The 144179-nt window shown below is 40.8% G+C and overlaps 1 pseudogene; it reads right to left on the bottom strand.

Moving 5' to 3' along the window:
• Window positions 1-39363: 39363 nt before the first annotated feature.
• LOC144255350 (synaptic vesicle glycoprotein 2B-like) lies at window positions 39364-100170 on the bottom strand (annotated as a pseudogene).
• Window positions 100171-144179: the final 44009 nt, after the last annotated feature.

Here is a 144179-nt window from a genome sequence, read left to right as displayed (position 1 = left end):
ATCGCTATACCGCCTGATTCACACTTCCTGCTTAGTATTGTTTTTGCTATTCTGGGTCTTTTATTATTCCATATGAATTTCATGATTCTTTTATCGATTTCTACAAGATATGCTTTTGGGATTTTGATTGGCATTGCATTGAACTTATATAGGACTTTTGGTAATATCGCCATTTTGATGATGTTAGTTCTGCCTATCCATGAGCAGGGTATATTTTTCCATCTTCTAAGGTCTTCTTCTATGTCTTTCTTTAGGGTTCTGTAATTTTCATTGTATAAATCTTTCACCTCTTTGTTAGGTTGATTCCCAAGTATTTTATTTTTTGGGGGGATATTGTGAATGGAGTAGTTGTCCTCATTTCCGTTTCAGAGGATTTGTCGCTGATATACAGGAATGCCTTTGATTTATGCGTATTGATCTTATATCCTGCCACTTTGCTGAATTCATTTATTAGCTCTAATAGCTTCTTTGTGGACCCTTTTGGGTCTGCTAGGTATAGAATCATATCATCTGCAAATAGTGATAATTTAAGTTCTTCTTTTCCTATTTTTATGCCTTTAATTTCTTTCATCTGCCTAATTGCTCTGGCCAGTGTTTCGAGGACTATGTTGAACAGAAGTGGTGAGAGAGGGCATCCCTGTCTTGTACCAGATCTTAGAGGGAATGCCTTCAATTTTTCTCCATTCAGAATGATGCTGGCCTGTGGCTTATCATAGATTGCTTTTACAATGTTGAGGTATGATCCAGTTATCCCTAATATTTCAGAGTTTTGAACATAAAGGGATGCTGTACTTTGTCGAAAGCTTTTTCTGCATCTATCGAGATGATCATATGGTTCTTATTTTTAAGGCTATTGATGTGGTGGATAACATTTATTGATTTCCGTATATTGAACCAACCTTGCATCCCAGGGATGAATCCTACTTGATCATGGTGTATAATTTTTTTGATATGTATTTGAATCCGATTCGCCAGAATTTTATTGAGGATTTTTGCATCAAGGTTCATTAGAGATATTGGTCTGTAGTTTTCTTTCTTTGAAGTGTCTTTGTCTGGTTTCGGAATCAGGGTGATGTTGGCCTCGTAGAACGAATTTGGAAGTTCTCCCTCTTTTTCTATTTCCTGAAATAGCTTGAAAAGTATTGGTGTTAGTTCCTCTTTAAAGGTTTTGTAAAACTCTGCTGTATACCCATCCGGTCCTGGGCTTTTCTTAGTTGGTAGTCTTTTGATGGTTTCTTCTATTTCCTCTATTGTTATTGGTCTGTTTAGGTTGTCTATATCCTCCTGGCTCAATCTGGGCAGATCATAAGACTCAAGGAATTTATCTATGCCTTCACTATCTTCTATTTTATTGGAGTATAAGGATTCAAAGTAATTTCTGATTATCTTCTGTATTTCTGAAGTGTCTGTTGTGATATTGCCTTTTTCATCCCGTATGCTAGTAATTTGGGTTCTCTCTCTTCTTCTCTTCGTTAGCATGGCTAAGGGTCTGTCAATTTTATTTATTTTTTCAAAGAACCAGCTTTTAGTTTTGTCAATTTTTTCAATTGTTTCTTTTGTTTCAATTTCATTAATTTCAGCTCTGATTTTAATTATTTCTTGCCTTCTACTTCTTTTGCTGTTGTTTTGCTCTTCTTTTTCTAGGCTTTTGAGATGAAGTATGAGATCATTTATTTGTTGGTTTTTTCTTTTTTTGAGGAATGAACTCCAAGCAATGAATTTTCCTCTTAGAACTGCTTTCAATGTGTCCCATAGATTCCGATATGTTGTGTCTGTGTTTTCATTTAACTCTAGGAAGTTTTTAATTTCCTCCTTGATGTCTTCTAAAACCCATTGATCATTCAGCAACCTATTGTTCATTCTCCAGGTGATGTTTGATTTTTCCTTTCTTCTTTTATCATTGATTTTCAGTTTCATTCCATTATGATCAGACAAGATGCATGGTATTATCTCTACCTCTTTGTATTGTCTAAGAGTTGCCCTGTGATATAGTATATGGTCTATTTTTGAGAAGGTTCCATGTGCTGCTGAGAAAAAAGTGTAGCTACTTGATGTTGGGTGGTATAGTCTATATATGTCAATTAAGTCTAGGTTGTTAATTGTGTTATTGAGTTCTATAGTTTCCTTATTTAACTTTTGTTTGGAAGATCTGTCCAGTGGTGAGAGAGGTGTGTTGAAGTCTCCCATGATTATTGTATTGTGGTCTATTAGACTCTTGAACTTGAGAAGAGTTTGCTTGATGAACACGGCTGCACCATTATTTGGGGCATATATATTTATGATTGTTATGTCTTGTTGGTGTATGGTTCCCTTGAGCAGTATGAAGTGTCCTTCTTTGTCCCTTTTGATTAGCTTTGGCTTGAAATCTATTTTATTAGATATGAGTATGGACACTCCTGCTTGTTTCCGCGGTCCATATGAGTGGTATGATTTTTCCCAACCTTTCACCTTCAGTCTATGTATATCTTTTCCTATCAAATGCGTCTCCTGTAGACAGCATATTGTTGGGTCTTGTTTTGTGATCCATTCTACTAGCCTGTGTCTCTTAATTGGTGAGTTTAAGCCATTAACATTTAGGGTTATTATTGAGATATGGTTTGTTCTTCTATCCATGTTTGTTTCTTGATGTTACTAAACCTGATTTGTTATCCTCTTTGACTACTTTCCCCCCTTTACTGTCCTACCTCCCATAGTTGGTTTTCAATGTTATTTTCCATTTCCTCTTCCTGTAATGTTTTGCCAAGGATTTTTTGAAGAGATGGTTTTCTAGCTGCGAATTCTTTTAACTTTTGTTTATCGTGGAAGGTTTTAATTTCATCTTCTAACCTGAAGCTTAATTTCGCCGGATACAAGATTCTTGGTTGGAATCCATTTTCTTTAAGCGTTTGAAATATGTTATTCCAGGATCTTCTAGCTTTTAGAGTCTGTGTTGAGAGATCAGCTGTTATTCTGATTGGTTTACCCCTAAATGTAATCTGCTTCCTTTCCCTTGTAGCTTTTAAAATTCTCTCCTTATTCTGTATGTTGGACATCTTCATTATAATGTGTCTAGGTGTGGATCTCTTATGATTTTGCACATTCGGCGTCCTGTAGGCTTCTAGGATTTGGGATTCTGTCTCATTCTTCAAGTCTGGGAAGTTTTCTCGTATTATTTCACTGAATAGATTGCTTAATCCTTTGGTTTGGAGCTCTGTGCCTTCCTGTATCCCAATGACTCTTAAGTTTGGTCTTTTGATATTATCCCATAGCTCTTGAATGTTCTGCTCATGGTTTCTTAGTAGGCTTGCTGAGCTATCTATGTTCTTTTCAAGTTGAAATACTCTGTCTTCATTGTCTGATGTTCTATCTTCTAAGTGATCCACTCTGCTGGTAGTATTCTCAATTGAGTTTTTAAGTTGGTTTATTGTTTCCTGCATTTCTAGTATTTCTATTTGTTTGTTTTTTATTACCTCTATCTCCCTGTGAAATTGATCTTTTACTTCCTGGATTTGTTTGTCAATGTGATCTTTCATTGTCTGATTTTGCTGTCTCATGTCTTCCTTGAGACTCCAGATCATCTGAAGCATGTATGTCCTGAGCTCTCTATCTGACATTCCATCTGTTGCAGCTATTACCTCTTCTAAAGTTGAGTTGACCCACATTGCCTGTGGTCCTTTCTTTCCTTGTCGTTTCATACTGCTGGCGTTTCTTTCTGCTTGGTGAAATTGTTGTGTCTTTGATATTTTCCCCCTCTATTTATTTATATTGCTCTTGTATAGTTGAAAAATCACCCTTGCAGGGCAGGTTGTGGCTGTGATCCTCCTCCAATTAGTGTGATCCGTCTACCATGCTGGCAGGCCCTAGGTCTGCTTTGCTGGTCGGTCAAAGGTCCACCTACCCAGCAGGCGCCAGGGGCACCTGTGTCACTCCATAGGTTGCTGGGCCTAACCTCCCGATGGGTTGCAGGTTGGCCTAGCTTGCAGGCACTGGGGGAGGGGCCGGTTCTGCCCCTCAGCAGGCTTTGGGCCCGCTCTGCTGGTGTTCACAGTCCCCCGCCTACCTGCAGACACTGGGGGAGGGGACGGGCCTAGCCCTCAGCCGTCCGCCGGACCTGTCCTAGTGGGTCCGGTCCGCGTTCCCCGCCGGCGCGTGTAGCTGCTGTCACTTGGCTGGTTGCTGGGCCTGACCTGCCTGCCTGTGGCTTGCAGGTTCCCCTCGCTTGCAGGCACTGGGGGAGGGGCCGGTTCCGCCCCTCAGCAGGCTTTGGGCCCGCTCTGCTGGTGTACACAGTCCCCCGCCTACCTGCAGACACTGGGGGAGGGGACGGGCCTAGCCCTCAGCCGTCCGCCGGACCTGTCCTAGTGGGTCCGGTCCGCGTTCCCCGCCGGCGCGTGTAGCTGCTGTCACTTGGCTGGTTGCTGGGCCTGACCCGCCCGCCCGTGGCTTGCAGGTTCGCCTCGCTTGCAGGCACTGGGGGAGGTTCTTTCCATCTTCTAAGGTCTTCTTTGATTTCTGCCTTTATGGTAATGTAGTTTTCATTGCATAGATCTTTCACCTCTTTCATTAAGTTGATTCCCAAGTATCTTATGTTTTTTTAGGTAATTGTGAATGGGGTAGTTTTCCTCATTTCCTTCTCAGAGGATTTGTCACTGATACAGAAATGTTTTTGATTTATGGGTGTTGATTTTATATCCTGCCACTTTGCTGAATTCATCTACTAGTTCTAGAAGTTTTCTGGTGGAGGTTTTTTTGTGGGGGGGAGGGTCTTCTAGGTGTAGAATCATATCATCAGCAAATAGAGCTAATTTAAGTTCTTCTTTGCCTATACATATCCCTTTAATTTCCTTCATCTGTCTAATTGCTCTAGCCAATGTTTCAAGAATTATGTTGAATAGAAGTGGTGAAATTTCACTCAGCAATAAAAGATATCATGGCATTTGCAGGTAAATAGATAGCCTTGGAGAAGATAATGCTAAGTGAAGTTAGCCAATCCCAAAAAAAAAAAAAAAAAAAAAAAAAAACAAATGCTGATGGTGAGCATAGCTGCCTTCCAAAAAAACAAATGCTGAATGTTTTCTCTGATATATGGAGGCTGACTCATAGTGGGATAGGGAGGGGGAGCATAGATGAATTCTAGCTAGATAGGGAAGAGGGGTGGGAGGGAAAGGAAGGAGGCAGGGAATTAGCAAGGATGGTGGAATGTGATAGACATCATTATCCAAAGTACATGTATGAATACACAAATTGGGTGTCAACATACTTTATATACAAACAGAGATATTAAAAATTGTGGTATATATGTGTAATGAGAATTGTAATGCATTCTGCTATCATTTTTAAAAATCAATTAAAAAGAGATTAATGCTTTATCAGAGGTACATATGGAAAAGATTTTCTCCCAGTCTGTAGGCTGTGTCCTCATGGTATCAATTGTTTTCTTTGCTGAGAAGAAGCTTTTTAATTTGAATCCATCCCATTTATTAATTCTTGATTTTACTTCTTGCACTTTAGGAGTCTTGTTAAGGAAGTCAGATCCTAGGCTGACATGGTGAAGATTTGAGCCTATTTTTTCTTTTATTAGACACAGGGTCTCTGTTCTAGTGCCCAAATCTTTTATCCACTTTGAGCTGATTTTTGTGCAGGGTAAGAGATAGAGGTTTGATTTCATTTTGCTACATATGGATTTCCAGTTTTGCCAGCACCATTTGTTGAACAGGCTATATTTTTTCCAGTGAATGTTTTTGGCAACTTTGTCTAGTATGCCATAACCATATTTATGTGTGTTTGTCTCTGTGTCCTCTATTCTATACTATTGGTCTACAAGTCTATGCTGTTGCCAATATCATGCCATTTTTGTTACTATAGCTCTGTAGTATAATTAAAGGTCTGGCATTGTGATGCCTCCTGCTTCACTTTTCTTGCTAAGGATTGCTTTAGCTATTCTGGGTCTCATATTTTTACAAATAAATTTTATGATTGTTTTTTCTATTTCTATGAAGAATGTCATTGGGATTTTAATAGTAATTGCATTAAATTTGTATAACACTTTTGATAGTACGGACATTTTGACATATTAATTCTGCCTATTGAGGAGTTCGGGAGATCTTTCCATCTTCTGAGGTTTTCTTCAATTTCTTTCTTTAGTGTTCTGAGGTTTTCATTGTAGAGGTCTTTTACCTCTTTTGTTAGATTGATTCCAAGTTGTTTTGTTGTTGTTGTTGTTGTTGCTGTTGTTTTGTTTTGTTTTGTTTTTGAGGCTATCATGAATGGGGCAGTTTTCCTAATTTCTTTCAGTGAATTCATCACTGATGTTTAGGAATGTGTTTGATTTATGGGTGTTGATTTTATATCCTGCTGCTTTGCTGAATTCATTTATTAGTTCTGGAAGTTTTCTGGTGGAATTTTTTGGATCTTTTAGATATAGAATCATGTCATCACCAAAGAGTGACAATTTGAGTTCTTCTTTGCCTATTTGTATCCCTTTAATTTCTTTCTTTTGTCTAATTGCTCTGGCTAGAGTTTCAAGGATGATGTTGATTATAAGTGGTGAAAGAGGACATCCTTATCTTCTTCCAGTTTTTATATGGAATGCTTTCAATTTTTCTCCATTTAGAATGATCCTAGCCTTGGGTTTAAAATGTATTGCTTTTATTATTTTTAATTTTTTATTGGTTGTTCAAAACATTACAAAGCTCTTGACATATCATATTTCATATATTAGATTCAAGTGGGTTATGAACTCCCATTTGATCATGTCAATATATGCTGAAAAAGCATTTGACAAAATACAGTACACTTTTATGTTCAAAACACTAGAAAAACTAGCAATAGTAGGAACATATGTCAACATTATAAAAGCAATACATGTTAGTAGAGGATAGGAAAGGTAACATGTATTGCTTTTATAATGTTGACATATGTTCCTACTATTGCTAGTTTTTCTAGTGTTTTGAGCATAAAAGTGTACTGTATTTTGTCAAATGCTTTTTCAGCATATATTGACATTATCATGATTCTTATTTTTAAGACTATTAATATGATGAATTACATTTATTGATTTCTGTATGTTGAACCAACCCTGCATCCCTGGGATGAACCCCACTTGATCGTGGTGCACTATATTTTTAATATGTTTTTTTATGTGATTTGCCAGAATTTTATTGAGAATTTTTGCATCTATGTTCATCAGGGATATTGGTCTGAAGTTTTCTTTCCTTGATGTGTCTTTGTCTTGTTTTGGTTCAGGGTGATATTAGCCTCATAGAATAAGTTTGAAAGGGTTTCCCCCTTTTCTATTTCATGGAATACTTTGAGAGTATTGGTGTTAATTATTCTTTGAAAGTCTTGTAAAATTCAGCTGAGAATTCACCTGGTCCTGGGCTTTTCTTGGTTGGTAGGCTTTTGATGTGTTTCTATTTCATTACTTGAAATTTATCTGTTTAAATCATGTATAACCTCCTCGTTCCATTTGGGTAGATCATATATCTCTAGAAATTTCTTGATATCTTCAATATTTCCTATTTTGTTGGAGCATAAATTTTCAAAATAGTTTCTAATCATCTTCTGTATTTCAGATGTGTCTGTTGTGATATTTCTTTCTTCCTCTTGTATTTTAGTAATTTGAGTTTTCTCTCTTTTTCTCTTCATTAGCATAGCCAGGGGTTTATCTATTTTATTTATTTTTTTAGAGAACCAATTTTTTGTTTTGTCAATTTTTTCAATTGCTTCTTTTGTTTTGATTTCATTGACTTCAGCTCTGATTTTAATTATTTCCTGTCTTCTGCCTTTGGTGTTCATTTTTTCTTCTTTTTCTAGGGCTTTGAGATAAAGTTTTAGGTGATTTATTTGTTGAATTTTTATTTTTTTAATGAATGCCCACAATGCAATAAACTTTCCTCTTAGCACTGCCTTCATATTGTCCCAGAGATTTTGATATGTTTTATCAGTGTTCTCATTTACCTCTAAGAATTTTTTATTTCATCCTCAACTTCTTTTACTATCCATTCATCATTCAATAGTGTATAATTTAGTCTCCATTTGTTTCAGTAGCTTGTATTTTTTATTTTATCATCAATTTCTAATTTCATTGCATTGTGGTCTAATAGAATGCAGGGTATTATCTCTGGGTTTTTTGTTGTTGTTTTGTTTTGTTTTTGTTTTTTGTATTTACTAAGAGTTGCTTTGTGGCATAAATTATTGTCTATTTTAGATAAGGAGCCATGTGCTGCTGAGAAGAAAGTATATTTTTTCATTTATGGATGAAATATTCTACATATGTCTGTTAAGTCTAAATTATTGATTGTATTATTTAGTTCTATAGTTTTCTTATTTAGTTTTTGTTTGGAAGATCCATCCAGTAGTGAGAGCGGTGTGTTAAATTCACCCAGTATAATTGTATTGTGATCTATTTGACCTTGAAATTGTGAAGGGTTTGTTTAATGTACATTGTTGCTCCATTGTTTGGGGCATAAATATTTATAATTGATATGTCCTGCTTATATATACTACCCATAAGAAGTATTAAATGTCCTTCTTTGTCTCTTCTGATTAACTTTGGTTTGAAGTCTACTTTATCTGAAATGAGAATAGAAACCTCTGTTTGTTTATGCAACCCATATGAGCAATAAGTTTTTTCCTATCCTTTCACCTTCAGACTGTGGATGTCTTTGCCCATGAGGTGAGTCTCTTGAAGACGTAGACTGTTGGGTCTTGCTTTTTAATCCAATCTACTAGTCAATGTCTTCTGATTGATGAGTTTAGGCCATTCACATTCAAGGTTATTATTGAAATATGATTTATATTCCCTGTCATTTTGATTTATTTCTGGTTTTTGATTTGTCTTAGTTTCTCATTTGGTTAAATGTTCCTTTAGGGTAGATCCTCCCTTGGCTAGTTTTCAGGTCCCCCCCCACCACTTCATCCTCATGGAATATTTTGTTTAGAATGCTCTGTAGCTTAGATTTTCTAGTTATGAAATCTTTTAATTTTTGTTTATCATGGAAGGTTTTAATTTCATCTTCAAATCTGAAACTTAATTTTGCTGGATATAAAATTCTTGGTTGGCATCTGTTTTCTTTCAGAGCTTGAAATATATTATTCCAGGACCTCCTAGCTTTGAGGGTCTGGGATGAGATATCAGTTGAGTTCCAAATAGATTTCCCCTATATGTAATTTGATTTTTTTTTCTCTCACAGCCTTTAAGATTCTCTCTTTATTCTGTGTGTTAGTCATTCTCATTATAATGTGTCTTGGTGTGGGTCTGCTGTAATTTTGTATATTTGGGGTCCTGTAAGCCTCTCATATTTGATCTTTCATTCTATTCTTTAGGTTTGGAGATTTTCTGCTATTATATCATTGAAAAGATTGTGCATTTCTTTGATTTTTATCTCTGCTCCATCTATTCCAATAATTCTTAAATTCGGTCTTTTCATGTTATCACATAATTCTTGGAAGTTCTGTTCTTTGTTTCTTACTATCTTCTCGGCATGGTCAACTCTGCTTTCAAGATTATATATTTTGTCTTCATTGTTTGAAGTTCCATCTTCCAAGTGACCTAGTCTGTTGGTGATGCTTTCTATTAAATTTCTAATTTGTTTTACTGATTCCTTCATTTTGAGGATTTCTGCTTGCTTTTTGTTTTCTGTTTTTGTTTTTGTTTTCACAATCTCTATCTCTTTATTGAAGTGGTTTTTCACTCCTGTATGTTTTCTTTGATTTAACTCTTTATATTATCCTTTACTTCACATAGCAATTTAACTTTGTACAACTTGAATTCCTTCTTGGACATTTCTTCTGCTATGTTATCAGTGGCTTCTGTTTTTGAAGCATCTTGATTTGTTTAGGGCACTTTATACCCTTGTTTTTTCATGTTGTTATTCTGTTTTCCCATGTAGAACTATGGATCTAAGGCAACATAAATTCTACCTATAGTGTCCCTGCAGGCTTCCAGTGCTTCGCCTTTACTGATGAGACCAATATCAACAGCACCAGTGTACACAATATATAGCCCTAAACCTAATAGCTTCCACTAAAGCATCTACTGCTTTCTCGTATTAAACCAAAATGATGAGTTCAATAACTATAGTACAAACAGAAAATTTGTTAAAACGCTTTACAATTTCAAATGGTGGATGAGAGAACAGAGGCAGTGTAATATGCGATATTTGCAAAGAAGAAAAAGAGAAGCTAGAAGTAAAAATTCACAGGAAGAGTGGAAGAGGAACCAACAGAGATTGGCTGTTGGTTGGAGAAAAATTGGAGAGAAAATAGTTAAATGAGAGGAAGAATATAAACAAAGAGAAAAAATTTTAGAGACATAAGAATACCACAAAAATGCAAAACACCATTCATATATCATTTTTCTCCACACACTGATGCATAAAAAACATCCTGTTCCAAATATGAGATTAGCAAATCAAAAAATAAAATAAATGTGCTGGAAAGTCGAACTGTCTCTGTCAGTGTTCAACAGTTTCTCAGTCCTGTCTCTGATGTCTCTTGGGATCACCAAACCCAGATCAGTCCTCACAAACCCAGTCTCTATCCCACTGATCTGGGCTTCAGATACCTCAGGCTCGGCCACGCTGCAGTCTCAAGATCTCAATGCTGCTCCTATTGCAGAGAGACCACCAGGGATACACTCATGCAAAGGAGCAACCCCAAGATGCAGCAGCAAGACAAGGGCCACCAGCACTCTCAGCAGGAAGACCCCAGGCTCCTCCAAACCCATAGGCACCTCCACACCGGACTTTTAGGACCCCACTGGAGTCCCTGGACAGAGGCTCTTGTGGTGGTAAACCTGCTGGCACCCAGTCCCCAAGTCCAGGCTGGTGTCCCAAAATGAGTGCAGCCACGTGCAACCAAACCTGGAGTATCCCCTGAAGCAGTCCTCTAGGCCGTGGTAGCAGTGGTAGTAGCAGTAGTTTTTGGCAGAAGGCAGCAGGCAGCAGGTCAGCAGCAGTGTTGGCTTCAGTTGCATCCAGGGCAGCAGTGTCTTCTGTGGCATCAGCACCCAGAAAGAAGACCTCCAGGTGACCTCAGGCTGGCAGCAGCAGAATCAGAGGCAGCAGCAATGGTAGTAATGGTGCATGCATCAGTTGATTGACAGGGGATTTCAGGTTTAGCAGCAGAGACCATGGAGGTAACCTTGGAAGTAGTGTCCGAGGTAACCGAGGCAACTGAAACCAGGTCCAGAGAAGAGACTCCAGGTCAGGCAGCAGCATTTGTGGCAGCAGCATCTACCTGAATATTTTTCCTTTATCCTTTTTAAAATATTTCCTAATATTTCTACTATGAACAAAAGTGTTATTTATAACCTGGGAAGAATATATTCTGCTTATTAAAGAAGGAAAGAAAGCAGACTTACAAAGACAATTTTCCCTGAAAGTAGTATTTCTTTTTCCTTTTATAACTTTATGTTCTGCTAAAAGTTGACTAGAAATATACCAGCTATGGTCATTTAATCGCATACCAAATGGAAATGTAAGGTAGAGTATAACACCTGAAAAAAAACTAGCAATGTCATATTATAGTTTTCTGTAAGTCATCCTGATGCTTTAAAATTTGTTTTCATAATTCCCAGTTTAGAAAAAAGCTAGCAAACAACAAAAATGCAATGACTTTGGAGAAGACACCATGACCCACAGAAAAGATGGGAAAAGTTGCTTATCATTTAACAGTCCCCATTTAGAAGCAATTAAGCATCTGGCCTTGTACTTTCATTTGGTGATGTCAAATACCAGAGGGGAAATTACATGTGAAATAGACAACAGCCTCAGCCTGATTTTGTGCAGGCATTTCAAGGGAGCCACTCCATGAGATGTTTATCCTTAGAGAAGTCCAATATTCAGGAACTTGCTTGAGTACCTGTGACTTTCTGCAAGTTGCATAGGCCTCCCTGGACCTCAGTGTCCTCATCTGTAAAATGAGAGTTTGGAAGAAATAACCTCTAAGTATCCTCCTAGCATTAAAATTCTACACCTGAAGCCTATTCTAATATACAGCTCTTACAATAAAATCAATGAATAAAAACATAGCGTTGAATATTCTATAAAATTAATATCCTATAACATCTTAAAATCTATTTTAAAATTTTTTCAATCGGCATGCATTTTATACTCAGCAAGTTCTTTTGTAAATAGGAATAAAAATGTCATTATACCTATTATGGAAATGAGCAAACAAATGAAGTAGATATTGAAATGAAGCAATAAAAAGTGCCAAATTTCAATTTATTCTGGAAAGATAGGGTCTGGCATTATGTAGCTGTGTTCTTGAGCATTTGGGTTCTCAAAGTCTTGTTTTTGTTTTTCCCCATCTGCAAAATGAGGTGGCTAAACCAGATGAGATGGTATCTATAATTTCTGTCTTAATCATTAGCCTGGCATCATGATGACCAAAAAATACCTGACAAGAACAAGTGAAAAGACGGAAAGTTCATTTTAGCTCATCGTTTCAGAGATTCAGTCCACAATTACTCAAATCCATGTCTCTGGGCCAGAGGTGAGGCAGAATATCATGGCAGAAGGGCATGGTGGGGGAAAGCAGCTTGGGACATGGTAAATAGGAAGCAGAGACAGTGCTCTGCTCACCAGGGACAATCATAAACCCCAAAGGCCCCCATCCAGTGACCTACCTCCACCAGCTACAACCTACCTGCCTACGGTCACCACCCAGTTAATCTATTTGTGGATTAATGCACTAATTAGGTTACACCTCTCATAATTTAATCAGTTTTCCTCTAAGCCTTCTTGCATTCTTTCACACATGAGCTTTTGTAGGATACCTCATATCTAAACCATGACAATTCTCTTATGTGGCCACAAAAAAAAAAAAGGTGCTTGGACCTAAGACAAGTTCTCCTAATTATGAAAATGGCCTTCTCCCAATTGATGGTCACCTCATGCACCTCAGCCTTCAGTGCATGTGAAAATGATCTAGAAGTCTCTTATTTGGACATTCCTCCCCAATCAACATAGTGCACGCTCTTCTGAATTGAATCTGTGGAGATCCATGTTTTAATTCCAACTCATGGTCTCTAGACCTTGGTTTCTTAATCCTTAAAACGTTGTGTGGACTGCAGAAGGTCTTGCAGCACTGCAGACACACCTTCCCTGTTTCATAAGGCAACACAACCAGGAGAGTGGTTTTCTTGGAGATGATACATCAGCTCAGCACCAATTTCCAGAGCGTGTCCCACATTTATAATAACTGGATGTCACCCTTCCACAAGACATCCCAGAGGATGATGCCGATGCTGCTGGACCAGGGACCATAGTCTGGGATGTCTACCCTTCTGAAAGGCATACTATTACAAGGTCAGGCTGACTTAATAGTTGGCAAGTTTTTCTAACAGACTTTAATCTAGATTTTTTTCATAATGCACCCTTGCTGTTATTGCCTTCTCATATAATGCTGAAGAAATTCGCCTTCTTCCACATGACTGCCTTCAAACATTTAAAGATAAATTTCTTGCCCACCACACCTCTTTATAGTCACATCTAGCCAGCTACTGTAAAAAGTTATTTGATAAATTTTTAACTATTTTCTCTGCTATTGTGGAAAAATAGTGATTGACCATGTTAATTATAGCAATTTTGTTTTAAAAAAATAAAATAAGCATGAGGTAATGAGACTGGTTCATGTGGTTCTTAAAGCTCTCCAAATTCTAATACGTATTACAAAGCAGTCCTTATATGACATTCTGCACTGCATTATTATGATCTATTAATCTGAATGTATCTCTTCTCCCCTGTTTGATTATATGAGTTAGAATCTGAGCTCCACCACTAATTATCTCTTGACCTTGGGCAAATTTTCAGACTCATTTTTCTCATTTGGTGGCTTTGAGGACTAAAATGAATACACCACCCACACACACACATCATAGAAGAGTGCCATCATATACAGTAAGCCCTCTATATGTGTTTGCTATTGTTGTACACTGCTTAGGGAAAAGGACAATGTAAATTGATAGTTTTTCAGTGAGTACCTGTCTGATAAAGAAATTGATTTCTCTAAGTAACTAATCCAATTAATAATAGAGGCTAATAGCTCATAGACTAAAAGTCTACAACAACTCACTTCTTAGGAAAATGAATTGACTTAATTCAGCAGAACTAATGAATTCAGTATTTGCTTAGGGAATGCCTCTTAAATATATTGACAAGCTTCTTGTTTCCATGCCTATGTTTCATCTTCTGAAGAGCCCAGCATTCTGAGACTTACCAGCCATGTCTGACTACTTGGTCTGACCTGATAGCATGTGAGCCCTGTGACTTGGGTCCCTGTCCCAAGATAGGCCAATCACAGTGCTGCCGTGGGATTCTTGGAGCCAGGACCAAGTAAGAAAGCCACTACTTGAGGGTTTACTGTAGGATGGGGAGCACAGACTGTATTTATAATCGTGTCTTCTGCAACATAGACTTAAAATAGAGGGAATCTTTATATATAAAAAAGAGAGAAAGTCATTCGAATGTAAAGAGAATTGGAGATAAAAGAAAAACAAAGTCAATTCTGAGAGCAACCAAATTTCTGATCCCAGGTGTCCTGAGACCTGGTCATATTTGTATCCATGGCTTCTATGAGAACATGCAGTTTTCTTAAAATAAGTTTCCCTTTTGTTTAATTTAGCTAGTGTTAGTTTCTTCCACTTGCACCTAATTTCTCCCAAATGATACATTTTTTGCAAGGCAGCTGAGGTCGTCGTTCATTTAGGTATAATCGTAATGATATCCAGAACTCTACTGTGCTGAGATTTTAAAATGACAAGTAACAAAATACATACATGTATAATATTCATCTCAGATATAATAACCAAGATTGTTCATTTTCCAAAGAAAAAAACACTTCCAGAAAATACAGAAGATCAAAGTCTGAATCTAATCCAGTGCCCACTACAGCAGGAAGAGGAATTAATAAAAGAGACTGTTTTAACCCAGGCAGAACCAGGCTCATTCACCCCTTCAGCTCTGAGGTTCTGGTTTTAGCATTAGGAGAAAGGATCTCATCCTTCAATGAATTCTGTAAATTCAAGGCCAGTCCCATCACACTAAAGCAGATAGACTGTAATAAACAACCTTAATCTAAAAGGGAGAGAGATACAGCTTCTTTGGAGGTGTTCTTGAGATGTCATAAGCCATATTCCCACTTTCTCAACAATGCAATCAGAAGACAAATCTGCAGGAACCTACAGAGAGGGATGAGGAAGCTCTGGGGGCCCAGCTTGGAGTTGCTCCAAGAGTGGCAGTATGTCATCCCTCAAAGTGCCCAACGTTGCACTGTTTTCTTCTTTGTCTAGAACAGTGTTAGATACTGCCTGCAGACACTTCCTAGAACTGGCAAACCATAGTCTGGTTTAATGGTTTACCCCCTTATCTCCAAAGAAAATTTACCAAAAATAATCAGGAAGGTTGGCCACACAGGTCATGGTTATAATTAATGTCATGGCTGGCAAAGATCTGGCTTTGGACTCCAATTTCTAAAGGAAAATTAGGGCAGCTCATCTGTTCCATCTCCTGATGTATCTGTTCCATCTCCCTGTCCCAACCCGTTGAAGATCTGAGCCTTAAGCCACAGTGCAAAGGGTAACTTTCAAGGAAATGCGAAGTAGAAAGCTTTGGCCTCTAAGTCAAGATCTTGTCAATCTCACAGCCTGCAAATGACTATTTTGCAATATTAGCCTTTCAGCTTCCATTATGATAAACATCCCTTGCTCATTTATTCCCTCTTTTTGGATCACTGCCTTCACAAGTTTCACTTTAATTGATTTCTTTTAATTGCCCTCTGTAGTGTGTGAAAGTGTAAACTTTCCCAGAGAGAGAGAGAGAGAGAGAGAGAGAGAGAGAGAGAGAGGTGGTCTGTGTGAAGCAAACATCAGAATAGAGATAGAGAGAGGGAGAGGAGGTGTTTGCAGTGGGAACTCTCCTTAACGTAGTGACCTCCCACACCAAAGATATATTTGCTTATCTCAATCAGAAAAAAAATTCACCACGAGACCCTCTTTATATTCCTGTTGAAGAAAGTAATGTAAGAAGTGGTTTTCAAACTAAATGCATGTGAATGGGTGGGTATAGTCATGTTTTCTCTTCACTCATCCTATGATAGTCTTCTTATTTAACTGATGAATCTTTCAGGGAAGAGGCTGTGAAAAGAGTTTATGAATGTTTCAGTATTATCACTATAATTCCAACCTAGCATTCTTAAGTCTCTAGATCCTAAAATTAAGGCTGAAGCCCAGCTCTATCGAATACCATTTATATGATCATGAACAAGTCTCTGAATCTCTTTAGCTCTACTCTCCTCACTTAAAAAAAAAAAGACAAGAGAGAATTTATTCACACCTAAAAGACCACCTCTGTGTTCATTTGATATTGCAATGAGCAATTATAACTCAACATGATGGTTGTAATAAATGAGTTTGAATAAAATTCTGTGGCCTGTGAAGAAGGAGCAAAGGATTCTGTCAGGAGGAGTTGAGCTGGGCTGCTCAGGGAAGACAAATTGGAACTTGGAAGGCCCATTAAGTCAACCATGTAAAGGGACCAGCGTGAGAAAGGGCAGCAAACTGCCAAAGCCAAGTGAATTTGGAGAAGGAGACCTAGGAGGTGGGAAGAACCCCGGGAGCAGACACTGGAGGGCTCAGGTTACGCACATTTGGAATCAAGTAAGAAATTGCATGGGGAAGCATTTTCTAAACTGCAACATGAATGTGAATGTCAGCCATTAACTATGACTTCTTTTCTTCCCGAATCTCCATAAGTGCTGCTGAGAATGCCACGTTCCCCCATCACATTTTCACAAAGTTGTGCTCTGAAGCCTTCAGATCTGAACTCGAACCTGGACTCCATGTTCTCACCTTATGACCCATCATCACAGCACCTTGATTTCGCCATCCCAAAGCTGGGAGTAGTCATACCTACTCTGCAAAATCCTTATGAAAATTAGAGATAATTTATACAGAATGCCAGCATGTCCAGGTGGTCAATAAATTGTAGCTATTAATACATTTTTATTAGATATAATGCATCTGAAGTGCCAAGATCAATGTCTGGCATAGAGGAGATGTAATAAATTCTGTCACTTACTTTGGAGATGACAAGGGCAGTTTCTTGCTTAGCATTATTTGAGAAGGGTTCAGAATTCTATCTCCTCCAGCAATAATCCCCATCTGAAATCCCCACTCTCATTTGGTGAGTTATAGGAAAGCTCCTAAAGTAAGTTTTTAGGCAAAATACTTCTATGATCCAAATATGTTTCAGAAACACACACACACACACACACACACACACACACACACGCACGCATGCATATACAAACAGCACCTGCTATGAAGCATTTTCCAAACATATTTAACCATAGAACACTTTTTTTCTGCAGACCCAATCTCAGTTGGGAGAAGGCAGAATAGGGCTTTATCTGCAAAAAGCCTCTGTTACCACTTAGACATCTTGTCCAAGAGGAGATAACAATAGTGGTAGAGATAAAAATATCTACAATTCAATGTCATCTGTATATGAGAATCTCACTTAATTTATGTTCATTAAGGTCTTAAGATAATGAGAGCCACTCTTATATAGTGCTGCGTACGTTGCCCTGGGAGCTATTCCAAGAGCTTTACATAATCCCTCAATTCTTAAGAGAATCCTCTGAGGTAGGTGCCTTTATTATCACCATATCAAAGGTGAAAGACTTGAACACAGAGAGCGGTAAGTGATCTTCCAAAGGTGACAACAATCCAAGCAGCTAAACCTGTGGAGCCCAGGCAGTGTGCTTCCAGAGTCCTGAGCAGGCACACAGCGTTTGTCCAGCCCTCAGGGATCCTCCCTGGGCATCAGAGTGAATCCATATGGAAAGACAAAAGAGAGACATGTCACAGAGAAATAGGAAGATGCTCACAAAAACAATTGGATGAATACTGATCATCCTCTGAGACTCTTCCAAACAAACTCCTAGGCAAACCTAAGACAGGATATAACTATTTCTGGATAGTTGGTTATTATGTGGTAGAGAGTTAAGGGCCCACAGTGGACCAGTCTCATCCACAGAGGGCCCTGGGCAAGTAACAAAGGAAGATTTATTAGGTAGCCCCCCAAAAAGAATTTCCTTTCCCTGCCTGAACTCAACTCCTAGTTTGAGATGGATCATCTTGAAACTATTCTAGCTATAAAACCATCGTAGCTATGAAACCATTATAGCGATGAAACCAGTCTCAGCAGATAGTCTCTTACAAGATGGGCCCCAAACCTTCCCTAAATTAAGAACTAAACTTTCCCAGGTAGCAGGGTTCACCTGCTGCTCATTGTCCTTGTTTAAGCACTTGGTTAAGCCAATTTTAGTCCCACTTTGCTTAATATTTTTATATTTAGCAAATGAGTTTATATGGCTCCTTCACCAGATTTACAAAGCCGCAGATTCAGTTCTCTGTGTGGCTAAAATATTTTAGACCACAAAGTCAGGTCGGTGGGGTTGGAGCCTGGTGGAGTGTGTTATTGATGCTGACAGCACCTACAGATGCCTTTGTTTTTCCTCCCACGGGCAGCAGTTACACCAATCTAACAAAGAGGACTTTATTACTTTTCCAGCAAGCTCGCTTGTCTTCTCAGAGAAGAAAGGATTTATAGGCGCTTGAGAGCCCCCATGCCCTAAGATCCTCCCTACCATTGCTCAGCAGGTGTCAGCGCTCTGAAACCAAAAGGACATCCATCAGCTCAGGTAACAGACGCTCAGCCTGGAGGCCTCCACACCTCCCCCTGAAATTATAAAACCTCATTATGACCCATCCAGATGACAAATTATTACATAAATACAAGAAGGAATTAATGAAAAACAAAACAACGTGAACATAGAAGACAATGTTCTGGTGTAAGAAAATGTAAGATAGCAAAATTCAGAACGGCCCTACACTTCCAATACAACTCTGCAAAAGCATTTGTGCAAGTGAAACCATATAGGCAGCATAATAGGAACATGACAAGCATCATCGGGGGAAAATCCATTATATGCTAGCATGTTAGGTAAAGATTTTTTTAAATTATTTTATGGGTTTTTTAAAATTTATTAATTTCACAACATTGTCTAAAATTTTGAACATCACTCACACTATCCATGATAGCTTTTGTAAAGGAGGGAAGTTAACTGCCAATGAGAACTTACGAGATGTTGAGGGATGTGCATGTTGAGGGATCACAATTAATCCCCACAACAAAATTACACATGGTAGACGCCATTGCCTCCTTATTTCAGGTAACACAAAGCAACTTGCTAGAAGTTAACTGCAATAGACCAAGTTGTATTTCCACATCTTCATCACCAATGAGAGGACGCCAACCTTTGACTTGTAAATTGGCAGTGCCCCTTAGATCCTGGTTTTAGAGAGGTGACTTGTTTTGGCTGTTGGGTTGTTAGCAGCTCAGAATGTGCTTTTGCAGTAGGACTTGCTTTCTTGTCTCTTTGCCATCACAAGTCTACTACTTCTCTGGTCCCAAAAGGACATATGAAACAGAACCACCTTAACTGAGTCAGGTCTAGATCTGTCTACACACCCAACCCTCAGTCTTTCTGTCCCACAAACACATGTGCTAAACTAATCCTTACTGTGTTTGGAGAGAGGCTCAGTTTTAATTTTTTTAAATCTTTTTTTTAAAGAGAGAGAGAGAAAGAGAGAGAGAGAGAGAGAATTTTTTTAATATTTATTTTTCAGTTTTTTGATGCACACAACATCTTTGTTTGTATGTGGTGCTGAGGATCGAACCCAGGCCGCACACAAGCCAGGCAAGCGCGCTACCGCTTGAGCCACATCCCCAGCCCTCAGTTTTAATTTTTAATGGACACCTGTAATTGTTTATATATGGCATACAGTGTAATATTTCAATACATGTATCCATTGCATAATTGAAATCATGCTAATTAGTATATCTATCACCTAAAACATTTAGCACGTCCTCGTGGTAAGGATATTCAAAATCCACCCTTCTAGCTATTTTGAAGCACACAGTGAATAGTTGTTGACAATTGTTGATCTTCTGTGTAATACTAGAACTTGTTATCCTGTGCCATATTACCACAGAGTCTGAAACTTTTTCAAATTCACACTTGATATATGGGAAATTATGCTGAACTAAATAGGATATTGAACAAGTTAACTTTTTATTATCCTTTCTCTTTTCCCACTTATAATCTCCCATGCCTAAATATCCAAATTAGGCTGGTCCATATGCTTCAAATGACAATAAATTTATTAAGCCTATTCCAATATGATTTTGCCTGGGACTTTGGAAGTTGGATTCAGTGTGGTCAAGAAAAAATTTTACAAAGTAATGTTCACTATCAGATAAACAGAATCATAGCTGTTACAGATCTTATCAGGGAGGTAGTAAATAGAAAAAAAAATTGCTAATAAATTGTTGTACATCCAAATAATGGAATATTATCCCTCTATTTTATACATAAAAACCTAAATATGTCTATTTGCTTATTTTTGCATAATCATAAAGCAAAGCACAGAAGAATATACACTACACTGTTTGGCTAATTAGCTCGGGGAGGGAGCACAGCTGTCCAGTGTGGAGAGCCAGCTTAACCTGCCCACAGCCATGTTGGGCCGTAACTACCATGATTGCCCCAAATAAGTCTGGTCTGTTTCCTCCACATAGTCTCTCAACACACTGTGAATAAACAGAGCCAATAGAGTGATATGTGAAGCTTTTCAACTGTACCCTGGTGCCATTGGTGCCAGGAATATGGCTGGCATCCTTAATATTACCTTCAGATAAATTGGGTACATTCTAGCTGAGAAGATCACTTCTGTCCTGACCACTCTATAAGCCCTCCACTCTGGCCCAAATCATGAAGATCTGCTGGTTTTGCTGCCACCCTTGACTATCGTTCTGTCAATAAGTCCCCAACAAATTGCACTCTGCACAATCCTGAATCTGTCTCTTTCTTTGGTCTCAAGATATCTTGCAGACAATTCTCAGACACTGGAACTGGCTTTTTCTGGAACATGGGTGAAAGGTTATCAGCATTTACTTTATACACCTTCAGATTGTTTCACTTGTTTCAAAATCCTATATCATTTTTCAGCCATTATTTTCATGAATACTTTTTTCTACTCCTTTCTTTTCCTTCTTCTCCTCCCCTCCCACTTCTCCCCTAACTCCTCCTTTTTCTTCTGATACCGCTATGTTAATATTCTTGATGGTTTCTCATATTTTTTCTGGGATTATGTTCATTTTTTTATCCTTTTTTTCTCTCTACTGTTCATCTTACATAAGCTCTATTCACCTATCCTCATTTTTGCTAATTCTTCTTTTTTCTGCCATTTCAAATTGAGCCCCTCTGGTAAAAATTTCACTTCACAGGGGCTGGGGATGTGGCTCAAGCGGGAGCACGCTGGCCTGGCATGCGTGCGGCCCGGGTTCGATCCTCAGCACCACATACCAACAAAGATGTTGTGTCCGCCGAGAACTAAAAAATAAATATTAAAACTCTCTCTCTCTCCCTCTCTCTCTCTCTTTGAAAACAAAATTAAAAATAAAATCTTGACTTTAAAAAAAAAAGTTCACTTCAGTTATGCACTTTTCAACCCCAGAATTTCCAGTTGAATCTGTATTCCAATTTCTATTTCTTTATCAATACCTTCTATTTGATGCACATTGTCCTCTTGCCTTCTTTTATTTTTTTAATCATGGTTTCCTTTAATTCTATGGATAATCTCTGCATTCCCAGTTACTTTGGGGGCTTAGGCAGGAGGACTCTTTAGATCCAGGGGTTTGGATCCAGCCTGAACAACATAGCGAGATCCTGTCTTAAAAAAAAAAAAAAAAAAAAAAAAAAAAAAAAAAAAAGGTCCTTTGGCTACAATGTCTATTTCAAAGTCTTTGCTGTTAAATGTGACATCTGCTCATTCTCATAAGCAGTTTTTATTGCCTTCTGTTTTATTCCAGTGTATGGGTCATACTTTGCTGTTTCTCCACGTACCTCTCGTTGGAACCAGGACATTTTAGAACCATGGTCAAGGATGGCAGCAAAACTGTAGCAGCTCTGGGTACTGATATCCCCCTCCATGGCATGTTTTCAGCATCTGCTTGTCCATTGTTTTGTGGCCAACTGGATTTTACTGAATCTATCCCTCCTCTCCCTACCTCCCAAGCCAGTTTTAAGCCTCTGATGTTGGTCCTCTGGGAGGTGCAGTTTTGGGTATGTCCACCGGTCACCCTAGGATGACAGGAGTTCTCTTTCTTTCCCTGCCGTCTCCCAGCTGTTCAGCTCTACTAGTTGCTTGCTGATTGTTCTATTATCTTCAACAATTCCCCAAAGCATATATTGCTTTATAACTAATCCAATCCAACTGTGATTCCTTGGGGGGGGGAAACAATTGCTGAGGTTCATGTTAGAGATCATTCTGACCCCAGAGGGCTCAGAATATCTGTTACTCATTCCCCAGTTCTCTTCTGCAAACTAGCTGCTCAACAGGGTAGGCTATATCATCATGAGATTTAGGAATCAATTTCCTTTCACCACAACCTCCACTATACTTGAGAGGATCCATAAGTTTGAACTTCACATTCCTTTGCAAATGAAGTCAGTTGCTTTGGAGAGAGATTAGGAATTGTCTATTTTAAGGAAGGCCTGTTGCTCTCCCAGGCAAAATCTCCAGGACACAGCTCTGGAGCATGAGTTGAGGGCATGACAAGCATCTCTGCTCTAGAAACAGAGTGCTTGATGAAGCAGGGGGAAGTAGACTGAGGTCACAAGGAGCCACCACCTCACAAGCTGGGGCAAGAGTGATTATGAGCCCAGCATGCTCCACCTGCCCTGTCCCACAGTGCAGACTGAGCAGAAGGGTTGTCTGGGACCCTAACAGGCAGATAGGGACAATATAAGGAAAGTCCTGACTGGGAGCTTGATAGTACACAAGAAAACTTGTGCCCAACCTGGATAAAGGGGGAAGTGATCATTATGGAGCACAGTGGATTCTTGGGGCAGTGAAAATACTCTGTGTGGTATTATAATGGCAGGTATACAGATTATGTAGTTGTCAAATCCATAGAATGTGCAATATCCAGAACAAACCTTAAGACAAATTATGGTCTTTGGGTGATAATAATGTATCAGTGTAGGTTCATTGATGTGCCACTCTGGTAGGGGAGGTTGATAACAGAGGAAGCTGTTGCCCCCATATATGGGGGCAAGGTGCATAGGGAAAAATCTCTACACCTTACACTCAATTTTGCTCTGACTCTAAAGTTGTCCTAAAAGAAAATAAATCTTAAAAAAAGAAAAAAGAGTGTCTTCCTAATAGCTCAGGAGAGATGCCTCAATGTATATGAGCTGAAATATAAATGCAAGTTAAAATCCCATTGAAATATCATAACATCCCTATTAAAGTAGTGAACATATGAAAGAGAAGCAAGACCAGGTGTTGGAAAGGATGTGGAGCAACTAGAATTGCTGGTGAGAGCATCAACTGATACAACCACTTTGGAAGAGTGTTTGGCAATATCTGTTAAACCTGAAGGCATGCTAATTCTAAAACCCAGCAATTCCTCTCTTTGATATGTACCCCAGGGAAATGCCTATGCTTATTCACCAGAAGACCTGTACCAGAATGTTCATAGTGCACCACTTGCAAAAGTTAGAAATGAGCCAAAACCCACTGCTCCCCAGGAAGCAGCACTAGAGTACAGGCCATTTATTAAGAGAGCCCTCAAGGACTGTACCAATAGGGGAGGAGGGAAGAAGGATTGGACAGAGAGAAGTCTGCAGTGCAGTTCACACAAGAGTTCAGTCAACCCTACAAGGAGCCCTGAGACTAGGATAGCTCTTCAGAGTGGTCTCAAGTTGGGGCAAGGGAACCGGGTCTTCATGTTTCCATATATCACTAGCTCTAGATATGGTCTGCCCAGCACAGGTGTGCAACCCTGGACAAGCCAGCTCTCTTTGGCCAAAAGAGCAGGGGAATTTGTCCTTCAGTCCTGAATTAGGATGCTAGGTAGAGCAAACAGTAGCATGGATAAATAAAGTGAAGTATGTTCACCTAATAAACAAATCAAGGTAAACTCCGACAAGTTAATCCAGTATAATAATGAGAATAAGCAAACAATAGCCATACATACTGATAAGGATGTGAAGCCAGACCCAAAGGGAGAACATATGGTAGGCTTCCATATGTATAAAGCTCAAAAAATAGAGCAAGTCTGTGAAGAGCAGAGTGCCTACTCTGGAAGGGGTTGGAAGTGGGAGGGACCCCAAGGAGAAGTGCTAATATCCCATTTTGATCTGAGCTCTGGGGATCCCAGGGTGACCCCTTATGGAAAGTCTTTGAGCTTCATGCATGTAATTCTACACTCTTCTGCATATATTTATACTTCAATTAAAAGTTTTTAAAAATGGAAGAAGGGGGTTTGGTTGAGGGGGGAAAGATGGAGCAATCGAGAAAGAGGGAAAGGCAGTGAATTCACCAAAAGCCCTATAACATGTACATGAGAAATTGTTTGGATTTTGTAGCCTGAAGGAAAGAAAAAAATTCATTTGCTTCCTTTCTCTCCTCCATTAGATATCTCAGGGCTAAGTCTGTGCTGAAGGAGAAAGGAAAGTGTAAAAGAACCAGAGTGGCCATGGGGACCCTTCATCCTCATCTTCCTTCCTCTGTTCTCTGTCTGCAAAGCTTTGGGGAGCTTGAGGGCCCTGAGACCTGGGAGAGAGATGACAGGTGCAGGTCTCAGAAGGAAGAAGGATGAGAATCTCCCCACGGCCCCACGCATCCAACCCAGTTCATCAGGTAGCTCCCATTAGAGGGAGGTTTTGTTTATGTGGCACAGAGACCCCAACAATGCCAGCTCAATCAAATGTCATCCTGTAGAGCCAGGGGGGCCCAGTTTTCATTAGAACTGTTTCATTAAGTTGTGGCTCCTTTAATCTAGTTTTACTAAACATAACTCTGCTTTGTTGGACCAAAAAAAAATGCATCTGGAGTACAAAATCTTAAAAGAGAATGTGCCCAGATGGTAGAGGTATTTAAGGAAATCAGTTTTCCAATTTGGGAATGTGTAACCCCCTCTGATTTCATTTGCATGATTTTCCAACCCCCCCACCCCTATTTTAGCCTTACACACTGTTCAAGTAACTGGGGAGTTGTGTAGCGTAGTCATGGTAACCCCAAAGCCTCACTATGCTACACACACACACACACACACACACACACACACACACATTCACTCACAACTCAAACTGTAATCATCATTTCTATCCTGAAAATAAGCTTAAAATAACAAATACAAAAGTTGTATGAACCTCCACATGTTGTGTTTTTGTCACTGTGTCTAATTACTATTCACACCAAAGGTAAAAAACACAAATGGGATTTGATGGCAGATTGCTTGTGGTTGAGGACTTCCTTCTTAATAGAGAGTGGGGAATTCGTGTGTTTCCCTGTGCTAAAGGGAAAGCAGAAACTGAAGGTGTTTTAAAAGAGGTGCTCCTTCCTGACTGTTTTCACTTTCTTTGCAGTAATAATGATTCTTGGCTAATAATGTTGGTTCTTAAGGCAGGTAATTAGTGCTTCCAACACAGTAATTGAATTTCCTGAAAGCAAAGACCTGCATTCTACAATCCTGGTCCCTTTTATTTGACCAAAAACTGAACCTCAAAGACAGGAGGTAAGAATTCCCTTGTGTGTGCCATGTTCAGTCACACCTGGGTTGAGGTGGCCAGTTCCCAAGAGACCGGTTTCAGGGGAACATTAGCACACAGCTCCACATTCAGGGACAGCAGACCAAGTCAGTGGGCAGATCTACAAACCTTGTCTTAATGCTCTCGAAGCAGGAAATCTTTGGTGTGCAGGAGTGTGAGGGACTTTAAATCTCAAAGCCTGCATTTTATATCAAGTGACCTCTGAGAGCACAGAACTCCTCAAAAAGGAGTGTCCTTCATGAGGGAGATTCCTGCCCTGAGCATTTACCACCCTCCAAAGCAAAGCAAAAGATGGGGAACACATGGTGCCCAGCCGCTTGTGCTATTTGCTCACCGTGTGCTCCCTACAGTGATGCGGTGAGTTTGAGATGCCCTCCAGGGAGGCAAGTCCCACCTCTCTTCAGTTTTAGTCTATTGTTTTTCTAGTCTGCCTTACTCAGAGTAAAGATCAAGATGAAAATTTATGTTAGTATGATTTCTTAGGGAGGGTGATTCTAGGAACCAGAAATATAGAGGACATGGAGACTAGGAAGAAAAACCAGCTCCAGAATGCACATGCATTACCAACCGGCCCTCACTCTGGGGTCACTGCCCTGCATAGAATCGCCTGAGAAGTCATGAAGTGTGCTCTGAAACACCTGCCCAGGTAAGAAAGAAGAAGGTGTGTATCCATGGGCTCTTGTCTTCCGTTGGTCTGGGTTTTACACTCCCATCCATTTCACATGTTTGAGGGCTGAGCAATCCTCTGGGTGTACCGTGCTGTGGTTCACCAACACCCAAGGCAGGAAGCAAGGGGTCCACGCTGAAGGAGCTTGTCAAAGCCTGTGTGAATTGGTTGCCACAGCAGCAGCCACTGAAATGCAGGTGGACTTGAAATACAAGCAGAGTTGAGGTGATACCTAGGAGGCATCCACTACACCCAAAGAACAGTAGCTATGCATCGGGACCCCATGTGGGTAGACACTGTCCTGGAATCCTTGGTCATTTCTTACATAGGGAGTAGTAAGGATCTGACTGTCCAGTTCTGACCAGCAATGCAATTTCCCATTTCCTTCTGCAGAATCTTCTCCAACCACTGCTCTGTGCATGTGTGTTAGTCAGCTTTTTGTCGCTGTAACCAAAATACCTGGCAAGAACAACTTAGAAGAGGAAACATTTATTTTGGACTCAGGATTTCAAAAATCTCAATCCATGGTTGGCTGACTCTATTGCTCTGGGCCTGAGGTGAGATGGGACAGAGTGGCAGAAGAGTGTGGAACTTGAAAGCTGCTCAGCTCATGGCAGCCATAAAGCAGCAAGAGCAAGGATCCAGGGACAAGATATAGCCCCCAAAGACTCACCCCCCAGTGACCCACTTCCTCCAGTCATGCCCCACCTACCTATAGTTCCCACCCAGTAGTCCATTCAAATGATTAATCCATCAAGTGGATTAATCCACTGATGAGGTTACAGATCTCATCATCTGATATTTTCCTAAAAGCCCCACCTATGAACCAAACCGTGAGCTTTGTGGGAGTGGATAATTCCAAATCCAAACTATAACCGTTTGATTTACTTCCATCTGAAACTCTGCCTCCTCAGACATTCTGTCTCCCTCTGACCTACTGTAATGCGTGGTGCTGCCCCAAGTTCCTCTGAAGGAATCAGAATCACCAAACAGTCCCCTACACCTAGAATGTCTCAGGGTGACCTCTTTCTTGCCTTTGCAGGCACCACGCGCCATCCCCTCCTGGTGTAGCCTTGTTGGAAGTTCTGACTCTTTCACCTTCTGCCTTCTTCTGTCTTTGCCACTTAAGTCGGTCTCCCTCTCCACCTCCCCCCTCTCTTTTCTTCTCTTATCATCTTTCCTTTAGGCTTCACTTCCCTGAGGGAAATCCTATATGCAGTGTAAATTAGATTTGAGAATTTGATGCAGATGTATTATTGATTTTTTAAGCAAGATTATATAAATTGCCGACCATCTATGATTCTTGCTCGCTGAAATTCTTGTAAGAAAATTATGAAATTGAAGTTCTTTAATATAAGGCAACCTGAAGTAAATACATAATGACCAAACCATGGAGGCGAGAGTCTAAACAATTCTCTTCATGTGTCGGATGTAACATTCAGATTCAATGAAACCTTGACTTCGAGATGGTGGGTACTATCTAATCTCTGCTCAACTTCACTCAGGCTCCCTACATCTCTTTTCCATGCAAGAAACTCCAGTTTCCTTCAATCACTCTTTACGTGCTTTAGGCCTATGACTGTTTCTTGTGCATTTCTGGGTCTCCTATAAACCGGGCCACATTTACAGTCATCGCTGTGTTTCTTAGGGGATTATTCAGGATAAAAATATCCTAAGTGAAAAATGAATTTAATAAGCCTAACCTCCTGAACATCATGGCTGACCAGGAGCTGCGGCTTGCTGCCAACGCCCAGCATCACAAGAGAGTGATCATACCACTTATCCGCCTGGGAAAAGATCAGAATTCAAACTTCAAAGTAGGGTTACTTGTGAACAGGTGTTGCTTTGGCACCATCATAAAGTCCAAAAATTGTAAGTTAGACCATCATAAGTTGAACTATTGTAAATCAAACCATCGTAAGTTGGGAAGCAACTGTATAGAATTTCTGATCCCATTCAGAGTTTTGTGGGTTATTTCTGGAAGTCTACAAGGGATGCCACATGTTTACATATAAATGCTTTCCCCCATAGTCTTCTGCCTCTTTGAACCCCACATCAATATCAGTGCCCCCCAGACACACACAGCTGTGGGAAGTGGCCTTTCTCCACTCTCACTGTGGTCAAGACCACTGCCTCACCGTCCTCAGCCTGCCTGTGGCTGCCTCTCACACAGTGGCCCAGCAACTGATTGATCTCTGCCATGAATCTGTCTTTCCCACCCTTCTTTCTCCAGATACTGGGCGCTTATTTGATCTGTTTTTCACCCGCCAGAAAAGAATTCTACAAGAATGCTCTCCAGAAGGTCCATTTCAGAGAACACACTAAGACTCACCCAGATAATTTACAGTTCCCTCTCCCATGTGTCTTTTCTGAGCTCCTTTCACTGCATGCTCATCTTTAGCTATGGAACATTCTGGAAATGGCATGGCTTCTTCTGACCAGACTTAACATATCCTGACTCTTCCACTCTTCCACTACACTGTCTAGTGTCCTTTTCACTTGTTTGACTCTAGGGAGAATAAAACATGAAGTGCCTTCTCTCTTCACAGACTCAAAGCACAACAAAGAGGAAGAGGCAACTAATATTTATGACCATCAGATGGAAAAAGAGTCTCAGACGGGTCCCTCACTTGCCAGGATTTGAACCTTGGACTTTCTGACATTCTAACTACAAATCAATTCCAATATCTCTCTCTCTCTCTCTCTCTCTCTCTCTCTCTCTCTCTCTCTCTCTCTCTCTCTCTCTCTCTCTCTCCAGGCTATTTCCTGTTCTTTCTGATTGCCTTCTTTCAGTCTTCACTGATTAGCTAAATGCAGTTTTTCATCACTACCTCGTTGGTATCTCAGCCAAGATCTTAATACAAAACTAAACTCCATTTTCTCTGAGGATGTTTAGACCTAAGCCCACATTTCTCTGCACGCTACACTTAAAGATCACCTATTACTCCCTCTGCAAAAGCTACTCATGGGCAATAAGCAAATTATATCCTGCCAAGCGTCTCACAATGAAATACAGCTAATATTGCATGCAATCTCCTTCTTGTATCCTACCAAGACTCACACAGGAAATTCTGTTTCTGCATTTTGCTTCATTTGCATTCCCAAGTGGATATTGTTCTCACTGTAGATGGTCAAACCCTGGAGGGACTCTGCAGCTACTTTGTCTGCCTTTTTCTTTCCTAAAGATGAGGAAATGGAAATTAAGCAACCAACCCAAGATCCCAAAGCCTTCCTTTACATCACACAAGTTAGGGGTACAGCCAAGCAGCAGAAGGCTCCAAAAGTAAGCTGGGTACACAATTGCCTTTGCATGAATCAGGTGTGTTGAAAAGATCCGCTTGAGTGAGCTCAGCTCTTCAGTGGCTGCTGGTGTTTAATATAGTTAATGCCAGGAGCCTCTTCCCACATGCAGAAGAGGTATTTGAGCAGATGCCTTATGAATACACAAACCACCTCCATGTCCACATCCTTGATTACACTACATTGTCCTCACATACTCCCAGGCACATCCAGAGGTAGTTGGAAATTAATCAGCAACATTAGCCCTAACCCAGGTGAAGGAATGGTGAAGGATTGGTTAAATAAACCTGGGTTAAAAGAAAGATGGTTCTGGATATTTTCATACAGTTATGTCTAATAAATGATTGCTGAATCTACAGTCTCCCCACCATCACCCAAAGTCAAAAGGATGGTCTCGATTTCAGACCTGAGCCTATTATGTACCTAAAGGAAACACCAGGTCCTCCATCAAATGTCTTCTGGAACCACTTTCACATTTGAATACATCCTAAAGAGCAGAGGGGGAAATCCTAGGCGTATTAGAAAAGCTGAACCCTTCCACTGAGCAGAGACTGAGAGACTGGGCCAACCAACCTCAGAGCAGGCACCCGTTTTGCATTCTCAAGGTATCTACTGCCCTCTAGTGTTAGTACAGGAACAAAGCAATAAGCATGCTTTACAATCTAAATCCAGCTTCACAGTTTTTTCTCAGCAGCTGTGGTAGTACTAGAGGAGGAAACTGCCCTGGGGTTGACTCCAGGCTCCCAAGTTGCCCGTTCAGCTAATGCACACTGAAACAGCCATATTTGTTAAAATACTGAAAGGCTTCCTAGCCAGTTAGCAAAGGATACCACCCTCAGCCCCCTGAGGACTAACACCAACTCCTCAGAACAAGGCCCTCCTCTGAGCCACCCCAAACCTCTCCACCATTCACTAAAGTTTTAAAGCTCAGCAAAACAGGAGATTTGAGATCCTTGCCCAAAGCTACAGCTGCAATGTGTTAGCTAAGACTTTGAAGCAATCCAGTTGAATCCGTCATTTCGAAAATTGATGTTTTTATTTTTCTTCTGCATTCACCCAGTGTGCTCATTCACCTGCCCCCCTCCTCATTTACTGATGCCTAGGTGCCAAGCACTGTGTTAGTCACAATGCCTAGGAAAATGCATAGGACTGTCACATCAGCTCACAATCTTGTAGAGTACTCTACACTACAGATGGCATCTGATACTGGCCTGGAGGCACAGAAGCATCTGCAGCTAATGACCAACCTATGCTCAGGCTTCTCTGGGATAAGGTCAGTGGGGTTTTATTACCCTACTCTACGCCTGGTGATGAGCATAATGGTCTCACCTCTCTTAACAGCTATTTGTTCTTTGGTTAGTTACTTTATCTATGTTTCAGTTTCTCCATTTCTAAAGAGAGGAAAATAGCACTTACATCATTGTTTATATTAAGAACTAAAGGCGATAGGCTTTAAACGTCTTCATCATAGTCCTTGTTATGTATGATAAGTGAGTTTTCAGTAAGTGTTTGATAATCTGTGGATCACAATTACTCAAGATGAAAAATGTATTTGTCCATTACCAAATCAAATATGTCTACTACTTTATCATAGCAAAGAACAAAAAAGTGTAGATCATAGGAACATTTCTACTTTCCAGAGACAATCAAAGGGAGAGGGAATCCAGAGCATTAAAAAACATGATGAGAAATCAAGCATGCTTCTGGTTGCACCTACAGCATCCGCTTCAGAATTCCCTAGCTGCATTCACAGCATGTGGCATATTTATAGAGCAATGTGAAGAGCTCTAGATGAACTTATGGTAAAAACTGTCCAGTTAGCTGTCACATCATTGTGAACTGGTTAATGGGTCCCTTTGCCCGTCACTTGCAGACTTCATCATGACCCATAGCATGAGGCTCTGTGTCCCCCTCCTGGCCATGGAAATCACAGGTCTGATAAGTAAGCATGACACAGACTAAAGTAAAACTGACAGTTTTAATCATGTCAACCTGAAGGTGCTTTACAGGAAGATGGCAGACTTCCAAAGAAACTTCTCTGTCCTCAGCTGGCTGTGAGTCAGCACCTCTCAATGACAGCAAGTGTGTCACATGCCTTCTGTACCTACAAATTATTCTCTTCCGGCTTCACAGGTCCATATACCTCCAGATACCTGGACACCCGTAGAGACTTGTAGACACCAGGCACCACTGTTGCCTTAGTTCAAAGGCAATATCCACAGGAGTAAATTTCTGTAGTGGACACTGGTACTTAACAGCTTACCAAGGTAATGAAAGGTAATGACAGGCTGGAGGTAATGTCCCACCTACTTGAAGGAGGAAGAAGATGGTTGCTTTTGTAGCAGTTGCTAAACAGATGATTCAAAACCACTGGCCAGACACTCAGGGATACCCAAGAATAGTCACTGCTATGGTTTGGATAGGGTTTTTCCCTGCCAAGTCACTATGTGACTTCTCTCACATGTGCTTCCACCCTATGTTCCTATCCGCCATGTTGTGGTACAATCAAGGGTCCCTCACTAGATACCTATACCATGCTGTTTGAACTTTTCAGCCACTGAACCCTCTTTTGTTTATATATTACCTGATATTAGGCAATCTGTTATAGCAATGTAAAACAGACTTAGACAGTCACCCATATCTGGGCATTTTTTTTTCTCTTCCCAAAATGGCACATCTCTAGGACCACCTCCTACCACAAAGAATGAAACCTGTTAATCTTCCAAATTTGCTTATGAGAGCCCAAAGATTAATTTGAACTTTCCAAGTTTAGGCTATTACTTTGAAATAGAAAAGAGGGAAAAAAAGATTCGCAAACAGGAATTACTGTGGATAGACTTTTTAAAAACTATATAAACTTAAAAAAAAACCTTCTAATACCTCAATCTGTTTTATTTATGTTACCCATCACATCATGAACAGAGAAATAAGAATAGAAGATATGGTTGCTCTCTTCATCTGATAGGGCCAGGGCCTTCAGGATTCAGATGGACCAAAAAGGTGGAACACAATCTCATGCAAAATAATAACCTCACATACCTTCATTCCTGAAGGCTGAAATGCATGTATTGGCCATTTTGATATTTTACTCCTTTGAAATATAGCAAAATTGACAATTTGCATTGAACTGCTCAGTAAATATTTTGAACTTATTTAAGATATCTTTTACATCTTAGGTAAAAATAGTCCAAACTGGCTTATATGTTAAAAATAATAATGATTTGAGAGACCCACAGAGAGAGAATAAGTTATGCCTTTATTTCTATTTTTTATGTCATAAATACCTTCATATACTTCCATAGAATGTAATTTTAAAATGTGCTTCCTTTCAAAATCATTTATTAAGCTTACCGGATGAGCATCTATATATTCAGGGCTACCTCTAAAATGACTCTCTTTTCTAGCTTATTTATCACAGCTTAGGAATGTGCTATCAAAATTTTTGCACATTTTGAACTCATAATAAGGTTGCTATTTCCACTGTAAATTATGTAAACACAGGTTTCTGAAAAGTATCCTTCTTAAAACCATTAGTACCTGTGCTACTGGTAAATGTAATCACAAAATACATTTAAAGAAGTATACTTTTATCACTTTGGGTATTTGGAGGGGTCTATAGAATTGTTTTGGTAATTCTTGGGGGGAAATTCTTCAATAGATAGTCATAACTGGTTCATCAAGTGCTTACTGGCTCTACTAGCTGTTTTTCTCCATATTTTTAAGCAATTCCTTTGTGATATAGTCGAAAATCTAATTTTCCTGGAAATTGATTTTATTTATTTATTAATTGAAAAGTCAAAATTGCATATACTTGTGGTACACAACATGATGTTTTGGTGTACAGTAATTCACTTCATAAAAAATGGGCCACATGTAACATGGTGGCTCCAATATAATTATATCACCCTAGCCATTTTAGCTTGTATAAATATACCCCATGATGTCTGCACAACCATGAAACTGCCTAACTACACCTCTCTCAGAATGTGCCTCCGTCCTGAAGCTGCACGTGACTGTAGGTATACACTGTGGAGTGGCTAAGTCAAGCCACTTAACATCCACAATACCTCACTACCTTTTTTCTTCTGTGGTGAGATGGGAAGATCTTTCTATAGCCTCTTTTTGTTGTTGTTCAGACTCTACTGAAATCATCACTAATGCCGATTTGGAGAAAGGTGAATTACTGAGGCTCTATTTTATTTGTAAGAGGTGAAGCTCAGGGTCCTCAATGGCTCGCTCTCCTGAGTGACAGTAACTGTGATTTAATAAAACTCCCTACCAGTGATTATCAAATGAGGCAACCTTTAGCAGAGGGCAGCTCTGAAAACCCATCTTTATGGTCTCTGAAATTTTAATATATTTTAAGCCTGTAGGATGAAAGGCAAATGGACAACTAACTAAATGTGTGTTTCAAGGTGACATGACAGTGAGTCCTTGTTCTCCACTTAGGAACTGAACCTTCCAGAAGGTGTGGGAAGGACCTGCTAAACAAATCCCCCACCCAACCTCTAAATAGTGCCGGCTCCTAACAACTTTCATTTTTCCACTGTGGCTAGCTCTAGTCTGGTTCATTTCATCTTCAATGCTTTGGGAATCTTGTGCTGCCACCAAAAGTCATGCACATGAATTCTCCGCCACGCCTCTGCAAATTAAACAAAATGGGCTTTCAGTATGCCTCAAATGCCAAGGCTCTAGGTGATTGATTTCTCAACGGCTCTTAGGGCTGTGACTAAACATGACAGAGAGAGCCACAGTAGCACAATGTTTTGGACAGGGGGAAATCCACTTAGGTTTCTAGCACGGTGCAGGCCCTACGGAAGCCATTCTGTAAATCTGTGTAGAACAAGGTACACGTGGAAGAATTTGTCCCACTCTGCCTTTCTCTAAAGGAGAATGCTATTCAAGAAACACTTCCAAGCAAGGGTCAGGCTCACCCCTAGCCATGCCTCAGTCGCCCTGTGCTTCCTCAGATAGGGGAAAAACTATTAGGATCAAAGAGTCCCATTATAAGGCCCAGTGAATTACAACATGCCACAAGCATATTTATCTACAAAAATCTATAAACATAGTGGCCACAAATATATTTGTCTCTGAAACTCACTACGAGGTAGATATAGCCAAAACAGAGATCTCTGCACCCAGGTGGAAGGGCTCACACCCTCTGCTTAGTCTAGCAATAATTAGAGCCCTTCAGGCAGACATGGGCCCATAAGGACAAGGCCTGAGAGAAACCAAGTAGTCTCTAGGGAAGGAAATATTGTCCCTGACACTTCCAGTGTATGTGCTCATGTCCTGCCACTAGCTGATAGTCTTCAAACTCTCATAAGATGGTTATCGTTTTTCACAGGCTGCTAGTTTTTGTGAGTTTCTGGTTGGGCTGACATTAAGTTATCAAGACAATGAAACTTAACCAACAAATCGGTATCACCTCTTGGCAGGTTGTCAGCGCTACTCAAGATGTGGATGTAAGCTGAACTCGTCCATGCCACCCGGGAGATGGTTAAAAATTCAAATTCTCAGACCCCACCCCAGATTTACTGAATCAGTGTCTCTGGTTTGAAACCCTGCCAGGTGATTCTGATGTATGCAATATTTCAGCATTTGTTCATCCATCCTTTCTCTTTTATAGTACCAAGATCCTCAATTCAGAGATGTGTTATCCACGTTCCCAGTAAGTACCACATTTCCTTGCCTTCTCTTCAACAAAGGGAGGTCAAGGATATGCATGTGGAGAGCAGTTTTCATACAGACTGGCTCAGCTGAGGGGTGTCGCCCCTTGGTTCCTTGCCCTGCCTTCTGCTTCCTGCTTGAATTGTGGGTGTGAAGACTGTTACTTCAACAGCCGTCCCAGCCCATGAGGCTGCCTCAATGAAAGATCAAAAAGTCTGAAGGTAAAATGAGTGTATTCCCAACGATAAGCTCACAGGGCAACCATAACAGCCTTTTTTCCAAGTTCCCTTCACATGAGAGAAACAAACTAACTTATTATAAATTTACTATAAATTAGCTTATTGGGGTTTTCAGTTAATTAATTAATTTTGAGTTAATTCTTACAAATCCCAACTATTACATCAGTCTTATCTCAGTACAAATCCTGTCTAGAAAAACCAGATGTGCAGGTAGAAACGCCTTCCCAGGGCTACTGGAAGACTCACCTCCAATGTCCTGCATGCATACCTGGCCTCTCTTCTTTCTTCCCTGACAAATTTTCTGCAAAATCCATTCCATAAAAACTGATTAAATCAATAGGAAATGAACAAATGCACTATTTCCCTTACCTTCCCTTATCAAGATAAGAAACTGGCACATTCCTTCAGGAAAAGTGCCTGGAGAGGAACCAGATTCAGAAGCCCACAGCTGTCTGGCAGGGCAGTAGGAATCCCCTTGCAACCAAGAGGTGCATCCTGCCAGCTATAAGGTCCCTGCACTTTGTGTTAAGACATATTTAATACCCATCGTGCCTGCTCACTGTAAGTAGAATAAATCAGAGGGCAGGAATTGTGACCAGCGTTTTTACCCTAACCTCAGGCCATAGCAAGAGATGGGCACAGGAGTATTTGCAGAGAGAGTGAATGAGTGAGTGAAAGAAGGAAGGAATGGCTAAGAAGATGGATAAATACTAACCTTTTCATGTTTACACTGATCCTTCACATCTTCTACCTTAAACAGCCCAGTGGATAGTCAACAATGGTCTCAGGTAAGTGTTGGTCACATGGTCTCACTATCAAAACACTGTGGGAGGCTCTATAGTGAGACATCGGTGACTGGGGGGATTAGTTCAGAAACTAAGCAAGCAGCAGCATAGGACCTTGTAGCCCACTACTAGCCCACATCACATGTGGCCACAGTGTCTCCATTTCACCTCTCAAGTACCCTGTGCACAAATAAGAAAATGATTCAGCTAATTTAGGAGTACAGAAAATACCTTAGTGCCTGGAAACAATCTCTAACCCCAGTTCTTAAAGATTTTATTAGTTATTTTTATTATTTTTTTTTCATGAAGTAACATATACCAGGGAACTCTGGGAGTGGAGTTATTTATTACATGACCTCAAGGTAAGACGCTACAAACTTCACATATAGGCACACCTCTTTCACTAATTATGTTTAATAAAACAAAAGATCAAAAATCAACATCAGGAGATGTCACAATACAGTTGAGACTGCTGAAAGAAACTACTCCCAAACTGGGCATCATTAAATGCATCACGAACCATGAAGGGATTTGCTCAATGAAAGAACACATCGTCCCTCTGCCCCTCCGTGGATGCCGTCAGGAGTTTCTCAGGGTAAAACACAAAATGAAAAAGAAATGGCTGGTCAGGAAAGCTGTGCATTATCCCCCAAGGTCCTGCCACGGAGACTATTTTTAAAGACACATTAATCTCAGCAGTACTGCCAGCTTGTGAGAAGTGGCCAGGTCCCAGTGCCAGGCAAACTCTCCAGGGGGAAAGCCTTCACCAATGCCCACATGATGGATGGAATGGGAGTCGCACTTGGTTGGTTAGGTAGTTGGTTTAAGGAGCCATCAAGATAATTCTGAAGTTGAGTCCAGGAAACCAACTGGAGTTAACCCATGAATTATTGCAGCCACCCTGCACTCAAAAGTTAATCATAATTTAAATTTACAAGAGCCATCTTAACTAGAAAAGCAAGCTCTGTCTTGTACATTTCTTAAGTGGTTGCTGCTCATTCAATTGTACTATCCATTGAAGAACAATGTTACAAGGGATGTGGTAATCCTGGATCTATGCAATTCTCTTTTATGATGCTAGCCACTGTATTTCATATCACAAGAATACGGAAAGTATATTACAGCTATATTACATAGAGTCTGTCATTATCGACTTAGCATTACGTTAGTTAACTCCTATAAAACACTGAGAGAAATGTTAATACATGATGGTATATTTACATATATATATGTACAGTTGGGGGGTTTGGGATGTCAAATCAGACTTGGTCTTCCTTACCCCGACACACACACACAAAGGTGGAATAAATAAAGAGGTGGGGATACGAGAAGCAGAGTAAACATTTTAACCATTAAAACTGATCTCAAATTGAAGGTGGAAAGGTGTCATAAAATTTACTCCTTCCCCTTGTTGACCTGTTAATGGAGAGAATTTCAGAAATATGACCTGAAGCTAGGGCAGGATGTAAGCATTTTTGGAAGAAACATTCAACACCATTATCATTCTGTATTAATTTTTGGAGCTTTCTGATAGGCAAAGTGAAGCCCTTTGCAGCAAATCAGAGAACTAGTTCTTGCAGATTGCCACTCACCCAGCCTGGGCACATTCACCTTCAGTGGTAGGAACTCCCTATGGGGCTCACTGCCGCTTTTGCTGCTAGGCAATTCTGACTATTAAAACAAAATTATTCCTTTTTCTTGGAGGCAGGTCTTCAGTCTATTGCTGACCTTTGCCAGACAGGTTGGTCCTCCTCACCTCACCCACTCTCTTCTTATGTCCCAAACTGGAATTTCGTCTTAGAGCACTGAAGGAAAATACATGGGACTCTACTGTATTCCCTGACTGCCAGGCTAGTGGCCTGTGTTTCAAAAGCCTCAAACCAGAACATGTAGTATGTCTCATGGGACCTGATCACTGTAACAAATATGGATCCTGTTTTACTGCTAAGCAAACAGAAAGAATTCACACTTGGGAGAACTGTGGCTATGTTTCCTTATCCCTGAACTCCCCATGTTATTTGATTCTTGCCTATAAAGGAAGTGCCAGAGGCCAAGGAAAACATCTTATGTTGTTTCTGGTTGAAAAGCCAAGTCAAAGACCAGTACTGAAGATGGTAAGCTTCAGCTTCACAGGTCTTCTGTGTAGAAGAGAAATGTAACCTCTCTACCCACAGGAAAAAAAGTGCCTGGACTAAATGAAACCGCACTTAATTTCCTAAGTGCATCCTCTGAACAGCAGGTTAAATGGCTATAAGAAATTGTGCTTGCATTTTATTTCATTGCACCCAATTTCCTGGGACCTCAAACACCAAGTTCTCCCAAAATATGGCTAAAATGCTGGCAATGTTTGCAAATAAACCCAAAGACAGTTATATACAAACTTAGTTTACAGAATACTCATCCTGTTAAGTTTCTTCAAATAGCAAAACAGCAATAAATGTCATTCTTAAATGTATCACCTAGTCATCATGGAAAGCTGAGGACGCTTAGCAAAGTCGATCTCTATAGATAGTGCTTAAATATTTGGTTTTGTATATCAGAGTATCTTCAATGCTATTGTGCCAATTTTCAAATGGAAAATATGTTCGGTGATACCTTTGAATGTAAAAATATGTGATCTCCCTAACTTCTAGGCAAGTTAATTCATTAGGTCATTGATCTCCTGGAAGCTTTATGTTTCTCAACCTCAAATTCATTTTGAAATGCAAATAAGTTCTTGCACCTCACTTAGGGAAATGCAGTCTTTGCTTAGGTATGTACTCACTGAAGGGTCCTCCCTCTACCTTGGGCTGGGGAAAACTGAGGCCAAGTACACAGCTCTGGGATCCTAAGAGTGGCTCAGAGCACCCCAAATCAGTCACCTGAGTAACAAACATATTGACAACTGAAGTGGGTCCTAAACTAGGGATCTCAAAATCAACTTCTCCTGCGCTATCCAAGGTGTCCTGTGGACAATGACAGGTAGGAGATGTGGCTGCATTTTAGTGTCCTGGACAAGATTCTTTTGATCTTTCCTTTTCCCATAGGTTGTTCACATCAGGACCTGTTCTCGAGTCTCTGGCAGTCGAAGGGCAATCAGGCCACCCCCAACCAGAGAAGCAGCAGCCAGAAGGATTGGGACCACTTTGGTTATCCCAACAAAAGAAGCAAAGATGGTGTTTCCCAGGATGGCGCCAAATCTGCATAATCCATTGAGGATGCCAAAGGCTGTTGCCCTGCAAAAGAAAAGGAAAGGAAAGAATTCTGAAATTCTGCACCTTTTTAGATAAATGAGACAGGGTTCTTTTTCTTGAGTGGGGGAGTGGAGGGGGCAGTTTTTTCCTAAATATAAAATTAGCACATTCTCATTTAATCAAATTTGGAAATACAGAATATAAAGATATTTAAGGCAATCACAATGATTAATGTTTTGAATTATTGCCTTCAAGTTTTTTTCCTTCTCTTTTCAAATATATCTGTTCTTAAAATACTTACAGTTAGTACTTGCTTGTTGCAAAAATAATAAAGACATATGCAAAACAGAAAGTGTAATGTTCCCCCTAAGTAACACCTCCTTGTGGCAGACTGCTAGTTGTCCCTCCATATAGTTCTTCAAATGTAAGACTACATTTCCCAGAATCCCTTGGTGCTGACTGTAGTCATGTGACTTAGTTCTAGCCAATGGGTTGTAAATACAAATGGTACCTACTAAGACACTTCCTTAAGAAAGCTCGTGATCAGGCTTTCTGCTTTCTTCTTTGTCTTGTTTCCTTCTATCCTACTTCCTAAAACATAGATGGTCTCATCATAGACCACAATTAAGTCTAGACAAGGAAGAACAACATAGAAAGAGCCTAAACTGCCTGCTGTAGTTTTCTACAAAAGAAAAAAATGAAATGCCTACCTCATTGGAAAGCCATGAAGTTTTGGAGTTTATCACCTAATCCTAGTTACTGTCCCTCAATCACACTTCCAAATGATAACTATGATTCACCATTTATCCTGCCATGACCTCATCTATAAACAGACACAATGTTCCCAACACCATTGCTCCCCAACTGAAGTAAAATATTTTTATACCAGAATTTAAGAATGTGGTTATATTTTTGTACTCACAATTCCTTTTTATATTTGTCTATAATTGAAAAACTCTTTACCTTTATAATCACTAGCACCTAATCCCAGTATTTTTGTTTTCAGCATTTTCCTGTATATTTATTTTCACATGTGCTTTTCTAAATAAAATTCAGAATATTTTTTTCAAGATCCCAGAGGAAATAAATCTCATTGAATTCTGAAATACTCTCATAAGTTAGAGAAAAACTAAATAAAATTTGACATTTTCATGAGATTAAATCTTCTTATACATAATGAGTTATATCTTGACATTTATTTAAGTCTCCTTTTACCTCTTTGTAAGTTTTACGGTTATTATAGTTTTATTCCTATGAGTGTTTCAAATTGATTTCTAGGTGTTTTATTACAAATGGACTTCAATTCCTTTTTATTTATTTATTTATTTTATTTATTTATTTATTTATTTATTTGGTACTGGGGATTATAAACCCCAGTACTTTAACCACTGAGTTATATCCCCAGCCCTTATTTATTTATTTATTGAGATGGTCTCACTAAGTTGCTGAGGTTCTTACTGGCCTTGAACTTGCCACCCTCCTGCCTTAGTCTCCCAACTTGCTGAGATTACAGGTGAGCCACCACACTCAGCTTCAGTTACATTTTTAACTTGTTTTGATACATTTTAAAACCTGTAAGCCATTAAAGTAGTTTTATTGCTGACCACCAGACCAGTATTACTTTCTTGTTTCTAGTTGTTTCTCTTCAGTCTCCTAGAAATAAAATTACATCCCATTCAAATAACGATCAATTTTTTTCTTCTTCTTCTTCTTTTTTGGAGGGGGGGACTTAGTGTAGCTACCCAAATCCCATCTTCTCTGTCACTAATTTGGGGAATATTATTAAGGTTTTTTTGTTTTGTTTGTTTGGTTGGTTGGTTTTGTTTTTAGAAATCCATTTACCCACCTTCCACACTCCTTCACATTCTTTTTTATCCACAGGGCCACTTATCTTCACCTTAAAATTCACAATTCCCCCTCCACGTGGAGAAACAACTACCAAGTAATGGCCTTGACCCTGTGCCTTTAAACTAGGCCTTTTCCCATGTGGCTTGTACAAAATAAAAGTAAACCCTGGGCTTCTCTGACATATTCTCTGCAAATGCCCTGGAACTTCATCCTTCATCCCCACCTTTATTTCACTCCCCAGCCCCACGCCCACCCTTGGTTTTCTAGTTCACCTTTTCCCTTTATCTCCTGTGGGCAGGCTTGTTCTCACCTCCCTTGAGGATTGCATGACACAGGTTTTGCTAATTGTTCAATATTAATCCTCTGCCTAGATGTAGCTAGATCTTGTCTTTTACCTTTTGACCACCCACCCCATCCTATGGAGCCACAGACTGCCCACTTCAGGGCCTTGCCAACCCCTATGCAGAGAAACTCAATAACCTAGAATATATTTGGTGCATGGAGCACAAGAAAGACCAAGATGGCCAGGCACTTTGCAAGATTTAGTGGGCAGGTGAACTTCTAGCTAAAGAAGTCCAACAAGTCCAAAGGAAATCCCAGGAAGGACTGACCTCTGGTTGGTGGGATACAGCTCCACTGTAATCACATCCAGAGCATTCCAGGCCGCAATGCTGGTCCCGCAGAACAGGCATTGCCAGCCAATCATTGCAGACTCACTATTGCCAAAAAACAGGAAGAAGCAGCAGACTGCTGAGATTAGCATGGAGCCACCTGAGGAGAGAGGTCAAGAGCAGAAAGAAACATGAAACTTCATGGCTCAAACAAGACTGTCACCCACAGGTTCTGTCCTGTCTCCCATTTCACACCTAATGGGACAAGTTACCTGAAGTATGAGGTCCATCCTCCACATGGAGAGAATATAGCCTGAATCCCCCTCCATGGTACCCTAGCCATGGGATCAGAGGCTTCTGCATGGGTCACCAGAGTTTACCTCCAGGAAAGATTTTGAAATTGCCACTCTATGGTACTGTTCAGTCCAAAAGAGTTGGGGGTGGTGGAGATGGAGGTATTTGTTGAGAATATACTAAGTGCCAGACACTGTTCAAGGTGCTCGAGAGACACAAAGATCAGTTTAAAAAAAGGAAAAAAAAAAAAAAGCTCCATTCTGAATTTGCAATCAATATGTCAAACAGACACCTGCCCAGGTTCTCACAGCTCTATTTACAATAGAAAAGATACAGAATCCATCTAAATACCCAGCAACAGATGAGTGGATAATACATATACATAATGCATATGCATCATGGAGTATCATTCAGCCCTTTAAAGGAGAGGAAAACCCTGTCATTTACAGCAATACAGATGGAACTGGAGGCCATTATGTTGAGTGAAATAACACAGGAAGACAAATACCACAGGATCTCACTCACATGTGGAACCTAAAAAAGTGGAACTCAGAAAGTAGCATAGTGGTTACCAAGTGCTGGGGAGTGAGGATGTATCAGGAAGATGCTGGTCAAAGGATACGAATTCAGTTAGAAGAATAAACTTCAGAGATGTATTGTACAGTACAGTGATGATATTGATGCTAACATATCATGTTCCTCAGAATCACTGAAAATAAATTTCAAATGTTTCTCCACAAAAAAATAATAAGTATGGGTGGTGAGGAGGTCAACGCACTTGACTTAAGCATGCCACATTGTGTATGTATAGCAGAGAATCACTTTGTAGCCCATAGAGATATACAATTTAAATGTGTCAATTAAAATCATTTTAATTTTTTTAATTTAAAAAAATGTTTTTTAAATAAATTAAAATTTAAAATAAACTTCAGCAAAAAAAAAAAAAAAAAAGATTCTCATGCATCTTACATTCCTGTGGGAACGGGCTACCAAAAGGGAACCTCAGGAAAGGCTGACCTGCTTTCTTCTCCCTCCCATCTCCTCTCCACCCCAAGATCCCTCCGCTTTCTCTGTTCCAGAGTGACTGATGGACATCATTGTCACCTGGGAGGAGAGACAGGTTGGAGCATTGTTCCTCAACTCCATTCTGTTTTAGAAACCCCCCACTTTTGTTGTTTTGGTTTGTTTGGTTGGTTGGTTGGTTGGTTGGTGGTCAGTGGCCTCACCTCTCAGGACCACAGCTCCTGCCAGGTGGCTCTTCCTCCAGGGTTCCAGCCCCCTAGGTTCTATGAGGGTGATTTCTCCCCTTCTCCCTGCTGCCACCGGGTTGCCTACCTGCCTCATTTGTTCTGAAAACCCCGTCCACATTTCTCAAGCCACCCATCAATACAGTCTCTTCCTTGAAACCAGTGGGGATGGATCTCTTCAGCCAGGACTCGAGCTGATGGAGCTAATGATGAGAGATCTCCTCAAAAGAAGACCGGGCCAGATTCGGTGGGTCCACCCTGGGAGCTCGGGAAGCCCAGGTGGGGGCAGGGCGAGGCAGGACAGGTTGCAGCCCAGGAGCAGAGCTGGAGAGGAGGCAGGAAGGCAGATCCCAGACAGCCAGCGGGAAAGCAGGCTTCATTTCCCAGCAGCCATCGGGCTGAAGAGAAAGACAGGCTTTGGCTGCCAAGAACCCAGAGGCCTGGCCCCAGACCCAGGGCTGCAAGGCTAGTACCAGGGCTTGCTGATGAGCTGGGAGATGCTAACTGTCCGCCTGGATGCTGCAGACCCTGGGAAGGTAGGGCTGAAAGTAGGTGTCCGCGGTCTCTTTCCCAATTGCTAGGAGAGAACTAGAAGGGGAAGAGACGGGCACCCACGGACCACAAGTGCCATGAGAACCGTGCCCTCTACCCACAGCAGCCCTCAAAGAAACCATGTTAGTTGTTCCTGCTGTAGGTCCCTATAGCCCACGGTCCTCCCACTTTCTAATTTATTCCCCTGTATTTAAGAGGTTTGAGATCCAATTCTTGCTTCACCGTTTCGAAACCTGTGTGACCCTGAATGAGTCACTTAACCTCTCTGTGCTGTCTCATTTCCCCATCTGTAAAATGTACATTAAAGTAGTGCCTGCCTCCAAGGGTTATGACAAGGGCTTGATGTGTTAATAATGATAAAATACTTGGAACACAGCCTGACCTATAACAAGCGTTTCATAGTGTTAGTTAAATGAAATTTCTAGCTTATGTCTGTCTCTCCCAATCTATCATTTGCTCTTTAAGCACGGAGATATTGACTCTCTCAATTACCACTCCAGTCTCATTGCTTCCCACACAGCCTGGCAGAGAATAAGTACCGCATAAATAAATGTTTATTGAATGAATGAGTGGGCAACAGCCTCATTAGGAAAACTTCTCTCCTCTGCTGTTCACAAGAAGCAACTTCCAACCTGCCAAGAGCCCTGGAGAGTCAGCAGGACAGAGCTGCTCTGCGTATTCTATGGGGGGCTTGGTCTGAGGGGCATGGGAAATGCTGTTTCAGAGCAGCTCACCATGTCCCATCGTGACACTGTGGAATGGATATTTACTGAGCACCCAGAATTCACTGCGCACTGACCCATGGGAGTCCGGCTTCTCCCTAAAGACTCAGGGTACAGAGACCTCTAGAGGAGGCACTGCCCGAGCTCCAAATGAGCTTGCAATCCAGCTCAGAAACAAAATTCTCATAGGAGTCGAATATGGAGGAATTCTAAATGGTAGTTCTAGATCTCTAACTTGGGAGCCCAAGTGTGACCTGGGATGATCAGAAGGGGCTTCGATGGCATGGAGAAGGTATCGGCTGTCCTGCTGCCCAGCCTGTCCCCTGAGCCCAGCCTTCCTCCTGCATCCATGGAGAGCAGGACCCACCCTGCAGTCCCTGCCTTCCCCAGACCTTCCCCAGCTACTTCAAGACCTGGCCAACAGGGTCAGACTCTGGACTCAAGTCCAGCCATCAAGTGGCAGAAGTGTCACCTGCCTGCTCTCATGATCTCATTGGAGCAAATAGAGAGATGATTTTGGCAATTATGAAAATGAAGCTCGGGATGGTAAAAGAATGTCTCCGGACTCATAAAGCTAATTTTGAAAGAGATAGCCACCAGGCGCTGACACGATGCCACCCTGTGGTACCCTCTGCTGAGAGCGAGGTGCCTCTGGAGAATGCAGGAAAGGGGCCTCCCTCATGGACACGTGACTAAGTGTCAACGCGCGGCAGGTGCTTGCCAGGCATGGGGGTTTCAGAAATGAGGAAGTCCCTGTCCCTTCCCTCAGGGGTATCAGAACTGACCAGGGCACAGCCTGTAGCAGGGTCAGCTCAGGGTCCCACATCTGTGAGACGACTCTGCAGCCTGCCCATAAGACTAAAAGCTTGAAGTCACAGGCACTTCTTAGGCTCACCATTGGGAATATTCATGCTGCTATTTGTCATAATAATATTCCACATGAGTCTAACACCAGGAAAAGATTTCTTCTCATGAACACCTGACAAGTTTTCTCCGATATAATGACTAGGTGATTTATTTTGTTTCCCTTTGAGTTTTGGTACTAGGAATCTAGGTATTAATTTTCCTGACCAACTGTATCCCGAGGGCAGATCCTTAATGGCATTTTTATTAATGGGTCTCCTGCCTCCCCAGCCCTGGGATGTAAGATGTATTCTAATGTACATTTTCCGCGGTCCTCGATGTGTACTTTGTGTTTCTGGCTCACCATGCATGCCATTATATTGCTGTAACACACAGCTGCAAATCCTGGTGGAACTGAGGGGTGTGTGTAGATAGCTACCATTTGTGGGAGCCTCCCATGTGTGCCAAACGTAGCACATGCTTGGGATATGTTATGTTCAACCCTCATCATCCCAACAGCTATCTACAGGTACCTCATCTTATAAATAAGAAACTGAAACCCAGAGAAGTAAAAGACTGTTCTCACATCTAACAATCATGGGGTGCTCAGATTTCAACATGAGTCTATCTAACGCCAAAGCCCCATCATTATAGTTAAACAACAAGAGTAATCTGATTTATGTTAAATCATCAAACTATCATTTAAGAGCATTTTGCATGTTTGTTTAAAATCCCTTTATGACACAGGAAGGGCAGATATATTTCATATTCATATTGAATGCTAATAGAATGAGTGAGGGCCACAGAATCTCTCAGCCTGAAAATGAAAGGGAGTCCTTCTCCTGTGCTAGAGCTCTCAGACTCCCTCCCCAGGCCCCTGGGCTTCTGCAGATGCACCTCCTAGGTTCAACTGCACCAGATTCAGTCTTACCTGCTTGGTTTCCTGTGCAAGCTTTCTTTAATTTAAAGAAATACCCCATGGCCCTAGGGTGCTTGAAAGCCACTGACTGGCCCAGCCCAGCGGAGTCCAGATGGGACACCCTAACAACTCACCGATCATCTTGAGCCTTCCAATTCTATCCATGAGCAGGGCAGAAATGATGTTCCCAGGCAAGACAGAGAGGCTGCCAAGGAAGCTGACGAGGTAAATCAGGAAGTCGTTGTCTTCTTCGAAGTCCATGTGGCAGCCCTCCTTCTGCTCCAGGAAGGTGGAGTTGATAAACTGGCAGTTGATGAACTTATGCTTGTAGAGGTCTGGAAAGAGAGAGAAACCTTTGGCTCATGAGAGTGTAGAGGAGCTGGAGAGAGGGGAAGAGAGGCAGAGAGGAAGCTCTGCCCCTTCCGTGAGCAGGCTGTGACCTCAGAGTCAAGGTGATGTGTACCAGGTGTGGATGAAGAGAGGCTTTACACTGAATTGACTTTCAGAAATTCAATGACCTGTTCTAATCACCACGAGGAGAAAGAAAACCAACGTTAATGGGAGGAACATTTTAAAATGCATCATCTCCCCAGCTGGATAACAGTCCAGTTTATACCAACTGGGTGACTCTGAGGGTCACAGAGGCTGGCCCATTCCTCTGAGGCTACCCAACTTAGGCAAGCAGAACACAAGAGAGTTGGGTCCATATGGAACCATCCACTCCAGAGCTCCTGCTATAGTCTGTGCAGAGACTTCATGTTCTTCAAAATAAAAACCGTTTCCTTTGGAAACAATTCACATATCTTCTGACACCTTCAAAGACAAGCTGTCCTAACAGAAAGAGGGTTAGATCGGCTCCCTGGACACCTGGATTTAAGGAGCCAGCCCTGCCACTAAACCCCTGCAACCTCCCTAAAACTGTACCTATAAAATTGGATTATCTCCAGTGCTTCTCCCAGCTCTGACATTTTCTGGCTACAAGTGTTTGCAAGAACCCCTGCATTAAGAGTATTTGAATGAAAAAGCATCATTAAAACATGAAAGAATAAAAGGACATGCACAGTTTAATGATAAATAGTAAATTTCTGAAACTCATTGTTTTAAGTTCAGACTAACAGGAAATTCAGAAAGTAAGTCTCATAAGAATATTAAGAAACTGAGGGATATTGGGAGACCAGATATTGAATAGTTTGAGACTGGTATCACGGAGGGGAAAGATGTTCTTATATAAACTACACTTTGATGCTGGTGCTGGGGAGAAGGCATCCATCTGGACAAGATGCAAGTAGTTTAGTGGAAAGATCACAGACTTTAGGGCCAAATAATTGAAGAATGGATCCAAAATCCCCCATCTAACTGTGGCCTTGAGCAAGTTGCTGAAGTCCGAGTTTCCCTAACTATAAAGTGGGGATAGCAATAGTATATTTCTCAACTGAGATAAAGTAAGTAAGGTCTCTGGTAACACACAGTTAGTTTCCTTATGTTCCAACTCTATTCGATATTTTATAAATCTCTAACAAGAATGATGAGGAGTAGTGGATGAGTGGAATTTCATGATTTTTTTAAATCATGGAAACTTAAAATGGTATGCTCCTAAAACAGTATTAGCATTTGTTTTACGCACAAAATTTGAACAAAGGCAATTTTCTCTTTTCATTTTTTAATCATGGCAAAGTCTTTAAGAATGTATTCTGTGCAAAAAATGCAGTCCCCTGGAGTGCTGGTTTTTATTGGTGTCACACTTTGTTCCTACCAAAGGGCCTTAGCGTGTACCATGAGCCTCATCAAGATGTGAACACTTGGCCAGAACTTTGGTTTCTAATTTTTTGTGTGATAAAAACAGACATAGATAAACTAAATGTTTGGTGAAGGCTGTGTGCCTAATTTGTGCCGTTCCTCGGGCTAGAGCCCATCTCTCCTCCCTAAGGCTTGGCACTAATATCTACAAACACTTCCCTCCTCCTAAAGCTTACAACTGAGCGTGCTGGTTCTTAGCCTACACTGATCCACCCCTGCTGCCTTCCTCCCACTCCACCCACCTTCTCACCTGTGTTATAAAAGACGGTTGATTCAATGGTGCAGTTTTTGAAATAGGTGTCAGTAGATGTAACATCTTCAAAATAACATTCATCAAAGAATGTGTCCTCGAAGAGTACGTGCTTAAAGTACATCTTTGTGAACCTGTGGAAGAGATGTTAGCCTCTGAGTGATTCATCCAGGAAAAGAAAAGAGACTTGAGACCAAAATGGAAAACACAGAAAGACAAAATAAGAACTGCATGACAAAAGGTGCTGGAACACTACTTTCAACCCAGATTGTTTCTGCATTTCTTAGCTGTTCAGTTAATTAGTGAGGAAGGCCTTCAGAACTACAGAAGTCAGGGTCCAGTCCAGGTCTGTATGGGGTACACAAATTGGGTATTCCCAAATGAGAGTCCATGGACCTTCTCCCATCAGAATAACAGAGTGTGAAACAGTGTCAATGAAAATATGGGTAACGGTTCACTTTCTCCAAGGCTTTAAAAACATGCAGATCCCTTGGCTGGTCCTATAAGGTCTGGAAGTAATACAATGGTGAAGGCCTGATAATCTTTATTTTTAAAATTGCCCTAACAAAGATGTAAGGAAATAGGCATTTTCATTTACCCTGGTGGTAGAATTTAATCAAGGCAGCCTCTTTGGGAAGCAATTTTGCAAAATTTAAAATTCACATTCCCTTTCACCTAGGAATACCATCTCTAGGAATTTGTCTTACATATATTTATTCATACAGTTGAAGAGACACATTCACTGGTCTTCATTGTGACATTGGTAATATTAGTAATGGATTATCGCACACATACAAACAAACATACATACTAGATAGAGGATAGACAAACACCATATAATGGAATACCATGTATGATATAGCCAATGAGGCTGATCTACATGTGTTAATACAGAATAATCTTAAAGATACATTGCTAAGTGAAAAACATCAAGATGCAATATAAAGTTCACAGAAGGTGACCATTCATTTAAGAAAAAAGATGGTCTGTGTGGTTCCAATATACACTCTCCAAATATAGGTAGGGAGTTACACAGGAAACAAGTGCTGGGATCTGAGGCGATGCCAAGGGGATAGAAATGAGATAAACTTCACTTTTACTTTACATCATATTACTTTCTCACTTTAAAAAACTCAGCTAATAAGGGGGTAAGTCACCAAGATGATCATGAGGTCCAGCCACCTTTGGGATCCACTTGCATTATTCCAATTTCTGCATTATCTTACAAAGAACAATATCACATTTAAGAATCTACCTCACATTCATTGACACCTTCTGTTGCTTGGTCAAATTTTGCAGGCTGCAAGCTTTGCTTTTAGCTATACCTCCATTTGTGAGTGATCACAATCTGTTCATTCATTCATTGTCTAGTCACTCATTTATATTTCCCATCTTCAGCAAAAACCTGCTGAGCATGGGACTGGGAGCTTTTAATATAGAGTGGAAGCCACTGTCCCTGCCCTTTGGTATAATTGGTGAAAAGAACAGGCATCAGACAACAAGGATACAGTGGGAATCACAGGGACAGAGCGGGCAGAGAGACCTGAGGGTCACTGTTCTTCAGGCTCCAAGATAATTCACTCCCAAACACATATGAAGGCCAGTATCTATCTTGTCACATAGTGTTCTACTCAGAGGTCTAACCTAGAGTCACCTAAAATTAGCTTCTGCAAAATGGCCTCCCACACAATAAGAAGAGCAAGTACTTGTCAAAGGGAGATGCCCAGACCCTCACATCAGAATGAAGAAGAAGGTTATTATTAAAGATATGGCTTCCTAGGTTCCAACCTGACCTTGTAAATGATAATGATCATCGGAGGCAACAGACCATTATAGTGATTACACAAAGATTTGAAAATCATTGGTCTAGAAAACCAAATTATTTTGAATATTTTTTCCTTTAGGCCAAATTTGCTACAGGGTTTGAAAAACAGGGGCTTCCAAACATTGTCATGTATGCTTTCATTTCCATAAGAAAAACCAATTGGTAAGCCTTTTATTTCAGGAAGATGCCTGTGACTTCAAATTTGCATGGCATATATATTTACTCAGGACAGCTATTCCTGGAGACTGTCTCTGGCCTTTGCCTTTCTTAATATATCCTAACGTTCAATATAATAGTAGGCTGGCGATGCGGCCTTCAGTGATAATTTAATAGTCTTCCAAGGGTGGGTGAGAAAGCAGAGCCATAAATCATAAATGAGTCTGACGCAGGCAGATCTTAAAATGTATCTCCAAGTGGGTTATTAAAAGCCGAAAGGATGAAAGAGATGAACGGAGAAAGGGCCAGCACATGCTTTATGAGTCTTTATATGAATCATCTCTCCTGATATCTTACGTAGTGAACTGGCCCAAGATGCTTAATTCAGGAAAGTTCAGAAGCTGAAGGAAAAATTAGCCAAAGGATAAGTATCTTGTGGGACTTTTCTTTTAAGGACTCAGAGTCATTGAGGGTCCAGGGCCTACGACAGAATGAGGATTACAAGAACTTAATTCAGTTACCCGCATTGGAGGTCCAATGCTTAGTCCAACAAAGGATCTGAATTTGGCCAAAGTCCCAATTATCTAGTCACTATATTTCAGGTTTGATGGTGTCACTCTCCAGAAACTCAGTCTAATTTAAGAGACGATGAAAAAAACCTAACAATGAAAAAGGTAGTGTGATAAATGTCAAGTTAGAAGTATGCAATCTCATCACCTCAAAGGGGGCACTTGTGATCCAGTGGGGTAAGGCATAAGGCAACTTGCCTGAAGGACAAGAAAAATTCTAGAAACAAAGACAAGGAAGGTGATGATTCTAGGCAGAGAGAACAGCAGGTACAGAAGTAGAGGCAGGTTATATAAACCCATTAATGGTTTAAATCTTTCATATCCTCTCCCCAAAAGTTCAAAAGTTCCTGTGTTCGGCAATGTTCTGGATCATGAGAGTTGGAACCTCATCAGTGAATTAATCCATTTGATGTTGTAATAATTGGAATGAGCTACTGGGTGTTAACCATGGCCAGATGGCACATGGCTATAGAGAGCAGGTCACTAGCGGCATGATCTTGGACTATATCTGTCCCTGGCTTCTTGCTCTCTCTCACTCTTTCTGTTTCCCAGCTGCTCTGAGCTGATAGCTTTCCTCCACCACACCCTTCCTCCATGACGTTCTGCCTCACCTCAGCCCCAGACAAATGAACGCATCTGACCATGGACTGAGACCCCATGAGCCTTACAAAATAAACATTTCCTCCTCTAAGTTGTTCTTTTTGGGTATTTGTATCACAGCTATGAAAAGCTGACTAACACAGTGCCCTTGAGTTGGCTTCTTTTTTAAGTAGAGAATTCACTTTCACATACATTACATCAATTTTCAGGGAGAAAATAACGAATGTGTTTCCTGGAAGTCCACATCCATTCATATTCTACCACAATAAGCCCTGCAGGCACAGTGAAATGAAACAGAGTCCTTCAGGAAAGAGGTAGAGGCCCAGTCTCTCGCTTGTTAACTCCTAAAGCAAAACAAAAGGATCATTCACTTCAGAAAATACATGCTTGAATCGAATTTCCTTAGAGATCGGAGGAAGCAATCTTGCCTGATACTTTGTATAACTGGTTGTATTCCACACACATTAGGCATCAGGCATTTTCCCCAGGTCTAGTAACATTCTCCAAAAACTCAAGAGACCAACTTTTAGTTCTTGACCACTAAGAGATCTTGGGCAAGTCAGCTCTCCTCCCTAGGACTTCGCTTAAGAATCCATAAAACAGGGGCATGGAGATGGCTTTTTCCAGCTTTATTTTCTAATTCTCTAAATAAGGAGCACCCTAACTTCCTCAGGAACCCTGGGGAAGAAGCAAATGAATGGACTTAGGAGATGGCTGTCTTTCCCAATACTGAAATATTATTTCATGGAAACCCAGAAAATGTCTATGATAAGAAATCCTAGTGACAGTGCCCATCAAATACTCTCTTTAAGGAGATACATTCTTGTGTTTTGATGGATCTACCAGTGAATCCTACTTCCTCTCTCTTTCTCTTACACATAAGGCTATTAAGTACAGAAATCATGATACCTCGTGCTTTCTCTTTACAAAGATCTTAACACATTTACTGCTTTTGAAAATAATGACCAAAGCAGAATTTCAAGAACAGAACACAATGCAAAAAGGAAAACAATGAGATAAAAACAATGACTAAAATAGTAGAATAAATTCTCATATATAGTTATATACATCCTAAGTCAAACACTAACTATTGCCAAATTCTGGAAACAATTCCAAATCCCTTCAGCTGATGAATGGAAAAATCAACATTCAGGGGTACATACGTATCATGAAATACTGCTCCACAATAAAAACAAATAAACCGCTAGTCATGCAGCAACATGGGTAAACTCCAAATGTGTTATGCAAAGTAAAAGAAGCAAGTTCCAAAGGCTTCATAGGGTATGACTACATTTCTATGGCATACAGAAGGTCACTGGCTGCCAAGGGTTGGGGGTTAAAGAAGAAACAAGTACAAAATGGAACAAGAAAATCTGAGGAGTAATGGCCTTATTCTGTACATTGCTTGTGGTGGTGGTTACACAACCATATGCATTTGTCAAAACTCATAGAACTGTACAAAAAAGTAGGAATTTAATTGTCTGTAAATTAAATCTCAATTAAAAAAAAAACTCCCAACAAATTTCAGGTAATCATAACAAAATCCAAACCATGTTCACCTACCAACTAGATCTCAACATCCCCCACACACTGCAAAAGCCTAGCAGAGGAGGAGGGGCACTCCCTTCTTCATCTTGATTGTCTGGTACATGCTCTCTGCATGCAACCAAAAATTATAAACACATAAAGCAGCAAGAATAAAACAGCATGATGGCAAGGCACAGTCATTGAAAAAAATAAGCCACATGACACAAATACTTGAACTATCAGGCAGGGAATTTAATATAATTATTACTGATATCGTTAATTCTTAAAGGAAAAGATAAATAACATGCATGATTGTTGGGGATTTACAACAGAGTCATGCAAATTCTAAGAAGAGATAAAATTAAAATGCTGGAAAAATTTTAAATGCAATAACTGAGACTAAGAATGCATTTGATGAACTCATCAGTAGATTCATCATAATTAAGAAAGGAATTACTGAAATTTTAATCCCAGAAAAATTACAAAAACTGAAACACAAAGAGGAAAAATAAAGGCAGAACAGAGGAGAGCATCTAAGAGCTATGGGAAAATATCAAACAGACCAGCATAGGTGCATTTGAAATTCAAGAGAGAAAAGAGGGAATTTGGCAGAAGAAATATTTGAATAGACCACTGCAAAGAGTTTTCCTAAAGTAATGAAACAAGGCCAACAGTAAGTCAAGAGAAAACCTCAAGCAGAGTAAATACCAGAAGAAGAAGGAAGAAGAGAAAGGGAAGGATCAAGCCTGCGAGGTGCAAACAACTAAATATCAAACATAAAAGGGGAATCTTGAAAGGGGCAAGAGAAAAAAATCAAAGATAAGAATATAGTAAACTGGGCCCAGTGATGCACACCTATAATCCCGGCTACTTAGGATACTGAGGCAAGAACATGGCAAATCCAAGGTCAGCTTCAGTAACTTAGTGAGACTCTATCTCAAAATAAAATTTACCAAGAGAGAAAGAGAGAGGGGCAGGGGGAGGAAGGGAGAAGGAAGGGAGGGAGGGAAGGAAGAGAAAGAGAGAGAGCATGAGCAAACACACTGGGGTTATGGCTCAGCTGTAGAGTGCTTGCCTCACATGTATGAGGTCCTGGGTTCAATCCCCAGCAGCACAAAAAAAAAAAAAAAAAAAAAAAAAAAAAAAAAAAAAAAAAAAAAAAAGAAGAAGAAGAACTTATCAGACTTCTTGTGAGAATATCCAAAATATCCTTCTACTCAGTAATTCCACTTCTAAGTATATAGACTAGAAAACATCTTTCATAAGAACACTTTTTGCAGTACATTTGTATAGAAAAAAAAGTTGTCAGTTATTTCAATGTCCCTCAAAAGAACAGACAAATTCACTATGGAATATGCATGTAATGCAATTAAAATTTAATGAAATGAGTTATGCAATTATGCTAACAGAGAAACTTCGAAACCCTGATTTTATGCAAAAAACAAGTTGAAGAATTTATATAATAGTAATATAGGAATGTGTAATCTAATAGTATAGTGTTTATCTAAAATTTGAAAAATATGAAAGGCTACAGGACAACTTTCACAATCATATAAACATTTGAGAAAAGTACAAAAGCATGCATGAATGTAAAGCACCAATTCATGACAACAGTGACCAGACAGGGAGAGGAATAGTATCGAGGGTGTTCACACAGCGGGCTGGGAATGTTGCTCAGAAGTAGAACACGTGCCTTGAATGTGGAAGCCCTGGGTCCCATCCCCAGCACCAAGAGCAAACAAAAAAAGAAAGGAAGGAAGGAAGAAATGAAAATTCACACAGTGAGTTTAATCTATTTTAAAATCTGAAGTAAACGTATCATAGATTTTATAAAGCTAAGGTGCTCTGAATAGAGTTGTTTGTATCATTCTCTAGTCTTTGCAAATTTGAAATATTTCACAATAAAAAAAAAGAGAAGGCATCAAACAATAGTTATTTGCAGATGGTGGGATTATATAACAATAATGAGGAAAACTGTTAGAATGAATAAAAGCTCTGATACAAAATAAACATCTAAAAATCAATAGAATTAAATAAACTAATAAGAATAAATAAATAACAATTTAAAATCTGTTATTATTGGCAATAACATATGCAAATGGTTGATGGGGGAGAGCCATGCCATTTTCAATGACCAAAATATAAAATATCTAGGAAGACTCCCAACAAGAACATGTAGGAACTTTATTAAGCTACAAATTTTACTGAGAAATTGTACTAACTCTGAAATACGATGGACATTCCATACCAGTATTAGCCCTTCCCATGTGGAATCCAAAGCTGAGACAGTTCTGAGCTTTCCCAAGATGGCTCACCTAGTTGCTGACCAGTCAAGGAGGAACTCAGCTCTGGCTGCTTTCTCAGACCTAGAAGTCAGCAGGTGTGTTTGCTCATTTCCCACCAGCAGCATTTTCAAAGACTTTTTACTAAAATTTGGTGATTTTAGTAGTTGAAAAAAAATCTTATTTATGCCCTACTGAAAAGAGACTATCAGTGCGGCGAACATTTCCGTGTGAAGTGTGACATGACCTCCTCTTTTCTTCTTGTGCATGGCTTGCCTTCTCTCTCTCCTCTCCCTACTTCATTTTAGAGCTAAATCTTATAAACGTCCCTTTCATTCTGAGCTCCTCACCTTCGATGCTTCATGGGTAGATCATCAATGTAGAGGGTTGGACATTCCCATTTAAGACTCCAATCCTGAACCTGAAGAACTCAAAGCAAGTTCCCTTGCAGCTCTGAGGAGACCTGGGATCAGGACCCTACTTCCTGGATCATGACCTATTGCTGAGGAATGCCCTTCCCCCATCCCCACCCTGACTGAAGTCAGCCCTGTCAATCAGAGGTCCCCTCCAGGGAGGAGAGGGCAAGTGAGTCCATTAATTAGTTAACGTGTATTCTGAAATGAAAACTGATCCTGTCTTCAATGGATAATAAGGGAAACCTGACATTTTGTCTCAGGGTTTGAAACATGAACTTATTCTTTTGTCTTTCTTGCACTTTTCAAAACGTCACAAATTCTGAAGCCAAGGCTGTGTGGAATTCAGAGCCACCTGGTCCTGTAAGATGCACCTGGAGGCAGCAGACAATGCTTTGGGAACAGACTGAAACTAGTCTGCATTTTTTGTTTCTTTGGGGGTTCAAAGAGATTGGTCTTGCAGCAGGAAAACTTTTAGGTTTCAAAAGGATGAAGTTTGAAGCCTGTGTATACAGAAATCATTTTCTCCCAAGTTTAATAGTAAATAAATAAATAAGTTATTTTTATCTAAATTTTAAAGCAGCAAAGTGTGGATACTGTTGAACATGGAATACTGGCACACAGGGGAGAAATGCCCCCCAATCAAGCTGAAGAACAGATTCATGCCTAATTCCTCAAGTTTGGGGTTTTCAAAGGAAAGGTGTTATCCACGTTATAACCAGCAGATGGCAACATAACTCAAGAAAAGAGGCCGACTTCTTAAAATCAGATACAGAAGTTGTAGTTAGTTCTCGCATTTTTTGAAGGAATCTATATACACATTTGAAATAGAAATGTGGAAGAACACCTGTGTTTACAGAAAGAGTGTTCATGAGTACTCTCAAACAATCCTTGACATGCCTACTCATTCCCTGACCCTTGGCAAGAACTCTGTGGTCCCCAGGGGTCCTGGAGCCTTGAGGGGAAACCAAGACTCTCATTAGCCCTTCTTTCTCACTCCCACCCAGCAGTCCGCTGAAAGTTTGGAGAAACTGATGAAAATTAAAAAGAGAGAGTGGGTTAAAATTCCTCACTTTCTACATAGCTAAGTCTTTCAACTCTATTATAAATTACAAGGATTCTGGCTTTTCAATTAAATTTTTAATGAAGAAAACATCATGCCAATCAGGGCCTCTGTGGAAATGAAGAGTCTCCCAAAGGGAATGATATTTATAGTGGACAGTATTCACATGAGATCTGGAATCCTTGGAGGGGAGACAGACATTTCTATTTATATTAGCTATGTGACCTTGAGCAAGTTACTCAACCTCACTCAGTTTCTGTTTCCCACCTGAAAAATAGCTCAGTTCTGAACTCAGAGTTTTTGTGAGAATTAAATGAGATAATTTGCATAAGGCATTTAAAGCAGGAACTGGCACGTACAGTACAAGTACTCAATATCATTGGCTTCCACAGTTATTACTATCAGCATTATTGCAGCTCCTATCATTGTCACTTGTATCACAGTAGGGTGTGATTGAACATGGAACTTCACAAATGAGACTCCTTTAGTGAGTTCAAATCTGCAGGAGTGGTGTCATATCATGGGTGACAGCTAATCATCCATGGTGTCCCTTAGTTTTCAACATTTCCAAAGTGTTCTCAGAAAGCAGGGGTGACATTTCTTCCTTGGTATGCCAACATCAGGTGCCCTGGCTCTTATTCAAAATCTCGGAGGTGAAACATCTTGGGGGAACAGCTTCAAACATCATCCGTGTCGGAGCTGCTGTCCCTGGAGCAGATTAAGGTCACTCTGAGCAAGCAGTCTATGCGTGTGTGGCTACCTGGGCATGTGGGTGTGTGGAGCTCCAGCATTTTTTTAAAAACCACCTGAAAATCTGAACCCCATGTCCAATGATACTCCTTCCTACTGCTTCCTAAAGCAAATGCAAAATGTGTTTCTTTGAATAAGAGAAGGAGGAAGAAACAAGAAACATATAGAGACATACATACAATACCATACCCAAAGGTCACATATTTGTGGAAGTCATATTCCCCCTTTGGCTTCCCACTTTCTTATCCCAAGTAACAGCGACCTTTTTGCTAAGGTCATTAAGAGCAATGGGGGACTAGACTCCAGCAGGGATCTGCCAGACCTCCCCCACCACAGGGTCCTTTCCCACAGTCACCACAGGCAGGGACTTTACCAGGATGCCAGACACAGCTGAGAGCAGGTAGGGGGAGGTCTAATATTTGGGGCTGTTAATTGTGTGTGGTGATGGTAAAGAAGGAGCAGTTTATGTCCTTGACACTGAACCATCTGGGCCATGATATTTCTGATGCCACCGCAAAGCACGTAGCACTCAAACACTGATCATTCACAACCCGGGAGCTTGCTAAATATAATTTGAGAAGGGAAACAGCAGCAGGTCCATACTCAGCTTAGAGAAGAGTGTGATGTGGGATAAACTTTCCTAATGTCCTGCCCTGACCCATCATGAGATTTTCAGAGAGTAGCCTCAAAGAGGCTAATACTACACCGATATGTTTTCTCCTGAAGAACACCACCTCTGGTTGACAACAGAACATACTGAACACCCTATGAGGTTACCTTAAGTGAAAGAATTTTAAAAAGTCGTGTCATAACAGGTCCAGCATGGGGAAGCTCCAGTTCTCAGTAAAGATGGCCAGATTGACTGTCCTCAGCCCAGTGCCTCATCCTCAGATGAATTAGCCATGGCCAAGAGACAGGAGTGACAGAGGTCAGCCCAATATGACTCAAGCCACCAGGATTACTGTGTCTCTAGCAGCCACAAGAAGTGTGATGATGGTCGCATCCTCAGAGCTCATTCCCTGCTATACTGAACTCTTATCTTCCCAATGGCTCTTTCCCAATGACATCCCAGGGGACACTGTCACCCTGACCCGAGGAAAGCCCATCGTCCCACACTTACTTATCATTCACAAGTTTCCCGTACTGGTGGATCTGATTTTCCATCGTGAAGTTGATTGTGGCACCATACACGTGCTCACCGAAGAATACCTTCATTTTAGACTTGTATTCTTCATCTTGAAAATACCGGATCATATCAGGAAACCAGACTGTCAGGCCATAGTAACTGTAACGAGGAAGATGGACAGTCTGAGCAGCAGTGTGATTGAATTCCTCAAAATCAGAGTCTGCATTCCTCACTAGAGGGAGATCAGACTCCTTTCAGACATAGGAATTTGGTTCACGAATAGAAAAATCTAATGATATGCCTCATCATAAGGAAAACTTAGGACCATCTCCACAAATTTGGATTTGATTTTAAAAAATCAGTCTTGATTTTAGAAACACCAAGAGAGTAGGGTTTGGTGGACATTTCCTTAATACACAGGAATAAAAATCACATTTCAGTTCAAACAGCAGAATCTTAGTGAATCATGAAACACTAAAGACATTGCCAGTAACATCAGGAACAGGACAAAACATCACCATCACTTACTTAACAGTACACTGCAGGTCTTCACCAATTCAGATGAGGGAAAAAACTTAGGAATGTCACAAATTGCAAAGCAAGAGGTAAAACTATCTCTACAGGCAGATGATATGATTTTTATGCCTGGAAAACTCAAAATAACCAACTCAAAAAAATGAGCATTAAACATATGAAAAAAAGATGCTCAACTCTATAGATAGAAAGAAAAATACAAATTAAAATCACACTGTTAGTTCTCATCTACCAGACTGTCAAAACCCCAAAGTTTGCTAAATCACTCTGTAGGTTAACAGGTGCTGTCATAACTGCTGAGGAAAAAGACAAAATTGAACAATGCCTTGTGGAGGAGGACTTGTCAATGCCTAAAAATATGACAGATGAACTGGACCCTTTGACCCTTTAGCTCCACTTGCAGGAATCCATTCCACTGATAAACCAGTCCCCACAAAAAGTATCTTACAAACACGGTTCCTCATTTTGACGTTGTTTACACAACAAAAATCTAAAACTGTCCCACCAGTCCTACAATGAGGACCCGGTTGAATGAATTGTGATAATTTACAGTGGGGGGCTAGGCAGAGGAACTATGTGATATAAAGAAGAATGAAGAAAACCTTAATTTACTGGCATGGAGAGATTTCCAGAATACATCACTGAGTGTAAAAAGCAAATGCAAAATGTGTTTCTTTGAATAAGAGAAGGAAGAAGAAACAAGAAATATATATGCATGTACATGTATATATATATATATATGTACATACATATCGTGTGCGTATACACACATATACAATTATTTGTTTACATTTGCAAAAAGAATCACTGGGATAATAAATAGAAAAATGGAAGGTGATTACATACTGGAGGCAGAAGGGAATGGGTGGAGGGAGAGGGAACGGATTCAAGATTCCTGTGTTGTTTCAACATTTGAATGCATTACCTATTCAATGAAATTAAATTAAACATAAATAAATATGAATAAAACATATTTTTAACACCATCAGTGAATTAATCCTTTGACTCCTAGTTGGGATTGAACAATTTGAGGGGTGCTAGTTCAGGCTTCTTCTATACCTTTAGCTGTTTGTTTGCGTCTCAAAGGTCAGGTCTCCACACACAGGTGCTGGAGGACATTAAGTCTCCCCATGTTGTTCCCACAATCAGAGGTCCTGAGAGCCCCTTTGCTTTCCTGGGGTGAGGGAGTATTTGGGGATACAGGTGGTGGTGAACAAAGCAATTTCCCAGGTGGAAGTTTAAAATATTGTTAATATTTCCAAGTTGATAATAGCAATTTATTGAGTACTTATTAAGTGCCAGAAACTATTGCAAGTACTTGATACATACAGTAAAATGTTCCCACAGTGCCCCCATGTGGGTCCCAAAACACGCATAAAGAGTAAAGTCATGTAAGCTGGAGGCCACTGGAGTGACTTGGTGTAAGCCTGCAACTTCTCAGAGGAGTCAGCTAAGCACCCCTTTGCTGCAGGGCAGTGTTGCATGGGTCCCCTGTTCAATCTTTCCTATATTCTCAGCAACATATATTTGTCTTCTCCACACTTGTTCCCTGCTACCTCTCTGTGAACAGAAACTTTTTTCAATTCAGGTGTCAACTCTTAGGAAAGGATGGAGCTTGTAGGTAAATCCTGATTTGCTCAAAACATTGGGAAATTCCATCCCCTTCATCATGATGAGTTTAGCCTGTAAGCCACCTCTGCCTACTCTAACAGGAGGGAAAATTGACTGGGAACCTTCAGAGAAAAGTTCCCTGACATTAAAAAAGGAAGTTCTGTAATGAGCAATTAGCTAACAATTAGCAATCAGTTAACAATATCATATTGTTTATTTGAAATCTGCTAAAAGGAGAGATCATAAGTGTTCTCAACACACACACATAGACGTTAGCTATATGATGGGCACACTCATTAGCTTGATTGAGGCCACTAATTTACAATGTGTGTGTTTATGAAAACATTAATTTGTACACCTTAAATAGATACAATAATTATGCATCAATTATACCTCAGTATGGATGGGAGAGGGAGTCAGGACATTTTCCCCCTATCAACAGAATGCCTCCACCAGCATCCTGCAGTCACCATGAGAGCCGGCCTGAAGCTGAAACCCCTCCTGCAGTCCACTTCTCCCAGAATTCTTGCTGGGACTAAATATTTCCTCTAACAGAAGCCACTAGCATATGCTGCCTGTGCCCTGCAGCCAAAAGCATCCGCTCTGATACAAACTCTCCAAGTTAGAACCCGTTATCCTCCATGTGCAAAGGAAGCAACTGAGGAACAGGGGAATGGAGGAGCTCACGTAAGACAGAACTTACCTCAAAGCCATGGTAAACCAGACCACGGCCAAAATCAGCATGTTCATTCTGTAAGGTCCCATCACACAGTACAGAGCGTTATCCCAGACCTAAACCCATACCAGAGAAGGACGGTTAAAGGAAGAAACTTGGGAAAGCCCACGTACCAGATTTTCTAATAAATGGCCTGATCAATGACCTAGAACCCCAAGTAGAGAATGAGCAATCCATTATCCCCCAGAGGCAGTAGATCTGTTCACATGCCAAGGAGGGCTTCCCGTCGCTCTTCTCCTGGGAACACATGCATGTGACAGAAAGCACACCAAATCAGGATTTCAGGGCCCTGAGCAACCCGGAGCAGTGAGTCCTCCCTGCTGCTGGCAGGGGCAATAGAACATGTGGTTAGTGACCACACAATATGAGCAACGTCCAGCCTCTACAGACTCTGGCTGGTTGGCCACCTCAGTGCTCAATAGCTGACCTGTTCCAGAGAAATGGCTTTGCCCTGTATGGAGAATCTTTCCCCTAAGTCACTAAAAACCCCAAGGAGCCATTTATTACATTCACTTCTCTATCTAGCAAGAGAAGTTTCTAGAAGAGAAGGATGCTTACTCAGGGAGGTCAAGTTCTTGCCTTGAGAAAGATGAGCAAAGGAAAAGTCTGAGGCTCAGGGAGTTTGCACCCTGAGGGCACTTGGCAAGTTAAAGGCAGTACTGGGCTGGAACCCCACATCCCCCACAAGCTGCTTCCTCTCCAGCTCCCTGTTCTGGTTGATGAAAGTGTTCAGGGTTTTTATTCTTCATTCACTAAGGTTATGGGTTCCCATGGAGCCATTCTCCCACCCAACATATGTCCCCAGTTCATACCTGCTTGAAAGTGGTACTGAATCTGACCAGCCAGCGCTGGTACCAAGTTCCTGTTGAACTTTGGATCTCAATGAATTAATCCATTTGCTTGGGAGTTTTGATGTGGGAAACCTGAAAAGCAAAGCTGGTGTAGAGAATCTCTACTTCACTTTGTCTTCAGAATTTCATTTCTAAGTCTACCTGATTAACTTGATTAAGTTATGTAGGTGAGATAAATGTCACCCTCTAATTTTGTGATTTGGGGCCAAAAGTGTGTATAATGTCTCTTAGGGAACTTTCTTGGATGAATATATCTCAGTGAAACAAAATGTTCAGAATATTTTTGCTAATTTACACCTTTAGGAGATTCGTATTAGTGGGTCCACAATATACTGGTTTCCCATTTATGTCTGCTTTACCCACAGAAAAGTTGATGCCGCATTAAAATTTACAACTCTGTCCTTAATGGACATAAACATCACAGAAATCTAGAACCCAGACAGATGAGAAGGGATGTTGCTACAACAAAAATACAACAGAGAAATCACAGCCTCCCTGCAATCCCTGAGTTTGCTGGTAAAAATCAAAGAGAGGAAGGGGATAGAGTAGTATAGCTCAGCATTCCCCTCAAGGGCCCTGGAAAGTTGGTGTGCCAAAGTCACACCCTCCTTCACCATGACAGTGATGTTCAGGCCAATCAGATGCTTACTGTTTGGTGCAGGACAGGCTGAACTAAGTTTACTGCAGGGCAGGCTGAATGAATGTTAGCTGCAGGATAACCCAGGCACTCAAACCCCCCTCTGTCTGGTCCTTTATCACCTGTTTGCCTCAAAGCTGAACACCCAACCCCAATCAAGGCTGAACACTCACCCCCACCCATCTGGTACAATGGAAAACCACATCTGACCCCTGCCCCATCTGCCTGAAGGCAAAAGAAGACACCCTTAGCAACTACTGTATGATCCAATCATTGTACACCAACAAGGCAGCTTGCAGACCCAGAGACCCCATTAGATTTGGGCTACAAAAACTCCCTTTTCCCCCTGTTCTTTCTCCCTCCTCCTCCTCCTCCTCCTCCTCCTCCTCCTCCTCCTCCTCCTCCTCCTCTTTTGCACTGCTGCAATAAAGATCTCTTAGTCACTCTGAGTGTCGTGGTCACTTTCTTTCACTTACAGCAACCACTGAAGTTATATAACTAGTCACCACTTTAAGGAGATTCCTGACCCCACACATTTTTTAGTCAAATTATCAAGGTTCATGCTTGCAGATAATCTCCCCTAATTCATAGAACAACTAGGAAAGGGTACTAAAAAAAAAAAAAAAAGTGTCCATCACGTCCCCCAATAAGCCTAAAGTACAAAAAAATGAGTCCTACGAGTGTCTCCAGCTCTTTCTTCAGCCCAAGGACTGAGAATTTGAGGACCCAATGGAAGAGAAATGGAGATGAGGTAGGAGGATGATCCGCAAGGAGAAGCCAGCGCCTGGTACAGACACTGGCTCACTACTGCTTGAGCACCCAGAGAGCTTGGCAGGGCTTCTCAAAAGCCTCACCACAGAGGGTCAGGTGCCCACTGGAGAATCTGATAAGGCACAGGCTCTCCCTGGAGTTGGCCTCCCTGAACACACTGAGCCTCCTGGATTCCTCCACCCTCCCAGGTGTGCAGCTGTTGCAAAGCCTCCTTTGCCCAGGGTCACACAGGAAGAGAGAACTGTCACAGCAGGCTACACAGAAGAACTCTCAGTGGCAGCTGGGCTTTAAGTTCAAGTTATCCAATACCCCATGGACATCATGAACCCCAGTGACTCCAAAGGAGGCCAGAGGGGAAGGTTCACACCAAATCAGCAAGCACCTTAGGAAACACTCTCAGAAGCATTAAGACTTGCACTCAAATGTAAATTTTTCTTTGCTTTGCTCCTTAGGAAACTAACACCCCATTCCCTAGGGATTTGGGAGCAGGTGTATTGACAACTTCAAGCACAATTACTCTAATTTGTGATTAATTAGAATACTCGTCTTTGATTCAGTCTAGATTAGCAGATGGAAGGGCTGGGGATGTGGCTCCGTGATATAGTGTCTGCCTGGAATGCGCGAGGCCCTGAGTTCAATTCCCAGCATCACGCAAAAACAGATTAGCAAATGGCTTGTGTTCCTTCCAGTCCTGCAGAACATGGGTCCTCAGCGGAATGCTTCAACTCCCGCCACCTTCCAAAGGTTTCTCCGGTGACAACTGCCAGGTGATTCAGAAGCATGTAAGGCTTGGGAAGGAGTTGATTAAAACCTGGGGCACGAGGTGAAAGTGAGGAGGGAGGCACCTAGCCTCAGCCCTAACTGGGATTCTGGCCAACCCTCATTTCATCTTCTTGGGCTACTGAGAGCATTGAGTCATTTATTTACTGAGGGGGGCACACAGGTACCTAACAGTTAACTCCATCAGGGAGGTTGAGTACTCACTGATTGACAACCAAGCACGGGCCAGCTCTCTGAAGTCAGCCTTCTCTCCCTTCTTTCCTTCCTTCCTTTCCCTCCCTCCCCGTGGCCTGTGCACTCATCCACTTCTCAATGGTTCACAGGATCCTAATTTACAGTGATGGAATATTGAACAACAACCTTTTTAAAGTTCCATTTTCCAATTAGTCACAAACTACTAAAAGCAGGGATCTCTGAGGACCTAGGAATTTACATGCTTGTTGGGACAAAACACAATCCCGGACCCCTCATCTCTGATTTCTTCCTGAGCTTTCTTCCTTTGTTCCCTGACATAAGGAACTCTGGTCCAGAAGTAAAAGGCTTAACTTTTGCCTTTGGAAATTGGAGTTTTATTGATTTGCAGGCTAAGATCTCATGCTTCAACCTTAGGCTGCTTATATTTGCTAACATAATTAAATGGGAGGCCATTAGGATTAGGCAGTGCTAATGCTCTGGGCTCCAACACAAGCAAACTGAACCTAACTCCGAATTTAAGAGAAAATTATACTTAAGCTCTGCCAATGACAGGCACTCAACTGACTTTAGTTACATTATCTCGTATTTCCCACCAGGAAAGTCCAAATAAATAAGGCAATTGCTCAAGCTTCAATTAATCTGCTTCCAGGTTCACCTGTGATAGCTTTTCTCCTTGCTCCTCCTGTGGAGCTCCAAACCACTTCTGAGTTGGATCTACCCAAATCACATTCTGCTCAAATAAACTCTTTAAGATTTCAACATGCTGAAGTTTATCTCTTAAGACATTAGAAGAAGTTGCCAAGAGAGAATACAGGATCACTTCTCTAATAAGGAGTTTCCAGGAGGACAAGCTGAACTGGTTGGTTTAGAAGGGGTCCTTCCAGAAGTAAAAGACAGAAGGCCCCGGGAGTATACTGCTATGGAGTAGCTACCATACCAGGGACCAAGTGTAAGATGAGGGACAGGAAGAGCCACTAGTTCCCTGGGGAAAGATGAGGGAAAACATGCAAAATGAGGCAGATAGGATTTATCTATCAGAACCCCTCTTAGGAGGAGAGACCATGCATGGAATAAATGTTAGTGTACTTCTTGAGGTAAAAGAAATATCAGGGAGATGGGCTCATACTTGAAGGACCAGCAACTATAGACACGCGCTAGGAGAAGTTGCTTGAATCCACAAGGAAAAAGAGAGCAAGGGAAAGGAAAGGGGAGATTCCCCAACCCCCAAAAAATTAACGGAGGAAAGAGGAGAGAGGATGGGGTGAAGAAGACTGTGTCCTCTGTTGTAATTTCTGTTATCCTTAAATTCTCAGTAAGGCTATTAAATTCACAGATGCTAGGTGTGGGTGGTGTTGGTAGTGGTGGTGGTAGGGTGTGTGTGTGCACATGTGTGTCTGTCTGTCTGTCTGTGTTTTATACCCAGTTGATATAATGCAAAATCAATCCAGCTGATGTGGACTCAGAGGTTGGAGGCAGAAATGAATGACCAGGGAAACATTTCCCAGGAATAAGCAGGAGCTTGGAGAGAAACTTGGACTTCCCAGGCTGGGGGATGGGGTGGCAGTGGGAGGATGCGGGAATGAGCCAAGTATGGCCAGCCCCCAGTGACCTGGAGCCCAGCTGTGGTATTATGTAAAATCCATCACTGAGAGGGAGGAGTGGGGGATGGAAGACTGGGAGAGCCATTAACATCTTTCATTTGGGGTATTTCTGATAATTCTACATCTTAATAATATTTGTGATAAAACTATTAATCCCATATTTTAGATATTTTAGGAGCACTGGAATTGGGGAAATATGCCTTCAAGCAATTTTTAATAGTTTATAACTTGAATTAATTTATGAAAAACATTCATAACCTTTTTAATAAAACATTTTTTTACAGATACTATTGTTGACAGATACTATTTTACATGTTTACAGATACTATTTTCTTGCTTTTCCCAATGATGAAACAAGTACGGAGAGTGCTTTGCCAAAGGCCACACAGCTAAAAAATATTAAAACTGACAAGATTTGGACCCACACTGCCTGGCTCCGGATGCAGATGCTTAGCCATCCTGGGATTCCACCTGAGAATCAGGAGTTTTAAGCAAGGACAAACATTTTACTCTAGACTTAAATTATGGAAGCCAAAGAATCAAAAGCATTGAATCAGAAGTAGGTGGGAGTTCATCCAGGAAGGCTTCCTGAGGAAAGGGGTTTGAAGTAGGGCTTAAAGGAAGTTACAGGAACAGGTGCACAGAGCTGCCTGGCACAGGCATTCCTTGTGGTTGGCCCACAGAGCACAGAGCATAGCAGGCAGGAGCACAGCATCTCTGCAACACAACATCTTAGCAAGAAACAACACTGGCTAAGGACCAATGCTGGTAAATGTGTAGAGAAATGGATACCCTGTTTCTGGTGGCACCATAGAGTTGCATAACCCCAATGGAATATAATTTGGAGATATAACTCACAAACTGTAAAAATACTCATGCACTATGAACCGGTCATTTTCTTTCTAGGAATCTACTCTTAGAAAACAAACTCAGAAAACGAAGGGGAGAATTATATGCCTGTGAAGTTTCATTGCAATAACATTTGCAGAAACAAGGTAATTAAAAGGGTAAATAAAACTCAAACATTTTAGGGACATTTAGGAAAATCGTGCTAACGTTCCTAACATTAACATGCATTAAGATGAGTGTTATGAATACTATGAGGCAACATATAAAATGCTTATGAGCGCTGCTAACTATGTATATGTAAATATGCACATGTATGCTTACACCCACACAAATAGAGCTAGTTTTTGCTATTATCTCTTTTTTTTTAAACAACACTAACCAGGGAAAAACCTAGAAAGATACTATTACAATACAAAGAATAATTATGACAAAGTGACAGGACTATCAAGGGTTTTTTTATTTTGACAAATTTCAGTTATGTGCTTGTATAATAAAATTATTTTTAGTCATGAGCAAACCTCACAGAAGCAGTGTGACCCCCATGTTGGCTCAGGAACTGCACACTCACCGTGAACACCTTCTCTGGGGTCCCCTTGGCCCTCATGTTGGTGTCATGGACCTGCTTAAGAATCATCCAGGCTTCGTCATGTTTGCCCATCTGGTAAAACCAAGGAAAGAGACAAGAAAATCCATTGTTGAATATGCTTTCTGTTCATTATGTCTATGGAGGATAATAGAGGGTACTGAGGCCTGGGTCAGAGGGATGGGACACCAACTTTTTATACTAGGAATGACTTGGGAAAGACTAAGACAAGTTTCCATCCCCAGACCATCTTGGAAGGAGAATAAAGTTGTGCTTCAAGGTGCAGATGCCTGGTATTATTACTATCATCACCTACTAGGAATAATACTTGCAGTTTTTTATAACATTGACTAGACCAAGAGGTAAGAGCCATGTTCCTCACTGAGTAGATAAATCAAAGAAGCTACATGTTATGGGTTGCAGTCCTCAACCCAGTACCTCAGAATGTGGTAATTACATCTGCAGAAACCCTCTTTGCAAATGAAGCCACATTCTGAGCAAAATTGCCTGTAGACCACTAGAATCTGGAAGGATGCTCCCCTGCAGATCTCAGAGAGAGCCTGGCCCTACAGATACCTTGATTTGGCACCTTGTGCTTCCAGATCTGTGACATAAGTTTGTTATTTTAAGTCATTCCATTTGTGGCATTTTATTATAGCTGCCCCCCAAAAACAAATACATAAGAAAGGGTGAATTTCAAGATGACTCCCCGCTGCATCTGCCTGATCAACGGGAGGCAGGAGGAAATTCAGTGTGGAGGATCACTGTGCAGAAAGCTCCAGAAGCAGGCAGATAAAAGGACTTGTTCTGTGGAAGCCTCAGAGTCCTTCTGCCCCTTTGACAGCTCCTGCTCTATCTGACCACTGCAAGCACAAAGAATCCCCCCAAACTTGGAAGACTCCTACAGACGTCTCTCAGGACCAAAGGGCAGTTTTCCAGTGGGGAGGGGCCTGCATAGCTAAGAGTCCTGAAGGCCCTGGGAGCAGTGAAGAGGTTTCCCACGGAACTCACTGCAACAACATAGGAAAAACAGCACATGGCTTTAAAGAGCCTCCTCAACCAGGACCTCTATGGGGAGTGGGCACCACCAGGCAGCTCAGGAGCTGCCCCTACCACTGCCCAGCCTCAGATAGGGCTCCTGAGCTGCACTTCATGACCTCCTGGGCCCTGAAGTATCCATGGACCATAAACCCACAGCATGCCCCAATCACCAACAGGAGGGAAGCCACTGTCAGTTATGGGCTAACATTGGCCCACATGGGTAGGTTTGCAGCATGCACTGAGGTGAGGAGTGGAACCAGGGCTGAAAGAAGCAAGGATGTGGCTTTTGTGCCATGAGGAGGCACAGACTCACCTCTAGCAGAAACCTGGGGCTCTCTGGCATAAACTTCAGGGCCACCATGGACGCGGTGCAAGGCAGAGCGCACACAATGACAAATACCCTCCAGCTGTGGAAGTGGTAATTGGTCCCCATGCTGAACCCCCAGCCTGTAAAGAAGCAGAGGATTTCCGGCAGTCTTTCCACTGCAGAAGACTGAACTCAGAAGCACCAGCTCTCAACTTGAGGGTACCACAGTATGGCCTGGGCAGCTGGTTAACATGCCACCTCCCCAGCGGCACCCCCAAAGTTTATGAATCCTAATTCTGGGATAGAACCTGGGAATCCTCTGCATTTGGACAAATCCCTAGGTCTAGATGGCCTGACATTTACAAGCCTTAGATAAGAGTACAAGTAGAAACAAAACCCCATATTTCTATATGGGTGCTAAATTTCAAGTGAATGAATTTACATAAAAGATGTTCTATCCACCTGCTTTGACAAGATGGCCCGGCCCAGAATTACATCCACTTTTGCCAGAAGAACTTCTCTTTCTCCTCCAGCTCCTCTGCAGAACAGGGGCTCCGTGCCAACATGTAGGGACACACCACCATGATAAGAAGAACACTCTTGCCTTGATCCCTTGAATTTAGTAGGAAGTCTGGATCCTGATTGTTCATAGCATGATCTGAGCAGGAAGTCAAGGCCCAAGGAACCCCTCATTTTATCGGAAGACCAAAGAGGTCTTATTGTGGCCCAGGGCTTAAGGATGCCTCTCACCCAGGTCAAAAGGTAATGCCAGGGTTGGGGCTGTAGCTCAGTGGTAGAACACAGGTGAGGCACTGGGTTCGATCCTCAGCACCACATAAAAATAAATAAAATTATAATTGTGTCCATTCTACAAATATATATACATTATATATCTGTAATATTTGTATATATATATATATATATATATATATATATATATATATTATTTTTAAAAAGGCAATACCAGCTCCAGGTGATTTCAATGCAAAGAATTAGGGACCACACTTTTAAAAACACTGTATTATATGTAATATATATATATATATATATATATATATATATATACCTTTTATAATAAAGTGGACTGATTCACTCAAATAAAGTTCACCATCACTGAAAAGGAAAGCAACTATCATTCTACAAAGTATTGCTAAAATTCATATTCAGAAGTTACTTTCAAGCATTATTTTTTAATACCTCATGGGTAGCTAACTTTCCTCTTCTGAGGAGCCATAACACAATAGGAAGACCCTGGACTTTTACAATCATTTAGATCAGAGTTCAGATCCTGAATTTATCACACCAAATGATAACGATGGGTTTTCCCAACTGTAGAAGGCAGGTAATAGTACTTCCACAAATCTAAGAGCAGACCTCCTAACAACCCATGAAAAATTCAACTGCTGTTTTCAAAATAGCTGAATGACATTTAGTGCCAAAGATGTTGAATAAAATATACAAAATGGATGAACTTCAGCAAAGATCAGCAAAATAATTTTTTAAAAAAAGAAAATCCTGAGATTATAAAATAAAATGATCCCACTCAACGCATCTCCAAAGACAATTCAAACAGTATTTTTGTAAATCAAAACTACATAAATACATCCATTCCTAAATTTTAGAGGGTAATAATTATTTGGATATATAAGTTCTAGTTCTTTTACTTAAAACTATACTTTCTGACTTATTCCAGTGGGGGAAACTAACCTCTTGAATTTTCATTGGCTCCCCCTTGGGCTTCTACTTGTTTGCCACAGTTTGTTTACTCCTAAACAATATGGGCTGCCCCCCGGGGGTATTTCCTACTCTGCACAATTAAAGGACTAAGAAGAAAGAAACCAGGGAGCAAAATGTGGGGCTGTGGCCACTCAAGCACATTCCGACCCAGCAACAGAGAACATACCCCATCCAACACAATCAGATTTTGCACAGCTTGGTTGCTTTTCATCTCACAGGGCTTTGTTTATTTGTTTTAATTTTAATTAAAAAGCCCTTCCATTCTCCTGGGAGTAACACTAGAAAGAGGAAGATAAAAACCATAGCAATACTGACACATTCTCAGCTCATGTCCAAAAACTACTCTAGCATCATTAGAAGTAATGTTGATTAGAACTGCACGGTAGTCAAACTTAGATGGATAACTAGGAAAGGGAGCAGAAGCAGGTATGCTTATAAAGTATTATGCCTCAGAAATTGTTTTTCTTTATGATAATATGTGTAAATTATCCAAAATCCATTATCCCTCATGCCTCTGTGGTTTTTAGGGTGACTTCAGTAATCTGCATTTATTGCATTCATTAGGCACATCCTTGGGACCTTAAATTGAATAAAATTAAATGGTGAATTGCCTCCAAATATTTGGAACAATATTAATTTGGAGGCAGGGATTGTTCTGTTCACTGATCTTTTAGCTTGCCCTACTTTTCTGTCAGGATTTCACAAACATCTGGTGATGCTGGCTACAATGAGAATTAATCTTCCATAATATATCTATCTTTTTCTGGGCTATGCCCATGAGATCCCAGGAAAACATTCTGAGTTTCGTAATTTTCTCACTCAATGAGTCAGTCACTCAAATTTCTGGTGCCAAGACCTCCCATCATTCATTCTTGCAAAAGCAATTATGTGGGTTACACAAGCTGTACACAAACATCAGTCTCCTTTTTGTAGTCACCCTTGCATTTGTTAGAGGATTAATAACTTAAGCACATTGAGAAATATCATCACATGTCTGGTTCCCTGTGGACAAAAACATCTGGTCCTAGTAAAAGGAGGCTTAAAATAAATAATCTCTCTTGTTATATTGTAATTCTAGTCCATCATATTTCTAAAATAGGTTTTCACCAAGCTAATGGCTATTTGATTAAGCCTCTATTTTCAAATACAAGTGTCAAAGTCACAGATTTTATAAGTCATACAAACAGGGTTACATCCTGTCCACTTGAGGTAAAATATTTAACCACAAGCTCTGCCCTCAAAATAGCAGTGGTCAGCCAGCAACCATGCGGTCCCTCTACCATGGGCTCTCATTCAATCCAACATGATTGCTTTCAATGCTTTCTTAGAAATAAGGCACTTATTAATAAGTATAATTTCTAGTTTGTAGTGACTACCATGGATTATCGCCTGCCTTCACAACATCCACCCTGGCCTTCCTTTCCTACTACGGGACGTGACGTGAGACTGACCCCACCCCCAATTCCAGGGATGAGAAATTATATCTAAACCATTCAAGAGGTGCATTCTCTGTGGTATATTGATGGTTGAGGTGGGCACATGATCCAATTAAAGGGAAGTCAAAGACTTTCACTCATTGCTTGAAGACGAGGGCTGCTTCCTTTGTACAAGGACAGTATGCAAACACAAAGCCTGGAGTAGCTATTGCTTCCCCGAAGGAAGACAGCCAAGTACTGGAACCATATTGAAAATGTTCTCAACACTCCTTTGCATTCCAGGAATTGATGAAACTTCGCATTCTTCCATCATGTGATTCCATGATCCTATAATGATCCTACAGTCAGTTCTTTTCCCTTCTCTCCCTCTCTCTATTTTATAGGTGAAGGTACAAAGGCTGAAAAGATGGAGTGACTTGTCCCATATCACATAACACCACTATATTGATTTGAATTTCATTCAATTTTTCCCCTCCCTCTAAAGGCTTTTCAATCACTTCATTTAAAGGTGGTAATCATTTCTTAGTTTTAACACATTTGGAGCAGTTAACAGAGGAAGTGATGTTATGTCAAGAATTGTAACAAAAAATAAATAAAAAAGGCAATTTCTCACAAGGAAAATTAAACAATACATTTGAGTAAAGGGTAGAATGCAGAACCTGATATTAGGAGTATACAATTATGTGCCTAAAATTATAGAGAACTGCCTAGTGTCAGAATTAGCTAGAAATTCTTCAATCTTTATTTCACTATTCTTGTTCATATTTCTTCTCTGTTTCTGAGACAAAACTCAACAGGTTCTTAAATAGTAGATATAGCAAAGGCTACATGATGTTCTCACACCCTTTTCCCCCACATTCTGCACACACAGCTAGACTGTTTCCCACTGCCATTACAATAGCATGTGGTCATATCACAATTGTGGGGCCAGTAGAGTATGAGCAGAGACGTTGTGCTCTACTTCCTGGCCTAACTTTTAAAACACCAACATAAAAACATACAACTGCTCATATTCTCTTTCCAAACCAGAGACCTTGTGAGCCATGTGTTAAAGAAGGTGTCATCACATGATGGCAGAGCGTGAGCCCCAGAATTACTGATGGAGCAGAGCCACCAACAGGACCGAAAGAACAGTCAGACTTTACTTTTATTGTATTAAACCACTGGGATTTCAGGGCCTATCAGTTTATTGCAGTAACGCACCCAATATCACCTTAGACTAATACAGTAGGTATTGTTCGCTTTAAAGCTTTCTAAAAAGATATACAATCGAGCCTCCATTATCTCAGAACACCTAGCTGAGAGTATCAGGTATAAAACAAGAAGGTGAATGGGAGGTAAGTGTTGGTTATCTTCAGGGACAAGGTTAGCTAAGGGTCCTCAGGATTCTAAATCATGGCAAAGATGAGACTCATAATCCATGGTTTACCAAAAATGATTTTGAAGGATGCTGATGGCGTGACCAGTTATATTCATAATAAAATTCAAAACTGCTGCCTCCTCCCTAATTTACTGTTGAGAAAATCAATCGTAAATGTTAATGTTGGCAGATCTCTATTTACAGAATACAGTTTTTATAACTATCCAGGGTAATAAAATTGTCCCAGCTAAAACCATGACCTTGTCTCCAAGGGCTGCTTCACTGTGCAGCCAAACAAGAATGACAGCAGGTATCAGAGTGGAAAGTGTGCAAGTGTCCTGCACCTGAAGGAGGCTTGGCATCCTAACCCCCGCCCCACCTTCAGCCAGGGGCATGACCTTGGACAAGGGCTGCTCTTGGCTTTTGTTACATCTGTCATCTATAAAATGGGGTTACCAATGTCTAACCCTGGAGGGAGAAGGGCTGGCTGGAGGACATGAAGTGTGAAATCCTTTCAGATAAAAAGAAGGATAAAAAAGGGGGAGATAAAAAGGAACAGAGGTAAAGAGGGAGGACAGAGTATACTATGTGTAAAAGGTCATGGACGTTGAAATTAACAATATGTCTGTAGCATTAGTTCCTTAGGAAGATCAAAGTCACATATAGGAACCTTGTGTGAATACTGGGAATGAAGCTGAGAACAGGAAAGGTTGTTTGGGTGCAGGTACCATAGAAACAGGGCCCCCTGGGCATTTTTTAAGCCTATGACTCACCATAGTGTGGAATGATGCTCCAAGCCATGGCAGATGCGTAGATGCCCCCAGTCATCCAGAAGATGCCCAGCCAACTGAGATGTTCTCCACGCTTCTCTCGAGATAAGAATTCAGAAAAATAGGCAAAAACAATCGGCAGAGAGCCTCCAATGCTGCAGAAAGGAAAATGCCAGAAAGAGAGAATCAAGTTATATGCTGAAAATGGTCATAACAGGAACCAAGTCACCTCAGACCCCACCCTTAGGCCCTGTGGTGAAATAACCCAGGAATGTGACAGACCAGCCAGGCAGTTCCTCTCTACCTATGGGAAGCAATCTTTTGACTTTATACACTGACTTGACAATTGCTAGCCCTAACCCTTATTTTTTCCTAATGTTCAACCTTAATATGGTGTCTTGAAAGTCAATCACAAACAATCCAGAGCTTTCTGGAGGTAGCACACATAGCTAGAGAACCCAAGTGCCTAGACCCTTGGTCTCAGAGGGGCCAGCCCAAGGTCTCTGAGTCATACCCTATGCCTGAGATGAGTCGGCAGAAGAGGAAGGCTCCATATCCCTGCACAAAGGAGGAAAGGGAGGCGAAGGAGGCATTGATGGCCAGAGACATGCTGAGGACTCTCTTCCTTCCCAGCTTATCAGCCAGGCCCCCCAGAATGAAGGCCCCCGCCATCATTCCTAGGTAGACTATCAGTCCTGTAAGACAGAGAAAGAAAGGGAGAAGATGGAGAGAAAAGATAAGACATTAGAGACCATTTGATGTTTAGAAAATCCAATGCCCCTTTTTACCCATCCTAGAAATTCTATATCATAGACACAAAAAAAGAAATGTGACAAGATATTCATGGAAAATTAACAATTCTATACAAATATGACCTTTTACAAATGTTAGTCCAACAACAATAACCTCACCAGGTTTACATCTGTGTACACAAACCAACATAGATGAACTGAAGTTAAGACAGATGTTCCCCTCTTAAAGACGATTGTTTTAAATGCCTAATTCTCAAACAAAAGGCTGTAATTTTACTTTGAATCAAGAAAAAATGTTTGTACAAAAAAAAAAGTCCCCACCCTAGGGGTGATATCTAAGGAGAGAGAATTTTCAACGTAAAGAGTGGCAACGTCCGTAGGGGAAAGGTTGGGAAGGAAGGATATGGTACAAGTGTAAAAGAGCAATTGCCTACGGGGTCGACTATCATATTACAAATCCATAGAGACGCTTCTGGGAGCTATAATCAATGTTTAGTCTTCTTAAGGGAATGTAACATAATTTGAATATAATGTGAGGTGTGTCCACTTTAATTCTGCATGAGGGTATCCAGTGTTCTCAATTCCATTGATTGGAAGAGGTTGGACTTTTTGTTGTATTTTCTTGGCAAATTGATCATATAGCAATTAACCATAAATTTCTTCCATTGGTCTCTATATATTTTATGTCAATCCTATGCTATTTTGATTACTACAGTAATCAAACTATATTTGAAATCAGGTAGTGTTGATGCCATAAGATTTGGGGGTTTTTTGTCTTGTTTTGCAGTGGAACCCAGGGCTTTCTGCATGCTGAGCAAGAGCTCTACCACTGAGCTACACCCTCAGTCCTCAGCTTTGTTCTTTTAGCTCAACATTGCTTTGTCTATTTGGTGTCTTTTTAATTTAACAGCATTAATTCTTCTAATCCATAAACACAGGGTACTTTTCCATTTATATGCTTCTTCTTCAATATTTTGTATTTCAATATTTTGTAGTTCTCAATGTATAGATCTTTCATTTCCTTAAATTTATTCCCATTGAGGATATTATAAATGGCATTGTTTTCTTGGTTCCTTTTTCAGATAGTTCACTGTTAGTATTTAGAAATCATACTGATTTTTGCCTGTTAGTTTCCCATCCTGCAACTTTAATGAATTTGTTTATAAGTTCTGACAGTTTTGGGTGAAGTCAAGAGTTTCCTGTATGTAAGATCATGTCATTTGCAAACAATTTTACATCCTCCTTTTCATTTTGATAATTTTTATTTCTCTTTCTTGTCTAATTGCTCTGGCTTGAAATCCCAATACTGTGTTTGACAGAAGAGGTAAGAATGGGCATTCTCACCTTGATCTTGATCTTAGAAGAAAGATTTTCAACTTTTCACCATCGAGTGTGATATTAACCCTGGGTTTGTTATATACAGTCTTCGTTATTTTGAGGTACGTTCCTTCTATACCTGATTTTCAGAAAGATTTTAATCATGAAAAGATGTTTAATTTTGTGCTTTTTCTGCAGCTGTTGAGATGATCTTATGATTTTTATTTTTCATTCTGTTAATGTGGTATACAGTGTTTATTGACACACATTTGTTGAACCATCCTTGCATTTCAGGGATAAATCTCAATTGATCATGGTGTGTGATCCTTTTAATGTGGTGTTGAATTTGACTTGCTAGTATTTTGTTGAGAATTTTTGCATCTATGTTATCAGTAATATTGGCTTATAATTTTCTTTCCTTGTAGTGTATTTGTCTGGCTTTAGTATCAGAGTAATGCTGGCCTTGTAAAATGAATTTGGAAGTGTTTCATCCTCTTCAATTTTTTGAAAGAGTTTGAGAAGGATTGGCATTAATTTTTCCTCAAATATTGGGTAGAATTTGCCAATGGAGCCATCTGGTCCTGTGTTTTTCTTTGTTGAGATGTCTTTGAATACAGACTCAAACTTCTTACTCATGTTTGGTCTTTCAGGTTTTTTTTATTTCTTTATGATTCTGACTTGGCAGATTGTATATTTCTGGGAATTCATCCATCCCTTCTGAGTTATCCAATTTGTTTCTGTAAAATTGTTCACATTACTCTCATGATCTTTCATACTTTTTATAATGTCTCCTCTCTCATTTGTGATTTCATTTAAGTCTTCTCTCTTTTTCTTAGTTGAACTAAGTTTGTCAACAAATAACATTGTTTGTCTTTTCAAATAACCAACTCCATGCTTTAACTATTACACTTTATTGATCTTTATAGTACTAATGGTACTAACAGTACCAGATTTCTCAGCTCTATATTAATTCATTCTTTCTTTGCTCAACTTCAGGACTGCTTGCTAAGTGGCTTCCTTTCATCCAAGGAGATAAACAATTAAATGTATAATTATTATCACCAAGTGAGAAAAAGTGCTCCAATAAAGGTATGTGTCAATTGTTACTAAGACAGAGAAGGAACATAACTTAGATATATCACACTCATTGTGGGAAGGCTCCCAAGAGAGTCATTGAGTTATTCTTGAAGGAAAAACAAAACCTAAGTTTCCATTCAGTGATTGGGGGGGGGGGTGCACTCAGGGAAGTGGCAGATGGCAAGTGCAAAGACAGGAAGGCACAAGGAAAGCCTGATACGTTTGGGCAACTACTAGTATAGTGTAGTGTAAGCAAAGCATAGCTCATGTGGGAGAACCCAATGAGGGACTGAGGCTGAAGTGTAGAAAAGAGGCCATAACATAAAAATGATAAATGGCTCTGTATGTATGTGTCGGAGAGAGAGAGAGACAGAGAGAGAGAGAGAGACAGAGAGAGAGAGAGAGAGAGAGAGAGAGAGAGAGAAGAGAAAGAGGAGAAAAAACATGCCCATGTATGGATGTATGCCATGTGTGGGTACACAAATGGATGCTTGCATAAGTCCATAAATTGGAGGGAAAGAAAGGGAAAAATTAAAGGTGTAGTCCAGAGATTGGCTAAGAACCAATCTCTACCTGCTCTACCTTGGCCCCCAACTTGGAGAAAAACATTATAATCCAATAAAAATTCATTTTTATTTTACTCCAGTAAGGCAATCTTCAACACCTCTGTTTGACAAGTAAAAGCCACCCTTCTAGACCCTACTTTTAGATTCTGACTTTGCCTGCTGCTCCCCACAAGGATCTGCCAATAGGACATGAGACAGAGGCTCCAACCATGGAGGAGGAAGAAAGCAACTGTGCTTTCTTTTCCTAAAAAACTAAGACTTACCGAGATTACTTCTTCACCCTGGCAGCAGCAATGCCTTTCCAAGGCAGCAGCTGAATGCAATGAATAGAAGCCACAGTGTGCCCCACCCTCCTCTCCCACACCAGCACCAGCCATCTGGGGCCCCTCTTCTGCAATCTGAGCTGCCACTCCTTGGGGCACCTTCTCTGAGCTGCCAAATTACAATAATTCCAATCCCTTCTCTTGATTTCTGCAGCCCTAGTGGTGGTAGCTGCTCGATGCTTTCACTTTCTTAGTGATACTTTCTAAAAATATTTCACTTACCCCATTAATATTTTATTCCAAAGTCACTAGCATGAGTTCTGTCTCCTAACCATGCCATGGCTGATCCAGACACAGGGGCAGATGAACCAACATTAGAAATCAGATATGGAATCCAACCCCTCAGCTTTACCAGAAGAAGAGGTTGAGCCCCAGAAAGGACAGTGACTCGCCCAGAACCTTGACAGTGGACGAATATCTGCTGTCACTGATCCCTGGTCTCCTGGTTCTGAGCCTAGTGGTTTTGCTAGCAAACCTCCCTGTCCAAGGCACAGAGGCACCAGAGAGAACAAGGAGAGCTTCTCGAATGCTGTCTTTGGAGGCTGGGAAAGGAGGAATGGAAGAAAAATGAGTCTTTCCACCCGGGAAGGAAAATGTGAAATTAACGATGCCTCTGAAATGGCTGCGCTATTAAACTCATTTAAAATCTGTCTTCAGCTGAAGAAATTAAGGCAATAAATTTAGAAAATTAGAGTGCAATGGAGTTATCAAAAATTACATGAAGCAGATGAGGGGAAAGCAAGGAACTATCATCCTTCAATTCTGCTCAACAAGTTGAGTGGTATATTAGGGAGATGTCCCCAATACACTGAATTTTTAAGGAAATTAAAAACTATGATCGTAACTTTCAGAGCAGAGAGGATGAAATCAAAGGGAAAGGGTATAGAGAGATGGGAAAAGCTTTTTTTTCTTCTTCTTCTTCTATTTGGGATTGAACCTAGGGGCACTCTACCACAGAGCCATAACACCAACCCTAGCTTTTCTTTTAATATATTAGTATTGTTTTGGTTTTGCTTTGTGTTTGTTTTGCAGTACTAGAGATGGAGCCCAGGGGGACTCTACTACCACTAAGCTACATCCTCAGCCTTTTTTATTTTTGAGACAGGGTCTCACTAAATTGCCCAAGCTGTGATCCTCCTGCCTCAGGCTCCAGAATAGTTAGGATTACAGAGTTTTTTAAAAAATATTTTTATTTTAGTAGATGGACACAATCCCTTTATTTTACTTATTCATTTTTATGTGGTGCTGAGGATAGAACCTACTGCCTCACACGTGCTAAGCAAGTACTCTATCACTGAGCTCCAACTCCAGCCCTTGGGGAAAGTTGGTGTTTTTGTTTTTTTTTTTTTTTGGAGGGATTGGGGAAAGTTTTTAATTGGTGATAAAGCAACAAAGGAAATGGACTACCCCTCCTTGGAAGAGCGAGGAGCCTGTGCTGACGGGAACCATGAAAGGAAGAGCCCAGTTGTAAAACAGATGGTGTTTGGTGGGTTCTGGGCTCAAGGATCACCAGCTGCACCACCACAGGCAGCCCACTCCATTCCCCTGGCCATCGCTGCCCTTTGTAAGACTCAGGACCACAGTCTGCATCCTGCAGAGTAGTTAGGATTACATAGAGGAAGGGGTTGGAAGTACTGAGCAGGATGCCTGCCACCATGTACCTCCACAGTCAATAACAGCTGCTACTGTTATCAGTACTGTGGCTCAGAAAAGTGAAAATAAGATGGTAGCATGTTAAAGTCAAACCAGCCACATATTACAGGAATCTGAAGAAAGAGGATCCAGAAGAGCAGACGAAACTTATTTTTAGCAACATGCCCTTTAAATAGACTTCCCTTTCTCTCTACCTGGAGAAGGAGCCAGATTCCAATAAAAACCTTCCTTTGACTAAAATAGTTTTCAAATTTTCTCTAACAAAACTTTCAGGGAATTATCTTTCTAACTCTGTGTTTGTCAAATTCTCTGGTTAAATGTTATCTTCACTTAGAGGGGCAACTCTGATGTTCGAAACTGGGCCTCATCAAACATTTTCTGTAAAGGGCCAGAAAGTAAATATTTTACTCACAAATAATCGTTTTGTATACCTCTGATAGTCTCTGTCACCTTTTCTTCCTCCTTTTAAAGTTTACAACCCTTGTCAGGTGAGGTGGTGCATGCTTATTATCCCAGCAACTCAGGAGGCTGAAGGAGGAGGATTGCACCTTGGAGGTCAGACTCAGCAACTTAGACCGTGTTCTCAAAATTTTTTTTAAAAAAAAGGAGCAGGGGGTGGAATGTGACTCAGTGTTAAAGCACCCCTCAGTTCAATCCTCAGTAACAAAAATAAATAAAATATCTAACCCTTTATACTAAAACACACCCAAGAGGACTATTCTAGTGTTCCACAGCATTGAAGGGTGACTATATTTCACAGCAACATAGTTTGTTTCATAAAGAACTAGAAGAGAAGATGCCAAAGATTCTCAACACAGCAAAATGATCAATGATTAAGGAGATGAAAATGCTAGTTAGCCTGATTTCCATTATGTAGTGTGTATGTATGTCAAATTATCACAGTGTATCCTATAGATATGTACAATTATTGTGGATCGTTTTTAAAAATTTTTAAATTTGCAACCCTTTAAATATGTAAAACTAAAAGAAGATCACGGGTTTGTGGGTCATTGTTTGCTGAACCTTGTTCTAAACAAAATTCAGTCATCTCTGCTCCTCTTTTCATAATATATTGGTCCATCTCTTCATATCATATATCTCTATTTGCTAGTAAATATCTATTGGTTCAATGCTTATCAAGGTCTGTTGACTGTCAATTACTGGAGGTGGGGACAGAGTTAGTTCTAAGTTGAGTTCCTTATTGTGTCTTGCATTTAGCACATACAAAGCACATAGTAGGTGCTCCATTAACATTTGTTCAATAGAAAAATAAATTATATAAAAATTCATATTTACTATAGAAAAATCTGAAAATATACCTGAAACAAATAAAAGGTAAAACAAAAACTATCCATCACATCACCATTGAAGGACAGCTGTTGTTAGCGTGTTTGTTTGTTTTTGTTTGTTTGTTTGTTTGTGGTCCTGAGGATTGAACCCAGGGCCTTGTGCATGGAAGGCAAGCACTCTTCCAGCTGAGCTATATCCCCAGCCCTGAATGTTTGTTTGTTTGTTGTTGTTTTTAATGTTTTTTAGTTATAGATGAACACAATAATTTTATTTTGTTTATTTATTTTTATGTAGTGCTGATGATCTAACCCAGTGCCTCACATGTGCAAGGCAAGTGCTCTACCACTGAGTCACACCCCCAGGCCGAATGTTTTATTTTTGTATTTACATGTTTACATCAAACTGTATTGACTTGGTTGAGACCATTCTATATTGGAAGTTTCCTACTCTGTTTTTTCCACTTCATAAGTAACTCAGCAAAGGACATCTTTGTGCATAATATCCTCATCTGCAATTCTGGTTATTTGCTCAAAATAGAAACAGAATCATAAGGTGAAAAGGAATCAACAGCTTTGTGGTTCCTGAGATGCAATACCAGATTTTCTTCCAGAGAACTGACACGTATCATAAACCTATCACCAGCTCCAGATGATTTTATCCTCAGACAGACAAGATATTTCCTCTCTGCACCAGAGGCAGTGGGAGGAGGAGGCACACAATCAGATTGCACTGGCTTATAGTGATAATGTGAAAAAAGAGGCCCCTGCATGGATGATCATCTTTATTCAGCAATTAACCAAGGACAAAGAAGCCATTTCTAGTTTTCTTTGCTTGAATACATAGACATTAAATGCATTCATTATGCTGAGAGGATTCTGAGATCTCTTTTACTGCAACCACTCAAATATTTATTTGACTGTATACATTTTCTTTGCAGGGATAAAAATCAGCATCTCCCAACTAGACTATTCCATTCTACTTACAATTTCTAACAGAAAATTCCTGACAACTCCTTTCCATTTCTTTATTATTTAATAAAATATATCTTCTGGAAAGGTGATACTCTCCTGGATTAGGGTCTAGGATTCACAGGCTCACAAGTAGTAAATGTGATAAGGGAATCATGGGAATCCCCTAGGGAAGGCTCACTTGGATATCAGATCATGGAAGAACATCAGGATGTCTGTCTGCACATCCTATGAAATCAAATGCATTGGGAAATTTGGGCAAATTATTTATATGACATCTTGATGCTTGGAGACCTCCAATTGTGTAAACATTTTCTATGAGAGCTAAGTACTTCTTGGCACAAGAAAACGTTTGGCTTTACCTTGTTGTCCAGTAGAAAACAACCTGGAATCACCATGCTAGACTTTTCTAATTCCTTTATGTGTCCAACACATTCAACTGAATGAATTTCGGGGAGTAGGTTAACTTTCCCAGTCTATTGGAATTTTTTCCTAAATGTCACATAAAATATTCAGAAACAAATGTATAGAGGAGAAATGAAAGGACAAAGGAACTAGCATCTGGGAAGTCTCTGCCATGTGCTAGTTACTTTACTAGATGATATATACAGTAATTTCTGTTTGCCATTCCAACTTTATGAGGAATATTAATGTCTTCATTTAACAGATGAGGAAACTGAGGTTAGGAATTTTCCTTTCTGTCCACAGTTACTAGAATATTGACGTAAAGCTTCCAGTTTGGATGGAAGAATCCAAGTTGAGTGATTCGTCAATGCTGATTGTTCAGATCTTTGCATAGCTGGCCCGGGTTCAAGCCCAAGTTCAGAGAGCCTTTCCTAACCCTCCATCTTCAATAGCTTTTTCATCCAATGAAAGAAATCACAAAAACCAGGTAGAAGCTGTTACATATATTCCAAGTGAGTGATATTGACAACTTGGTCCAGGATAGTAGCAGTACAAGTGGTAAGATGTGGCTGGATAATGGACGCACGTTAAGGGTAACATCAAAAAGAAGAATGGTATTTAAAGTTGGGACTGAATGAGATCCCCAAAGGAGTGGGTGGCAACAGAGTAGAAATTCAAGGACCCAGCATCAAAATATTCCAGTGTTCAAAGGTCAGGGAAATGGGGGGAACTCAACGATGGCCAGCAACCAGTGAGACAGCAGGAAGCTAGGAGATAAGGGTAGCCTAGAAGTCCAGCAAAGAAAGTACATCATGAAGAAGGAAGTGGTCAATGGCTACAGTGGCTGTGAACAGGTCAGGAGAGCCGAGGACTAAGGTCTGACCACCGGATTGAGTAAGTGAGGGCTACAAGTTGTCTAGACAAGAGCATGTTTCTACATTGATAGGGACCAAATCCTCCTCAAAGTGGGTTCAAGTGCAGATGGGAACTAAGGAATTAGATTCAGTGAGTTCTGCTAAAAAGGGAATAGGAAAGGTATGTGTGGGGTCAGGATCGCATTGTGTGCAGGTGGGAATGGTTCCACGCAGAGAGAAAATCTGATGTCCCAGGGAGGTGAGAGAGAATGAGACCTAGTGTGCAAATGGACAGGATACCTCCGCCTGGGCCACAGGGACAGATGGAAGCACAGAGGCAATCAGGGAGGTAGGTGTGGAGGTAGGATGTGCTTTTCTGGTTGTTTCTATTGTTCTTAATGAAAGAGAAACTGAGGTCACCATCCTGAGTGAGAGGATGGGGATGGGATGCTGGAAAATGGAAAAGAGTAGATAATGCACAAAATAGTTATTGAGGAGAATGGGAGAGGGAATGGTCCAGGGAAGAGAAGGATGCTGGCTGGTAGCACAAAGGGCCCCCTTTGTGGATGACCTTAGTGAATGAATTTATTGAAGCCAGTCAGCACAGTGTGTTTCTCACCAGCCACCACGTAGAGGGTACAGGGACAGATTGATGAAAACTTAGATGCAATTAGGTTTGGAGAGTACAGCAAAGTCAGAAAGGCACAAGGAAATTGATGGCATACACAAAGAGTGGTTATGATAATGGGCCTTGAAATTAAGTTCAGTGAGGACAAGAGGGTAATTAGAGACAGTTTGATTAAAAGCTATAGGGCCAGGACTGGTGGCTCACACTTGTAATTCCAGATACTCAGGAGGCTGAGGAAGGAAGATCACAAGTTTGAGGACAGCCTGGACAACTTAGTGAGAACCTGTCTCAAATTTTTTTTAATTGTTTTACACAGAGGGCTGGAGGTGTAGCTCAGTAGTAGAGCACTTGCCGAGCATGTACAAAGCCCTGGGTTCCATCTCAGCACTGCAAAGAAAAAAAAATGTCCATTGGAGAAGACTTGAAGGAATTTAGAGAACAAGATATTGGGAAATAGCTATTGAAATCACCAAGAATTATAACAGAAATACTGTTGGAATGTGACAGTGAATTTGGAACTAAAATTCTTAAGATAAGAGAGAGCATGAGTCAGGTGGCCGGCAGATGATCACTACAAGAATGCATAGGAAGTGATACACTTTGATGACAAAAGACTCAGATGTGGGGTTTTTAGTGACGAGAGAGAAAATTGTCCAGAAAGGTCAATGAATATCAAGGAAGACAACAGTGCTAAGGTGTGGGGTGTGAGGTATGACAGAGAAAACAGCCCCCTCTAAGACTTCACAGCTTAGCTATGTCCTCAGAGGAGAAAATGTTTCAGTTACAACAACAGGGTAAATGGTGAGGTAGGACAGACTAGGGACCCTGCCTCCATCAGCAGAGCTGACATAAGGTTAAGGATCTCCCTGTCACCTTGCCCCATTGCTTTTATCACAGGGGCTATAGTTTCCCAAAGTGGAAGATACTGTTTTTCGGAAAGATTGTCCAAACATCCCAAGGAGTATACACAAACCCCCAAGTTTGACCTATAATCTAGGAAGGAGAATCCCCTATCTCATATATTTTACTTGCATCTCATACATTTAATGTAACATCTGGGGAATAAGCATTCGGTGCATGTGCAATAGGCATTATGGGCAAAGCACTGTAATCTGTCAATCACACCCCATTTAACACAATCCACTCTAACAAAAAGCCTGCCAAAGGCAAATAAAGGACTCAGAAGCACATATAATCCCAGACCCACTGTGAACCTGCAAGCAAATGTCTTTGTTCTGTCCCCATTGTGTTCTTATAGAGTATCTTTCTCCAATAAACTCTCTTAACTGTTCTCTTTGTCTTGGTGAATTCTCACCACCCATACAGAGCTGTCACCCAGGTCCCATGACCAACAGCATTGGGAGAAAAGCCTGACATAAAAGTTTGGGGATTGAAGGTTATAGAGTGTTCTACAGGAATAAGTCTGGGTGATAAGTGATGTCTTGGGAGACAAGGGCCTCTCAGGGTGACTGACATTTACAGGGACAAAATGAATAATGAAACTAATCTTGATTTCCATGGCAAGGCTGGTAGTGTAGTGAAGGAAAAAATGCTTGGGATCCTATCAAGAATGCATTGAGCTCTGGAATTCTCTTCAGTCCTGCCAGTGGAAGAGTAGAGGTCCAGGGGAGTCAGCTTGTTTATGATCTGTTTCTCCATTGAAATGTCAGTTTCATGAGAAGAGGGACTTGTGTGTCTTGGTCATCAAGGAACAAGTGAACAAAGAGTTGACTCCTTAAACAATTATTGAATAAAGTGAATAAATTAAAAATATGCAACTATAGGGCTGGGGTTATGGCTCAGTGGCAGAGCGCTTGCCTAGCATGTGTGAAGCACCAGGTTCAATCCTCAGCACCACATAACAAATAAAATAAAGGCATTCTGTCCATCTACGACTGTAAAAAAAAAATTAAGAATAATATACAACTATAAATTCATTTGTATTGGATTCTTATGTTGTTCCAGAGATTCTGATGAATATTTCATGTGCATTATCTTATTTGATCTTCATAATATTTTAAGGAGGTAGATACTAATAATATCTTCATTTTATAGATTAAGAAATAGCTGGGTGGTGGCACAGGCCTGTAATCTGAGTGACTTGGGAGACTGAGGCAGGAGGATGACAGTCTGAGGCCAGCCTCAGCAATTTAGCAATATCCCAAGCAAATTAGTGAGACTCCTTCTCAAAATAAAAAATAAAAAAGGGCCTGGGAATGTGGCTCAGTAGTTAAATGCCCATGGTTTCAATATCTGGTGGGCTGGGAGGGGGGGGGGAAGAAAGAAAGAAAAGAAAGAAGGAAGGAAGGAAAGAAGGATGGAAGGAAAGAAAGAAGAGTTCAGCTTCAGAGACCTTAAGTGACTTGTCCAAGATGGTTAGTGATGTAGCCAAGCTGTGAAATCAAGTTCATCTCTGAAAACTTGTGTATGTGGTACATTCCATTACTCACATCCCCAGCAGCCTTTTTCTCTCTTCTTTCTTGGTAGGGGAACTTTTTTTTTTAGGTATTAAAATATTTTTTAGAGACATTTCCACCATACACACTCAAACCTTGGGGATGAGTCGTAGTTCATTTACGATGGTCATCTTCAACTAATGTTTCTTTTTAAAATTAATTTATTTATATAAATGACAGCAGAATGCATTTTGATTCATTGTACACAATTGCAGCATGACTTTACATTTCTATGGTGTACACGATGTAGCATCTCACCATATGTGCAGCCATACATGTACCTAGGATAAAGATATCCATCTCATTCCACCATCTTTCCTGTCCCCATGCACCCTCCCTACCCTCCTTCCCCCTTGCCCAGTCAAAGTTCCTCCATTTTTCCCATGCTCTCCCTCCCTGTTATGAATCAGAATCCACTTATCCAAGAAAACATTCAGCCTTTGGTTTTTTGGGACTGGCTTATTTTGCTTAGCATGGTATTCTCTAACTCCATCCATTCACCTGCAAATGCCATAATTTTATGCTCTTTTAATGCTCAGTAACATTCCATTCTGTGTATATATAACACAGTTTCTTTATGCATCCATCTGTTGAAGGGCATCTAGGTTGCTTCAACAGCTTAGCTATCGTGAACTGAGCTGCTATGAACATTGATGTGGATGGGTCACTATAGTATGCTGAGTGATTAATCCAAGGAAGGCAATCGTCATCCTTTCATCACTGTGATGAAAATACCTGACAAGAACAACTTAGAAGAGAAAAAGATTGGCTTTGGTTCATCGTTTGGATTCAGTCCATAGTCAGCCAGCTGCATGGCTCTGGGCCTGAGATGAGGCAGAACCTTATGGCAGAAGGGCGTGGCAGAGGAGAGCTACTCAGCTCATGGCAGCCAGGAAGCAGAAAGAAAGAAGATGAACCCTTTCAGGGCATGCCACCAATGACCTACTTCCTCCAACCAGGTTCCACCTCCCAGGACTTCATTCAGCCATCAACCCATTAATGAGATCTGAGTGCTCATGATCTAATCACCTCCCAAAAAAACCCACCTCTAAACACATAAGACTTTGAGGGACATTCTAGATGCAAACCATAACATAGGGGAACCTTGTTTTTTATTCAGGTTTTAAAATGTATTCAGAGGAATCGCCTCCATACAGGCTCAAGGCTGGGAGATGAGTCGTGGGTAATTTAAGACGGTCATCTTCAACAAGTCTCAGGCCAGTGATTAATCCATGGAGGCAGTCATCTCTGTGAAGGCATCATCCAGAGGCTTCTGGGAAATATTTCCATGCCTCAAGAGGGGCATTATGGGGGAAGCACTTTCTCGCCATCATCTCTCTTCTTCCCTACTTAGAAAGCTGTTATGGAAGGATGTAAAGCTAAGGGCTAGGGTGGCAATCTTATGACTTAAAGAAAAAGGCAAAGAGAATCACAGTGATGCCAACCTGGGGGCCTGACATCAATGGGCCATTGAACCAACTCTGGAACCACACCTACTTGAACGTTCTTGTTCAGTCAATAATAAAGATCTTTAGGATCTCTAGTCATGGTTACCAACAGCCAAATGCAACTGAGGCATACAACCCTTTAGAAAAAAGAAATCATCCAGATAAAAGATCATCTGATTGATTTACATAGTCACTCCTTAATAGCGAAAGGCAAGATGACTTAGTAGAGAGGAAAGACCTCTGTGGCAACAGACAGGAGTCCCAGGTCCTGGCCTCTGAATAAGTGAACTTGACCAAGATACTTCATCTCTAGGACTCAGTTTCCCCATGAATTAGAAATGAAGAACATGCCAGATCTCGATCCCTTTCACATCTAATATCAGGTGGTTTCATAATATTGTAAACCCATGCTGTCTGCTTTATAATCTGTTGTCTCATCTTTCAAGGATAAGTTCCCTTTCTCAGACCCACTGAGCGATAAGGCATGGAGGCCAAAGAAAGAATGAGAGAGACTTCTTTGAGCTACTTTCTTCTGCACATCCCCAGAGAGATTAATGTGTGCTCTGAGTCAGCAAAAGCTCCAGCTGTGAAACACAACACCCTCACTCTGCACTTTTGAGCAGCCCAGGGCAGCCCACAGGGAGAGAAGCGTGTTCACACTCAGTCTGTTCAGTGGACCCCATGGGGCACGCCAAAGGCTACTCTCCTTTCCCTCTTCCCCTGCTAACATCTGACTTTCAACCTTCCTTCTCTGGAAACTAAATCAGTACTTTGCAAAGTGAAAATCAGCTCACCTGGGCTAGTGCCGCTTAAGATTTATTTTAGAGAGAGAGATTTCACACCCACTGACCCACAAAGGACCATTTTGGCTGTGCAATCATGAGATTCACTGAGGACATGCATATTCACTGTCTGATGTGGTTGCTGGAGAAGGGGATTGGAGGAGTCATTTGTGCTTCTGCGTTTCTGATCTATACCTGGTGACAGATGGTGCCTTGGGACACCTTTCATGACCTGACTCAGGATGATGGCAGTGTTTCTGTACAGCTCTCTGGACAGCCTATTCTGGGTAGAAAGTTTATGCCTTAGGGATCATTGCAGACCCTTGAAGTTCCCCTGGGAATTGTGATCTAGCTGTCTGGGACATCCTCTTGTCTAGAGAGATGAGCTGTTCAGCACTCTGCTAGAGACCCAGCCCTGATTCATACTTGTAACTTATGGGAGTGATGTATTTTGCATGAAAGGTTGCCGAAGGTTATATATGTCATGGGCACCTGCAAAAATCTTCCATGGATGGTACAGCAAGGTACAGGGGAAGCAAGAGTACAAAGTCAAATATAACAGTTTCAAATCCCAGCTCTGGCACTGACTAGTTTTGACAAGTTATTTTAACCTCTTAGTGCCTACATTTCCTCATCTGTAAAATGGTGAAAATAATGTTTACCTTGCAGGTTGTAATAAGAAATAGAAATGCCCTATATAAAATACCTAGTACAGAATGCATGCAAGGAAAGAGCTTATCAAATTATAACTCTTGGTGGTGGTGGTATAATTATTATAATTTTCTTTTAAAGTAGAAGAAAGGTAATAGAGGTTGAACCAGGCATTTGGAAATTACTGACTCTTTACCACCAGTTCCTTTTGCTTTCTAGGAAGAACTCTGTACATAATAAAATAAATCTTCCAACCTCATTAGTATAAAGTAACCCATAGTGAAGATGAATAGCAATGAGTGGATCACAGGTCCAGAAAACTTCGTTAGGAACTGGAGTCCACCATGCATTGCTTAAGATCTCAAAGCAGCACTTCCCTTACTGTGGGAACTGGGATTAGCATTCTGCCCATCTCACAGGGTCATTCAAAGATCAAATGAGAGTGTCCAGGGAAACTTGAAAAATCTATCAAGCACCGTACAAGGTTTTCAGGTGCAACTCCATTTCACTATGCTGGACAAGACTTATGTACACACAAAAACCATCACTGCAAACACAAAAAGGAAGCCCCGTGGGGTAAGTGCCTACACCTTATACAGCACAAAAAGAAAAAGTCCTGGCATCTGTGCAGTTCCCGCTGACACAGAGTTTCTGTGTAAAACTACCTGGCTCTCTATCCTGGCTGCACAATAAAATCACTATATGCCTATAACTCACCTACAGAGACTCTGACTTAATTTTTCCAGAGCCAGATCTGTAATTTTAACAGCTTCTCAGATGACTGTAATGGAAAGTCAGGGCTGAGAATACTCTTCTAGAGCAGCAGTTCACAAATGAAAGTGATCTTGCCCCCCAGGGGACATTGGCAATGTCTAACATTTTTGGTTGTCACAACTGGGAGCAGGTTGCTATGGGCATCTATCTGGTGCGTAGAAACCAGGGATGCTGCTAAGTAGCTTACAATGCACAAGACAACCCCATCCAAGAACAAAGAATTAACCATCCCAAAGCATCAGAAGACTGATTTAAAAAATAATTTTAAAAAAGACAGTAGCTAATTGTAATACACAGAAATGACTCAGCAATATTTCTGTTCCCATCTGTTCTCCCCACCTCAAGAGGTGGACTGTACTTCCCCTGTCCATGAAATCAAACAATCTTTATAACTGTACAAAGGAAATAATGCTTCTCAGCCTCTGAGGTGAGGTCACAAAAGGCAATGTGGCTTTGGTTTGCCTTTTTCTCTTGGGGTAGGCACCTTGGAAGCCCTGAGCTGACAAGTGGAAAACCCAGCTACAATGGGCTACCATCTTGGAAAGATCACACATAGAGAAGCCCACAAGGAGCGCCAGTGTCTGTCTTCCCAGGGAGGGCCCAGAGTGTGAGCCTTACTAAGGAGTGTGAGCCTTACTAAGGAGTCCAGCATCCCGCTTCCAGGTGCCCAAGGTGACGGGGAACTAGAGCAGAGGCCTTGTGTCACCCAGACTGCAGACTTATGAGCAAAGCGAATGGTGTGGAGGTTTTGGTTCTCCAGGGAGTCTGTTTGTTTAATATGCAACAATAGGTAATCAAAACAAAATCTGTTGTGATTCTATAGAAGATCCACGTCTGAACCCCCTTGGTTAGGCCACCAAAATTAAATGCTTGCATAAACTCACTTAGAGAGTGAGATACTTACATATTTCCAGCCCCCACACAACCCTGCAACCTCTATCTCCATTCTCAGTAAATACAGTTTACTTAAGGTTCTTCCATCCATGCCTGCTGTGTTTTCCATGGTCTGAAGGTCATGTTTTAAAGCATATGGTTTACTCTTAGTGAATGGAAACAAATATAAACATAATAAAGGGAATCAATCTAAATAAATAATATCTTATTCCATAAATAGAAAATCGATAATTACCAAACATCTTTTACTTACAAGGTCTTCCAGGAGTATGCATCAAACTGCAAAGAATATAATTTATAAACTCCTTAAAGTCTTTGAAGTCCCATCCCTAGTACATCCTTGCCCTACATAAAGTTAATACAAGGGAGAAACTAAAGCATCGGATTGGATTGCAGTTGGATCAAAAGAGCAGGATGAGTATTGACTGAGAAACAACCATGTGCAGACCCTAGGCTGGACAGTTAGTCTGGGTGACTTCATTGACTCTCCCAAAATCCTAAGAACTAAGAACCATCCTAGCATCCTCCACTGTCATTGCACCCTGTTCTTCTCTCCCCACATCCTCCCTCTTTAGACACTTCCCTTTACTCCCAGCAAAACTAAAATACACACACTTTAAGCTTCAAATATTTTTATTCACTCTTGGTCAAAATTTAAGTAACAACTGAGAAATTATAAATTTGAACAAGAAATTAATCACTGGAAATTGTCAACACAAGCACTTTTGAGACTGAGGCAGGGGTCAAAAAGCACAAAAGCAAAATTGCTCTAGACAAAAGGGAAAAGCATCCCACTCTAAACCAAATCCATACTTAATCTACATCTATATCAGCAAAGTGGGTTGCTGATAGGATCTCCTATTGAGCTTTTTTTTTTTTTCATTTCATGATAGCTCTTAATCATGAAGCTACCATGCTTGTCTTTTGATTGTTGGTTAGCTGGTAGGTTGTTTAGAATTTGTTTTTATTCATTTTATGTTAGTTGTAGAAAAATGAATTTACTCAGCAACCTTGTCTGAACATGAGTTCTCCAATTTTGTAAGAAACACAACTTATATAAATCTAAAAATATAAATTTCTTGGGGTGGGTACTGGAGGTATGAGGATTAAAATCAGCCTCATGCATGCTGGGCAAGTGTAGTACCACTGAGCCACATCCCCAGCCCTAATCCTTATACTGCAAACTGAACCCAGGGGTCCTCTACTCCTAAGCTACACCCCCAGCACTTTATTTTTTTAATTTTGAGACAGAATGTCCCTAGATTACAGAGTCTGGCCTTGAACTTACAATCTTGCTGCCTCAGCCTTCTGAGTAGCTGGGATTACAGGTGTGTGTCACCATGCATGGCTTAAAAACATAAATTTCTCTAAGAGAAATTTGCATAAATTGTACAAGAAAATAATGGTACTTAAATTCAAACTAAGTTTTAAGCCCTATATTAAAACCTCAGTTTTCAAAACATTCAGTTTGCTTCTCAGATAACCTTCTATCAGGTCTCCCATCTCTAGTCTCTGTTCCCAGTGATCCATTCTTCATTGACATAGGGATTCTGCCAGCACTGTCTATCTATTCAGCTTACACATTACAGAACTGATGAAATACTGTAGGTCCCCAGACCCACTGGCCTAGGATGAAATGACCAAACCAAACTTCCATCAATCATCTGACCTCCATAAGCCCGTATTCAACCTCACAGAACACAGTGAAATTTGGGGTGTCCTGAAATGAGAGTCAGTTCAGAACCAATATCCAGTAGTTCCCAAAAGTTCCCTTTATTTCCTTTCCCCAATGCATAGCTACCCTGGTAAAAGTTTGCAGGTCCCTTTGGAGAGCTTGGGAGAAAGATTAGCAGTATTAATCTGTGGTAGTGTACTGGGGCTCTTTATCAAGCAAACCCAGCATCCCCTTCATTCAAGGAGTTCTGGGTCTATAAACTGGCTCCAATCTGCGGAATGGTTTTAGATTTTTGTTCACTTAGCCTAGAATGTGTTTGCTTACACAGATCAAGTAAGAATTGAGTAGGTGTTAGCTTTTTGTCATTGTGACCAAGATATCTGACAAGAACAGCTGAGAGAAGGAAAAGTTATTTGGGGCTCATGGTTTCAGAGGTCTCAGTCCTTAGGCTGCCAATTCTATTGCTCTGGGCCCACGGTAAGGCAAAACACCACGGCAGAAGTACACAGTGGAGAAAAGCTGACAAGAGGCAGAGAGAGAGAGAAGGGGAAGGAGGAAGGGACCAGGGACTGATATAGTCTAAGGCCACAGCCTCGGTGACCTTCTTCCTTCAGAAATGCCAACCTGTCTACATTCAAATTATTAACCCATCAACTACATTCATCTACCAATGAGGTTACAGCTCTCATAATTTAATTTTTTCAATACTGAATTGTTCCTTTGGGGTTTATATTTTGCCCCTAATCAGGGAAGCTTTCTCTCTGCTTCCTGGGGCCATGTTCTGATCTGCTTTCCTCCACCAAGCCCTTCCACTGTAATGTTCTGCCTCACTCAGGCCTAGAGCCAAGGAGTCACTGTTTATGGACTAAGACCTCTGAAACTGTGAGACCCAAATGAATTTCCTTTTCTCTATGGTGTTCCTGTCAGGTCTTTTGGTCACAGCAATGCATCATATACATGGCCAACCAGATCACTGCCTCTTATAAGTGTTTGATTAGGAGTATTCAATGACAATATTTTACATAATCTCTACTGCACATCCCACCAGAGATTATCAGTGTTCTCATTACCACTAGAAATAGAATCAACAGTATTTCCAATCTATTCAAATTACCATGCCTGTAATCTCAACTATTCAGGAAGCTAAGGCAGGAGGATTGCAAGTTTGAGGCCTGCTGGGGCAACTTACTGAGACTTGATCTCAAAATAAATTTTTAAAAAATAGATAAATAGGCCTTTTCATTCGACCTCAGTGGTAGAATGCTTGCCTAGCATGTACAAGACCCTGGGTTGGATCCCCAACCGTGGAAAAAAAAAAAAAGAGAAAAAAATCTAATAAGATTAAAGAAAAAATTCCAGAAACCCCAGAACCAATTCAGAAACCTGAACCTTAAGATTCTGTTCCTCTGGAATCACTCCCAGGACCAACATCACTGGGGGGAGAGTGGACATCACAGTTCCTGCCACGTCACTCCCTTCCACGAAGACATTCAGTGTCTCCCTATTGCCTGTGGCACCAAGTCCACACTCCTTCAGGTGGCAATCAGTAAGGCAGCCCTGAGCTTTCATTCTATTCTAAAGCATCCTATGATCTATAAATAAAAATTACAGATATAAACACATAAAGGAATATATGAAAATTCCCAGTTGTCGGTCTCCTTATCATGAGTAGCTGTTTATTAGGTGCATATGTCATGTCAGGGTTTGTGACATAGAATGGCCCCTTCTTTCAGGAACTGACTCACTGAATTCAGGACTAAGGACAAAGTAGCTCATCCATCAAATGCTCTCCCCAGAGGCTCAGCTAGCATTTGCATATAAAACAATTAAAAGATCATTTTCATGACAGCAGAATAATATATCCATCTCTGAGATGTTATGAAAATTCAACTCATAATTTATGCTAATGGATTCACCCTATCTGACATTGCTCTCTGTCCTCCTTATAGCTGGCACAGACCCCAAGCCCCAGGGGGTCCCCTATTAGGCTCTAAATTACTGTCTGAACCATAAGACTCCCTGAGTCTTGGAAAGCCACTACAGATGGTAAGAAAAACTAACAGCCAACAAAATACACCTCAAGGGACTAAACCCTTCCAAGAAATCAAAATTTTTCAAGCAAACACAGAACACATGCCTAACAGTGGGGCTCTCTTTTGATCAGCATAAAGGTGGAAAATATCCCATAGTTAAGAAGTACTTTTGCAATTCTGAAAAAAACTTTGGTGTCAATTTATCAAATGTAATCAGAGAAAGATGCTGTTGGTTTGTCTTAAATGTCACTTATACTAAATGTTGTCCTAGCTGAAAAAAACGGTTTGTCAATAATTCAGGGTCATTCGAAAGAACCAGATGGTTTGTCAGGCAGGCATCACTGACTTCCTACCTTCTCGACATTTCTTTAGGTGATTGGACTTGGGGTTTTTGTTTATTTGTTCGTTTGGGGAGGGTTTTTTTAGCAAATATCCAGAAAATGCACCTGAGGGGAAATCAAAAGACACATGGATTCATTCATCAGCCACCTGAAATCATGGAGCTTCAGATAATCCCAAGGTCACACACAACAGTAGAGATGATGCAAAAACAAGTCATGTAACTCTAGGCACTCCCCAGGCTCTATCTCTTATATTGTTTTTGTTTCTTTCCTATCTTAATCAAAATGATAGGAGTGGATATTACATTGCACAATTGTCTTGAGCCATGCTGTATTTTCTGTTTCTTGTAAGAGCTCTATTTCTGCCAGCAGACTAAAACTCCCTGAATGCCAGGACTTGGTCTGCCTCGTATTGCTACAGACTGGAGGCATACCAGAAGCATGGTAATGCTCAAGAATTTTTTTAAATAATGAAGGAAAGGTTTGATTAAAAAACGAATGTATTCTCCTTGTCTTGAAGGGGACCAACCACTAGATGCTAAGCAGGGCTGAGTCTCTGATGCTACCAATATGTTCATGGACCTTTATCCTCCCCAGGTGAGACAGTTCTAGGTGAGGAACTCAATAAAACACAATGCTGGAGAGAAACAAACTTTCATCTCTCCAAAAAGCTCATAGAAGTGGCCCAGATATCTTTTTTACCTGGCCCAGGGGCATTTCTTTTATTTTCTGAACTGATTCATTCCTTTCCAGGAAGAAAACAAAATATCCTGTGATTTGAGACCTGAATCTGGGAGCAGGGAGTTCTCTTACAGTATTCCTGAGTCATTGACTAGGAATCAAGCCTAGAGGCATTATTTCAGAGGGTCCCCCACCCCCAGCAAAGAGAAAGGAAAGGGAAAGAGAAAAAGCACTGGATTAGCACCGGAGCAGGAAAGGTATTTTCATCAGCTAAGGTCAAATAGCTTGACCTCAAAATCTATACTACATGATTTGGCTGAGAAAAAATGCACAACATCATCTGAGAAAATCTGGTCCTGAACTTGGGTGGCTCATCATTTTAAGCAATCAGGTTAGTAATAATAACTTCAATCAACAATAACAATAACTAAGGTATCTTGAGTACCTCTTATATGCAGGCAGTATTTTAGCCAAGTTTATTAAACTCCATCGATTCTCATAATAACCCTGTGAAACAGACATCCTCATCATCCCCATTTTACAGATGAGGAAACCAGGGCACAGAGAAACTACATAATTTTTCTAAAGTCACTCTACTAAGAATTGACAGAGCAAGAATTCAAACCCAAGCAACTGGTCCAGCATCCACATTGACCCATTATTTGCCTGCAGCTATAATTCACTGCAAATGCTAGAAGGGAGAGCATTATAACACAAAGGAAACTGACAGCTGTTTAGAAGGCATTAAGTTCTGATTGCTTTACCTGTGTTATCTCACTTATTCTTCATTCCAAATGTATTATGACCCTTCCTTATTCCATAGATGGGAAAACTGAGAACCAGAGAAGTTATGATGTGCCCGGGGTCACTGGCTGATCAATGGCATAGCCAGTTACCAAACCCTGGAGGTCAGAGTCCAGTACCCAAATCATTATGCACTGCACCACGCTCTCTTTCTTGCAAGCAATCTGCAGTACCCCAGCAATCTGTGTGTGCTTGATGACATGGAGAGGAGCCTGGGCATGCCATGGTCTTTTTCCCACAGAGCATGTGTGAGAGCAAGGCAGTAAGGTGTATCAGAATGAGCACAGACTGCAGTCATCCAGAGCTGGGGTCAAACTCCTGCTTGGCATTTACTGTCTGTGCAGTCTTAAATAAGACTCTTTACATCTATTTCTTCACGTCTAATCCTCAAGGTGACTCTAAGTGTTATGTGTGATGGCATGTGGAAATTCTGGTCTCAGAGGCCCTCAAATCATCTACCTCCCTGGATCCACTTACACATCTTTTGAATACAAAGAATTCAACAAGTGCACAGAAAGTCCATCCCTACTCAGGAGGACTGTCTTCCCTCCTTGGGCCAAGTCATAGCATCTTCTTAGCAAACACTATGGGCATAATTGCCCGTACATGGGCTCTCCAGTTCAGGACTACATTTCTTCCACCACTAGCATTTGCCCTGGGAGCCAGCAGGAGCTGCAAACATACTATAGCCCTGTTACTGAGGTTTCCAGGCACCATGGTGCCAGAGAATCTGACAGGGCATGAAATCATTATTGGATCATTGCCAACTTGGAGTTATAGGGACCTAGGTTTCAGGTGGCAATAATGTAAAAGAAATTAATGTCTTGGAAATGCTTACATCACTTGACAATGGTTTGGTTTGGGTTTGGATTTTTGTTTGCTCTTAAAAAAAACTGTTGTAGGGCTGGGGTTGTGACTTGCTTTACACATAATGGGGACTGGGTTCGAGCTTCAGTACCACAAAAATAAATAAAGGTATTGTGTCTTACAACTAAAAATAAATAAATAAATAAAACTGTTGTAGGCATTCATCCTTAATAACCTGCAACATTAAAGGCAGCTATCAGAATCTATTTATCTATCATATCATTTTTAAAACTTTTCAAATTTTGCTAGTGTTTAAAATCCCTGGTCGATACCCTTGCTTCTCAAGTCATTGCTTCTGTGTACATGTATTCAATCTCTTTTGGTTCCTTGAAGGTCACGTCTGACACAGTTCTAACTATTTTAAATTGCCTTTTTGTTAAACATGAATGTAAAAAATAATTTTAAAGCCTCCAGGATAATTCTTTATGAGAACTTTTACTTATTTTATGCCCAATCTTATTTATAGTGGCTCTAAATTAGCGACTAGCATACTACAACCCACAGACTAAATCTGGCCCACTGCCTGTATTTGTAAATAAAGTTTTATTGGAACACAGTCACATCGACTTGTTTACATTTTGCCTATTGATGCTTTTGTGCTATAGTGGCAGAGCTGAGTAGTTGTGACAGAGGCCATCTGGGCCTGCAAAATCTAAAATATTTACTATTCAGGTCTTTGAAGCAATGTTTGCCAACTCTTTCTCTAAAGCAAATAGTAAGGTTCAGAATCACACAAGGTATTTTATAGCACTTATCCTTACAGTAATTAAATAATTCTCTGTTTGTGAGTGCCTGCTTGTCCTGTTATAAGTAAGTTCCTTTGAGAGACAATGGCTATTTTCTTCCCAGGGCCTAAGCACAGAAACTAGCACAATATAGATGAAAAACTAATATCTATTAGTTGAGTGAATGAGTTACATTGTTAGATAGGTTTGAGCTCTTGAGGGTCATACTTATTCTTGGTTCTGAAAAAAACCCAAGCCATAGAAACTTCTCAATATCAGCATATTTTCTGAACTCTAAATCTCATGGACTCTAAATGTAGAACGTAGATATGTTTTTTCAGGACATTTGGTGACAAGACAAACCCTTGTCATTATTGATGAATCTCTTCTATACCACACCATTTGTGCCCACCCTGTCTTTAACCTCACAAAATTTTCTCTGAAGTTTGGCACTGCTGGTGCTAGCCTCATAATTAACTTGCAAAGCTGGTCCTCCATCTTTGGAATCCATCTGTGCTTCACAGCACGATGCCCAACAGCCTTCAGGGGCTCTGCTGGTGTGCTCAGGCCCGTCACTCATCCCCAAGGCACATGGGCATTCAGCCACTAATACTCAGATACAAGAGAAACCAGGAGCAGATGCTTCTGGATTCTGGAAAGACACAGAAAGAAGGACTGAATGGAAGAGATTTCTGGCCTTCCACTTCCAAAATGTATTGTAATTTGGACATGGAATATGGTTAATATGAAGAGATAAATCTGACTCTCAGGGAGGCAACAAGACTTGAAAAACAAATTAAGAGCTCAGAAGTCTAACAGACCTGAATAGGAAACCAAGCCCTGGTACTTACTTGTTGTGTAAAGTTGAGCCAATGAATTGATTTCTCTGAGATAAAAATATTTTAATTGCAAAATGAGTATAAAATGACAACTTTGCAGGGACACTCTGGTATATTTTAAGGTGTCTACCTGTGACAGGCATTACATGTATTTTACTTTTTGCCTCTTCACATTTTTGAATGCACAAGAAGAATGATCTTTAGAAATTTCTACTTACCAAGCATTCCTTTCTTGGAACTGGATAGACACATGTCCTTCTCTGCACTGGGCAGGGCAAAACTCACCACAAACACCTCCACTCCATCAGCCATCAGGGCCAAACCCAAGACGAAAAAGAGGGTCCACTGGAAGCGCCCATGACCACACTCATCAATGATGGTCTCATACTGGTGGGCCAGCTGCTCCTCATCTTCCATTCTCTCAGCCATAAGATCTGCCTGGCCCTGGAGGCCATCTTCCCTGGAGGGCGCCATCTTGTTCTGGTTGGCCTTGATATCATCTGGATGGGGGATGCCCTGGTACTCGCCCTCATAGATCTCATCCTCCTCATCATGGCCCTCTGTAACATCACTCTGTGCATCTTCATCCGGGTTGGATTCATTGCCCCGGTAATAGCCATCACTGGGGGCATATCCCTCATAATTGTCCTGATACTTGTAGTTATCCATCTCTTCACTCTGGGGCTGACTAGTTATCTCTCAGCTATATTTCTTGGTCTGTGGTAGAGGTTTGGGCTGTTCCAAAAACCATCATCCGTGTGTAGGATTTAAATGTAGAATATGTTCATGTGTCTTCTTGAGTGAAAGTCACACCTGTTTTCTTCCTCTTTGCTTCTCAAGACAACCAGATTTGTGCAAAGATTACCTAAGTGTTATTTTGCGTTCAGTCAGTGTCTGTTTGGAGGTCTTCAGAAAGTTGCAAGCTCTGGCCTGGTCTCCTTCAGTGACCCAGAGACACGGGCTGGGAAGTGCTGATTAAAAATGGACCCAGCTGCTCTTCTTGACAAGGAGCAAGTAGATTTGGCAGCTTGCTTGCTAGACTGATTTGTTCTGCCACTGAAGGTTGTGCCCTGAGAATAGAGAAAGAGAAGAATGTTATAGAAGGCTGAAGTTCTGACAAAATGCTCTCAGGATTAAACCAATATATTTAGTCATGCCAATGCTTCATGGGTAAGGTAGAGGAAATCTTGATTAAACATTTGAATTCGTATCAACTGAATGATGAGTGACTCAGTGAGACTGAAGGAGGAGGGAGAAGAAACCAGGTCAGAGGCCCTTTGAAGCTCTGATTCACCCATGAAAGGGGTCAAATCTTATGCACGAATGAATCATGAAGTGGTCAAGGAATTTTTGGTACAAGATAATTTTGTGCCCCAGATTTCCTCTTTGAATGTAACAGGGCTTTATTAACAGAAGAAGTTTATTGCAGTTCAATGTCTGTTATGAAAATGCCAGCTTTGCTAACTTTGTGAAGTGGCTGTATGAGGAAGGAAGGGAAGGAAGAAGGGGGTAAGGAGGGAGAAAGAGAGGAGGGAGGGAGAGAGGAAGAAAGGCAGGAAGGAAAGAAAAGGAAAAGGGAGGAGAGGGAAGGAAGACAAGAAAGAAATATAAATAGATAAATCCAGGACAGTTTTCCTGAGGCTCAACACTGTGGTTCAAAGACCACTCTGACCTAGTATTGGCTTCAACGGGAAAGAACAGGAAGGAGTGGTGAAGACCCAGAGCCTCACTGCTTGGGTCTGAAACTGGTTGGGTGACCATTCATTCATCCTCCCAAGCCTCAATTTCCTCATCTGTAAAATGAGAATAACAATGGTACTTAACTCATAAGATTATACACAAAGTGTCTAATCTGAATTAAGCCCTGATATTATTATTGTTGTTGTTTGCTAGTTCCACTTCTGGAAGCCAGGGGCCTGGTTTATATCACAGTTTCAATCCCTAGTTCCCACTGATGAGTTCTATACCCAACACACTGACATCCTGCCCTAAATTACCTTCCTAGAATCTCAAGTCTCACAAGGTTTGGAGTCACCATTTAATGATACCTACCCTGTAGCAGGAAATGTGCTAAATGTGTCACATCCTTTATCTGAAATTCTCAGAACATGGAAGGAAAGAAGGAAGGAAGGGAGGAAGGAAGGAAGGAAGGAAGGAAGGAAGGAAGGAAGGAAGGACGGAAGATCTTCCACTTACAGAGGGTTAGTAACGTGGGTTAGTAATGTGACAAGGCCACAGAGCTAGGATCAACACAAGGTCCACTGGTCCCAAAGCCAGTTCCTTCCAGGCCCTTGTGCTTCCTAATAGTGCTCTGAGAGACTGTCACTTTACATCACCTGGGAACTTTAAAAATACAAATTCCCAGACCTTGTAAAAGGCTCAGAGCTCTGGTTTGCACACAACTCCCCAAGTGGCTCTGCTCCACCTCACTGAGCACTTCTCAGGGGCAGAGGCTGCCCCCCTCCTTCCCTCACTCCCTCCCTCACTGCACTCCAACTGTGCCAAAATGCCAGACCTCCAGAGGGACAAATGCTCAGGTCTCTGCGTACCAGGGCTGCCAGAAACTCACTCCCCAGCCCAACCTACCTGCTAAACAGTACATCTGCCATCAACTCTTACAGTCCTCGTTATCTCACCTGAGATTTACTGTACTTTCCCCAGGCTCAGCAGATGTCACCTCACAATGGGTTGGACAGGCTTGTCCTCCAGCTGCCCACAGCCCATCCCTGGATCTTCTGCCCCACATCTGCCACCTGGCTCTCCTAGTCCTCAGCAGTGGACAGACTCCAGCTCTGGAAATCATCTGACCCCAACAATACAATGCATTTCCTTCTAGGAGAACGCCAGAGAGCGGCCTTTCTCAGATGTGGGCCAGAACCACAGGGTACCAGTGAGAGGCTCATTAGTTATGCAAATCCGAGGACTCCTCCCCAAAAACAGGAGTGCAGACTCAAAGACACAAAGTGCAGGAGGCCTGGAAATCTGTATTTTCCATGAGCACCACAGGGAATCCAGGGGACTGCACTTCCAAAGTGCTATGGGAGCCCGCAAGAAATATTTACTAACCACCCTTCCAGGTTTTTTATCATTCCCAGTAAATAAATTTATATTAGACCATGCTGGCCTGAACTTGTCAGATTAATATTCTAAATCTGTTTTTATTACATGCATTTAGGGACCACAGGAGAAATATAAATCACATGTAAACAGCATGAGAATTTGCAGAGTGCTACAAAAACGGGAAAGGAATGCCAACTGCCTGAGATCTGGTGTGTTATTTCCATTCTGGAGGCCCTGCAAAAGGGTCATGAGCCAGAAATGATGGATTTGTGATTTCAAAAGCACATGTGGGAAATACCACTTTGGGCAAAGATTCTGGGACTCGCCTATGGAAAGAAGCAGATCCTTGTCAACACTAATCCCACTTACCTGATGCAGTTTTAAATGCAGTAGCATAAAGGGGCTTCACAGTCAAACATTCTTATTATTTTTTAAATCTATTTAATTGAGAAATGCCAAGTTGTTTATTCGATTGTTTGTTGGCAGCAGTACAATTTCTAGAGAATGCAGCAATTAATTATTTGCAATATTGTTGATTAAATTGTATTCCTCAAAAAAGGTATGTTGAAGCCTTAGCCCCCAGGATCTCAGAATGTGATCTCATTAGGAACAGGGTCTTTATAGGGGGTGATCAAGTTAAGATGAGATCATTAGGGTGGTCCTAATCCAATATGAGGATTGGTCCTAATCCAAAGGGGAAACTTGGATGTAGAGACAGATGTGCACAAGGAGGAGGTGATATGGAAACCCAGGGAGAGTACCATCTATAAGACAAAAAAATGCCTGAAGCTACCAGCAGCTGAGAGCCAGGCCTGGAAAAGATTGTCCAGCAGTCTTCAGAAGGAGCTGACCAGCTGACAACTTCATTTTGAACTTTAAGCCTCCAGAACTGGTCAACAACAGATTTTTATTTAGTCACCCAAATTTGTACTATTTGTTTTAGCAGCCTCAAAAAGCTAATACATTCAACAGACCTAGAGTTTATCAGCTAACTAGCCATGATAAAACAATCACGAGAGCAATTGTTAACTGACCACTAAAGTGAGTGTGTTACAAGCACATTTATTGGTTCTCAGAGTGAATAGCAAAACAAGATTATTTTATCCATTTTGCAAATGGAGAAACTGAGGCCTAGGAGTATTAAGAATGGGCCCAAATCAATACAGTCAATATCAGGGCTTGGATCTGAAAACATGTTCCAACAGGAAGTGAAGGATGATTTAGGAAGGACTATCAGGGACTTGACTAACCAAGATAAGTCAAGGTCACAGACTGAGCTGACAGAAGAGCTAAGCTGAATTTCTGACTCCCCCATTAGGGTTTGCTTGCTCATCCTCAACATTTCCCAGAATGCTAACTTAAATCATTATAGTAAATATGGAATGAGATCCCCATTCTCAGGAGGTCTACCTTTTATGAGAAAATCAGATTAAAACTACACAAAGCATAATGCAGTACTAAAACTTATAACCTTAACTATTAATAATATTATCATGTTTCCTTTATTGAGTGCTTGCCTTGTGTCTTTGTGGCAGGTGCTGTGCTCAGTTTACCATGTGCTTTGTTCTTCTCACCCTTTGAGGCAGGACTATTCTTATCCCACTTTGCAGAAGACGTGATGGAGGCTGAAGAAGTTGGAGAGGTGACCCAGGGTCACAGATAGATAGTAAGTTCTCCAAGGGGTTTCAGAGGAGCAAGGGACCACTACTTGCTGGATCTTTTGAGATGGCATCGTGAAGGTAAAGGGGCACCCAAGGGCAGCAAAGGGCTCAGAGAACCCAGCAACAGAGAAGAGCTTATCACAGGCTGCAGAGTGAAGATAGGCAAAGGCACGGAGGTACCAAAGGCTTCGCTTGTTTGGGCAGTGATGAAGAGGCCAGTTGGCCTACAGCAAATGATCCAAGAAGGGGACATATGGGAGACTGATGAAGAAGTACGTAGAGGTTGACTGAGTGCCCTGCTCAGGAGGGGGATTTTCTTTGAGCAAGGGATTATTAAAGTGAGCATAGCATTGTGTGCAAAGCAGGAGTCTAGAAAGATCTTTCTGCTGGGAGTGTGTCTTGGTCTTGAACAAAAAACCTGGAGACAGTGAAACCAGAGAGAAGCTTGTGTGTGTGTGTGTGTGTGTGTGTGTGTGTGTGTGTGTGCGCACGTGCATGCATGTGCACATACACGTCAGCATGTGTCTGTGTGGTTTTGGTAACAGTTCAGAAGTGAGTAAGGCCTGGAAAAAGGTGTTGCCCATGGGGATGGGAGGAAAGACAAATGGGAAGCAAGTGGGACATTTCCCAGTATCGGGAAATGTGTAAAGGAGAAGGCCAAGGACTGGAACCATGGTAACTCCAAGCAGCTGAATTCTGGACAGAAAAATCTTTCCAGCACCCTATAATTTCTGTGTAAAATCAAGACAAATAAAAGTCTTTTTGCAGACTGATCTGCCCTTTTACTATGGTGGGGGAATAGGTGACAAAGATCCTGGTGTCAGAGGGCCCCAGGTTCAAATCCTGCCCTCATACTACCTGTGTACAAGCACTTAACCACTTGCTGCCTCAGTTTCCTCACCTGTAAGATGGTTATAAGACAGTACATATGTCATAGAGGATTGTAAGGAAAGTGATCTCTGCTTGAGCCCAGTATCACTCCAGAGAAGAACAAACCAACATTTAGTAACTAATGAAAACCACTTCTCAAAAATGTCCTAGTGCTAATCTCTTAAATGTCTTCCTTTATCTCTTACAAATCTATTTACTTCTGCATCAATGCTGCTTGATTCAGAATTACTATGCAGTGAACACTTGTCCATAATTAAATATCATAGAGAACACAGCTAAAATATAACCAAGCAATGTAATGCTTCCCCAAATCTATTCCGTACAACATTTGGCCTTGAATATGCTCATTTAAGAGAAAAAAAGAGCAAATAAATTTGGGAAACATTACATCTTTTATTCGCTGTTCTCTTTTGGCAATTCACAATGAGCACCATATTATATGCTGTGAGAAGACCTCAACAAAAACTGATTTAATACTATAATGACATACTTCTGCACACACATTAGAATAGCCATAATCAATGGGCAGACAATAACAAGTGTTGGCTAGGATGTGATGAACTGCAGCCCTTGAAAGTGATAGTCAGAGCATAAAATGGTCCCGCCACTTTAGAAGACAGCTTGGCAGGTTCTCAAAATGTTAAACATGCACTTAACAAACAACCCAGCAATTCCATCCTAAGCATCTACCCTAGGAAAACAGAAACATATGTCCACATAAAGACTTGCACATGAAAGTTAATAGCAACATCACTGAAAATAGCCACAAACTGAGAACAATACAAACGCACCAATTAGACGTGGTCTATCTGTACATTGGAATATAAACTGGCAACAAAAAGGAACAAATTACTAATACAGACCACAACTTGGATGGATATTAGGCTAACCACAGAAGACTGCACCTTATATGATTCTATTTATAAGAAATGTCCAGCAAAAAACAAATACATAACAGAGAAAATGGATTAGTGCCACTGGTGGGAATGGGTTTGACTATGGATGAACCCGGAATTGGAAAAGGTGGGGAGTGATGGGAATTTTCTAACATTAGATTACAGTGATGACTTTACAACTCAATACATGCACTAAAAATCATTTCATCGTGCATCTGGAATGAGTGGACTTTGTGGTACTTAAATGACACCTTAATAAAGCTGCTGCCATACCACTACCACCATCCAAAAAAAAAAAAAATCTATTTGCTGGTGGAAATTACAGTTTCTTGCAATCATGAACTTCTTTTTCCTTGGCAACTTTGTCACACTCCATGAAGAGAGAGGTTGCTCTATGTAGGTAAGTACTGTTTTTGCACCAAGAGCCTATGCTGTATTCATCCCAGGATGTTGATGGATTTTCTGCCTTTAGAGCCCATGTGGAAGCATCCTGGGCCATGAGCTTTCTATTGAAAAAGAGAATGAGGGAGCAGAGCCTGGTCATGTCCTGGTGGGTCACAGCTAGGGAGAGGGGTGATGCTGAAGCTTTCAACAGATTCAGTCACATCTTGGTGGAATATCAAGGGCCCAGAATTGCTGTGAACAATGACAGAAGATGGTCCCCTGAGCAAAGCCCCCTTCCATAGCACCCACTCCAGAGGGATAGGCACACTTGTCCTTGGCAAGAGTCAGTAGCAGCTGTGGCTTCAGCTGCTACTGATCTTAAGAGATTCATCTTTAGTGAATCAGGGCTGAAGAAGAAAACAGTGGGTACCCTGTGCTTCGGAGGTAACCAGGCACCCTTCTGTGCTCCTGAAGCAATTTGGTAGGAATTTGTGGGATAAAGACTGAGGAAAAGTTGAGGCCCTCCCTGTAATCTATTTTACATGAACAAGAAAGAGGCAAGTCAACAAACTCAGATTAACAAGATGATCACAGGTGCCAGTTAGCTTAGGAGACACCACGCTTAGGAACTCAGGACTCGCTGCCCCAACTAGGGCATTTAATAAAACAGCAGAAGCAAGAAGTTTTCCCTTTTGCTGACTTTCTCTTTACTGCTCTCCCTTGAAACAAGTCAAACCTTCCTGAAAAGTAGGTCATAAAATCTTTGTTCCTTAGGTGCCTGCCTTATACCTCAAACAAATGGACATCCTTATATCTGAAGACAGAAGGACACAGAAGAATCTGAACAAATGAGCCTCTGTTGAGTTGCTTCCAGTGATTACCACTAGATCACACCCTTCCATCCTCCAATCCCGCTTCTGCACAACTGTCCACAGAAATACACAGATCTCCCCATTTCTTTGGGTATTCATTTCTCGAGGTGCCTATGTCATACAAAATGCATATGCTCTTCTCTGGTTAATGTCTTATTTTAGGGTATCCCATTCACAAACCTAGCAATGGGTGAGAAATTTCTTCCCTTATATCACCTCTTACTTTAGTTTCCCTTTTAAGAAATCATGCCAATATTGAGTATTCAAAGAGAGCAGGAGATAAAAGAAATACCTCTGCACCCTGGACAGAGGACACAAACTGCAGTCCTAGAATTGCCATCAAGTTGCTGAGGGACCCTGGATGAGTCACACAATTTCTGAGGCCGTTACCCCTTACTGCTCAAGTGAAGACTGTACTGGATGATTTTTATTTATTTATTTATTTAAAGCTGTAGATGGACGGCATGCCTTTATTTTGTTCACTTTTATGTGGTGCCACGGCTCGAACCCAGTGCCACACACATGCTAGGCAAGTGCTCTGCCCCTGAGCTACAGCCCCAGCTCCTGTGCTGGATGATTTCTAAGGCCCTTTCTAGCAATCTGAGTCAATATTTTCTGATGTATTTATTATTTTTTAAATTAATTTTTTAATTTATATATGACAGTGGAATGCATTACAATTCTTCTTACACATATAGAGCACAATTTTTCATCTCTGGTTGTATACAAAGTATACTCATACCAATTCGTGTCTTCATACATGTACTTTGGATAATAATGTCCATTACATTCCACCATCATTTCTAACCCCATGCCCCCTCCCTTTCCCTTCCACGCCTCTGCCCTATCTAGAATTTGTCTATTCCTCCCATGCTCCCCTTCTCTATCCCACCATGAATCAGCCTCCTTATATCAGAGAAAAAATTCGACATTTGGTTATTTGGGATTGGTTAACTTCACTTAGCAATATCTTTTTCTGATGTATCTATAAAAATTCTTTGAACCATCTATTAAATATAGTATAACATAATTATTCTCATTTTAATATCTAAGATATTGACTCTGGAATTAAGAGCAACATTTACAAACCATATAACCATTTTTTAAACTAATTTGATGGCTTTTTAACTCTCAAACATTTAGAACTACTCCAATGGGTCCCAAGGCATTGTGTATGTCTCTCTTTTTACCACATTATACTGTTTATGTGCCAGCAGATTGTGAGCAAGTTCAGGATAGACAAAGCCCTGAATTTTACTTATTATTGAATCTCCAACACCAAATGCAAAGTCTTGAAAATAGAAGGTTCTTGAAAATGTTTGCTGAATGAAGGAAGTTGATAGTTATTCAGTGCCTAACTGAAAGCAAGTCAAAAGCATCCCATGAGCCATGTTTCTGGATAGGTTACATCAACCCGAGGACTGAAAATACCAGGACTTAACTGGCTTCTAATGGGAGACAGTTCTTTGAGGCACCATCAATCGCTATAGGTTTTGCCCCACTTAGAACCATACGGGTTCATTAGTCTGACATGGGAAGCACTTTTCTGAGCTAGTATGTTAGAATAGAAAGCTAGTTCCCAAGGTATGAGAAATAATTGATTATTAAACAAGAACCAAACCTTGCGTTTGGTTGACTGGTTGGTTGGTGGAAAACAAAATACATTAATCTAAGTCCTTCAAAGTAATACCAGCTTTAGTTTGAATTTTCAGAATGGTTCTTAGTTTTAAAATACAAAAAAAAAAAAAGATAAGACAACAACTTATGGAGAAATGTATTAATCATAGCATTATTTCTAACACTAAACCTTGAAAACAACCCATATGTTAGACAACAGGGACTGAGTATATAAATCATGATGTATTTACACAGTTAAGTATTATGGTAATGTAACAATTGTGATTTTGATTAACTTTTTTAGGGGGGAAAATTGTCAACTGCAATGCCAGGTGAACTTGCTAGGTAAGTGATATATTCATGTCATTATACCAATAATATCCATACTATTATATAACATATAAATGTGTATTTTGTTTATTCAAGAATTTCCGGCAGGATGATCTAAAATGTTGGTGCTTTACTCCCTACAAAGCCAATTTTCTCCTTCTCTGCTCCTCTGTATTTAAAGTCTGGTCATGTTTTTCCAGTGTATGATCCTCAAACCCCCTTCAGGAGAATCAACTTGGTGCTATGTCACTCTGACCCCAGGACCCCATCCCAAACTCGCTGAGACAGAAGGACAGAACTCTGCTTTACTAGCAACCTCTCCAGATTATTCACTTAAAGTCAAGAATCACTAACCCAAGTTCTCTTACCTCAGGAAACAGTCCTTTCTTTGTGACTCACAGGCAAGGCCAAAGAAGCACCCACAGCTTCCAATAGGTAAGTCCGTTCAGGAGCTGAGCTAGAAGGAAAGAAGAAAGGGGTTGATGTTTTGACTTCCAGAGATGCCCGACCACTAGAGGAACTCAGCCTGTAGGCAGATTTGCAGCCTACAGGAACTCAGAGGACGACAAATCACATAGAGGAAAAGAGGTTCCATGTTGAGCTCCCTGAGAAGAGATAGCACCTGCCCCTCTTGCAGGCAGCACTCTGGATGTGGAATAGCTGTGGGATGTCTGTGGAGGCTATTTTCCCTGTAAGCCTGGGATCAGCTGTAAGAGCCCTTACCCATAGCACATCCTGTCAGCAGGATCAAGAGACCTTGAGTAGAAGTGTCTTTGGTTCATTCAAAGCAGAACTGCCAGCAGATATCAGAAAGTTGCCCCTGAAGGAAGCATCAAGCAGCAGAAAGATGGAGGAGAGGAGATCCATTGTAGCGACAGCCATGGACCAAGGAGCCAGGCACCTGACTGTTCAGGTGACTATTTCAGTAAGTGGTCTCCCAGAATGGGGAGGGAAGTCGGTTCTAAGGGACCAATTTGGAACATCTTGCCAATCCTACTTTGATTTGATTTCATCAAGAAAGAAATCTTAGTGATATTTTTTGCCTTGGAGTGAGAGTTGTAAAGTAAACTCTTGCCCATTGCAAACAGACAGACAGACAAGCTCTGTCATTTATAAACTGAATCACAATTGCAGTGGGTTGTTGAAGCTTCTGTTTCATGTGCAAAATAGAATATGGGTTCTTGGCAATTGAGTTGGTATGAGAATTAAATGAATTAATATTTTCAAAAAGCTTGGTACAGTGCCTATCACCAAGAAAGAGCTCCATGAAAATAGCTTTTATTTTATAAATACACACATAGAGATAGGCCTTTCTGTGTATTCACTATATCCTGCAGCAATGCATACCAGGGCCAAAAGGACAGCAAGAGCCTTAACTTCACCCTACAGGCAAATCTTCAGCCTTCTCAAGAGAGACCCCTCCCCCAAATTTCCCCCACACTCTGCTGGAGCAGACCCCTGACTCTCCACCCCACCTCCATGAGGATCCTGACCACTGATATTTGTTCCCAACTGGCTGATTCTGAAGGTGAATATTTCCCAAAGCAAAGATGTTACCTTTTATGGTACCTGACATGATTTAAAAGGTATTCAAACATATCATTAAATAACATCAAATCACATAGAGGAAAAGAGGATCCATGTTCAATGTTCTTTTAATGCCTTTTAATTTAATAGAAGAGTCTTTTAGGGGCCAGCTCAGCTTTCCCACCTCCTTGCTAATTTGCCAACTGTCCTTTTTAATGAAATGAAAAAAAAAACTGGAATTCAGAAGAGTTAAAGATGTAACATGGTATTGTTTTCATTGTATTTGCTTTTGTAGATACCCTGTATTTACAGAATTAATACAGTTTCTTTCCTAAATAAATACATAAGTTAAGAAAAGTGACTTGATATTTTTTAAAGTAAGTAACTAAGAAGAATAGAGGTGATAGATGATCCTTGCCAGAGAGAAGTTTTCAAATACCACCCAGATAGGAAATGCTGCCTTTGAGGTGGAGAAAGTAGCATTTTCTGAGCTGAATAATTGAACTTGATCATCTAGTTGCAACTTCCCAATGCTAGAAAATAGATACTTTTACTTTTCTGTTCCAGATATGAGATAACTAAGGTTCAGAAGGGTTATGTCATTTGCCAAGGTTACGCTGCCAGTAAATTCAAGAGTCAGGATTCAAACTCTCCCAGACACACCCTATTACATCTCCTGCTGCTAGAGGATGCCTCTTGGAAACCAACAACAGCTGCAGGGAACACTAAATGTACATAGGACCCTATCAGCAGCCCCCAGGAGGGCCTGTGGGCCAGACACTCCACCCTCACACCCTGGGGATCTTGGCTTCCTCCCTTCTGTACCAGAGAGATCCTTAACAATTCCACTTTACCATCTAACCAAGTACACCTGGCGAAGAGCTTTTACTGTGAACAACAACTGAACACATCCCTGTAAAATCACTTAAGTAAACTCTAAGAGGGATAGAATTATACAACGAATCTCAGCAAACTTGGGTAACATCAAATTATCTTATGAAGGGGTCACTGAGTCCAGCAAGAGCCAGGAGGGGCTTTGGGAGGATGACTGCAGCCACACCTAGAAGAGACACACTCAGAGCCAGGGTGGGAAGGGCTTAAATGACCACAGAGGGCGTCAGCTAATTGACACGTGGGGGCTTGAGGAGTGAGACCAGCACAGTTAGAACTCGGGTTCAATCAGAGGAAAAAAAGATGACAAGTTTGGGGTGAGGGAGGAGGACATTGTTTCCATGTCTATTTTTCCTGAGAAGCAATATTTCTTTTGGAAGAAAAGTAAGAGCTGTTAAAATGAAACCCTCTTCTGCTGTACAGCCACCTGGAGGCTCATCAGACACACCACAGCATTTATAGGTAGGTCATATTCCAGTAGCCTACCAGAGCAAAGAGATATCATAACCCGCTGGGCATTGCAGACACATTTTTTTTCTTCCCAAAATAGAGATGATTCAAAAACAATTCTCCATGTAGAAAGCCTGCCTCAAATATAAGGAACAAATAGTTTAAACCACTAAGCCAATAATAGAATTGAGTCTGACCTTTAAGAACTCCATGACCATCAACATCAAATGAACCCTCAGAAAATAGAGTATTGACAATCCCCTTCTTATGTGGCTGGCAGATTTTGTTTTCTGATCTTAATAACGTCTAAATTCTGACACTATACCAAAGAAGTAAGGTCTGGAGACAAGCCCCCGGCTCCATTCCAGCAGCACTGCCATGGTGTGTGCCTCTCCCCTGCATTTCCCCAAGACCATCAGCCCCCTCCACACAGCCTGGCTAAATCCCTTAGTGGCTTCTCCAGATCTTCAGATCACTGACCTTGATTTGACCTAGAAGGCCCCTGTGGTCGTGAGCTTTTTATCACTGTGACCAAAATACCTTACAAGAACAATTTAGAAAAAGCAAAAGTTTATTTTGGTTCATGGTGTCAGTGGTGACTCCAATGCTCCAGGCCTGAGACGAGGCAGAGCATCATGGTGGAAGGGGTTGGCAAAGTGAAGCTGCTCAGGACGTAATGGAGCAGAGAGAAAGCAGGCAGGAAAGGGTCATAGGGAAGGTGGACCCTTCCAGAGCACAACCCCAGTAACCCACTTCCTCAGCCACGCCCTACCTGCCCTCAATTACCATCCAGTCAGTCCATTCAAACTAGATGGCATGATTAGGTTATAGCTCTCACAATCCAATCATTTTACCTCTACATATTCCTGCAGTAACAGGAGCTTTGGGAGGATACCTCATGTCCAAACCATAATAGACCCTCACTGAACAATGCGCTCCAGTTGGCTTCCGTTTCTCCCTTTCTGGTATCCCCCCCAAGGGAGTGATCTTCTCATGCTTCACCACTGCCATGGTTGACCTATCTGTCAATACTTTAGGGGAGTTAATGTAGGTCCTGGCACCCAGCAGGATATAACATAAGATATTCTCTATCATTGGCTCATTAGAACCTTTGGAAGCCTACCCCAAAAGTAAAATACAGAGATGACATTAAACTTAGCAGATTTATTGTCCCAAAATAGGGCACTGGTTGCAAATTTGAACCTCAAACGACTTAAGAAACTTTGTACATACAGATGTATGGGTTATTGAGAAGGAGCCTGGGAAAGTCGTATATATAAAAAGAGGATTTAGGACTATTTCCCACACACCCTGAATGCAAGTCTGAGAGCAGCTGGCAGGCCCCAAGGATCACTTCTTCATGTCTTGATTCGCTTCTGCTCTAATCTTGGCCTTTATGAATTTTTTTCTTTCTTAAAACTAACCTGTCCTTTACTACATTCTTACTTTGCCATCACCCAACCCACGGAAAAGCTCCATCCTCTAGAATTGCCTGTAGTCAGTACCCTGGCCTGTTGACTTACCTCTCCCTGCACAGTCAGGGTCTCCCAGTCTCTGCTGCCCAGCTCTGGCCATACATGCTCAACCTGCAGCTCTCCCAGCCTCTGAAAACCTCCCCACATTTCTCAGTGGGGAAAATAAGCATAGAGACTTCCTAGGTTATCTTGGGGTCCCAGGTCTTTCCCTGAAATCATCATTTTTAACACACCCCCAGGGCATACCATTCCATCTCCATCTCTTCTTAATCATCTTGCAACTGCTCAGTTGCTGACACACACTCCCCTTCCAGTGCAGTACTTCTCTGTAATTAGTCCCTCCTCCTCTTCATCCTCACCCCTAATTCAGCCTTGGCAATATATAAACTTTGTAATTAGGAAGGGGTAAAATCTTGCCAGGAATGCAAACATATTTAGTTCTAGAGCCTAGCATTTTGTGCCATTCTGGGCTCTACTCCAAATCCTAGAGGAACAGGCAAGGGGAAAGAAATGAGCCTACAGTCCATGTGAGGGGCTTTGTCCCAATGGCATCTAATCCCCAAAGACCTGAGAGGGGCTTAGGTAACAGAGCTCAGAGAGTCAAGGGATTTGTCCAAGGTAGCAAACCTGGAAAGGGGCAGAACCAGACCCAACCAAGACTGCCGCATCCACTGTGATCTTGGGGCTTCCCCACGTGATCACAGACTATCACAAATGATTTCAGACTGGCACCTGATGGGCTCAGCTCACTGGGTGACAGAATTCCTCAACATGGCTCTCTCCACTGTTGGGTTTTCCTGTTCAAAAAACTCCTACATACTTGGCAAGGAAAAAAAATTCCAATGATGTCAACATTTCTGAACAACTCTGAGAAAGCCACCAAAAGCCATCCTGCCAGGCACTCACTTGTGCAGCCACTGCTAGGTTGTAAGCAACTTATGGACAGGGTACATCTCTTAGTCATCTTTGTCTCCCATGTGGCACTGATGGTCCCACAATAAATGGGGTATTACAGAAGAAAAATAGAGAGAAAATTGGACTCTTGTGCAACTGGATCCCCAAGCAGAAACCCAGAGTCCATTAGGGCATCCTTTAAACTATCCTTGGATACTGAAACAATATTGCTGTGTCCTGGAATCCCAAGGGAGCAGGAAAAGGAGATGAGGGAGAGAGAGAGAGAGAGAGAGAGAGAGAGAGAGAGAGAGAGAGAGAGATCCACCAAGCCGGGTGACAAAATCATTTTTTACAAAATGAGTCTTCATTGCCCTCCTATTCTTAAATCTCCTTGTTATATAAAAGGTTGTCTTACACAAGGAGAGAAAAAGATACATTTTGAGAAGACCTGGCAGGAATATTTTTGTAGGCCCCTCAACAGTTACTAGAATCATCAGAGAAACAGATGGTACATTACTGCAACATGCGGCACAAAGGACAATTCCTACATCAGGCATCATCGGGGTCCACCCCCAGAGCTGCCTGCTGCTGTCATCAGGAGCCTTGAAACCAAATACACGATGTCTTTCTGCGTTCCATGAGTATGAGACTGTCATTAGCAAAATGATCTTTAGCAACTTTCACCTCTGAAATCAACTAACAACTTGTTTTCTTTTCAAAGGGAAAAGAAGACACTTTCCTCTTCCTCCTAAACTGCACAGTGATGACTCCCCCTGGAAATATGAGGAAGAAAGAAGTGATTTGCAAGCTGTTGTGCATATAAATAGAAATATAGATAACATGAGCTTTGCAAAATGGGGAGGGCTTAGTGGTCTCTCCTGGGGAATTTGAAACCAGCTGCTCAAACACCAGTGTATTTCTACTACACGGAAAAAGTTCCAGCTGCTTTCTCTGGGCCAGAGATCTGGGCAGTTGTGGGTATTGATATGATGCAGGAAGCACTGGCATCTTGAAAGATGGAGGAAATAACAGAGCAGAGAGGTCTCTATGGCTTCTTCTGCCCCTCTCTCCCCTGATGAGGGCCACAGAAACTAGAATTTCCCTTGCCCCTTCTTCCAAAAACAATCCACTCTCTCATTTCCCTCTCTTCTCAAGACCCTATATGACAGGTGTCTTTCTCTATACCTGGAGGGAAGGAATGTCACACAATGATGCCCAGAAGAAACTGAACCAACCATTGCCAAGACCCTACCCATCTGAGCTCATTTTCATTAGATTATAACCTTTTATCTTCCAATCACACTGTGCACATCGATCCATAAAAATACGCAGATCTCCCTCCTCCATCTTTGGGCCTTCATTTCTTAAGACTCCTGGATCACATAACGAAGGGAAAGCAAGGAAAGAGAGACGGGCGAGCGAGAAATGAAAGATGGAGACCAGGCAGAGATCCACAAGAGAGTTTATTTGTCAAAGCTGACAAATAAAGGCCATCTCTCTATAGGAGAGAGAGACCCCCAAGATGTTAGGGTGTTGAGCTTTTGTGGGGTAGGGGTTTGGAGTTGTATTTGTGGTGCTATGGGATAGGGTGGGGGTGCTTGCATCAGAGCTGGGAGAGTGGGGAACAGCATGGGATTGGCTTAGGTAGATGGCACCATGGGGCTTTCCAGAGCAAAGGGGTCCTGTCCTTCTGGGATTGGCTTATGGTACCATGGGGTAGGTCACTAATGGGGGTGGGGAGAGTTCAGGAAAGAGGAAGTACAGGAAAGTGAAACTTATCTCATAAGATGGTGGTTTACATTTAAGATGGCTGCTGGGATGTTAAATCAATACCCTATCCATAAGACGACTTTATGTTAACATAACTTTATTGTATGCTTTTCTCTGGCTAATCTGTCTTTTGTTATAGGGATTTCAGCTATGAACCTCACAATGGGTGAGGAAAAGAAATTACATTTTCTTCCCTACAATATTAAACTGTTCAAACAGACTAGTTCCTGAGCTCTTGACATTGGATGCCTTCCACAGAGGTAGACTTCAGTCCCACCTTTTTAAATAAAATCCTACAGCTTTACAGAAAACTACTCATCATTGAATTTCCTCTCTTTCTCTCTCTCTCTCTCTCTCTCTCTCTCTCTCTCTCTCTCTCTCTCTCTTTCGTACTGGGGATTGAACCCAGGGTGTTCTACCACTAAGCTACATCTCTGGCCCTTTTTATTTTATTTTGAGATAAGTTCTCACTAAGTTGCCCAGGCTGACTGGCCTCAAACCTTTGATCCTCCTGTCGCAGCCTCACTGAGATTACAAGGTGAACACCACTGTGCCAGACTTAATTCCACATCTTCTATTTAGTTATCAGCTTGCCCTTGCTCTTGACCAATACGCTCCCTTCTCACTCTCTCAGTCCTCTCTGTAATGTGCACATCCCCAGGACTGGATCACAATCTGCCCTCCCATTTGGTATGATGAGTCCAAAGACGGATCCTAACATCTGAACATAAGCCTATCAACCTTCTAAATGAATTAGAAGACCCATTTCTCCTCCTCTGAACACTGCTGACTTTGAGTATGCTTTTGCTGCTATAGAATATATTCAAGCCAAGAAGAAAGAAACCAGGATTAAGTCTCTAACATTTATATCCTTAGAAGCACATCAGCCAACAAACCAGAAGACAAGGGATTGCCCCTTAGATAGGCATGAGCCACCCATCTACATGAACAGACTCAAATATTTTTCTGACCATTAGCTTCCAAATAGGTGTGGCCCATGGTGTCCCCTAATGGATGGCTCTTCTTGAATTCCAAGCAAACGAACAAGTTTTCATGATTCTATCCAAAGAAATTCCTGCAGGGGTTTCTAACTTTTACAGAACTGAATTTGAAAACAGTATCCTCAGCTGGGGCTTTGAAGAGCAGCCCCCTGGGTGTCATCCATGTAAGACAATGCCATATGCACAGTGGTATGCATGGAGAACTTTCCAGAAAGCAAAAATCCTCAGCAAAATATTAATAGTAATTAGCTCCAGGAGAGGAGCTATGTTCAGGATGCCAGATCAAAAAAAAAACACTTTCTAGAAGGAAAGGAGGAAAAGGAGAAGGGAGAGTAGTGGAAGGGAAGAGCTCAGTGACATCTTTATGAAGCACAGTGAGCTGGTCATCGTTGAGCACGGGTCACCTTAGAAAACAACTTGAGCCTCCAGACCCACCGGGGTCTGAATTCAAGGGCAGATCTCCTGAAAGTCACTCAGCACCTCTTAAACTCAGTATTCCCTTCTGTAAAAAAATAGCTCAGATGATGAGAATCAAAAGAAAGGAAATTGATACATAAATCAGCACTGGTGGACATGTGTAAATCACAATAAATATTACCTACTGTCAACACATCACATATGTGGGTTGATTTTTTTTCTTCCAGGAGCATAAGCCATAGACATGCTGGGGCATGCTGGGACTCATTAAGTTGGTGGCCATAAGGAACAGCAGCCATTGAACTGCTTAGTCATGTCTGCTTGCAATTCATAAAGAGCTATGTGGGGCACTAGCCATAGGCATGCTTAGCAATGACTGGTTACAATTGACAGGGAGCACAGCTCCATGGACATGTGCAAAGAACATGCCCAGCTACAATTACATCACCTCAGTGGACATAACCAGTAGACATTGATTTTCACTTAACCAATCACCAATGTGCACCACCGACTTGTAACTGTATTTAAATTGCTGGCCCTGTCACATTGAATAATTTTGCTCCAAGGACATCAGTGAGACTGGCCTCCTTGCTGTCCGTCCCTGGACTGACTTCACTATTCCCTGATGTCCAGCCAGGGGCTAAAAAGAACCACTAAACAAGGACGATATCTGCTCTTTAGCTAAGAGAAGTTGTGTGGCATTGGAGGTATTTTGGGGCTCATGGATGCCTTAGGATTGTGTAATTTGCTTATGGTGTTTAATTAGTGTACACTGAATGCTAGTTGGGGTGCTCCAGCACACCCAACATTTTTGCATTAATTGTTTATATTTGATGATTGGTATGATCAAATATACACTTGCATTTAAAGATAATCCACCTCCAAGTAATTATTAATAGTGCTGCTCACAACACAAATAACCCTACTCAAAACTTAAAATATTATAAATCAATTCGGGCATGGCAGCACATGTTCATAGTCCCAACAACTTGGGAGGCTGAGGTGGGAGTATCATTTAAGCTCAGGAGTTCCAAATCAGCCTGAGCAACATAACCAGATCCTGTCTCTTAAAAAAAAAAAAATACACACACACACACAAAAACAATCTCATCAAAAAAAACACAAAAGATACAAACACACTGTCTTCACATGCTATCCAGAAGAACTTTCCCACTACAACAGCACTAGCTTCCACTGGCTAGTGAGAATTTGAAAGGTGGTTAATGTGACTGACGAAATCAATTAAACTTTATTTAAATTAGATCTAAAAGGAAATGGCCACATGGGGCTGGTGTTGAACAATGCAAATCCAGATCTGGCCTCTTTTGCACCAAGGGTATCAGAGACATGCAAAAGTCCCCATTTTGTTAAGACAGGTCTCCAGATGATAATCCCCAACTCTGCAAAGAAAATGCCCAAATGAAGGAACCCAAATGGATTATTTTTATTTTCACTAAAAGTCCATTAAACCCTAGCTAAACCATAACAGCATTGCCACATTTAGAATATTTTAAAATAGAAACAGTGTGTTTTTGAGTAAAGATACAAAGGCATTTCATCACAAAGGTTTAAGCTGTTAACATTTACAGAGTTGTTTTTGCATCTAAATAGAACACTCTTGATGCTTTTTAAAAATGCTTCAATACATAATGGCATTCTAATGGTAGGATTGCAGGGATTGGGGGCATTCCTTTAAGTGGTACTCATGTCTGCTGATCTAGACTACTCCAAAGGCTGGCCCTATCTTATTCTGAATCACGTTGGTCACAGAAGATGGCAATGAACCTGTTGAGCAGTGACCTAGGAAAGTCCTATAGATAAATGCAACCAAAGTGAAGTCAAGACTCTCAAAGAATGCATTTGCACTCTATTCAATGAGTACTAAGATCAATAGATGTTATGGTTTGAAAGTGGTGTCCCCTAAAATTTCACATGTGAGACAATGTAAGAAGGTTCAGAGGAAAAAATGACTGGGTTGTGAGAGTCTTAACCCAATCAGTGATTCAATCCCCTGATAGGGATTAACTGAAGTGGTAAGGTGGGCTAGAGGAAATGGGAACTGGGGGCGTGGCTTTGGGTATATATTTGTATCTGGCAGAGTGGAGTCTCTGTCCCTGCTTTGTGATCATCATGGGGGCTGCTTCCTTCTGCCACACTCTCCACCGTGATCTTTAGCCTCACCTGGAGCCTGGAGGAATGGAGTCAGAATTCTATAGACTAAGACTTCTGAAACCGTGAGCCCTCAAATAAACCTTTCCTCCTCTACAATTGTCCTGGTCGGGTTCTTTAAGCAGAAAAAAAGCTGACTAAAATGATAGGCATTCCTGGGCAAGGAGTTAACTGCTGGATTCAGGTTTTCCGGGCACCGAAGGTTTGCTCTGGTGGGAACTGTGATGGTCTTCCAGCTCCCCACTCTCAACACCAGGACTGGAGCCCTCATCCCCAGATGCTGGAAGTGTGGGTGGCCGCCAGTCCTTCCTGGAGTTGCCAGGACTGAAGTGAGTACCTTTCCCTAGGTCATGGCCTGTTCTCTGAGCATCCCTAAAGCCATTGATCATGATGGGGCTATGGAGTCCAGGTTTGCTGGCTCTACCTCAGGCCAACTCCACAAGGCCTTTCCACTCCCTGGAGGGATGAGCTCTTTCATCTTCTCCTTCTGGAAAATCCACCCGCTTCTTTCACTACCAGCACTACCTCCACAGGCATTAATGCCACGGGCATCTGTTCTTTGTGCTAATCTCTCTCTGATTCCCAGAGAACCCACCTGGGACAGGTACTATGTGCCAGGCACTGTTCTCGACTTTTTATGTGTACTTACTTGTAGAACTAAGTACTTTTATTATCTTTGTTTTAGAGATAAACTGAGACTACAAAGAGATCAATAATTTTTCCAGACACCCAAGTGGCCTTGGGAGATCTTGAAGGATGGTGTATGTCAATATACTTAGAACGGTGACTCACAGAGTCAGTCCCCAAATCATTCATTAAGGTTTTTCATTCAGTCTATAAATATTTACTGAGCATCCACTATCTGCTGAGCCCTATGCTCAGCACTGCAGATAGAGCTGTGAGCAAGATCCCTGACCTAAAAAAAAACTAACCTTCTCGAGCAGGCAGGGCAAGACATAGACAAATAAACAAGAAAATATAGATGTCACACGAGTGTTGTGCAGAATATAAGGCAAGTTAAGGGAGACAGGAGAAGGCAGGGACAGGTGTGCAGCTATTTTTTTCTAGAGAAGTAAGGGAAGATCTCAAGGATAAAGTGACACTTGAGTAAAGGACAGATAGTAGGAAGTCAGTGAGTAAATATTTAAAGAAAGAGGATGTCAAATGCAATGGACAATGCCCAAGTCAGAAACAACACAAGATCCTGAGCAGAGGTATGGCAAGAACTGACAAATTTTACATGAATCACTCTGGCTGCTGTGTTGAACAGACTTAGGTCAGAAACAAAAAGGAGGTAAGGATGCCAAATAGTAGTCTCTTGCCATATCCCAGGCCGGCAATGGTGGTGGTTCAGACCAAGATGTCAGCAAGGAAGTGGTTGGAACTGTTCGATCTATGCCAGAGGTAGAGCCATCTGGATCTGCAAACGGATCAGATGTGCAAGAGCAAGAGAAAAATTAAAGATGATTCCAAGATTTGGGGCCTGAGCAGTTACAAGGATGGAGTTGCCATGGCCGGAGATAAAAAAGATCTGTGGAGGGAAAAGCAAGATGGGGAAGGATCCAGGGATTTGGAGTAACACAAGTTAGCTGTCACCAGCCAGTAACACTTAGAGAAGACATAGCCTGCAGGTTATGAACATTGATCCCATGGCCAGACTATCCAGAGCTAAGTCTCACCAGCTCTGCTGCCATTATCTGTGTGACCTTGGACAATGTCCTACACCTCTCTGGGCTTCATTATTCTTACCTATAAATAGAAAGAACATATGTACTAACTTCACGAGGGTGTTGTGAAGCTTAAATGTGTGTGTATGTATGCATGCACATGTGCAAATGCTCAGGACAGTAACTCTCATGCAATAAGCCCTCTATTAGTATTTAAAAATTAAAATATGGCTCTTGATTAATGTGAATTTTGAGAATCTATACATGATATACTTGACACCCAGGAAGGGTGATTCACTCTGACTCTGAAGACTTGTTTCCCACAGGAGGGGGCATCTGGGTTTGTGTTTGAAAGATGAATAGATGAAATAGCCAGATGGGTAAGGAAGCAGAGGGTGTGGGGCAGTCAAGACAGAGGGATCGGCACGTCTCTTCCTGATCATAGAACCAATATGCAGCAAAAGCCAAATATAAAATGGCTCTTAAGACACTTGTATTTATCCTTCTCTCTGGTTCTGTGGAATCTAAAATGTGTCCAAAGAGACTGAGAATGTTTTCCAGCTTATGTATTCAAAATAAATAAACCCTAGTAAGCCCACCTGGTCTTCTCATGCACCTGTCTTCACTGAGTTGGATCAGGGCCACCACTGACCATGAGCATGGGAAACCCATATTGACATACTGGGGCTTCTGACAGCCAACCCCCAGGTAGCTGCCTTTCTGATCTCTTAGGTGAGGGTGTTCAAAAAGCACATGATATTTGCCTTTTCTCTAATTTTATTTGAACATGTTTCAAGTCCATGTGGACCAATAAGTATCCTTGAACTCTCTGTGCCTTACCATTCCTAACAATTCTGCTAAAAAAAAGAAAATAGCATTTGAAAGGTCAAAAGCTTGATTCCAGCAGAGCAATTCTGCCTGGAACTCAGTGAATGGTCCACAAAGACAGATTCAGAAGTTAAGCATCAGATTTCATTACAAAAACTTTACCACTTGGTAAATCGTCAAGTGTCAGAACACAAGCAAAAAAAGGAAAGGCTTTAACTTGTATGGGGTCAAAGCATTTCCTCACTTTTTAATGCATCCTGAATATGTAAGTATGGAAAGTCTCAACCACTAGTAACAGCTAGTTCAAAAGACAGCCAGATCCTGAGCAGTAGGAGCATGCCTCTCTGGCCAGGCCACCCACTGAAGACCTTCCATGTGCAGGCCCCGCCTCAGGTAGCCCCACCCCCTCAACCATCTAGGCCCCTATGTTGCTTATAGGGCAGTATGGTCAGAGAGCTGCTTCCTCCTCATGAGCAGTCCTGAAATAAATAGCCTGCAGCCCAGAATAACCCACCATGCTCTCCTCCATAGAAACTTCCACGAGGCTTCCATTCTGCGTCCTAGGTTATTCACTGCCCCACCCAGACACTGAAATGCAATCCCTTGAGGATTCCTCTCAGCTTCTACTACCTGTGGCCCTGCATCAATAGAGACACTCCTGGAAATCAATACCAAGAAATGCACTACCCTACTGGGATTCTCAAAGCCTTTTCTCTGCTCTAGGACACTTGAAGGCCCATGTGCCCAGCAATACCAAGGTTGATAACAGCCGTATTTAATCAACAGAAAACAAGACCTGCTTACCTCCACCCCAGGTAGAGAGACTCTCAGAGAAGATGAAGATCACTTGTTTATCAACCCTTTGCCCCTCCATCACCACCAAGCTTCTGGTAGCTCTGAGCACTGACAGCAGTGTCACTCAGCCCTTTACCCCATGTCCTGCTCTCTTCAACAAATCACAGGGCCATTTACTCCTCATCCTCCTTCTTTCCCCAGAGAGTTTTTGTTTTTCAAAAATTCTTCCCTTAAGATTTGTTGAAGTTATCTCTGGGTAGGTCAGATGTTCTTTTTAAAAAAATTTTTTTGTCATTCTATTTTTTCAAAATAGAAAATGCATTTTATAATACTGAAATATGCTGTTTCTAATTTTAATATACATTTTAAAACCATAGGAGATTCTGCCAGTCCCAGAGAGGCATCCCCACCCACATGGCTCAGAATCTCTGATGTTTATTCTGTCTAGCAGATCTGGCCTCGTGCATATGAACCCTAGTCCAGGTCAGATCCAAGTTTGCCACATAGTTCTAAAAGCTATAGCTAAGTTCTTCAGCCTTTATCCTTGGTCAGAATGTACCCCCACAGAGTCTGGACTTATCCCTGGTATCCTCACCCCACCATATTTTGTGGCCTATGCCTGGTTATCCATAGCAGAAGCCCATAAAGGTAATGTTGCATTTCATCTAAAAAATGTATGTTTTTAGGTTCTGAAACAAAGACTCCAATCAATAAATATGCTCACTTAGGAGGAAAAGTTAATTTGGGCTCATAATTTCAGAGGTTTGGTCCATGGTCAGCAGATTTCATGGCTCTGAGCCTAGATGAGGCAGAACCTCATGGTGGAGGAGCATGGTGGGAGGAAGCTGCTCACCTCATGGTAGGCAGGAAGCAGAGAGAGAGCAGGAAGAGCCAGGGACAAAATACATAATCCCCAAGGCACGTCCCCAGTGACCTACTTACTTCCTCCAGCCACATCCTACCTGCTTACAGTTACCACCCAATACAGTTGTCCTTTCAAATTATTAAGCCATTAAATGGATTAACCCACTAATTAGGTTACAGCTCTGGTAATCAAATCGTTTCACCTCTGAACATTTCTGCATTGTCTCACGTAGGAGCTTTCAGGAAATTCCTCATATCCAAACTATAAAACCTGCTTTATCTAATCTTAACATGTACTTTATTTTCTTTTTCTTTCAAGGCAAAATAAGCACTGAAAATCATCAGATCTCTTGTGTGCACCTTTTCCATCTTACTCCTCTCTCTTCCTCTCCACAGATTGAGCAGTTTTTATATCTATCATACATATAAAAATATCAATGTATTCATCAAATATGTCCGCATGATATTTAAATTTTATGTGTTATCCTCAGTGAGTATCCTAGCTTTTTCGCCCAACATTTTAAAACTAAAGCCTTAGCATATATGTAGTTCTAATTAATTTATTTGAATGGCCATATAGTATTCCCTTGCATACCCCTCTCTTTACGCAGCCATTCCCCTCTTTACAGTGATTTATCTTTTTTCTCTCAAAAACAATATGATGGGATCAGTCTTTTACATTAACTGATATTGATTGTCTGGGAAGAAGTACAATACTTTAACCAGCGTCCCTCCAATATCTATCAGGGGCAAAGCATACAGGTCTTTCTGACTTGCCTCCATCTGAGACCAGCATCTATGCATCAAAGTCTGCCACAGCCAGCAAGCTTAGCATAAGAGGGGGAGAGACCCATGGCCCTGAGATTGGACAGAAACTTGCCCTGCAGCAGCACAATCCATGAAGTGTCAGCGGTTGGCATAGTGTAAACAGCAGCCGCCATCATCATCATCATCATCATCATCATCATCTTCCTGACCCCCCTGCTAAGCTGGTGTCTCAGGCCTCCCCTTTAGTCTTACCCCACAGTGACATTTTTATTCAGGCCCAAATGGCATACTTCTTATTTTAGTGCAATTTCATCCCAATGAATCTATGTAGGCACATCCTGTTCAGCAAGCAAAAGATTTTGCTTGACATAAAGCCAGAAGATAATTTAAAACTTTGCTGATTTTTCTTCCTCCGTGCCTTTGGTGTTTATCCAAGAATATAAGCTGAATGCACATGTCTCTAAAACATCCCTACCTTGCCTGAAGAATCAAGTCTGCCTTTCTGGACAGCCTGGGCCACCTATTCCATCTCATCCATAGCTGTATCCCACATCCTGCATTCCATTCTGGGCCTTCCTTCATCCTACTGGGCCCTACATATCCAAGGGGTTATCAGATTAGCCTAAATAACCCAACTCAAATGTCACTTCCTCTGTAAAGCTTTGGCCGGGACTCACCCACACATAATACATCATTCCCACATCTATATTCTTATCAGCTATTCTTTGTAACTCTGCAATGCAAGAGCCTTTATGGGATCTTATTTTAATTATTCATACAGATGTCCATCTCCCCCTCTAGACTATGAGCCCTGCAGTGCAATGACCTGTTTTATGCATTATTTTACCCCCACACTTTGCCTTGTGCATAGTAAAGTGAATAAATGTTTCACAAACACATCAAATGTGATTTTTTTTCCCATGACTAACTTCCAGCAAGAAGAGACTTTAGTATCTAGGCGTCTGTGTACTATTGATTTATTTTTGAAAGAACACTCTTTAAGCAGCATATCTTTAAAAAATTATTATGAACACAAAATCTAAGGCACTTAAACAATTTCCCTTGCATGGATGTTTTTCTTGCCTGCGGGTTTTGTTTTTTTTTTTTTCTTCTTTTAAAGAGATAGACCTATTTTGCTCCAGTAGTGATAGAATAGAATTGCAGAACCCCATCCCTCCCCTGGCTTCTGTACTCCTGATGCCAACAGAAAATGTATCTAGGTGACAATAATGGCAGACTGGCCTCAATAAGGAGTTGATATAAATCAGGCACTGTGCTGTGTGTTAGCTGCACTTTGGCATTTAACCTACCTGTCACCTTATAAGGTGTATCCTACTATGGACCACATCTTAGAATTAAGGGAATTTAAAGGAGTTGAGTCACACAGCTAGTAAATGACCCACTTGATTAACTCCTGCCTGTGTCTTTAACTGTTTATTTGATTGCTACAACAGAACCAAGCTTCATGTTTGTAGCACACTTTCAAGGCAATTTCACAAGCTGTTGCTTATTTCCATTCTCACAACTCTGGGAGATTGTATCAATTCGGGGGGATACCATGTCTTCATTTTATAAATTGTGCATCTGTGGGTCAAAGAATTTACATAATACAATAAAGGATCCATTGTTAGGAAACATTGTATCAGTCAGGACAGGCTGAGTTATGTGGTGGTAACAAATAGCCCCTAAATATTAGTGATTTAAAACAATTAATATTTATTTCTTGTTCATGCTATAAGTTATCTTTGCATCTGCTTGGCTCTGCTTTATTCTGCCTTCATTCTAAGACCCATGCAGTGCAGCAGGAGCAGCCTTGATCTTGAACACTGCAAGTTATTGTAACAAAGGGGAGCAACACCATTACAAACTATATTCTGACTCTTAAAGCCACATGGACACATGTAATTTTCATGTACACTTCATTGGCCAAAGCCAGTCACATTGGCCACACTTGAATTCAACTTGGGAAGAGGAGTAATCCTCTATGACCCTCTCACAGAGAAGGGTACCAAGTAGTTCAGCCCACTACAAGGCACAGCAATGTAAGAATTTAATCCCACACACACACATAAAAAGATGCTATATCCCTTCAAGTCAGTGAGAGCTACCACAGTAGAGAATCTCTTTCCTTAACGCCTGTATCACCAGCTGGTTTCCTGATGATTAAATCCTTGACTCATGAGCTCTCCTGAGTCTTAGGGTGCTTCATCAGAAGTTCTGAAGTCATTAGAAATTCATTTCTGGAATATTCCAGAAAGTTCAAGAGAAAGAACTAGTTAAGCTAAAGATATGTGTACCTATGATTGAAAATCCACTCCTAAGTATTTTTTTTAAAGAAAATGAGTGCAAATGTGTGCCAAAAGTCATGTACAAGAACACTGATAGCAGATTTATTCATAATCACCCCAAAGTGGAAACAACCTGTCAAAGGCATTATCCCAACTTAAAAAAAAAAAAAGGGAAACAGAGCTCAAGAAAGCTGCCTCCAGTCACCCCTCCTGAAGGCAGAGCTTAGGGAGAAGCCATGCATTCCTAGATGGTGCCCATTGCTCTGCCTATCATCCCCCCAAGTCACTGAGCCACATCACCTGCTTCTCTGCCTGCCCCCCCCACTTCTGCTTAACTGAAGCATTGTCTCCTTTACAGGTGTCCTAGTATGAGACATCAATCAGACAAATTGCCCTTGACCAATCCCAGCCAATGTTCCCTAAACTCAATTCTCTCTCACTGGGCACCAAAAGTGCCCTGGCCAGGTTCCTATAAAAATAAAAGTACTAAAAAAAAAAAAAAAAATCTTTTATCGGTTTTCATGATTATCTAGAAAACACAACTGTCTGCAATTCCCACATTTATATTATAAAAGGAGTGAAAATTTTTGTGTGTCCTTGTAAAAATTTAGGGTTGATATACTTAAGCATGCTAGAATATGGAGAACATATTATCAATTCTTTTTCTAGACTGCTATCCCTGAGAGGATAAACATATGCATAGCATTTTTGTCTATTCCCGCAATCTCTTTTGTGGTCATTTTACAAGCACTTCACTGGGGAATTAGTCCCTGTAGTATATAAACAGACAGATATGAAAGCTGAGTGCTTTCTAGAACAAGGATGTGAGGCAACTCTGAGAAGATGAAGGCCGCTTTAATTCTGCACTGGCAAAATGTCCTTGTGCTTCTCTCACACTTTTGAATGTCTTCAAAGGCCTTAGACTTTTAAAAATGCATGGTGTGCATCCACTCTGAGATCTGCCTCTTGCTCAGACCTGGCAAGGGGAGTGACCATCTGCTCTGCTCCAAAAAGGACTGCACAGGCTCTGTCTGGATCTTCCAAAGGGAGTTCCCTGGCTCCAATATTGTTTTTGCTTTTATAAATATCCAATTTGGGGAATGTCAAGGCAAAGCAAAGTCAGTGCTACATCATTGGAAATAAGAGGCTAACCACACAGGTCAGGAAGTACATAAGGTTGACAAACACAAATTTCCACACCTGTTTATTGAGATACTGCCACCTGCCAGGGCACCCAGGCAGATGCAGCCAACCCCCAAAGCAGGTTGTTGTCTCTTTCTCTTCCCATGGCATTTGCAGAGGTCCCTTTCCATCCCGCTGTGTCTCCTGAACCACCCCCCCTACTTACCTACTTCCAAGAGATACAGCACATGACATTGAGCACACACAGATCCTAAGAAACAAATGCCTCACTGAGTAAAAGGAACCACTATGTGTTAATGGAAAAACATCAGCAACCAGATTTGCTGCTTTTTTTTTTTAACACTTCAAAAAAGAAAAAGTGAGGGGTTGGGGTTGTGACTCAGCGGTAGAGCGCTCGCCTAGCATATGTGAGGCCCTGGGTTCGATCCTCAGCACCACACAAAAAATAAATACAATAAAGGTTTAAGAAGAAAAAGTGGAAAAAAGTAATTCATGATACAAGAGCAGCCACAAACCTGAAAATGAATGATTTGAACCTCCCCGGCCGGGCCAGTTGCCTGCATCAGGGCCAGCAGCCATCCCACCCAACCTGGAGTCCTGCACAGCAGCAGACCTGGAACACAGCACAGCTGCTGGGTCTCAAGCTATGAGTGGCAGGTTAGTCCCTGAGGCCCTCCTTGTAAGAGGCCGCTGCAAGTCATTAACCTGCCCAGAAAAGAAAAACTTCATTTTTTTTTAAACAACTTTAAACAACAGGAAAAATCAAGTGACTTCCTTGACCTTGTACAGTCAAAGTAAATGTCATTTGCTCTCCCTTTTCTTTTTCTTCCTTTTGGAAACGGAAGTATTTTGTCAAAAAGTTTAAAGTAATATTAGGGACAATTCAGTGACTATTCTCTTGTCTATAAACACATCAAGAATATCACATTTTCTCATACACTACTTTATTAAAATCTCCTTTGTGAGATAATACTGATATTATCACATTTTACAAATGTTTGATACTCTTATCCATTAACTTCCAATAAGTGGAAGTCCAAGGAAACCAAAGGCCACTCCCAAGACTGACCTCAGATGTTCTAGTCATTCAGAAGGTTAATTATATGTAAAGACCTACCTGGAAAATACTTTTAGGAGAAATAGGATTGCAAAAGAAGAAAATAAATTCCAGACGGGCATTACTAGATATGGGAGGGAAAATGAGTACATGAGGTTACAAAGTTTATTTTCTGAAAGGCCAAGGTTCGTCGTCAGAGATTAAAATGCACACACACAGATAGCAGTGACAAAGATGAAGCACTTTACTGCAAGCTGGTGCTAGCTTATATAGAAAGTGAGAGTCAGTGATCTTAAACCAGGAAGCTCCCTGGGCCAATCATAGTAAAGGTTAGGTCATCACCGACCGGTGCACGCACGGTCCGCCCTGCATAAGATTCATGGGGGGCACAAACTGTCCATGAGCGTGGAAGATTGGAGGACCAATTAGAAAATTTTCAAAACAACTTGTTATCCGCCCACTGGCAACTTGCCCGTCGCCATGTTGCATTAGGAACTCCTTATCTGAAAGGCCCTGGGAGTTCTAGCTGAGCAATTTGCCCACCGCCATGTTTGAAAGGCCCGGGGAGTTCTCAGGGAGACTCCCAACATTTTCTAAATAAGCAACGACTACAGAAACAAATTTATAGGCTGGATGTGGTGGAGCATGCCAATAAACCCAGCCACTCAGGAGGCTGAGGCAGGAGGATCCCAAATTGAAAGCCAGCCTCAGCAAAAGTGAGGTGCTAAGCAACTCAGTGAGACCCTGTCTCTAAATAAAATACAAAATAAGACTTGGGATGTGGCTCAGTAATACTGGGGATTGAGTTCAAAAAAATTATAAAAGCCCATTACTAAAGATCAATACTGACATGGTAGTGGGCAGGAAAGGGCTAGAAAAGCATGGGATGAGGACATGATGTAGTATTTTCTTTGTTTTATGGAAGATTTTAAGTAATAAGTATAGTTTTGGTTTTTTTAAAGAGAGATAATTTTTTAATATTTATTTTTAGTTTTCGGTGGACACACATCCTTATTTTATTTTTATGTGGTGCTGAGGATAGAACCCAGAGCCCCGTGCATGCCAGGCAAGTGTGCTACCGCTTGAGCCACATCCCCAGCCCCAGTATAGTTTTAATACTCTAAGGAAGGGCCGGGGCTATAGCTCAGTGGCAAAGCACTTGCCTAGCATGTGTGAGATACTGAGTTTGATCCTTAGTATAATATAAAAATAAATAAAATAAAGGCAATTCTGTCCATCTACAACTACAAAAAAAATTTTTAATACTCTAAGGAAAATGTCTAGAAAATTAAAATTATAAAACCTACAAAACAGTATTCAACATATCCATTAGAAAAGATTTCTAAAAAGAAAGTGTGCAAATTTTTTAAATTTAAATTTTAAATTTTTAAATTTTTTTTAGTTGTAGGTGAACACAATGCCTTTATTTTTATTTATTTATTTTATGTGGTGCTGAGGATCAAACCCAGTGCCTCACCTGCACTAGGAGAGCACTCTACCACTGAGCCACAACCCAAGCCCCAGTGTGCAAGTTTTTTAAGTGAGATAAGAGCAATAAGTAATTTAATAAGTAAAACTAATATAAAGAGTAAATTCATGCTGGGCACAGTCACACATGCCTGTAATCCCAGCAGCTCAGAAGGTTGAGTCAGGAGGATCACAAGTTCAAAGCCAGCCTCAGCAACAGCAAGGTACTAAGCAACTCAGTGAAACCCTGTCTCAAAATATGAAAAAGGGCTAGGGATGTGGCTCAGTGGTTCAGTGCCCCTAAGTTCAATCTCTGGTACTGTCCCCCAAAAAATAAAACAAAAGAGTTAAACTCACTAAAACATAGTGTTGTCAGATTGTATTTTGGAAAAAAAAAATTCTCCAGCAACCTGTTGCCTATAAGAGACTCATTTAAAACAGAAGTACACATAGAGGTTATATAGAAGAAAACTTTTGCACTGACATTTATTTAAAATGTCAAGATAGATTTTATTTGAGCTACTACCACAGAAGAGAGAGATTTTGATACACAGCTGAGCTCCAAATACAGCAAAGACAGCTGGGGGTTTATAACCAAGAACTGAGTGAGAGGGTCAACGGGTGTTAAATCATTACCAGGAACTTGGTTACCTATGAAGGGTAGAGACTTTGTTGCTAAAAATGGCTTGATGCTGAAGGGGACCAAGGACTCAGATGTCAAGGGTGGGGGTGAATAACTTGAGGATATATCAAGGTGGGAGGATTCTCCCTAAACTGACTTAGCAGAGTTCTTTGCTAAAATTGGGCTCAGCAGGCCAAGGTCAAGACCTAGTCAAAAAAAGGGGGGGGGGGCATAGAAGGACCCTAACCAAAGTTTGGTCTAGAAGGGAATCTGTGTCATTTAAAAATAAAGGAAAGAAAAAGTATAAACCAAAAGAAAGAAAACCATCTTAATACTAGACTAAACAGAAATTGGATAAAATTATCATAAGGACAAAGGAGTATTTTATATATGTAATATTAAAGTATTTTATATGCTATGTATATAAATATATATTAGATAAGAAATTGTAATAATTATAAACTTAGTGTTCTAGATAAAATATTGAAATGTATGAAGAAACATTGATAAAACTACAGAGAGAAATAAATAAACCAATCATGCTAACCAGAGATTTTAAGACTTCCTTCCACAAAAAAGATAAAGAAGGCAAAAAAATTTTGTCATGTAATTAAAAAATTTCTGTGTATAGATAGGTCTGTTGAAACATAGAACACTTATAAAGTTCACAACAGAAGCTGCAAAGAGATTATGTTTCTAATCATAAACCAATAACATTAGAAATCAGCATTGTATGTCTGAAAACTAAGATATGTTCTCTCTCTGGGAGAAAGAAGAAATAAAAATGGAAATCTGAAGATACCTAAAACTGAGTGAAGAAGAGAGAACTTCAAGTCAGTACTTATGACCACAAATATACCCTAATTGCCAAAATCCTACAGCAACCATCATACTTAATGAGGAAATTTTACATGTATTCACCTGAAGAACAGGAACAAAAAACAGATTTCACACTTTTACAACAACTGTAAGACATAGTAATGAAGGTACTTACTGAGATGATTAGGCAAGAAAAAAATAAATAAAGGGGAAAATAGAAAAAACACAAAGTCAAAAGGCATAATGATCAGTATGGATAAATAATGTGATCAATCATATATAACATTCATATAGGTGTAATACAGCCCAAGATAGAAGAGTAAGATGTCACAACCTAAGAGGTAGGTGGACAGAAGATCAATATAAATCAGCAGCGATTCTCTTTATCAGCAAGAATAAGAAAATAAAATCTGAAATCCAATAAAACATAGAGAAGAAATAAAATCTAAAAGATATCAAGAAATGATTCTTTAAAAGAATGTATGAGACCTTAGAGAGAGAATCTAATATTTGTCAAAGAATCCTTTTAACAGACACATAGACCAATGGAACAAAATAGAAGACACAGATACAAACCCACATAGGCATAGTCACCTGATACTAGACAAAGGTGCCAAAAAACATGTAAGATAACAAATGGTGCTGGGAAAATTGGTTATCCATAAATAGAAGAATGAGACTAAATCCCTCTCACCTTGCACAAAAGTCAACTCAAAATGGACTGAAGACCTGGGAATTAGATCAGAAACTATGCAACTTCTAGAAGAAAACATAGGGCCAACACTCCAAAATATAGGCACAGGCGATGACTTTTTCAATAAGACCCCAAAAGCTCACAACATAATACTAAGAATAAATAAATGGGGGGCTGGGGATGTGGCTCAAGCGGTAGCGCGCTCGCCTGGCATGCGTGCGGCCTGGGTTCAATCCTCAGCACCACATACAAACAAAGATGTTGTGTCCACCGAGAACTAAAAAATAAATATTAAAAATTCTAAAAAAAAAAAAAAGAATAAATAAATGGGATGGCATCAAATTTAAAAGCCTCTGCACAGAAAAGAAAACGATTAAGAATATGGCCTGGTTCGGTGACTCACACCTGCAATCCCAGTGGCTTAGGAGGCTGAGGCAGGAGGATGGCAAGTTCAAAGATAGCCTTGGCAATTTAGAAAGGCCCTAAGCAATTTAGTGAGACCCTATTTCAAAATAAAAATTTAAAAACAGGCTGGGGTTGAGGCTCAGTGGTTGAAAGCCCCTAGGTTCTATACCTGGTACAAAAAAAAAAAAAAATACGAAGAAAGAACCTACAGAATGGGAGAAAATATTTGCTAGCTATTCTTTTGACAGAGAATTAATATCCAGAATATATAAAGAACTAAAAAAAATCTAGTTAATAAATAGGCAAATGAACTAAACAGAACTTCTCAAAGAAGAAATTCAAAATAGCCAACAAATAACATTAAAAAGTATTTAACAACTTTAGCAATCAGGGAAATGCAAATCAAAACCACACTGGGATTTCATCTTACTCCTGTCAGAATGGCAGCCATCAAGAGTACTAACAATAATAAATGCTGGAGAGGATGTGAGGGAAAAAGGAACACTTTTATACTGTTGGTGGGATTGTAAATGATTGTACTACCTAACTGGAAATCAGTATGGAGGATCCTCAAAAGACTTGGCATGAAACCACCATATGACTCAGCTACACCACTTCTCCATCTTTACCCTGAAGAACTGAAGCCATCATACTACAGTGATTCAGGCATATCCATGTTTATAGCAACTCACAATAGGCAAACGACGGAACCAGCCTAGGTGTCCATCAACAGATGAGTGGATAAAGAAAATGTGGTATATATACACAGCGGAGTTTCATTCAGCCATAAAGAAAAATGAAATTATGTTATTTGCAGGAAAATGAATGAAAATTGAGAGTATGATGTTAAGTGAAATAAGCCAAACTCAGAAAGTCAAGAGTCATGTTTTCTCTCATATGCAGAAGCTAGAAAGTAAAAAGGAAAAGAAAGGTTGGTGGTTCGTCTCATGAAAATGGAGGAGAGATCAGTAGAATACAAGAAAGGAAACAGGGAGGCAAGGAGGAGGGAAAAGGAAAATGCTAGGGATGGCTATTGTCTGAATTATATTGTTATATCATGTGCACATATCAATATATAACTGCAAATTCCACTATTATGTATAATTATAAAGCACCAATAAAATATGAAACAAGAGCCTTTTTAAAAGACTTGAATATATAGAAAGATTAACCATATTCATGTATGGCATGACAATAAAGGAGGAATTATCTTAGACTTAGATTGTATCAGCAAGTTATTGTTAATTTTCAGAGAAAAATTGACTTTTTAAAGAACATTTATTTTTTAGTTTTAGTTGGACACAATACCTTTATTTCACTTATTTATTTTTATGTGGTGCTGAGGATCAAACCCAGGGTCCCGCACTTGCAAGGCAAGTGCTCTACAGCTGAGCCACAACCCCAGCCCCAGAAAAAAATGACTTTTTAATTTGTTGTTTTTACATATACATGATAGTAGAGTGTATTTTGAAACATGACACATAAATGGAGTATAACTTATTCTAATTAGGATCCCACTCTTGTGGTTGTACATGATGTGGAGTTACACTGGTTGTGTATTCATATGTGAACATAGGAAAGTTATGTCTGATTCATTCTACTGTTTTTCCTGTTCCAAAAACTGACTTCTTTATAAAGCCAGAAGTATTAAAGTACATTTAAACATACATGTGTGCACACACACACAAACACACACACAGAGTTATGTCTCAGTATGTGTGAGGGATGGGTTCCAGGACCCCCCCCCCCCGACACCAAAATCCATAGATGCTCTTAATAAAAACATCTTTGTAAAATCTCTTCTATAAAATGGTGAATATTGCATTCTTCTCATATACTTTAAATCATCTCTAGATTACTTACAATACCTACCATAACGTAAATGTTGTGTAAATAGTTGTTACACTGTACATTTAGGGAACAATGAAAAGAAAAAATTTACATGTTCAGGACAGACACAACCAAGGTCAGCCTAAATACAATGGTGAACGAAGCTCAAGCCCTGGGTAGAGTAGGAGACGGTGGACCTGTGAGGTGGGAGACCACAGCAGGGTGCCCCTTCACATCACTTCCCTTGAGCAGATTCAACCTAGTTCTAGGTGCATAGCAAATCCGAGTTCTGCTTTTTGAAACTTCATAGAATTTTTTTTTCCAAATATTTTCAATCTATAGTTAGTTAAATCCACTATTGACCGAATCCAAGGATATGGAACCCACAGATAAAAGAGAGCCAACTGTGTGTGTGTGTGTGTGTGTGTGTGTGTGTGAGTGTGTGTGTATATACATGCACCCACGTGCACATAAACATGGATAGATCATTAAAAACAGCACTGTAAACCAGGCACGGTGGTGCACGCCTGTAATCCCAGTGGCTGGGGAAGCTGAGACAGGAGGATTACAAGTTCAAAGACAGCCTCAGCAACTTAGTGAGGCCCTAAGCAACTTAGCGAGACTGTGTCTCAAAATAAAAAGGGCTGGGGATGTGGCTCAATGGTTAACATTTCTGGGTTCAATTCTGAGAACAAAAACAGTATGGCATAAAAAGGAAAGAAATGGAATAAAACTATGGTGCAATGCTCTCTATGCATATAAAATGTGTAGAAACAAAGCAACCCATATATTGTAGAACATATACATAAATGTTTATTAAACATGTTGAAATGGATGCCTAAGGGAGGAGGTAAATGTGAATGGAGATGAGAAAAGATGACTAAAATAACTCAAAGTGCAAGGCACCTCTCCAAGGGCCACTTAGGACAATATGCACTGAACGAATCATGGTCCAAAAGAAGTAAAAGAGATGGGGGAGAAATGAAACTTAGAGGGGAAAGAAATAAGGCAGTAAAGAGGATGTAGGAAAATGAGGGATGAGTATGAGAAGCCACTAGATAATGAGAAGGATAAGCAAGGCAACTGTAAAATTTGACAGGTCATAAAAACAAGTGCTTTCTAAGTAATTTTCTTTACAAAGAAGTATCATAGTAACTTTCACTGGTGAAGCCACACATTCATGCTGCAGGTAGAAAACATTCTTTGGACTCCAAATTCTCTGGACTTGAAAGAGTGAAGATACATTTTACTGATGGGTCCCTCCGGGTTCCTCATTAGCCTCAGCAGACAACAGGTTGTGAGGTAACACCCTAACTATGTCACTTGGTCTCACTTAGATGTAGTCACCTTCTAAACTAAGGTGCATGTAGAAGAACAATGATAAGATAAAATAAAAATCAAATGAAAGCTAAGACAGCTTTTGGTCCCCAACTTCTTAGTAATGCACATTTGAATATTCTATAAAGTATAAGATATCTTCACTATAATTGTTATTTTGCTTATTATGGTATTATAGTTTTAAATTAAATCCAAATAAAATAAATTGAAACTGGCTGAACTCTTAATTATGTGGTTCAGTTATTCAAAAGCCCTAATCACCAAGATTAAAAGAAAGAAAACCAGAATTTGAAAAACCACAAGTCCTAAGTGCTGGGTAAATTAAAACAGAAAATTATCAAATTAATTTAACTTACACAATAAAAAATTAACAAATCTCCTTGTCTTGGCAGCAAGGACAAAATTTTTATATGTTGCTACAACAAAAAGCATAAAATCATATTATTTCAGGGTTAGCACTATTTTTCTAAGGATCAAAACAGCACTTGGCAGATGTTTTCCTGCAAGTCACAAAAAGCTTGACTGTGCCGAAGTATTTTAAAATGCTGGCTTATGGTCTTAGAATGAAGTGTCTTCCAAAAAACAAAGCCAGGGCCACTGATCTCATAGCAAGGAGCAGCTTTCAGCACATTGGAGAGTGACCTTTATCTACTCTCTTCAGATGCTGGTGAGCAAGCCGGTTGGAATGGTCTCCCATTCTGCTGTCAAGTAGAAAATTATTGATTCAATGTGAGATGCTGAAATTCATCTCTTACTGGGAAACATTTCAGAGCATTATAGAATTCATTTTACCCACGCAATAAATCTATTGAGTAATGAGAAAGAAGAATCCACTTGCAAATATGGAGAAATATTTCCTCAAAGAGTTATACCAGATAAATTATTCACCTTCAACAATATGCCACAAAATATAATGTCAATAGCTTTTTTTCAGATGCAGTGTTCATGCATCTAGGAATGAATGTTTATAAAATGTTAATGCTTGTCAGTTTTTCCTAAAAGTGTGCCTTGCACATGACTCAAAACGTGCCCTGCACTGATTGTAAGAATAGGGCATGTTCAAACAATCATCTCTTCATTGTGAAAAAAAAATGTGTACTTCTAAAGCATAAGCAAGGTCTGAAAATAAATCTCTTCTGCGTATTTGGTTGACATATCATGCTTCCAAATGAATCATCTCAGACTTGAGAATTCCCTTATTTTTTTCAAAGTTCAGTGAGCAAGTAGGAATATGTCATATTTATACAACTTGTTCAATGACCCTGATGGTTGATATGTAGACTCCTTTTTAAAAATAGAAAACCAAGTCTCAAAGAGGACAAATAACTTGCTGAGGAACACACAGCAGCAAGTTGCAGAGCTAAGCTTTGAAAAGAACTTTGTCAACTCTATGTGTAATGCTTTTCTACTCATCATAACCTAATACACTAGAATATGTCTCTAATATAACTTTTACTTGGTGGTTTGTCTCACAGAAAAATATAAAGAAATAAATTTAACCTATATCATGGTTTCATTTGCATAAAATAAAACATGTTTAGGACAGTAAGTTGCAAATAAGTCTCCAGAAGCCTTAAAGTTGTCAGCTTTGGGTATAAAATTAATCAACTTCAGTCTTCTTTCCATTTCATATCTCACTGATAAATATACAGGTGCATCAGGGCATATCTTGTCAGGAAAAATGAATTGATTTCATGCCAAAACGCAAACCTTTGTTCAGAGAAGAAAGGTACCATAGTGTTATAATCTGTAAAGAATCCTCTTCAGAGGGTGTGGTGGCACACACCTGTAATCCCAGAAGCTCGGGCAGCTGAGGCAGGAAGATCTCGAGTTCAAAGCCAGCCTTAGCAACAGCAAGGCACTAAGCAACTCCTATCTCAACATAAAATACATGATGGGGCTGGGGATGTGGCTCAGTGGTCAAGTTCCCCTAAGTTCAATCCCCCTAGTGTGCCCCCACCAAAAAAATAGTCCTCTTCTCTGGAGTGATGTAGATAGAAAAGGAGCAGGTATCCAAAGAACACTTCAGACAGGCCAGTGGACATCTTAGGAGGGGTCTAATCACACCTAGTTGGATGAGAAAAACCAGTCTTAGCCTCATAGATTATGGAGTCAGGCCACAGAATTGTGACCTTTGTGAGTCTCCCCATCCCCCCCCCATTTCTGATCCTTAAGTGCCTTGCTCTGGGAAAAGGAGATAATGAGATGGATCTTGTAGGACATTGTGAGAATTTAATGAGGTACCAGGTACAAGGTAATGGTTGAATAAATGCTATCCATTATCATTATCCAGTAGCTACAATAGCACTTTTCTGGTTCAGCAACTTGACCTTTGAAATGTTCGGTTCTGTTTTCCTCAGAAAATCCCTGGGGACACTGACCTCTGGGTGGGAGAGGCCAGGAACACCTCCATTCCCTTCCTCCCGTTAAGCTTTGTTGGGGGAAATATCATTTTCTAACAGAGCTTTGAGCTCTGGGTCACCAAGGACCCTTCATGTCAGTGTGCTAGGGGCAGCTGAGACCCTACATGTTCTGCAGGGTCCTGTGGTTATTTAAATGGAAGGAAAGAAAATACCATCCATGTCACATCAGCAGAACTATATCCTGACATCCAAGTAGGTGAGTCCTACAAAAAATAAAAAAAAAAACAGAAAAAGAAATATGTTGTACATCTCTGTGAATTAGAAACCAAAATATGTTTGATCTTGAAGGATTCCTTTTTTTTCTTAAATGGCCTTTAATTGATATTCAACTAGATGGACAAAACATGTTTCAGAAGAAACTTCCAGTGACAGGATGAAGTAATATCCAATGCCATGCCTTTTTAAAAATGAAAGAAATAAGGTTTGTTTGTTTGTTTGGTACTGGGAATTTAACCCAGGTGTGCTCTACCACTGAGCTATATCCCCATCTCTTTTTATTTTTTGAGACAGGGTATCACTAAGTTGTCCAGGTTGGCCTCAAACTTGGATCCTCCTGCCTCAGCCTCCCCTGTTGCTGGGATTACGGGCATGAGCTGCTGTGTCTGACAAAAGAATCTTTTATAAGTTTCTTTTATAAACTTTTATTGCTTGAAGTAGATTTGTATACTAATTTTATTATATAACATCAATAGATGACTGTATATTTATATCCTCTTGTGTACATCTATGCAAAATAGTATAATAAGTCTTAAGGCGACCCATGTGACATTTTGACTCGGAGTTTGCAAAGCACTGTTTCAAGAGATGAGGGCAATGCCATCTCACCACTTGGATCAGAATGAAATGGTGAAGGTCAGAGAGTCAAGTTGGAAGCCAATGATAAAATGAAACATATGGCTTTGATGTAACAGATAAGTCATGAGTAGGCATTTTCCAAGATCACAAAGGAAGCAGCAGCTGACAAGCAATGGAAAATAACAGGCTGAAAAAGAAAGGAATTAGGGAACAGAAAGGTACCAAAATGATGAATCAGAAGGCAGCTGAGGCCACCCTGGGGACATTCTATGGGAAAGAGGGACATTTCAAATTTTTCCTCAAGAAAGAATTGGTACTGATTCACCAACTCTTACAACATCTGACATGTGATTCATGATGATCAGGCAAATAATCCAAAGGCAACCCTTATTGAGAGGTCACTGTGTGCCAGGCTCTGTGCAAAGCACCTTACAAGCCTTCTCTCATCCTTTGAGATGGGAACCATTATCATCTCCATTTTACAGATGAGAAAACTAAGGCTCCGAGAAATTAAAGAGTTGCCTCGTGATGTGAAGCCAGATTAATGGTGGTGCCCAGGCGTGACCCAGGACCCATGCACCTCTAAATATACAATAGAAAGAACTGCTAGAAAGTTAGAAAAATATCATACAGCTGAGCCTACTGGCATGAAGAAGAAAAAGTTCCATGCAAATTCTCACCAAACAGTATGCTGGTTAGAACTGACATCAGAGGAGAGAGTTGGAGATTGTTTGCATAGGTATTGTATCAATGACTTTCTTAAGCTCTTTTCTTTCTTTCCTTTTTATTTACACATAAAACCCTATTTATTATTGCTGTAAAGCTTTTTTTAATTTATTCTAAATTGACACATCATAAATGTACCTATTTATGGAATTCAGTATGACATTTCAACACATTTGTGCAACATATAATGATCAGGTCGATCCCTAAAGCTTTTTGTAAAACTTTCTTTCAGCTGGGTCATGAAATAATGACTTGCCCAATTAACCAATTAGATAAACAATGACCAAATGGAAGAATCAGTTTGACAGCATCATGAGACTGTCGCTTCTGAGTCAAGGGGTTGTTGGGTGGCTCTTGTCATGGAGGAGTCAGGTTGAACCTGCAGTGGGTATTTGCAAAATCATGGAAGAAACATCATCCTATCTGAATTTTAGAACCTGAAAGGTTGTAGTACAAGCAGGATTGTATGTCTCTGTGCAACATACATCTAGAGAGAGAAGGGAAAGTTGGGGGGACAGAGAGAAAGAGAGACATAGTCATTTTTAAGAACTGAAGTCTAACAGACAAGGAAAGAAAATGAACTCCTGCATTTTCTTCTTGTATCTTGAAATATTCCCACATTCCTAAGAAGTATGACTGTCTAGAACCAAATCACCACTGGCCTGAGAAAGCTTGCATTCAAATTAACAACATATTGAAACTTCAAGGGAGATTCAAACAGGAAAGCCACAAAGAGGAATGTTTTCCTGTGATTGATTTAAAACCAGCATCAGATTCAGCAGGGAATGTGGCTCTCTTTTTCAGACACCTCTCACGGCGTCACCTATGACCATCAACTACCCATCACTGTGATTGACCACCAGCTTTGCTTCAGACCCTGCACTAAGTCGGAGCTTCACATTGTGGCTGGCACATAGCAATTGCTCAACTAATACTTGTTGAATGCCTACATGCATAAATAACTACGTAAAGGGTAGCCCAAAAGTTAAAAATCCAGAAGTTTCTATTTCCAGTTTCTGCAATAAGGTTATAGACCTTGACGTAGTACCAGTGATGATGATTGTCTGATGGTACTACTCGAGCCAAATTCACAAACTTGATTCCCCTGGAGGCCAGTCAGCTCTGGTTATTCTGAGCACCCACAGTCTGCTGGAGGCCTCACCAATCATCTCTCAAATACTCACCACCGCCCATGAGGACATCTAAGATGGGTCAGTAACAAGTCGTACCTGGAGGGAAAAAATTCCAATGTCTGTTCTCATGGCAGAGATCGGGAGCACTTGTTTGGATCTTTCATTGTAAGGACTTTACATTTTTCTTTTCCCTATTGCCTTTAAAAATGTTATTTATGAGGGTAAATCCATGACCTGCTGTATATGAGTTAACCCTAAACCAAGCTCCAGGACACATATATAGAACTGTCAAATTTGGAAATCATTATAGAGAATTTTTTTTTCATCCGTGGATCCAGGGCTCTAGGATTTGCATTATCTCTTGATGTTCATAGTCTCTTTGAGGCAACTGTCGTGTACCAGGCACTGCAACAAAGCTGCAGAGACTAGCTGCAGGTCCCGTTCTCATGGATCACACATTCAAGGAAGAGACAGTCATTGCAAATAGATAATCCTATACAAGCAAAGGAGAAAGCACCATTTGGGGTAATTAACATAGGGACTTACTCTGAGATCCAAAAGACATCCCCAGTGAGGTAGCCTTTGAGTTGACAGCAAAAGGATGAACAGTTAGCAAAAAGTAATTATTATGATCATGATGATCACCGCAATAACCCAGTATACATGCAAATTAGGACTAAATTATCCAGATAATTATGGAGAAAGTCGACCTTCATTTGGATTCCCTAGATGCTATCATTTGAGTTTTTATTATGCACCATTGAAATATCCAGTGGAGAATCAGTGATTGCCTAATTAACCAGAAAATACTTTTGCTTTAATAACATAGCTACTTCTGAAAAATGGCTTACATAGGATCCATATAAACAACTGCTTGAGATCTCCACTTCTGCTGCACTTACATCCAGTTTTAACACCTAGTTAAGATCTACGATTTTTTGTAAGTTGAAACTTGAGGTGTATTTTCCCCAACCTGTTCACACAACATGATAGACTCCAGTCTAACTTATTTCCTTGTTTGTAAGATACCATCTAGCCTTCCCCCAGACTAAGTTCCACCATTGAATCAGTTTTATTGAACTTCATGTTTTGCTATATAATTGTCATCAAGATGACACAGGAAATGAAAACCCCAGACCCAGAGCCGTTTGAATGTCAACGAACAAACAGATCAAAGAAGTAAACAAGCCTGATCCTCATTCACTTGCTATTAACGGGAAAATGGAGAGGGAGGGAACTGACTGTTTGCCAAGGACAGAATGGAACATAAATTGAATTTTCCTCCTGGCCTTTGAAAATGTTGACATTTTCATCTGCTCATCATTTCTACATGTCTTTCACAACTTGCTTAGCACCCTAAATACTGCCTCAGACCAAAAAAAAAAAATGCAATATTGTCAGGAGTTATTTAATTGCTAGTATTGGTAAGATACTGTGTCCACTTTCATCTTCTGTGAACTGCCTAGAACTCTTGACATTCACAATATTGTGAATTCAATGTATGAGAAAGTCTTGAAGACTATATGTCTCACTCATCTCTATCGCCCAGGACCCAGCACAGAACATGGGATAAAACCATGTTAGTCTCCCTAAAAGCCTTTGCAGCTTGAAAGCCATTTGCCAAAATAACCATCATCATCAGTAGAATGGCAATTCAGTGAAAGGAAGTTCATGGGCTTTGGGATCAGACAGAAGAGGTTTTGAATTCTGACCTCTGTTACTAACCACATAACCTGAAAAATGGCTTAAATTTTCTTTACCTTAAATTCTTCTTCTATGCGGGGAGAAAAAGACCATTTACATCACAAGGATAAACAAAGGAGAAACAAAACAGATCATGCAAAATAGAATGTTGGCACTTAATAGGAAATGTTTGTCCTCTTTCTTTACTTTCCCTTAAAACACCATGCTATGAAATTTTGATTTTTATTTTATTATTAGGGGTAAGTGAGAAGGAGAAGCAGAACACCTCCTACTCAATATGATGCATATTTGCTGGAAAAGTGACTCTTTCAGACTTGCCAGAGGAGAACACTAGGTATTCACCCATCTGGAATGTGCTCCCCTCCAGTGACAGAGGACGCCCCACACCCAAGCTTTTTGAGAACTTCCTGGCAATCCATCTCACCTTTGCCTCATCTGTGGTTTGGATATCATTCAAGTGTCCCCGAGGGTTAACATGCTGAATCTAATCCCCATTAGGAAGTACTGAGACGAAGGAAACTTCACCCAGCTACGACGTTTTGAGGAGGGGTCTTGGGAAGGTGATTAGTTATGGTCACAGGGTAGAATCCCCATGATTAAATACTGGTGACTTTATAAAAAGAGAGGGAACAGAAGAGATTACACACATGCTCCCTGTCTCTGGCCATGTGATACTCAGTACCACCTTGGGACTCTGCCAGCCAGAGGTTCATCACCAGATACAACTTTTCAACCTGGCACCAGAACTAAAAGAAACCTCTCTTCTTTAAAGTTACCCAGTCCTGGGTATTTCATCCTATTAATGCAGAACAGATTGATGCAGCATCTCTCCCATGAACCTCAGGATAGGAAAAAATATGCCCTGTGCAGATCAAGACAGTGGATCTGAGTTCACCTGCACTGTGCTTGGTCCACAGAGGAAGCTAAATCCTTCAGAGGACATCACCAGACTCAGAAAGCTCACTGCTGAGATACCAGCCCATCCAGAGTTAGTCCAAGAATCCTTT

The sequence above is a fragment of the Urocitellus parryii genome, chromosome 6 (genome assembly GCF_045843805.1).
Source record: "Urocitellus parryii isolate mUroPar1 chromosome 6, mUroPar1.hap1, whole genome shotgun sequence".
Taxonomy (NCBI): domain Eukaryota; kingdom Metazoa; phylum Chordata; class Mammalia; order Rodentia; family Sciuridae; genus Urocitellus; species Urocitellus parryii.
The sequence above is the reverse complement of the archived record's forward strand: the minus strand, read 5'-3'. Positions and strand labels throughout refer to the sequence as shown.